General features: G+C 40.1%; 6 protein-coding genes, 1 long non-coding RNA gene and 2 other non-coding genes across 10 annotated transcripts; 4 read left to right on the top strand and 5 right to left on the bottom strand.

Annotated features, from left to right (window-relative positions):
- Positions 1-27,411: 27,411 nt before the first annotated feature.
- On the bottom strand, positions 27,412-29,086 carry LOC145156852 (uncharacterized). Its single transcript, XR_013736944.1, has 3 exons — positions 28,716-29,086; positions 27,840-27,891; positions 27,412-27,501 (listed from the first exon to the last, which is right to left on the bottom strand). It is a non-coding gene; the product is annotated as an uncharacterized LOC145156852 (long non-coding RNA).
- Positions 29,087-74,334: 45,248 nt separating this feature from the next.
- On the top strand, positions 74,335-74,407 carry TRNAA-UGC (transfer RNA alanine (anticodon UGC)). The gene has a single exon. It is a non-coding gene; the product is annotated as a tRNA-Ala (tRNA).
- A 438-nt stretch (positions 74,408-74,845) lies between these two features.
- Positions 74,846-79,050, bottom strand: LOC145160430 (putative alpha-amylase 2). Of its 2 annotated transcripts, none has more exons than XM_079079606.1 (14): positions 78,816-79,050; positions 78,108-78,256; positions 77,979-78,039; positions 77,500-77,893; positions 77,386-77,417; positions 77,183-77,315; positions 76,993-77,090; positions 76,758-76,908; positions 76,525-76,651; positions 76,306-76,421; positions 76,055-76,131; positions 75,493-75,627; positions 75,312-75,380; positions 74,846-75,230 (listed from the first exon to the last, which is right to left on the bottom strand). In XM_079079606.1, the coding sequence occupies exons 2-14, from the start codon at positions 78,248-78,250 to the stop codon at positions 74,958-74,960; spliced, it is 1,809 nt and encodes a 602-aa protein (XP_078935732.1). In that variant the 5' UTR covers positions 78,251-78,256; positions 78,816-79,050; the 3' UTR covers positions 74,846-74,957. The 2 variants fall into 2 exon arrangements, with proteins under 2 accessions (XP_078935732.1, XP_078935733.1); XM_079079607.1 differs by having other exon boundaries at positions 77,979-78,021.
- A 5,146-nt stretch (positions 79,051-84,196) lies between these two features.
- On the top strand, positions 84,197-84,928 carry LOC145160429 (uncharacterized). The gene is made up of 3 exons (XM_079079605.1): positions 84,197-84,495; positions 84,560-84,680; positions 84,775-84,928. The coding sequence occupies exons 1-3, from the start codon at positions 84,359-84,361 to the stop codon at positions 84,817-84,819; spliced, it is 303 nt and encodes a 100-aa protein (XP_078935731.1). The 5' UTR covers positions 84,197-84,358; the 3' UTR covers positions 84,820-84,928.
- A 22-nt stretch (positions 84,929-84,950) lies between these two features.
- CRR7 (chlororespiratory reduction 7) lies at positions 84,951-85,665 on the bottom strand. Its single transcript, XM_079079604.1, has 2 exons — positions 85,360-85,665; positions 84,951-85,281 (listed from the first exon to the last, which is right to left on the bottom strand). Exons 1-2 carry the CDS (start codon positions 85,528-85,530, stop codon positions 85,012-85,014), a joined length of 441 nt encoding a protein of 146 aa, XP_078935730.1. The 5' UTR covers positions 85,531-85,665; the 3' UTR covers positions 84,951-85,011.
- Positions 85,666-85,793: 128 nt separating this feature from the next.
- Positions 85,794-87,697, top strand: LOC145160426 (uncharacterized). Its single transcript, XM_079079603.1, has 3 exons — positions 85,794-85,926; positions 86,341-87,187; positions 87,267-87,697. Exons 2-3 carry the CDS (start codon positions 86,376-86,378, stop codon positions 87,451-87,453), a joined length of 999 nt encoding a protein of 332 aa, XP_078935729.1. The 5' UTR covers positions 85,794-85,926; positions 86,341-86,375; the 3' UTR covers positions 87,454-87,697.
- Positions 87,698-104,544: 16,847 nt separating this feature from the next.
- TRNAT-CGU (transfer RNA threonine (anticodon CGU)) lies at positions 104,545-104,616 on the bottom strand. The gene has a single exon. It is a non-coding gene; the product is annotated as a tRNA-Thr (tRNA).
- Positions 104,617-104,705: 89 nt separating this feature from the next.
- On the top strand, positions 104,706-107,548 carry LOC145160425 (transcription initiation factor TFIID subunit 8-like). The gene is made up of 2 exons (XM_079079602.1): positions 104,706-106,238; positions 106,485-107,548. The coding sequence occupies exon 1, from the start codon at positions 105,184-105,186 to the stop codon at positions 106,186-106,188; it is 1,005 nt and encodes a 334-aa protein (XP_078935728.1). The 5' UTR covers positions 104,706-105,183; the 3' UTR covers positions 106,189-106,238; positions 106,485-107,548.
- Positions 107,549-108,047: 499 nt separating this feature from the next.
- On the bottom strand, positions 108,048-111,424 carry LOC145160424 (AUGMIN subunit 5-like). The gene is made up of 7 exons (XM_079079601.1): positions 110,486-111,424; positions 109,819-110,416; positions 109,582-109,734; positions 108,965-109,520; positions 108,661-108,856; positions 108,448-108,580; positions 108,048-108,363 (listed from the first exon to the last, which is right to left on the bottom strand). The coding sequence occupies exons 1-7, from the start codon at positions 111,025-111,027 to the stop codon at positions 108,235-108,237; spliced, it is 2,307 nt and encodes a 768-aa protein (XP_078935727.1). The 5' UTR covers positions 111,028-111,424; the 3' UTR covers positions 108,048-108,234.
- Positions 111,425-144,179: the final 32,755 nt, after the last annotated feature.

Genomic DNA, 144,179 nt, shown 5'->3' with positions numbered 1-144,179 from the left:
GTGGCTTGTACCTTCTACAAAACCTTTTACAAAAAAAAGAGAGAGAGAGAGAAGTAGTTCTGATGGGTTTCTATCCCACTCTCAGTACACATTTTATGGAAAACTCTTAAGAGTTTTTCTCATTTTCGAGTTCATATATTATGGAGAACTCATTTCATTTCCACACATGTGCAATTTGTGTAAGTTGTACATATCATTCTGATACATTTCAAAACCCACCAGAAACAAAATTTACTTCAAAACTTACCCTACCACATCAGTTACAATTTACCATGTCCGTAAAAAATCTGTATGGTAAAAAAGAAAAAGTACATGGGACGTAATAAAAAAAGAAGGAAGAAAAACCATCGTGCAGTTCACATATACAACAAGTTGTACAAAAGATATTTTACAAAATGGTCTTCGTACCCTGTGTCTCTCCCAAGACGACAAAAAAAGGGGGGGAGGAGAGGGTGGTCACCAGCTATACCACCTACACTTATTGCATTCACTTTTAGTGGTCCCACAAATGCAAAAGATTATTACAAATAAACAGAAAAGACAAAACCTAAGGTCAGGGCCCACCAGGTCTACCGAGCACCTTCAGCGGGACTACCTTGGTCAATTCTTAACGCAAAGACAAAAAACTACAACTGGCCTCCATGTGATGCTATTCTTCAGAGGCGTATGGGCCCCACGCAGTCAAAGGAGCTGGCAGAAAAGTCAAAGGGTGGGTCCACATGGTCACCAAACACCATTGCCGTCGACCATCTGTCGACCGTCGGAAACAACAGCAACACTCCAAAAGCAATTCACCGGTCAATTTCAGTACCATCAAACGTCGTCATCGTCAAGGGGGAGAAGAATCGACCGGTTACCTCCATATCCAACCCAAATAAGGCGTTGCCAGAAGCACCACTGGTCTCTTTTGTTGCTCCGACCGCCGAACCACGTGTTGAATCCAAACGACGGCAACCCAAACGATGGTCGCTAACAAGACCTGCATGCACCAGACCTTTTGTCGATCTCCACCAGCATTTTCTGCTCAACGAGTCGCAATCCCACCAGGCGACCCCCGATCAACAATCTTCGGCGAATCAGCGGTGGCCGACTCTTTGTCCTCACGATTAGTTGCCGCCTGATATCCCTCCGACAACAATCGCCATCTTCACCAGCCAACCTGCTTAAGCAGTTACCACAAGCAACTGAAACCAAATCCAAATCGCCACCAGCCATTTTCGTTAACCCCGATGGAGTAGTATCCACCGCCGCCCTCTGTTGTATCGAATCATCATCGGAAACTGAAACCAGGTCCATAGCGCCACCAGTCAAGAACGCTGACACCAGTAGCGGTCACCGGTCATCTTCAATGTCTCCCACAACAGCGACCGACAAGCACAACACTTCAGGCGAGCTCGCTGCTCCGATTTCCTCCTGCTTCCATCGGGCTTCGACAAGGAAGAATAAATAAATCATCCAGAGTTCTGACCACCAGTTGATGGTCCATGTTTTTCTTCTTGGCATCCTTACGCAAAATCGTGAGAAAGATAGGGAGAAGCGACTGAACACCTGGAAGACATTCGCCCAAACAGAGAAAAGCAAGTGGGCCCTATGAACTCTTGAAACCCTTGCTGGCTAGGGTACACACGCACAACACAAAAGAGAATTGGGCTCACGGTGTAGGTGGGCTCCTTATGTTGGGCTTCTACATTACAGTGGGCTACATCAACATTAACAAAAACGGGCTATAAGACTCAGCCACTCAACGTTTAAAAAAAAAAGATAGGATTATGGCTAGCGTTTCAGCATTGGGCTCATTCAAATGGGTTGTTGCCATTTTATTTTCTCTTGGGCTCCTCCCACGCTGGACTATTTGCACTATCTAATCAATCAAATGGATCATCGTTACAAGACGAAAATCAGCAATTAAATACTCGCGCACCACAAGCTCCGTTAAACGGAATGTGTTGCGACTCGAGCCCTCGCGACATATAAAAAAAAGGGAGGGAGAAGAGTAGTACGCTACTACTACTAGTGAAGCATTTCGAAATAGACATCAGTAACTGCGTTGCGCGGCTATCAGCAGCCGTGTTGACCAATCCTGGGAAGTCTCGCTAATCAGCTCTCACATTCATGTTGACCGGCCCCCGCTAGTCTTACTGCCTAACTCTTAGTAGTCGCGCAGCTCGACTGTAACGTCCCAATAATACCAGCTAAAAATTTCATTTTTAAATTAGGTTAATACATAAAAACATCGTTACAAAACATTCATAATATTAATTCATGTCTGAAAACCGGTAACATCATAGTAAAATATTCAGAGTACATCCCAGAAAATCCATAGTGCGGAAACAAGAGTGTGTGTGATATGCCGCTACCGCGCCGACTCCTTTCCCCTAGCTGAAGAGGTACCTGAAAACAAAACTATAAAACGTAAGCACGAAGCTTAGTGAGTTCCCCCAACGAACCTCATACCATACAATCACATAGCATACATGTCTGCCGGGCATTTCTGGGTGCCCGACCTTCCCCTTCGGTCCTGTCAACCGGATACTGCCTGACATATATGGGTGCTGGCCTACCCCTTCGGTCCTGTCGACCGGATACTGCCTGGCATATCTGGGTGCTGGCCTACCCCTTCGGTCCTGTCGACCGGATCGGGGACTGTTTCACCCCTACTGCTACTACCACATAATAACATATCACATAACCCATACATCATAATCTGCTAGCACATAAAGCATATCAGGTAGTAACAAACCTAGATGATTATCACACAAACAATCATCTATCATACGACTCCTACTAGTGGGCCGGCATTGTGGCCTTAGACCCACTTTTACTGGAAGGTAACTCACCTCGAGGGTAGCTGCTGAAAACCCGCTCAACCTACGCCTGGCTGCCGCACCGGTAACCCTCCGGCTATAAATCTGTAATCATGGATTAGGTACTCATAAATACCCCTTAGTTCAAAAGACTGGTCAAAGTCAACTTCTTGGTCAAAGTCAACTCTCTGATTGACTGGACTCGCCGAGTCCATATAGCGACTCGCCGAGTCCTTCTACGTCTAGCCCGACTCTGACTCATCGGGTCCCTGTTCCCACTCACTGAGTCAGCCTGACTCGCTAAACGGGGACAACTAATAAACCCGCGACTGGACTTGCCGAGTCCAAGGGGGGACTCGCCGAGTCCGACGAACAGATCTCACAATTCGCTCCAATCTTCCATCAGAACATCAACCTTGGAGATTTGGAGATTCTGGGACTATAACTACACGTTAAATTGCTAATTCCACGTGCGACTACGAAGGGTTGGACCTCCTACACTTAAAACCCTTCTTATCCTAGTGACAGTTCATATGACTCGCCAAGTTTGAAGAACACTCGCCGAGTTCAAGGCTATATTCAAGGGACTCGCCGAGTTTGAAGAACGACTCGCCGAGTACCAGGCAATCTTCATAGGACTCGCCGAGTTGTTCATCCAACTCATCGAGTCTAAGGCCATCTTCATGGAACTCGTCGAGTGCACTCTGGCACTCGCCGAGTTCCCTTCGATTCTTCACCCAATCTGGCCAAATCTGAGACATGCAACTGATCCAACTCATGGGTCTCAGTTCCTAGGGTCTGGTTATCACATATACACACGAAATCTGGGGGTTTTAAGGCTTGAAGATCAACCATTGGGGACAAAAAGGAACCTAAGAGCTAATGAGCAAAGTGAGGGTTTTATTACCTGATTTGATGCCTTCCCCAGAGTAGATTTCGGATCTACCTTCACTTCTGGAACACTCCAACTTCCTCCTTCTTCTTCTAAGCTCCAAAACCTTCTTTGGAAGATCAAAATCACTCAAGAACACTAAAGGAGCTAGGGTTGTTCTCTACTGCTCTCTGGGAGGAAAATGGGACTAAATGGGTGTTTTAGAATGGGTAAAATAGGGTGCAATGTCTGAAAATAGAGTTTCATCCAGACAGGTGGACTCGCCGAGTCCATATGTCGACTCGCCGAGTTCCCAGCTTAAAACCCGTGTCCACCTCGCTGCTACTCGGCGAGTCGGGACGCAGACTCGCCGAGTTCATGGCAAAAATTTAAGAAAATACTTAAATAAAATCGTACCAGGAATCCGGTGTTACAAATCTCCCCCACTTATTTTAGACTTCGTCCTCGAAGTCTGCCGCTCCCTCCCGGAACAGCTCCGGATAATGCTCCACCATCTCATCCGCGGGCTCCCAAGTCCATTCCGAGCCCTTCCGGTGCTGCCATTGCACCTTCACCAGCTCCACCGTCTTGTTCCTCAGTTCCTTCGACTTCCGGTCTAGGATAGCCACAGGCCGCTCGATATAATTCAGGCTGTCATCAACCTGGATGTCCTCCAAAGGTACCACCGCTGAGTCGTCCACCAGGCACTTCCGCAGCTGGGAGACGTGGAAAGTGCTGTGGATCTGACTGAGTTCGGCTGGCAGATCCAGCCGGTATGCCACCTTGCCCACTCGGGCTGCAACCCTAAACGGTCCAATATACCTGGGACCCAACTTGCCCCGCTTCCTGAATCGGATGACGCCCTTCCAAGGCGACACTTTCAGGAGAACCATATCCCCAACCTGGAACTCCAAGTCTGATCGGCGCCTATCAGCATAACTCTTCTGCCGACTCTGAGCAGTCTGAAGCCTGCTCCGGACCTGCTGAATCTTCTCTGTCGTCTTGAGCACTACTTCGATGCTCCCCATGACTCTCTGTCCAACCTCGCCCCAACATATCGGGGTCCTGCACTTCCTCCCGTACAACATCTCGAAGGGAGGACAGTCAATACTCGCGTGATAGCTGTTATTGTATGAAAACTCGGCTAAAGGAAGATAGGTATCCCAGCTACCACCGAAGTCTAAAACACACGCCCGCAACATGTCCTCCAGAGTCTGGATGGTCCGCTCGCTCTGGCCATCCGTCTGCGGGTGGAAGGCTGTACTAAAATGCAGACGAGTACCCAGCTCGTCCTGAAACTTCTTCCAGAACCTGGAAGTGAACCGCACATCCCTATCCGAAATCACTGAAACTGGCACCCCATGCCGTGCCACTACCTCTCTGATGTAGATATCGGCCAATTTCTCGGCCGAGATGCTCTCCTGAATCGGGATAAAGTGGGTTCTCTTGGTCAACCGATCGACGATGACCCATATCGAATCCACTCCCCGCGCGGTCCTGGGAAGCTTGGTGATGAAATCCATCGTGATGTCTTCCCATTTCCACAGCGGGATATCCAACGGCTGCATCTTGCCGTGCGGTCTCTGGTGTTCGGCCTTGACCTTCCTGCAAGTCAGGCACCGCTCAACGTACCATGCTATATCCCGCTTCATGCCGGGCCACCAATAGTCCAGACGAAGATCCCTATACATCTTCGTTGCCCCTGGATGAATGGAGAATCGGGATTTGTGCGCCTCCTCCATCAGAACCTGGCGCACGCCTCCGAGGTATGGAACTCACACCCTGCGGTGTAATGTCAATAATCCCCTGCTGTCATGGTCGAAGGAGGAAACCTGTCCCACAATCCGCTCACTCTTCCGATGTTCCTCCTTCATAGCCTCCTGCTGAGCATCCCGGATCCGCTCCAGAAGCGGAGTCACCACCGTCATCCTCAAACAGATATCCCTGATCGGTGCTGCCTTGCGGCTAAGCGCATCGGCCACGACATTGGCCTTCCCTGGGTGGTAGAGGATCTCACAATCGTAATCCTTTGCCACATCAAGCCACCGACGCTGCCTCATATTCAGATTTGGCTGGTCCATGAGGTACCTCAAACTCTTGTGGTCCGTGTAAATCGTACAGCGAACCCCATAGAGGTAATGGCGCCAAATCTTGAGGGCGAACACAACGGCCCCCAACTCCAAATCATGCGTCGGGTAGTTCGCCTCGTGAGGCTTCAGCTGCCTCGACGCGTAGGCGATGACATGCCCTCTCTGCATCAATACTGCACCCAAACCTGAGGTGGACGCATCACAGTATACAACAAAATCCTCCATGCCCTCTGGCAAGGCTAAGATTGGCGCATCGCACAATCTCTGTCTCAGTGTCTCGAATGCTGCCTGCTGTTCAGGCCCCCAACGAAAGACCACGGCCTTCCTCGTTAACCTGGTCAGGGATGATGCTATCTTGGAGAAATCCTGGATGAATCTCCGATAGTAGCCAGCCAATCCCAGGAAGCTCTGAATCTCATATGGAGATTTCGGAACCTCCCATCTCATCACGGCCTCCACCTTGGCCGAATCCACCAAAATCCCGTTCTGGTTGACAAGGTGCCCAAGAAACTGCACCTCGCGCAACCAGAACTCACACTTGGAGAACTTGGCATACAGGTTCTCCCTCCTCAAGGTCTCTAGAACCTCTCGCAAATGCTCCTCATGCTGCTCTCGCGTCTTGGAGTAAACGAAGATATCATCAATAAATACTATCACCGACCGGTCTAACATCGGTCTACACACGCGGTTCATGAGGTCCATGAACGCGGCAGGAGCATTGGTGAGCCCGAAAGGCATCACCACGAACTCATAGTGGCCATAACGTGTCCGAAATGCCGTCTTCTGCACATCCTCCTCTCTGACCCTCACCTGGTGATACCCTGAACGCAAATCTATCTTGGAGAACCAAGATGCTCCCTGAAGCTGGTCAAAGAGGTCGTCAATCCTCGGGAGTGGGTAGCGGTTCTTCACCGTTACCTTATTCAGCTCCCTATAATCGATACACATCCGATGCGACCCGTCCTTCTTCTTCACAAACAGAATCGGGGCTCCCCAAGGTGAACTGCTCGGTCGAATGAAACCTCTGTCTAACAGCTCCTGAAGCTGTGTAGACAACTCCCGCATCTCAGGAGAAGCCAACCGATACGGTGCCTTGGCTATCGGAGCCGCACCAGGGACTAGGTCGATCCTAAACTCCACCTGTCGCTCCGGAGGTATCCCAGGCAGCTCCTCGGGGAATACATCCGCGAACTCTCGTACTACGGGCACATCGCCCACCGTCGCCTTACCCGCCTCCCGGGTGTCCATGACATATGCGACATATCCTGTGCAACCCTGCTGAAGGTAACGCCTTGCCCTCGCTGCCGAACAGAAGGCTGGCCCTCGCTGTGATCTCTCACCCTGAATTACTAACTCTCCCCCACTTGGGGCTCTGACTCGTACTAACTGCTGCGCGCAATCTATCACTGCCCCATTGGGACTCAGCCAATCCATACCAATAATGACCTTGTTTCCCCGCAATGGAATGGGAACTAGGTCAACCAAATACCGCTCTTCGAACAACCTCAATACACAATCTCGGAAGACCTCTGATGCTCGCACCGACCGGTCATCCGCAATCTCGACCTCTAAAGGGCAATCCAACATGCCCGAGGACTCAGGAAACTTCTTGCTAAGTGCAAGAGAAACAAAGGATCGGGTAGCCCCCGAATCAAACAACACCTGAACTGGAATACCGTTCACATGGAACGATCCTAAACGTATATACACAGAGCACATATCAATATCATAAATCTCATATAAATAGGTCAGAGGGAAAGAATCATACCCGTCACCACATCGGGTGCAGCGCGTGCCTCCTCGGCTGTCAGCTGAAATGCCCGGCTCCTCACCACCGGAGCCTCTGCCTTGCCCTGCCGGCCATCCGTAATCCGCAGGGTCGCTAGAGCTGGCGCCTGTACTGGCGCTGCTGCTGTCAACTGAGGGCAGTTGGCCCTCTTGTGGCCCCTCTGGTTGCAGTGGAAACACAGCAACTCGGACGTCTGAAATACCGGAGTAGGAGCAGTACAATCCCTACAGCGGCTACGACTCGGTGGGCCTCTTGGGCCCGGATCTGATCCCTTGGGCTTCTTCCCCGAAGCCCCAGTCATCTGTCCCTCCTCAGCCTTTCTCTTCAGAATGTGACCCAGATCAATCTCCCTCTCCCTTGCCCTGGCAATCATGGACTCCAGGGTAGGGCAAGCTGAAAAACTGACATGCTCCCGGATGTCGGCTCGGAGCATGTCGTGGTAGCGGGTCCTCCTCATGTCCTCATCACCCGCGTACTGAGGTACCAGTAACGCCCTCTCCCGGAACTTGGCGGTGATCTCCGCCATTGTCTCTGTCGTCTGCCTCATATCCAAGAACTCCCGTGCCAACTGCTGGAGCTCCACCGCAGGCGCAAACTCCGTCCTGAATCGTGTCACAAAGTCCGACCATGTCATAGCCTCAATGGCCGCGGCTCCCAAAGAGTCACAAACCGACTCCCACCAATCTCTAGCTCTGTCACGTAGACACCCTGCTGCAAATCGTACCTTCGACCCCTCGGGGCAGAAGCTGATCAGCTGTGCAGACTTAAGGTCTGCAATCCATCGTCTGGCAGCAATGGGGTCCTTCGCCCCATGGAAATCTGGTGTACCACTGCCCCTGAAGTCCTTAAAGGACAGTGTGCGTGGTCCTGACTTGCTAGCCGCCATATCACTCCTGAACGCCCTGAGACGATCCTCCATCAACTCTACAATACCCTCCTCGATCGACCCGAAGATGATGGGAGTCGACTCAAGGATGCCCCTGGTAATCTCTGACGCGATGAACTCGCGTAGACCCTCATCAATTGGTTCGGACCCTGAACTCGAACCCGATCCTGATCCTGAGCCTCCCGCTCCCTGTCGTGTGGTCACCATACTGCAAAACATAGCTTAACCACCATCAAACTATATTCCACTAACGAGGCTCACATACATATCACAAGTCCCCGGTCTCGTCTCGGCCCTTTTTGAATCGAGTACGGATCCTCCGCTTTCAGTAGTACGGGCCCATACTACCTTCCACGTCTATCCGTACTTTCCTCAATAATTGCCTCAACTCAACCAAGTCCTTTCTACTAATACTGCGGTTCTCGTGCTACTCTCGCCCTAGGCTTTGCCCTAAGTAATCGCCATCCCACTCTCTGCCATCAGCTGCACAAGAAGTCCCTGCTTTCTTTCCCTAACTAGCTCGCGAATACTATTACATATTACTCAGACTAGATAATTCTTCGAATGAGAGGTCCTACCCTACAACGGTTGGACTCAGACAAGAGCTGCGAAGCAGGGCTAGACCCAACCTTCTGAAATTATTTAGTCCTTGCATTATGTAACGTAACATATTCGTTTACTAGTTAGTGAGAGACAACTAGAACTCCTAAAAGCACATAGCAAGCAACATTCGTGCATTGAGTACACATAATCAAGTATATACTATTCTGGCTATCATACTGACTGATCTGTACTAGCATGCAATTCTCATAAAGCTGGAACACATAAAGCAGGCACATAAGGCATCATTCCTAGATCCTTAGTCCTATTCTAGCATGCTGTTCTACTAAAACTGGAACTGATAATCATAACAATAACTTGTATGGGTACTTTGGGGAAAACTTACTTGAGCTCGGCCGGTCGCGCACATCACACACCTTGTTCTTTCTTTCTCAAAACTCTTTTACTTAGTCTTTAGAAAAATCATTTCTTTATAAAAATCTTTTAATCCCCTCGATTTGAGTCCAGACACCCCCGAAGGTGTGTCCGAATCCCTCAAACCAGGGCTCTGATACCAACTTGTAACGTCCCAATAATACCAGCTAAAAATTTCATTTTTAAATTAGGTTAATACATAAAAACATCGTTACAAAACATTCATAATATTAATTCATGTCTGAAAACCGGTAACATCATAGTAAAATATTCAGAGTACATCCCAGAAAATCCATAGTGCGGAAACAAGAGTGTATGTGATATGCCGCTACCGCGCCGGCTCCTTTCCCCTAGCTGAAGAGGTACCTGAAAACAAAACTATAAACCGTAAGCACGAAGATTAGTGAGTTCCCCCAACGAACCTCATACCATACAATTACATAGCATACATGTCTGCCGGGCATTTCTGGGTGCCCGACCTTCCCCTTCGGTCCTGTCGACCGGATACTGCCTGGCATATCTGGGTGCTGGCCTACCCCTTCGGTCCTGTCGACCGGATACTGCCTGGCATATCTGGGTGCTGGCCTACCCCTTCGGTCCTGTCGACCGGATCGGGGACTGTTTCACCCCCTACTACTACTACCACATAATAACATATCACATAACCCATACATCATAATCTGCTAGCACATAAAGCATATCAGGTAGTAACAAACCTAGATGATTATCACACAGACAGTCATCTATCATACGACTCCTACTAGTGGGCCGGCATTGTGGCCTTAGACCCACTTTTACTGGAAGGTAACTCACCTCGAGGGTAGCTGCTGAAAACCCGCTCAACCTACGCCTGGCTGCCGCACCGGTAACCCTCCGGCTATAAATCTGTAATCATGGATTAGGTACTCATAAATACCCCTTAGGTCAAAAGACTGGTCAAAGTCAACTCTCTGATTGACTGGACTCGCCGAGTCCATATAGCGACTCGCCGAGTCCTTCTACGTCTAGCCCGACTCTGACTCATCGGGTCCCTATTCCCACTCACCGAGTCAGCCTGACTCGCTAAACGGGGACAACTAACAAACCCGCGACTGGACTCGCCGAGTCCAAGGGGGGACTCGCCGAGTCCGACGAACAGATCTCACAATTCGCTCCAATCTTCCATCAGAACATCAACCTTGGAGATTTGGAGATTCTGGGACTATAGCTACACGTTAAATTGCTAATTCCACGTGCGACTACGAAGGGTTGGACCTCCTACACTTAAAACCCTTCTTATCCTAGTGACAGTTCATATGACTCGCCGAGTTTGAAGAACACTCGCCGAGTTCAAGGCTATATTCAAGGGACTCGCCGAGTTTGAAGAACGACTCGCCGAGTACCAGGCAATCTTCATAGGACTCGCCGAGTTGTTCATCCAACTCGTCGAGTCTAAGGCCATCTTCATGGAACTTGCCGAGTGCACTCTGGCACTCGCCGAGTTCCCTTCGATTCTTCACCCAATCTGGCCAAATCTGAGACATGCAACTGATCCAACTCATGGGTCTCAGTTCCTAGGGTCTGGTTATCACATATACACACGAAATCTGGGGGTTTTAAGGCTTGAAGATCAACCATTGGGGACAAAAAGGAACCTAAGAGCTAATGAGCAAAGTGAGGGTTTTATTACCTGATTTGATGCCTTCCCCAGAGTAGATTTCGGATCTACCTTCACTTCTGGAACACTCCAACTTCCTCCTTCTTCTTCTAAGCTCCAAAACCTTCTTTGGAAGATCAAAATCACTCAAGAACACTAAAGGAGCTAGGGTTGTTCTCTACTGCTCTCTGGGAGGAAAATGGGACGAAATGGGTGTTTTAGAATGGGTAAAATAGGGTGCAATGTCTGAAAATAGAGTTTCATCCAGACAGGTGGACTCGCCGAGTCCATATGTCGACTCACCGAGTTCCCAGCTTAAAACCCGTGTCCACCTCGCTGCTACTCGGCGAGTCGGGACGCAGACTCGCCGAGTTCATGGCAAAAATTTAAGAAAATACTTAAATAAAATCGTACCAGGAATCCGGTGTTACATCGACCTTCAACAGCGACAGGACCTAGCTCAGCAGCCGCAAAGCCCAATCATCAGCAGCTACTTTGTCTGACTCCCAGCAGTCGCGCTGTTCAGCTCTCGCCAACTGTGCTACCCAGTTTTTGTTAGTACTTGGATCGCCTAGCTCTTTCCAGCAGCTATGTATCTCTGCTTTCAGCGGCTATACATCCATCTTTCCCTTTCTTCGCATCTTCTAAGAAAAAAAAGGGGGGGGGGGAATGGTTGGTACGACAATATTCCGAAGGGGCAGAGTTAAAGTAGATAAAGAGCTGATGCTATACATAATAGTGCACTCCCACGGTGACATTAATATTCCGAGTCGAAAGATCAGCCCCGTCGTTCAACCTTCGGTAGTCTCGTTTCCCATCTCTCAGTGGTCGTGCTGCTCATCTATCGCTAGCAGCTCGATGCTCAGTTCTCAGCGGCCCTGATGACCAGCTCTCGACAACGGTCTCGCTACGCACCACTTGACGGTAGCTACACTATCCAGCTCTAAGTAGCATCCCCACATAGCCCTCGACAAACAGTCGAGACACCGAGGCATCAATTATTAGTGCGACTAGCGATGCAACAAAGCATCATGTACAATTCTGCTTTAACCCAAACTGATCACACGAGCTAGACACATATATTGTAGGGTGCCACACCCAATCATGCGAGGTTCAACACCCTCGCCTTGAGTCGTCTGGCTTCTCAGCTCGACTCCATCATAGCGGCAAGCTCCGCATGCGAGGTTCAGTACCCTCGCCTCGAGTCGCCTGGCTTCTCAGCCCGACTCCATTATAGCGGCAAGCTCCGCATGCGAGGTTCAGTACCCTCGCCTCGAGTCGCCTGGCTTCTTAGCCCGACTCCATTATAGCGGCAAGCTCCGCATGTGAGGTTTAGTACCCTCGCCTCGAGTCGCCTGGCTTCTTAGCCCGACTCCATTATAGCGGCAAGCTCCGCATGCGAGGTTTAGTACCCTCGCCTCAAGTCGCCTGGCTTCTCAGTCCGACTCCATTATAGCGTCAAGCTCCGCATGCGAGGTTCAGTACCCTCGCCTCGAGTCGCCTGGCTTCTCAGCCTGACTCCGTTATAGCGGCAAGCTCCGCATGCGAGGTTCAGTACCTTTGTTTCGAGTCGCCTGGCTTCTTAGCCCGACTCCATTATAGCAACATGCCCCGACCATTCCACGCGATGCTCTTCCGTGTGATTTATCTACGATCGCTGGCAGCCAAGCCCAATCCATTCCACGTGATGCTCCCTCGCGTAATCTATCTACGATCGTTAGCAGCCAAACCCGATCTGTTACACGCGATGCTTTTCCGCAAGACATCTCCATGTTCGCTGGCTGCTAAGCCCGAGCTATTCTCCTAGGTCGCGCGACATAAGTCGCGCATCGTCGCGCACCATAAGTCACACATCACAAGCTTATTCCACGTCTAACACCATGATCTCGGTGTTTCTTATCTCACAGTCATCATGGTTCTCTTGTGCTCGGACGATCGATGAAGTGTTATCTACATTACATCATGCTATAGTGAGGATACTCTCCAGCAAGAAGGTCATCCCGACAGTGGCCCCGCTACCTACGACCCCACAGCATCTCTGTTTCCTGGCTATCGGAAACGGTCTTGCTGCGTAACCCGACCTGTAGCCTCACCGCGTACCCCACAGCATCTCTGTTTCCTGGCTCTTGGAAATTGACTCGCTGTGCAACCCTACCTGTAGCCTCGCCGCGTACCCCACAACATCTCTGTTTCCTGGCTCTCGGAAATTGACTTGTTGTGCAACCCTACCTGTAGCCTCGCCGCGTACCCCACAGCATCTCTGTTTCCTGGCTCTCGGAAATGGTCTCGCTGTGCAACCCTACATGTAGCCTCGCCGCGTACCCCACAACACCTCTGTTTCCTGGCTCTCGGAAATGGTCTTGCTATGCAACCCCAACCTATAGCCTCACTGCCTATCCCTCAACAATTATGTTGTCTGGCTATCGACAATAGTCTCGCTATGTGACCCTCGCTAGCAACCTAATCATACAACTCTTGGAATCCCTTCCACTTATATTTTGGTCAACAACCTTACGGTTTATTGGTTTGACAACATAGTCTGACACGGCTACCTACGCTACCCACATCAGACTGGGGGGAATCCAGCTAGGTGTAGCCCTAGCAAGAAAGACCCTCAAGACGGTTATTAATGCAGACTATGTAGATGGTTACTGGTGACATCCCATCTCCCACGGCTACCACGACAATCACGTCGGATAACAGTCTCAGAGACTATATGACTAGGTTACGCTTCTTAGCTACCCCGATCCGACATTCCACCGACATCAGTGTTGCGTAACACTCTTTAGCAGCCCCGCTCTGCAATAAAATTATTTGCAGCTTTGCTCTACATGACCGCAGCAACAGTTACGTTGCGTTGCACCGATCAGCTCACACTCCTCTCAAGGAAGGAGGATCAAGTCAGCTCAAGCTGCATAAGAAGTGTTTGGCTCATCGCACAACCCCACGGCTCTCGTGGGCGAGGTTTGGTCATTATCTCTATTATTTAAATGCTTTGGTGCTTTATCTAGTTCGATCCGATTGTTATCAACCCAATCGCATCAGACTAGGGGGACTTGACGACGCACAGTTTATATGACTAGTTCCAGTTCGATGTCATTGGCCGCGTACCAATAACACCAGACTAGGGGGACTTGATGATATATGGTCCACTAGCATGGCCTAGACAGATCCGGCGCGCCAGCCTGACCTGGCGCTCCTTTTCCAGCCTTGTTGGGGAATCCCTTGCCAGCCTTGCTGAGGACTCTCCCGCCGGCCCGGCCTGACTCTCCATTGCCAGCCCTGCTGGGGACTCTCCTGCCGGCCCAGCCTGGCGCTCCCTGGCTTGGCGCTCCCTTGCCAGCCCTGCTGGGGACTCTCCTGTCGGCCCAGCCTGGCGCTCCCTGGCTTGGCGCTCCCTTGCCAGCCTTGCTGAGGACTCTCCCGCCGGCCCGGCCTGGCTCTCCCTTGCCAGCCCTGCTGGGGACTCTCCTGCCGGCCCAGCATGGCGCTCCCTGGCTTGGCGCTCCCTTGCCAACCTTTCCTGGTGCGCGCCCGCCAGCCTTGCCTGGTGCGCGCCCGCCAGCCTCGCCCGGCGCCTCCGGGCGGCCTCGCCCAGCTCCTTGCTAGTTAGGCCTGAATTGGGCTGGCCCAAGGCCTGACCTAATTGCCCCCTATATAATGAATAGTATCTCCTCCATGGAAGGGGATCTCCCCCATGGCTCAGCCACCACTATACTCCGGCCGGGTGGCTCAGCCGCCATCCGCCGCCGTCAGCCATCATACACCACCACTAGCACCAAGATGGTTCTCTCCAGCTATGGAGGACCATCTTAGATCTTTCAATTGATCTAACTTGACCGTCGGAGTCCGCTCCCGGGGCACAGTCCCTGGGACGGCTCTAACGACTTTGCACTGTGATGTCCAGATCTCCGCAGCAGCAGAAGACCAGAAGCCTCGCCGGAGGTCGACTTTGCACTGCCGATGTTGCATCAGAATGTATGACGTAAAAAGCTACGAAGAGAATGGTTGACTTTTAGCTAATGCGACCAAAATGAAAATCGTAGTACTCCTTAAAATAGGAATTTTGAGAAAAAGAATGCCAAAAACGGAGTCCGTACGAGAGAGTTATGATTTTAGCAAAATCATTTAATTTTATAAAAAAATGGACAAAAATATAAATTCAAAATTAGCCGACGGAGTCTAAACGAAAGTTGTAGATCTCGTCGATAGCTACGCGTGGATATAAAGAACGTCAAAAACGGAGTTTGTATGAACGAGTTATAATTTTTAATAACACATTTACGTATTAAAATAAAGTGTAAATCATATATACGTATACATACATATACATATGTATATATCGTTAGAAAGGTATCGGCGATGCGGTCGTTATAAGACTAGTGTTGAGTACTTTCGACATTAGTTTAGTACAAATATCATTAAATCTATTTAAAATAGTATTATAAATGGATGTTTAGTCATTTATATAACTATAAGGTCATTAAGTAACTATGGAGGGTAGTTTTTGAAAATTCAATTACTATAAATAAGAACCTTGGGCTCTCATATTTCTTGCATCATTCTCTTGATTCAAACGCCTTTATCTTCTTATCCCCCGAACATTTCGGTCCCTCGTGATTCGACTTCTCTTTCTGTAGTTTTAGTATAGTAAGGTGAGCGCTGAAGCGCTGCACGAATCTTTCCTAGAAAGATTCAGCGACGAAGTTCTGCCACTGCAGAGCCCGACTCCTAGCTAAAACCCCCTTGTAAGTAAGTTATGGTTACCCTATTTTAATATAGCTTATATTTAAAATTAGTATTGTTATTATGAACTTATAATAAATATTTGGGCAATTATTATGACTTATATAAGTGTCGTTATAATATCTTTTTAACTACTCGCGGTACGGAGAATCTGGTTTAAAGGGTCGCATAGGGTTGTTGGATTTCAGAAGTGCTATATGTCAAAATGGTCCTGCCCTCCGGTGTTTTATGTCTGACCCCTGTCTGTACATTGGAAAATATTGTTTAAACGCTTATATAATAATAATAATAATAATAATAATAATAATAATAATAATACTAATAATAATAATAATAAGACAAATAATTAGTCACGGTAAGTATTAGACTAAAATCTAGTGGTAATAATAGTAGGTTTCGTGGAAGGAAATTATTTTTAAGAAGCGAAGCGCTGTCTGAGTTCGGAATCACCACCTTAACAAGTGAGTGCATAGTTACTTTCATCTTACACATAGATATGAAGTATTTTAATATAAATTACGTGCTATGTGTGCATATCGTATGAATACTTGCTGTCTATGCTGGATGAACGATTTCATACATGCTTTAAATGATTTAAACTGTATATGTATTTTATATCTACAAAATATGTTGGGTAAAACATGGGTAGATGAAATATGAGTCGGATGATGAGGTGAGAGGTGAAATAGACCATGAGGTGAGGGTGATAGGTGGACGATGTGAGAAGCCTTTTACCCAAATGCTGGCCCTGTCATCTAGCAGAGTATGGATGACAACCACGGACTATTCTAGACAGTCCAGTGGAACACTAGCAGGCTCGCAACCTGTAGGTGTTGTGAACGATGTGTTCACCGGTGTACTCTAAAAACCCATTGACCTGTATTGCGAGTGGACTCTCGAAAACAATATTGTCAATAAACGAGATAACCCTGGCAGATGCGCCTAAAGGACTCTACCGGCAGAAGCACCTAATAGAGAACCTCATAACCCCGACAGATGCGCCTAAAGGACTATATCGGCAGATGCGCCCCATAAAGAATGTCACAATTCTGGCAGATGCGCCTAAGTGATAATATTAGCAGTTGTGCCTGACAGATGTGTCATTAGCAATGATGAAATTCGTACCTATTCCTTAGGATAATCCTTAGGAATGAATGAACAAGAAATAGCTGATTCTTAGGGTAGATCCTTAAGAATAAAGAAGATAATCCTTAAGAATAAAGAAGATAATGGGGATGAGTAATTGGGTTAGCTGTTTGATGATTAAACATAATAATTATATTATTGTGGGTTGAAAACCCTATGTACTCACCAGGTTTCCCAACCTGACCCACTCAGTTTATTTGTATTACAGGTGTTGATATGAAGTTACATTACACTGAGAGATTAAGGAGATATAAATCACTAGTGATAATGAATGTAAGTTCTGTTTATGCTTATGTTTCTGTATTGACGATGACATCCCAAATGTTTTAAAATGAATAAAAATACATTTCTTCAGAAATGCTTTGATAACGTATTTATCATGTTTTTCTGGGAACAAATTCCGCAAGATTTTTATTAAAAGAAGTACTCTGATTTTCATAAAAGCATAAAAAAAATCGGTCTTTTCTGGCCGTGAAAAATGGGGATGTCACAGTTGGTTTCAGAGCATTAGTTTAAGCGAACTAGGAATTTGTAGGAAATTTCTAGACTTAAACTTAGGATGCTAAGCGATGATTGTGAGGAGTGTGTCTAATAAAATTTAGGTAACACACCTGAATAGACACAAGCACTAGCTTATTTAGGGAAAATGCCTAACATGCTATTATGTGCTAAATGATTTGTGATGCTTTATACTATCGTTTGATCGGATCTATGGTCTGTTGCCGACCGGATCTGGAAACCTTATGTGTTTAGGATTCTAAACGTACGATTATGATATTAGAACTACCATGTAAACGTTTCGGAGAGATAAGGATGATTTAAACGTCTATCCTAAATAAGGATCTAAATTCACCGTATTCGGTGTATAGATCAAGATGGAAAGAACCCGAAGTGAAAACGCGAATAGAAATCAACAGCCCCCAATGACTGAGCAAATACCTGTTGTGGTAGCCACACCCGAGCCAATCACAATGGCTGGAGTACAAGCCATGATACGGGCTATGTTGGCTGAACAAAGGGAAGAGATGAGGCAGATGTTCCTCGAAAATAAGGATGAGCCTACCATTCCCGTTGAACAACCTGAGCTGATTCCCGAGCAATCGGAGGAAGGGAACAATAGCCGTCCTGTGAGTCAAGTTGGGACTCAAGGAGAACGAAGGAATGGCCCGAAGAGGGGAAACGACAAGGATGGACGAATGTATAAGAACTTCTTGGGTGCCAAGCCACCAAGTCTTTCCGGAAGCCCGAAGCCAGTTGAGATTATGGATTGGATCTCCGAGATGGAGATGGTGTTTGAGAGCTGCAACTGTAGCGAGAAACAGAAGACCGTCTTCGCAGTAAGACAGCTGAAAACTGGAGTCTTGAGCTGGTGGAAGCTATTGGCAGATACGATGCCACGAGGAGAAGCCCTAAGGATGTCATGGGAAGAGTTCGTGGAACAGTTGAAGATGCAGTACTGCTCAGAGATAGATCTGATAGACCTAAACAACGAGTTTCAGAACCTGAAGAAAGGGAAGATGAGTGTTGATCAGTATACCACCGCGTTCACCGAGAGGATGAGGCTATTCCCCTACTTGGTGCCTACTGAAATCTCCAAGATTGATAGGTTTGCTAACGGACTTCCCACAGACTTTGGCCCAATGGTCAAAATGGCAACTACCTTGAAAACAGCTGTTAGAGCAGCTAAGAATGTAGAGACCCAGATAAGAGAAAGGGGTCTAGAAAAAGACAAGGCAGGAGAAAAGAGGAAGTTTGAAGGATCTTCAAGGTCCAACAAGGAGACCAAATTCCTGAAGTCTGGAGGAGGAAGAGGAAGTGAAGCAAGATGGTGCGAGAAGTGCAAAAAGAAACACTCTGGAAAATGCGGTGAGGAGGTGACTTGTTTCAAGTGTGGAAAGCATGGGCATTACGCCAACGAGTGTACATTCAACAAAAGGGTATGTTACGAATGTAACGAGGAAGGTCACTTCAAGCAAGACTACCCAAAGAGAGGAGGGGCTATAAAGCCAAATGTGCCGCCAAGGCCGAAAGCAAGAACATTCCATATGATCCTTGATGAGGCAGCTGACAATGCAAGGAATCAGGAATGAGGACAGATATCCGAAGAGCAAGTCGTGAAGTAGTTGCGTAAGCCAAAAACCGCTCGAACTAAAATTCGAGTTTCGGGCCGTGCACTGCTATGCCAAATCTTAGAAAAATCATAACTTCCTCATACGAAGTCAGATTTGGGCGTTCTTTTTTTGTATGTTCTCGGTTTAACATATACTACAACTTTTGTTTAGATCACTAAGGCTAAAAAGTCGCTCTATCGTAAATTCACTATTTACGCTTCCCGGTGCCGTGCCGGTTTTGCCGTAAAACTTTGACGGGTCATAACTTCTTCGTTATAACTCGGATTTCGACGTTCTTTATATGTACGGAAACCTTGAGACATATTCTACGACTTGGTTAAGATTAATTATTCTAAATAATCTTTTGTCGAAAAGTCGTTTTCGACCCCTATTATCTCTAAATTGACTAGCCCGGATCTACGGGCGTTACAAACACTAGCAGGCTCGCAACATGTAGGTGTTGTGGACGATGTGTTCACCCGGTGTACTCTAAACCTTGGTGACTATACAGACTTAGTGCCTAAACCCCAACGATCATGCAGACTTGGTGCCTAACCTGGCGACTATGCAGACTTAGTGCCTAAACCCCGACGATCATGCAGACTTGGTGCCTAACCCTGGCGACTATGCAGACTTAGTGACTAAACCCCGATGATCATGCAGACTTGGTTCCTAACCCTGGCGACTATGCAAAGTTAGTGCCTAAACCCCGACGATCATGCAGACTTGGTGCCTAAACCCGGGCGACCATGCAGACTTGGTGCCTAAACCCTGGCGACTATGCGACTTAGTGCCTGTTGAGTAAACCCTGAAAACGATGGATTTCGTTCCGATTCCTTAGGATGATCCTTAGGAATGAATGAACGAGGAATAGCTAATTCTTAGGGTAGATCCTTAAGAGTAAAGAAGATAACGGGGATAGGTAATTGGGTTGATTGTTTGATGTTTAAACATAATAATTATATTATTGTGGGTTGAAAACCCTATGTACTCAACAAGTTTCCCAACCTGACCCACTCAAGCTTATTTGAATCACAGGTGCCGATACAAAGTTACATTACACTGAGAGATTAAAGAGGTGTAGATCACTAGTGATAATGAATGTAAGTTCTGTTTATGCTTATGTTTCTGTATTGACGATGACATCCCAATGTTTTAAAATGAATAAAAATATATTTCTTCGAAAATGTTTTGAAAACGTATTTATCATGTTTTTCTGGGAACAAATTCCGCAACATTTTTATTAAAAGAAGAACTCTGATTTTATAAAGCATAAACAAAATCGGTCTTTTCTGGCCGTGAAAATGGGGATGTCACATGTATGGTATGTGGTAGTTGGGGAGACTCACTAAGCTTCGTGCTTACAGTTTTCAGTTTTGGTTTCAGGTACTTCCACTAGCAAGGGGAAGGGCTCGGGATGATCGCATGACACACACTACAATTCTAGTCTGGGATGTTTAGAATTAAAATATATTTCTCATATAATTTTGATACAATATTTGACATGATGTTTGAGATACATGATTTGTGATTTTATTATGATATTGATGGATTATGGTTTTTCGTAAATGATTTTAAAAATAAATTTTTGGACTGTATTTTTGGGATGTTTCAAGTTGGTATCAGAGCCTTGGTTTGAGGGATTCGGGCACACTCTCGGGTGTGTCTGAACTCAAACTAAGGACATGGTATGAAAATTTTCAAAAGAAAATCATTTTTACAAAAGAATTTTTAAAAAAGAGAAAAGAACTTTGAAAAGAGAAAAAAATGTGTGCATGCAATCAGCCGAGCTGAAGTAAGTACTCCCAAATTACCCATACAAGTTATGTTATGATATGTTTATGAGAATTGCATGCTAGATTAGGACTAAGGATCTAGGAAGGATGTCATATGTGCCTGTTATGTGTATCTCAGCTTTATGATCTGCATGCTAGTACAGATTAGTCAGTGATGGCCTGAATGTGATATGCTTGATTATGTGTACTCGATGCTCGAATGTTGCTTGCTTTCTGCTTTTAAGAGTTATAGTTATCTCTTATTAACTAGTAAATGAATATGTTAAGTTACATAGTGCAAGGATTAAATAATTTCAGAAGGTTAGGTCTAGCTCTATTGCGCAACTCTTGTTTGAATCCAACCGTTGTAGGGTAGGATCTCTCATTAGAAGAATTATCTAGTATTAGTGATATGTAATAGTATCCACGAGCTAGTTAGGGGAGATAGCAGGGATTTCTTATGCAGCTGATAGTGGAGAGTGGGTTGGTGATTACCCTAGGGCAAGCCTAGGATGAGTTTAGCATGAGATCAGCAGTAGTAGTAGAAGGGACTTAGTGGAGTCGAGACGGTTCTTGAGGAAAGTACAGATAGATGTGGAAGGTAGTATGGGCCTGTACTACTGAAGCATAGGATCCGTACTCGAATCAAGGAAGGCTGAGATGAATCCAGGAAACTTGTAGTATGTTAGATCCCTCGAGATATGATGAGTATACTAATGTTTATTATGGTGTATTTTCAGTATGGTGATGCTACGCACTAGGCCGATTGGCACTTTAGGCACTGGTGATGGATCAGGCTCGGGCTCTGGAACCGAGCAGAAGGATGAGCAGACGAGGGAGTTTATTTCGTCTGAGATCACGCGCAGCATTTTAGAGCAGACTCATGTGATCTTTGGTTCGGTCAAGGAGGGTATTTTAGAGCTTCTGGATGAGAAGCAGAGCGCTTTCCGCACTGAGGTGGTGGCCATGATGGGGTCGCGCACACTGAATTTCAGGGAGTTCAGGGCTTGTGGAGCTCCCGATTACCATGGGGCTCGGGATCCCATTGCGAGTACCAGATGGTTGGCGGATGTCGCCAACGCATTCCGCACCAGCAGATGTCCCGCGGGGGACAAGGTTAGACTTGTGTCCTGTATTCTGAAGGACAGGGCACATGACTGGTGGGAGGAGGTTGGGAGAGCCATTGGGGATGATACAGTTCTAGATGATATGACCTGGAGTGATTTCTCGTCCAGGTTCAGGGCCGAGTTTGCACCTGTGATTGAGGTGCAACAGCTAGCGAGGGAGTCCAGGATCTTGAGCAGACGACAGAGACTGTAGCGGAGATCACCGCCAAGTTTAGGGAGAGGGCCCTTCTTGTTCTGCAGTACGTGGCGGACGAGGAGATGAAAAAGGCTCGATATCATGAGATGTTGAGGAGCGAATAACGACAGTTAGTGAGTCGTTCCAGCTGCAAGACGCTGGAAGATATGATTGTGAGAGCTCGGGAAAGGGAGCTAGACTTGGAGAAGGAGAGGAAGAGGAAACTCGAGGGGTGCAGACAGTGAGTGCGGGCAAGAAGCCCAAGGTATCAAATCACAGATCGAGGAGCCAGCAGGGCCGCAGCCGGTGTAGCAAGTGCGGCAAGATGCACGAGGGGGCGTGCAAGGCGGGGAGTTTGGACTGCTTCAAGTGCGGTCGAACTGGTCATATGAGTAGGGATTGTATAGCTACCACTACCACCACAACACTTTCAGATCTGATTTGCTTCCAGTGCAATCAGAGGCACCACAAGATGGCCCAGTGTCCGAGTCTGGCAGCAGCAGGACAGGTGGCGGCACCCGCTCATGCCACGTTGAGGATTACAGATGGCCATCAGGGCCGGGCAGAGGCGCCCACAGCGAGGAACAAGGCTTTTCAGCTAACTGCAGAGGAGGCATGTGCGGCTCCCGATGTTGTGACTGGTATGTATTCTCTCCTTATCTCTTTATTTATATTGATTGTCGCTCATGTTTATGTGTTTTATTATAGGATCGTTCTTAGTGAACGGTATATCTGCTCTGGTATTGTTTGATTCGGGGGCTACCCGATCTTTTGTGTCGCTCGCACTTAGCAAGCGATTCGTTGGAGCTCCGGGGGAGTGAGAGTGTCCATTGGACGTCGAGATAGCAGATGATAGGATGGTACGATCCGCGAGGGTTTACCGTGGATGTACGATGTCGTTGTTTGATGAGCAGTTTTTAGTGGATCTAGTCCCTATTCCCCTGAGAGGGAATAAGGTTATAGTTGGTATGGATTGGCTGAGCCCCAATGGGGCAGTGATCGACTGCGAGCAGCAGCTAGTGAAAGTTTGGACCCCTAGTGGGGGAGGGTTAGTGATTCAGGGCGAGAGGCCGCAACATGGGTTGACTCTATGTTTAGCAGCGTGAGCTAGGCGCTACCTTCAGCAGGGGTGCGCATGTTATATCGCCTATGTTATGGATACCCGGGATAAGGGTAAGGCGATAGTGCATGACGTACCGGTTGTACGAGAGTACCCATATATGTTCCCAAAGGATTTTCCTAGGGTACCTCTGGAAAGGCAGGTCGAGTTCAGGATTAACCTAGTCCCTGATGCGGCTCCGATAGCCAAGGCACCGTATCGGTTGGCTCCTCCCGAGATGCAGGAGTTGTCTACGCAGCTGCAAGAGCTGCTAGACAAGGGATTCATCAGACCGAGCAGTTCTCCATGGGGAGCCCCGATCCTGTTTGTGAAGAAGAAGGACGGGTCACATCGCATGTGTATAGACTACCGGGAGCTAAAAAAGGTGATGGTGAAGAACCGTTACCCACTCCCGAGGATAGATGATTTGTTTGACCAGCTTCAGGGAGCATCTTGGTTCTCCAAGATTGATCTACGGTCAAGTTATCACCAGATGCGAGTCAGGGACAAGGATGTCCAGAAGACAGCTTTTAGGACTCCCTATGGGCACTATGAGTTCGTGGTGATGTCGTTCGGGCTCACCAATGCTCCAGCCGCGTTCATGGACCTCATGAACAGCGTGTGCAGACCGATGTTGGATCGGTCAGTGATAGTCTTCATCGATGATATCTTGGTCTATTCCAAGTCTCAGGAGCAGCATGAGGAGCACATGAGGGATGTGCTGGAGACACTGAGGAGGGAGAGACTTTTCGCAAAGTTATCCAAGTTTGACTTCTGGTTGCGCGAGGTGTAGTTTCTAGGGCATCTTGTCAACCAGAAGGGTATTCTGGTCGATTCGACCAAGATAGAGGCTGTGATGCAGTGGGAGGTTCCGAGGTCTCCAACTGAGATTCAGAGTTTCCTTGGTCTAGCGGGTTATTACCGGAGATTCATCCAGGATTTCTCCAAGATCGTCGTTCCCTTGACCCGATTGACCAAGAATTCGGTGACATTCCGCTGGGGGCCTGAGCAGCAGGCAGCCTTCGAGACTCTCAGACAGCGGTTATGCGAGGCACCGATTTTGACTCTACCCGAGGGAGTTGATGACTTCATAGTTTATTGTGACGCGTCGATTACGGGCATGGGTGCAGTTCTGATGCAGATGGGTCATCTGACGGCCTACGCGTCGAGGCAGTTGAAGCCTCACGAGGCTAATTATCTGACGCATGATTTAAAGCTAGGGGCTGTAGTGTTCGCCCTCAATATTTGGCGACATTACCTTTATGGGTTCCGTTGTACCATTTACACGGACCACAAGAATTTGAGGTACCTCATGGATCAACCGAATTTGAACATGAGGCAGAGTCGGTGGTTAGATGTGGTGAAGGATTATGACTGTGAGATCCTTTACCACTCGGGCAAGGCCAATGTGGTGGACGACGCCCTGAGCCGCAAGGCGGTAGCGGCTCCGATTAGATAGTATGTTTAAGGATGACAGTGATCACTCCACTGTTGGAGCAGATTAGAGAGGCGCAGGTTGCGGGCCTGAAGGAAGAGCGCCAGAAGTGTGAGAGGATTGTAGGCCGAGTGGCCTCATTTGATTATGATAGCCGAGGGTTGTTGACCCTGAATGGGAGGGTCTAGGTTCCGTACTGGGGCGGAGTATGGCAGGTTCTGATGGATGAGGCCCATAAGTCGAGGTTCTCCATCCATCCTGGGGCGACGAAGATGTATTGGGATCTTCTCCCTGATTACTGGTGGTCGTGCATGAAGCGGGACGTAGCGTGGTATGTAGAGAGGTGCTTGAACTGCAGGAAGGTCAAGGCTGATCACCAGAGACCACACAACAAGATGTAGTCGCTAGACATTCCCGTGTGGAAATAGGAGGATATTACCATGGATTTCATTACCAAGCTTCCCATAACCGCACATGGAGTAGATTCGATATGGGTCATCGTGGATCGGTTGACCAAGAGTGCTCGTTTTATCATGATCCAGGAGAGCATATCAGCCGAGAAGCTGGCCGAGATATATGTGCGTGAGATAGTGGCATGACATGGAGTTCCTGTCTTGGTGGTGTCAGACCGAGATGTCCGTTTCACTTCCAGATTTTGGAAGCGGTTTCACGAGGAGATGGGTACTCGTCTCCACTTCAGTACCGCTTTCCACCCTCAGACGGACGGACACAACGAGAGGACGGTACAAACTCTCTAGGACATGCTGCGCGCATGTGTTTTGGATTTCGGTGGCAGTTGGGATACGTATCTTCCGTTAGCGGAATTTTTGTATAACAACAGTTACCACGCCAGCATAGACCGACCTCCCTTCGAGATGTTCTACGGGAGGAAGTGTAGGACCCCAATCTGTTGGGGTGAGGTCGGTCAGAGAGTCATGGGGAGTACTGAAGTAGTACTCAAGACTACAGAGCAGATCCAGCAGGTCCGGAGCAGGCTCCAGACTGCTCAGAGTTGGCAGAAGAGCTACGCCGACAAGAGACGTTCAGATTTAGAGTTCCAGGTGGGCGACATGGTCCTCCTGAAGGTGTCACCTTGGAAAGGTGTCATCCGGTTCTGGAAGAGGGGTAAGCTGGGCCCCAAATACATCGGTCTGTTTAGGGTTTTGGCCCGAGTGGGTCGGGTTGCTTACCGGTTAGATATTCTAGCAGAGCTCAGCCAAATCCACAACACTTTCCATGTTTCCCAGTTACAGAAGTGCTTAGTGGATGATTCAGCAATTGTACCCCTTGAGGATATTCAGGTTGATGACAGCCTGAACTACATTGAGCGACCAGTAGCTATCCTTGACAGGAAGTCGAAGGATTTGAGGAACATGAGGGTGGAGTTGGTAAAGGTGCAATGACAGCACCGCAAGGGCCCGGAGTGGACTTGGGAGCCCGAGGAGGAGATGATGGAGCACTAACCAGAGTTGTTTTCAGATGCAGCAGACTTCGAGGATGAAGTCTAAGATAAGTGGGGGAGAATTGTAACGCCTGGTTCCTGGTATGCATTTAACTTATTTATTTATTCATTTTGGAAGGGCTACTCGACGAGTTGGTGGCCCTAACTCATCGAGTAGAAGACAGAGTATGCGCGGGTTTTAAGTGAACTACTCGACGAGTCGGGAGACTCGACTCGACGAGTAGGACGGCTAGGATGAAACCCTAATATTTAGGGATTGCACCCTATTTAATCATCATATCTGGCCTCCACCCCAGCCTCTATCACCTCCAAACCCTAATCTCGAAACCCTAATCAACCCTGAGTGATCTTGAGCTATTTTCTTGCCATTTTTGTGATTTAAAGATAGAAGAAGGAAGCAAGGACTTGGAGTTACAGGAGGAAGGCTGAATATCCAGAGCTTAGGATTCATTTTTGTCTTGATAGAGGTATAAAGCTTATACTTTGGCTTCTATTCACTTAGATCTTCATTTGAGCTTCCATATTGTCACTTTTGGGCCATTTCCAAGGTCATTTTCGCGATTTGAATTCTTGGTGATGTAAGGACTTCAGATCTGGGTACTCTTGAGCTTTGGAAGCACAAATTTGACACCTTTATTCAGCCATGGCCCTATTCCATGACTTAGACGTCCATTTTTAGCTTGTGGTGGGTGTTTTAGCTTCATAACACCATGCATGCACGTAAAGTTAGCAACTTTACGTGTAATGCTAGTCTAAGGAGTCCAGATCTGTGAGTTGGAGGTGTTGGAATTGATTAGAATTGACTGTATGGATTTGACATTGGGGGAATCGACGAGTTGTTCATGCGACTCGGCGTGTCGGGTCGTGGTCCCCTAACATTTTCTTGTTTTCAGTGAACCGTTGAGTCTAGGAGATGACTCAGCGAGTTGGGCAAGATTAGGACTTGGAAACTGAAGAACTCGACGAGTCCAAGGAGGGACTCGACGAGTTAAGTCGTTTTGTCACGATTTTATGATAGGAAGAACTCGACGAGTCTGGGAAAGGACTCGACGAGTTGACTCGGTTGACCACGAGTCTGAGAAGTACATGAACTCGCCGAGTTGTGAGATAACTCGATGAGTTGGGTTGACTGGGAGTTGACCTTGACTTTGACTTTGACCCAAGCATTGATTTTGACCAGGGGTAAAATGGTCATTTTACCCTGTAACACCCAAATTTTCAAAACAATTTTTCACATTTTATAAAACACGTTTTCATTCATAATTGTTATAAAAACACCATTGTATCACATAACATCATCTCCCAAGATCATAATAAAATCTCCCCGCGTGTGTACTGATCAAGCCGGCGCCTTCCCGCGATCCTCGCTGGTACCTGAGACACATAACACAACACTGTAAGCATAAATGCCTAGTGAGTTCCCCAAAATACCACACATAACACATATTAGCCACTCGAGGCTATAACTCTGTTTGACACTCTGGTCAAAGTGTCTCTGTGGGACCCCCAGTCCCATAACTCTGTGGGCCCTCTGGCCCTAACTCTATGGGTCCTCTGACCCTAACTCTGTGGACCTTCCGGTCCTAACTCTGAAAACTCTGTAACATACATAGCATATAACACATAGAAATCACATCATGCAAAAGCATACACAATACTCTGTCTCATAGCTCTAATTACCACTCTAGGTAAAGTATAGTGAGAAGACTCACCTCGGTTAACTCGGTAAAGCTCGAACTCTGTAAAGTCGGGTCTAGCCTCCGCCTAATCATATGAAATAAACACTCTGAATCAATACATCTCTCAAGGCTAGACTATTCCTCCTCTTAGTACTCTCAGAAGGGTAAAAGACCATTTTACCCCTCTCATGGCTCAAAGACCCTAAAGTTGACCAAACCCTAAAAGTCAATAAAGGTCAACGGTCAAACTTTGACCCGACTCGCCGAGTGCACTTGGGCGACTCGGCGAGTCTACACGTGCCCACTATCTTTCTGATCTCGCATGACTCGTCGAGTCTTTCCCCTTACTCGACGGGTGACACCTGGCATGAATCGCGGGGTCACCCCGACTCAACTCGCCGAGTCTGTTCATGGACTCGGCGAGTTCCGCCTTGAACTCCATTCCTCTAATTCCCTCCGACTCACTGAGTCAACCCTATGCTCCACGAGTCATCACAGATTGCGAGTCGCGGGGCTACCCGACTCTACTCGTCGAGTCCGTTCATGGACTCAGCGAGTTCATTCCATGCACATCCTCAAACAACTTCCTGAGGTCAGATCCAGTCCTCTAACCAATAGATCTATCATTCCCAAACCCAATAACCACGTAAAGTTTCCATCTTGATGCACATACAACATCTATTTGATCATATATGATGATTTAGCCCCAAATACCATAACTCAAGGTCATAGCCTCCATTGTTATTCAAAAAGCTTAATGAATAAGGCTCTCTGGACCTCTACGGTTCCAGATCCAAGGCCTCCTCATCATAAGGGACAATTTGGGCTTCAAATCTAAGCAACAAAGGGTCTAAGAAACCCTAAATCCATATGATCATCATAAGAACAGAAGGGGAGTCGAATTACTACCTCAAATGTGAAGATCTTAGCTCCAAATCCACAGAATAGCAATCTCCTATGCTTCCTCTTGGCTAGTACCTCCTTCTTCTTGCTAAACAACACTCCCAAGGTCAAAAAAATGGCTTCCTTCCTCTCCCAAAACGCTCAAGCACTCTAGGGTTTCTCTCTATGACTGGTGACCTCAAATGGCGGCCATAAGGGCCTTTAAATAGTCCCCAAACCCGAGAAATTAGGGTTTCATTAAACAGCGTGGACTCGCCGAGTCCACGTATGGACTCGCCGAGTCCAGTCATTAACCCGGATGGAGATTCGCGACTCTACTCGGCGAGTCTGAGCGCCTACTCGCCGAGTCTCTCTCCAAAACTCAATAAAATACATAATTTAAGATACCTGGGAATCCGGATGTTACAATTCTCCCCCACTAGAGTCAGACTTCGCCCTCGAAGTCTCACTCCACAAATAACTCTGGATACTGCTCGCGCATCTCTAACTCCGGCTCCCAGGTCATTTCAGAACCCTTCCGATGTTGCCACTGGACTTGAACCAATGGCACCTCCTTGTTTCTCAAAGTCTTGATCCTTCGATCCACAATCGCAACCGGTCTCTCAACATGATTCAGGCTCGCATCCACCTGAATGTCCTCTAACGGAACCACTGCCAACTCATCAGCGATACACTTCCTCAACTGAGACACGTGGAAGGTATCGTGAATCTGGCTCAACTCCGTACGTAGCTCCAAACAATACGCTACCCTGCCCACCCTGGCAGTCACCCTGAAAGGACCAATATACCGAGGTCCCAACTTACCCCTCTTCCTGAATCGGATCACCCCTTTCCAAGGAGATACCTTCAGGAGTACCAAATCACCAACCTGGAACTCAAGCCCCAAGCGACGTCTGTCCGCATAACTCTTCTGGCGGCTCTGAGCGGTCAACAACCTCTGTCTGACCTGCTGAATCTGCTCAGTCGTCTGAAGTACTATCTCTGTACTACCCATCACACGCTGCCCGACCTCACCCCAACAAATAGGAGTCCGACACCTCCTCCCATACAACAGCTCAAAGGGTGGCATACCGATGCTCGAATGATGGCTGTTGTTATAGGAAAACTCAGCCAAGGGCAAGTATGTGTCCCAACTCCCTCCGAAATCCAACACACATGCCCGAAGCATGTCCTCGAGCGTCTGAATCGTCCGCTCACTCTGCCCATCTGTCTGGGGGTGGTATGCGGTACTAAAATGTAGCCTCGTACCCAACTCCTCATGAAACTTCTTCCAGAATCTGGAAGTGAAACGCACATCTCGATCTGAGACTATCGAGATCGGCACTCCATGCCTGATACCACCTCCCTCACGTACAACTCTGCCAACCTCTCAGCGGAGGAGGTCTCACTGATAGCAAGGAAGTGAGCGCTCTTCGTCAACCTGTCCACAATCACCCAAATTGCATCGACGCCCCTCGCAGTCCTTGGCAATTTGGTGATAAAATCCATGGTAATATGTTCCCACTTCCACTCGGGAACCTTCAACGGCTGTAACTTACCATGCGGCCTCTGGTGCTCGGCCTTAACCCTGCGACAGGTCAAGCACCTCTCAACAACCCATGCTACATCCCTCTTCATACAGGGCCACCAATAATCTCTTCTCAGGTCCAAATACATCTTAGTGGCCCCGGGATGGATCGAAAACCTCGTTCGCTGTGCCTCCTCCATCAATATGGTACGTGCCCCGCCCACAAATGGCACCTAGATCCGACCCTGGAAGGTTATAAGCCCTCTGCTATCGGTAACAAACTCCGATACATATCCGATAACCCGCTCTCTTTTGCGGTTCTCCGGTATCACGGCCTCAGCCTGGGCCCCTCGGATGGTGTCCAACACCGGAGTCATCACTGTCAATCTCATACAAACGTCCCGTATCGGGGCGCTCTCCGCCCTACGACTCAGGGCATCGGCTACAACGTTAGCCTTGCCCGGGTGGTACAGGATCTCACAATCGTAATCCTTTACCACGTCCAACCATCTCCTCTGGCGCATATTCAGGTTGGGTTGATCCATCAAGTACTTCAAGCTCTTGTGGTCCGTGTATATGGTACACCGAACCCCATACAGATAGTGACGCCAGATCTTGAGGGCGAACACTACAGCCCCCAACTCCAGATCGTGGGTGGGATACCTCGTCTCGTGAGGCTTCAGCTGCCTCGATGCGTATGCTATCACATGCCCTCTCTGCATCAGCACCGCTCCCAGCCCCGATATCGATGCGTCACAATACACCACAAAGTCCTCCATCCCCTCCGGAAGGGCTAACAGTGGGGCTTCGCACAGTCTCTGGCGAAGTGTCTCGAAGGAGGCCTGCTGCTCTGGTCCCCATGAAAAAGCAACACCCTTCCGGGTCAACCTGGTGAGTGGCACGACGATCTTGGAGAAATCCCTGATAAATCTCTGATAATAGCCAGCCTACCCTAAGAAACTCCTGATCTCGGTGGGGGATCTCGGCACCTCCCAACTCATAACCGCCTCAATCTTGGCCGGGTCGACCAATATCCCATTCTGGTTAACGAGGTGCCCTAGGAACTGGACCTCTCGTAACCAGAAATCACACTTGGAGAATTTGGTATAAAGCCTCTCCGATCTCAAAACTCCAAGTAACTCTCTCAAATGCTCCTCATGCTGCTCTCTGGATCTCGAATACACCAATATATCATCGATGAACACGATCACCGAACGGTCCAACATCGGTCTGCATACTCTGTTCATGAGATCCATGAATGCCGCCGGTACATTGGTGAGCCCAAAAGGCATCACCACGAACTCGTAATGCCCGTAACGAGTCCTGAACGCTGTCTTCTGGATATCCTCATCTCGTACTCTCATCTGATGATATCCAGACCTCAAGTCGATCTTGGAAAACCAAGACGCTCCATGCAACTGATCAAATAAATCGTCGATCCTCGGTAAGGGGTAACGGTTCTTGACCGTCAGTTTGTTCAGCTCCCGGTAATCAATGCACATCCGGTGTGAACCATCCTTTTTCTTGACAAAAAGGATCGGCGCTCCCCACGGTGAGCTACTCGGCCGTATAAACCCCTTCCCCAGCAGCTCCTGAAGCTGCGAGGATAACTCCTGCATCTCTGGTGGCGCAAGGCGATAGGGCGCCTTGGCGATAGGCGCTACCCCCGGAACCAAATCAATACGGAACTCTACCTGCCTCTCGGGAGGCACACCCGGCAACTCCTCGGGGAAAACATCTGGGAACTCGCGCACTATCGGGACCTCATCGATCGACCTCGGTCTCTCTGCATCTACTCTCGTATCCACCACATAAGCCACAAACCCACTACAGCCCTGCTGTAAACTCTGCCTCGCTCTAGCGGCCGAACAAAATGCTGACCCAGAACGGGAACCCTCGCCGTACACCGTAAGTACTCCCCCACTGGGGTCTCGTATCGTCATCAACTGTCGCTCACAGTCAATCACAGCTCCGAAACGGCTCAACCAATCCATGCCCACTATGACACATACGTCCCCCATAGCAATCGGGACCAGATCTATCGGAAACACGACACCGAAGATCTCGAGTACACATCCTCGAATCACATCAGTAGCATACACCGCTCGCTCGTCAGCTATGGAAACTCGTAGAGGTCGACTCAACGCCTCACGTTGGGTACTGATGTGCTGACTAAACGCTAGTGACACAAAAGACCGACTCGCACCCGAGTCAAATAACACCAAGGCAGGTACAGAACACATAAGAAATGTACCAGCTACCACATCGGGTGCTGCACGGACCTCCTCCGTTGTCAACTAGAAGGCTCTTCCGCGAGCCTTCGGCGCCTCAGCCTTCGCCGGCCGACTCTCTGTAGCTCGAACAGCAGCAGGAGCAGATCCCTGAGAAGCTCCCTGAGCTGACCCTCGTAACTGTGGACACTCGGCCTTCCGGTGTCCGGTCTGGTTGCAGTGAAAACAGACTGCAAACCCCTTGGGGCAATCCTTGGCCATATGCCCCTCCTTGCCACATTTGTAGCAAGACCCTGCTCTGCACACTCCATCATGACTCTTGCCGCACTTGCCACAAGTGCGGCCCCTCTGGCTCCCTGATCTCGAATCGGCAGGCTTGGCCCGCTTGGCTGTCGGCTGAGACTATGCCGGTCGCCGATCCCTCCCCTGAGACTCCGCCTCCTCCCTAGCCTGAGTCTCCAGCTCTATCTCCCTCTTCCGGGCATTTGCCTGAAGCTCGGCAAATATCCGGTACGTCGAGTTCGCCACGAACTCTCGTATATCCCTCCTCAAAATGCTCAGATATCGGCTCATACGTGCCTGCTCGGAGGGCACGTGCTCTGGGCAGAACATCGCCCGCTCATGGAACATCCTGGTGATCACTGTAACAGACTCTGTACCCTGCTTGAGGGTCAAAAACTCCTGGGCCAAACACTCCCTCTCCACCTGGGGAACGTACTCTTCTCGGAACATAGCAGTGAACCTCTCCCAGGTCACTGCAACAAGCTCAGTAGGCGAATAGTGCGCCGTCACAAACTTCCACCAGTCCTTCGCTCCCAAGCGAAGCTGGTTCAACGCGAACCGGACTCTCAAATGCTCTGGAGATGAGCAAGTAAAGAAACACCCCTCAATGTCTGATATCCACCTCATTGCTGCAATCGGGTCCTGGGTCCCATCAAACTCCGGTGGTTTTGTGTTGCTGAACTCACAAAACAGCAACGCATCACCACCCTGCGGCCTAGTCGCAGCTATAGCTGCAGTGGCCGCAGCAACCGCAGCCTCAGAAAGAGCGGCATATCTCTCGTCAAATGTCTCTATCAGTGTGGTCTTGATAGACCCGAACATCTCTGGTATCTCTGCCCTGATGGCCACAGCCACCTCCTCATGAATGATCCGAAGGATCTCCTCATCACTAGTACCGCTGCTCTCTGGTGTGTGGCGTGTCCCAACCATGATGTCTCTGAAATACAACATAATAAATATCAGGGACTCGCTCGAGTATACTCGCACTCGATAACTCCACCCTACTTGCTCCTTAGTACCCAATGGATTCTTACTTAGGGTGCGCACTGCTCCGGTGTCTTCAGTAGTACGGTCCCTAAACTACCGTCCATACCGCATCAGCATCCACTCTAAGTCCTCCTCCTTGGATCCCAAGTCCCAAGTACTCTACTCTCTTTAACCATATGCTACTCACTAGCAGCTCTCTCATAAACTCCTCGCTGCTATCTAAACACTCTCAAGTATCCCTAGCAGCAAAACTCCTAGACTAAGGCATCACATATCAGGCCACTCTAGTCCTAATAAGAATACCTAGTCTACTCTAGCATGCATAGCATAACTCATCATATATCATAACATAATATATCTCATAACACTAATTACAAGGATATTTTGGGAAATCACCGTTCGGGCGCTGGCTGATCGTACACACGGCTCTGCTCTGTTTGTCTCAAAACTCTTTTTACTCTTTTAAAAAGTTTTTAGTCATCAAAATTTCTCTCAAATCCTCAGTTTGAGTTCAGATACGCCCGAAGATGAATCCGAATCCCTCAAACCAAGGCTCTGATACCAACTTGTAACACCCAAATTTTCAAAACAATTTTTCACATTTTATAAAACACGTTTTCATTCATAATTGTTATAAAAACACCATTGTATCACATAACATCATCTCCCAAGATCATAATAAAATCTCCCCGCATGTGTACTGATCAAGCCGGCGCATTCCCGCGATCCTCGCTGGTACCTGAGACACATAACACAACACTGTAAGCATAAATGCCTAGTGAGTTCCCCAAAATACCACACATAACACATATTAGCCACTCGAGGCTATAACTCTGTTTGACACTCTGGTCAAAGTGTCTCTGTGGGACCCCCCAGTCCCATAACTCTGTGGGCCCTCTGGCCCTAACTCTATGGGTCCTCTGACCCTAACTCTGTGGACCTTCCGGTCCTAACTCTGAAAACTCTGTAACATACATAGCATATAACACATAGAAATCACATCATGCAAAAGCATACACAATACTCTGTCTCATAGCTCTAATTACCACTCTAGGTAAAGTATAGTGAGAAGACTCACCTCGGTTAACTCGGTAAAGCTCGAACTCTGTAAAGTCGGGTCTAGCCTCCGCCTAATCATATGAAATAAACACTCTGAATCAATACATCTCTCAAGGCTAGACTATTCCTCCTCTTAGTACTCTCAGAAGGGTAAAAGACCATTTTACCCCTCTCATGGCTCAAAGACCCTAAAGTTGACCAAACCCTAAAAGTCAATAAAGGTCAACGGTCAAACTTTGACCCGACTCGCCGAGTGCACTTGGGCGACTCGACGAGTCTACACGTGCCCACTATCTTTCTGATCTCGCATGACTCGTCGAGTCTTTCCCCTTACTCGACGGGTGACACCTGGCATGAATCGCGGGGCCACCCCGACTCAACTCGCCGAGTCTGTTCATGGACTCGGCGAGTTCCGCCTTGAACTCCAGTCCTCTAATTCCCTCCGACTCACTGAGTCAACCCTATGCTCCACGAGTAGTCACAGATTGCGAGTCGCGGGGCTACCCGACTCTACTCGTCGAGTCCGTTCATGGACTCGGCGAGTTCATTTCATGCACATCCTCAAACAACTTCCTGAGGTCAGATCCAGTCCTCTAACCAATAGATCTATCATTCCCAAACCCAATAACCACGTAAAGTTTCCATCTTGATGCACATACAACATCTATTTGATCATATATGATGATTTAGCCCCAAATACCATAACTCAAGGTCATAGCCTCCATTGTTATTCAAAAAGCTTAATGAATAAGGCTCTCTGGACCTCTATCATTCCAGATCCAAAGCCTCCTCATCATAAGGGACAATTTGGGCTTCAAATCTAAGCAACAAAGGGTCTAAGAAACCCTAAATCCATATGATCATCATAAGAACAGAAGGGGAGTCGAATTACTACCTCAAATGTGAAGATCTTAGCTCCAAATCCACAGAATAGCAATCTCCCATGCTTCCTCTTGGCTAGTACCTCCTTCTTCTTGCTAAACAACACTCCCAAGGTCAAAAAAATGGCTTCCTTCCTCTTCCAAAACGCTCAAGCACTCTAGGGTTTCTCTCTATGACTGGTGACCTCAAATGACGGCCATAAGGGCCTTTAAATAGTCCCCAAACCCGAGAAATTAGGGTTTCATTAAACAACGTGGACTCGCCGAGTCTACGTATGGACTCGCCGAGTCCAGTCATTAACCCAGATGGAGATTCGCGACTCTACTCGGCGAGTCTGAGCGCCTACTCGCCGAGTCTCTCTCCAAAACTCAATAAAATACATAATTTAAGATACCTGGGAATCCGGATGTTACATACCCTGGGAAGGATTATCAGATTTTTTACTAAGTATTGTTGTGATAAAGATAGTCGGGGAGTCATTGGAGCAGCTATCAGATATTCCTCACCCTGAGATTTTGCAGACAGATTTGCAAGTAAGTTTTCTCCTATAGGAACGGGTCTAAGGCACCAAGGCCGACCCGTTTAGATAGTAGTAGTTCCGGACCACGGTCCGATGTCGGGTGGGCCCCGAAGTAGGTTTATATGTTTTTCGGATTTCGATCTGATGCCGGGGCGGTCCCAAGGAATGCTTGTATGCTTGTATGCTTGATGTCTTTGTGATTTTTGCATGTGTTTGTTATGTGTTATGTGTTTCGGGCTTAGGTACGATGTCGGGGCAAGCCCGATGAATGTCTAGTTAATATGTTATGATAGTATGTTCCAGACTCCGGTCCGATGCCGAGGCGGTTCCCGAGGAATGTTAGTATGTCTCCGAATCACGATTCGATGTCGGGCGGGGCCCGAGAAATGTTTACATGTTAGTATTATGTGCTTATGTTATATGTTGGTTGATATGTTTATATGTATGTCGAGATCTGCTCGATGTCGGGCGGGGCTCGATGATGGGCGGGGCCCGATGCCGAATAGGGTTCGATGTCGGGCGGGGCCCGATGCCGGGAAAGCCGATGCCGAGCTTGACTCGATGTAGCAGGGGTGGGGCCTAAGATATGTTATGTGATATTTGTATGTTATGTGGTAGTTGGGGAGACTCACTAAGCTTCGTGCTTACAGTTTTCAGTTTTGGTTTAAGGTACTTTCAGTAGCAAGGGGAAGGGCTCGGGAAGATCGCATGGCACACACTATAGTTTTAGCCTGGGATGTTTAGACTCTGATATTTTTCTCATATGATTTTTATACAGTATTTGACATGATGTTTGAGATACATGATTTGTGATTTTATTATGATATTGATGGATTATGGTTTTTCGTAAATTATTTTAAAAAGAATTTTTTGGACTGTATTTTTGGGATGTTTCAATCAAAATGCTGGAGTGATGGTTGGTTTTGTATGAAAACTCAGCCAAGGGTAGATAGGAATCCTAACTCCCACCAAAGTCCATAACACAAGCACGTAGCATATCCTCGAGTGTCTGAATTGTTCTCTCACTCTGCATGTCTGTCTGTGGATGGTATGTTGTGCTAAAATGTAATCGGGTATCAAACTCCTCATGAAATTTCTTCCAGAACCTGGAAGTAAAACGTACATCACGGTCAAACACTATCGATGTCGGCACTCCGTGCCGAGCCACCACCTCTCGAACGTAGACCCCAGTCAGCTTCTCCACAAAAGAGTTCTCACTTATAGCCAGGAAGTGAGCACTATTTGTCAATCGGTCCACAATCACCCAGATCGTATCCACACCCCTCGCATTCATCGTCAATTTGGTAATAAAATCCATGGAGATCTGTTACCACTTCCATAGAGGAACCTCCAGCAGTCATGGTTGAAATCATTAAACACGACACCTTTGTCGCATCCCTCTCATGAGTAGTGTGTTCAGCGATTTGTTCAGGAGTAGCAGTGGTGACATCAATCTTCTTAAGCTCTTTATCAAGGACATATTCTTTGTCCTCATAGCGAATAGCCATCCTGATGTTTCGAATCCAGTCATTGAAATTCGAGCCATCAAAAATGACCCTCCCACACATATTCATTAGGGAGAAAGAGCCTGATGGGATTGGGTTGGAAGCATTGTTTGGGATAGACAGCTGTAAAAGAAGAAGAACAAAGTTTAGATTATATGATAATCCTTAATATTACACCCAATATGAAATACTAAGGTTAGGACCCAACACAATATTCTATAATTGCGAAGAGGTATGCCGTAATCTAATTGTAAAATATTTGAAGGTAGGTAAATGATGATTTACCAATTTCCACCATGAAAAACGAAATAGATTATTAAGTTTTAATTGGATTTGAAATTCCTAGATCTTTGAGATTCATTGAACCTTTTCAATGGCATGTTTAAATCTCGATTGTGCCCTTCAGTTTGTGACCGAGATGCCAAGGATCACAAACAAGGAATGAATAACCATGCAAATTAGCTTGGTACACCCAATGTTACAAATCACCTAATCATTGTGCCAGTTAACCACACACGCTCCATAGATCTATGATTAACACCAAGTTACCCTTTGCCACACATTGTCAGTCCCAGATTAGTGTGTCGGTTAACCACACACGCTCCACTAACGACTTAACAAGGTGCAAAGTGTAATTTCATGGATTAGCACCATTTCACATTTTCCTAAAGTAACTAAGATTGGGAATTTTAATAAAAGTTTAGTTACTTTATATTTTTATCAATATACTTTTAATGACGGAGAATTAATGTCCTATCCTACCCGTTCGGCTAATGACCCTCCACCAGTCAAGGAAGCGGTGGGTGAGAGTGGACACCCATTAAACTACCATTTTATAGGCAGTAACCTTATACCCCCCTTATAGACCGGCTTCGTGAATGAGGCCTACTAACGGTAAGACCGACTTTATCTTACACACACACACACACACACACACACACATATATATATATATATATTATACTTATAATATTATAAAGTATAAGGGTTGAATTTTAACTTTTAAAACTCTAGGGTTTGGAATTAAAGTTTCATTTAATGAGACTTTGCAAATTCCAAAACTTGAGGGGAAGTTTTGAAACCTGTCAAAACTCTTCACATTCATAACCTATGAGTTTAATTTGATTTTAATGAAGAGACCTTTCATTTTCCATAACTTGAGGACAAGTTATGGAGGTCATCAAACATCATTTAGATCATTTTTCTAACAACTAAATTATCACATAATTCTTGATCTAACTAAACTCATATGCAAGACAATTTTAAATCAACAATTTAAAAGCAATTTTGTTTATCATGTAAAAACAACAATTATTTTAAAACTTTGACAATTATCTTGTGGTTGGATGATTACAAGCACTACCATATCATAAAAACATTTCCAATGATCCAAAACAGTTTGTGGTAGTGTTCCAAATCCAAACCAGGCCAAGAAACTCGAATTTCTGCACACAGGGCCTTCAACTCGTCGAGTACATAAACTGGACTCGGTGAGTTGATCTGTTACTGAGTTGACTCGTCGAGTCTGTTCATTTACTCGACGAGTTCACCAGTCAGAGGCAAAAAATTCGACTTTTTCAGCTTTGAAAAACTAGTAAGCATCAAATATAATGGAAAACAATCCTAGGCTCTGATACCACTGTTGGGTTTTGAGCACTATAACACTCCTATGGTGCACATGCAACCCTAAATGCTTTGGATCTATGTTTTCTCTATTATACATGCATATTTTCAATTTTTCCAAAGCATTGTCCTAACTAGCATACAAATTGCTAATTGAATAAAACATCTAGATAGATGACATACCTTTTGAAGGACTTGTAGTTCTTGACCCTTGAAAGCTTGAGCACCTCAAGTGTGATGCCTCTAATGGTTCACAAACACCAATATGCAAGAGGATGATTTAAGAGAATAATCTATTTGTCTCAATGAGAAGGTGCAACCGATTTTGGTCTATGGAGGGTTCTATTTATAGTGTTGGACATGCTAGGGTTACACTTGGTAAACCCTAATAACCCATGACTTTCCACATTCTCATGCTCCATGGGTTTAACCTCCATGGATTAGTTTAGCCCATAATCATGGATCATTAGTCCACACTACAAGAATGATTGATTTACATAATCAATCCCCATATTTTTAATTAGTCTCTTTTGATCACAAAATTAATAAATTAATTCTTGATCAATACTAAATAAATAATTTCGTATTAATATATTATACTTGTAATATATTAATAAATCATAAATAACCTTATTCTCAAAATTCATCCTATCAAATTGCACTGGTGAAGGCAACCCAAAAGGACCATGCTACAATCGGGTCAAGTACATACCGGTTATAGTTATGGGCTTATACACCAAATCCAACAGATCTAACAGATCACCAAACATGTCATAATACGATAAACTAGGATACAATCCAATAAGGTTCGACCTTGGTGCCTTCGACCCTGTTAGCATAGTGAGGAAAACTCACCTCACGAGTAGTGTCTGTAACCACCATATGACTAATTCCATTAAAATCCCAAATTACCAAAATACCCTCAGAAGTCAAACTTGGTCAACCATGGTCAAATTCAAAGTCAACAGTCAAGGTCAACAGTCCATATTGACCCAACTCGTCGAGTGTATCTACTGACTCGTCGAGTTCCTTCATATCTCAGAAGATCGTGAAAAGCCCGCGACAACTCGCCGAGTTACCAGAGCAACTCGTCGAGCTCTTCAGTGTTCAGAAAACCGAGGAAAACCCTAACCCACTTGCCGAGTTACCTCATCAACTCGCCGAGTTCACTCGGTATCCAAAAAGTGGGAAAACCCAACCCAACTCGTCGAGTTGTCAGGGCAACTCGTCGAGTTTTCCTGCCTTAACGTATTCAGCCCCTTCCAGTCGAATCTAAAGCCCCAAACTATAGATCTGATCCCCTAGGGTTGAGATATCACGTAAAGCTGCTAACTTTACGTCCATGCATGGCATCAAAGGGCTAGAACACTCCATTAAAGCTTTATTAGGGGACTTAGTGCATGAAGGAGATCTGAATCTAGTTAAAACTTGGAAATTTAGGCCCAAGGAGGCCACAGAGCTCTAAGATCTGAAGCCATAACTTCATGCAATGACCAATCCAAGGAATGGTCCCAAAATGGGCCAAAAATGCCCCTAAACTTCCACAGGAGGAGATCTAATAAATAAAAGGTCGAGGTATAGACTTTATACCTCCAAATGGCTGCAAGAACACTGTGAATCCCGGATCTAATGCTTCTCCCTTCAACCTTGCACCACCAACTTCAAGCTCCTTCAAGAAAAGCACCAAAGAATCCTCTTTAAGCTCACACACACTCAAAATGGGGAAAGAGGCAGGATTAGGGTTTTCTCTGGACTGAGAGGATGATGAGGGAGGCTGCAAATGAGTCATAAGGTCTTCAAATAGGGTGCAAAATCCTGAAAATTAGGGTTTTCGTGTCCAGCCTTCCAACTCGGCGAGTAGACATTGAAATATACGCTGGCATTAAACATTCTACACGACGAGCTGGAGCCTTCCTGTAACACCCCGTTTCCAAGTCAAACCCTAAAAATTGAAGATGTGTTTTAAGTATTATTTTATTCCGATATATGAATATATTTAAATAAAGTGAAAAAGTGTGTAATTGGCATTATAATTTGTTTTGGAGGACTAAAGAGTGCTTTCGGGGTTCGTAGTGGAAAGAATACTTGAACATATGGCTAAAGGATAATCAATCGGGCTCGTTTTGTAGTTCGTGGACTTATATTGAAAATATTTTGTAGAGGAGGGGCTATTTGGGTAAATTTAAAGTTAATTTGAAAGAAAAAAAGAAGGAAGGGCTGAATATATCATAATTGAGATCTTGGGGGTTAAAATGGTAATTTCTGGATTAGCATTGCAAAGAATTTCGAAAACGGAGGGTTGTTTGGTAAGTATTGTACCTGAATTGAAATGGATTTTAATGATGGGGGTTAAAACGGTAAATTATGAACTGACTTTGAAAGAAAAGGTGAAGGGAGGGACCATTTGTGACATTATGGAAATAAGTTTATGGGAGACCGGGGTATATAACCCGTCACCCCCGTCCAAACCCTAACCCTAAGGAACATGTTGCCAGCCGCCACCTTCACCTCCCACCTCCTCCGGCGTCCCCACCTTATACCCCCATCCTTCCTCCGCCACCGCATAGCCACCATTGAGGCCGGAAACCGCCGGAGCCAATCCTTTCTACATCCGGAAGAGAGTGAGACAATCGGAGAAATGACCACCATCTTCTTCGTGGTGGCTAGCCGCAGTGTTTCCGTTGCTGTTGTGAACCACCGCAACCCAACCGCCAATATCCACCACTCTATCGCCATCATCAACCGCCATTCCAGTGGACGATGAAACTAGGAGACCCACTGGTGACGAAAGGCGGAGCGAGGAACACCGATACGTAGGCTGTGAACGACGGGGTTGCTGCCGCCGCTGCGCCGCAACCGGTGAAGACTAAGTCGACGTAAGCGTCGATGTAGCGCTGCCGTTCTCCGAGCTGTTACGTCGCCACTGCTGCCTCAGCGACTGATTCTTTTTCCGATGACACCGCTATTACCGCCTTTAGCCACCCTGATGCCGCTAGTGCTGCTGTTGCCGCCATGCTCCCCTTTTCTGCCGCCACCAGCCACCATGAGAGGTGGCTATGTGCGTGTTATTGTGTTTATGTGCGTGTGTTGCGATTGTTAATAGCTACATGAGCGTTTCTTGGCCGGAGATCCGAAGAAAGACCCCACCGCCACCATCGTGAGGTGCTGGCTGCCACTCTCTACTGCCGCCTGCCGCCACAAGGTGGTTGTGTGTTTGTATTTTATTTGGGTATGTTATTTTTGGGATATTGTGTTGTATTATTGTAGTTGGTGATGGAATAATCAAAGGAAAACTCATAACCACCACCGTGAGGTGGTGGCTGCCGCCACCATCCGCCGTGTTGGGTGGCGGTGTGCTTTTGCTTGTGTTTAGTTTGCTTTTGTAATGCTTGGACATAATTGGACCAGACCATACCCACCACCGTGAGGTGGTGGCCGCCGCCGTTGACCACCACTACCCGAGGTGGTAGTGGGTGATGACCGACTTGTTTAACCCTAGTTGACCTAATGAAACCCTAATTGATCTAAAGACTTAGCTTTTGGGCCTAATTGGGTTGTGATTGGGTTGGAAACCCTAATTAGGGTTTAGAAAACCCTAATTTTATATATATGGGTTTTGGAGTGTCGGGACCTGCATTTTGGATGACCGGATTGGGATTATATATTAAGCCCGACCATACTACATGATTAACCTAGTAGATTGAAGTCCTTAATGGGTTAAGTCCTTAATGGGTTAAGTAAGAAACACTTAACCCTAATCGTCATTTTATGTGAAAATCCTAATCTTGCTTGGGCCTTAAGTTGGGCCTTTCTATTGGGCTTCGGCGATTGGGCTATTGATGGGCCATCCAAGAACAATCATATGGGCTAAGAATTTATGGATGGGCTTTAGGGTAAGGCCCATGTGAGGGTTTTGGGCCCAATTTGGAAAATTGGGCCATAGATGGGCCATAACTGGGCCTTGAGGATTATGAGAGGGTGTACCATTGGATTGCCAAATGTTTGGACTGGACAAAATGGTTGGGCCTTAGGGTAAGACCATGTAGAGGTCCAAATTGGGCCATATGTTGGGCTTGGTTCATAGTTTGACTTTTGGGCCTTTGGATTGGGCCTTGAGCCTGATTCAAGCTAAGATGGGGGTAAAGTAGTCTTTTACCCCAATTATTAATTGGGTGTTATTTTGATGTTGCCAGTTCGGGAATCTGTCATCCATCAGCTAGAGTTTTGTTTGCAGGACTTCAGCAGTACGAGGTGAGTTACCTTCCAGTAAAAGTGGGTCTAAGGCCACCATGCCGGCCCACTAGTAGGAGATGTATGTTAGATGATTGTCTTTGTGATAATTAACTGGTATGTCACTATCTGTTATGTTTATGTGTTAGTATGATATGTTACTATGTGGTAGTGGTAGGGGTGAAATAGTCCCCGGTTACCGGTTGAAAGATACCGAAGGCAATTACCGGTTCAAAGATATCGAAGGGGAGGCCAGCTCCCAGATATACTAGGCAGTATATGATTTATGCTAGAATATTATGTTGTAGTGGTAGGGGTGAAATAGTCCCCAGATACCGGTTGAAAGATACCAAAGGGGAGGCCAGCTCCCGGTTACCGGTTGAAAGACACCGAAGGGGAGGCCATCTCCCGGTTACCGGTTGAAATATACCAAAGGGGTGGCCAGCTCCCGGTTACCAGTTGAAAGATACCGAAGGGGAGTCCAGCTCCCAGTTATACCAGTCAGATACTGGTTGAAAGATATCGAAGGATAGGGATTATGTGTATGTGGTATGATGGGGGAACTCACTAAGCTTTGTGCTTACGGTTTTCAGTTTTGGTTTCAGGTACTTCGTTTTCAAAGGAATGGAGTCGGCTCGATTGCATCGCATCACACTATGTTTTTCGCACATGAGATCTTTGGGTTTACACTCTAATATTGTTTTATGATAATATGTTTTGATTATCGACACTTGGTTTTGACATGGGATGTTTTTACGGGTGTTTTTGTAACGCTCGTAGATCCGGGCTAGTCAATTTAGAGACGATAAGCATCAAAAAATGACTTTTTGATGGAAGTTTGTTTAGAATGAATAATCTTAACAAAGTTGAAGTATATGTCACAAGGTTTCCGAAAATATAAAGAACGCCGAAATCCGAGTTATAACGGAGAAGTTATGACCTGTCGAAGTTTCGCGACAGAACCGGCACGTCACAGCGCGACGTGAATAGTGAATTTACGTTAGAGCAATATTTGGCCTTAGCGATCTAAACGAAAGTCGTAGAATACGTTAAACCGAGAGCGTGCATAAAAAGAACGTCTAAATCTGACTTCGTATGAGGAAGTTATGATTTTTCGAAATTTCGGCTTAGCAGTGTACAGCCTGAAGTTTGAATATGAGATCGAGCGATATTTAGCCGAAACAATCTAAACGAGAATTGAAGATCTCATCGTTAGTAGTCCAACGGTAAAAAGACAGACGAAAACGGACGTCAGATGAAGAAGTTATGAATTTATAACAGAGTTTTCCTGTCCCGGCCTACTAAAAATATTGCAATAAAAATAAAGTCAAAATTAGCCAACGGAGTCTAAACGAAAGTTGTAGAGCTTAGTCTCACCTACGCGTGGATATAAAGAACGTCGAAAACGGAGCTCGTATGCGAAAGTTATGAATTTTTGAAGATCGTGGCACGCATACCAAAGCTTATCCGAAGGAGTTGCTGATCCTATCCGAACTACGCCCAGCGTAGAGCTGTACGCCCAGCGTACACCGAAGCGTGACCCGCCTCGCACTCGAGTGCTCCGATGACGCATGCAGTGACGTTTCCGAAGCGCTACGCCCCGCGTAGCTGAGCATTACGCCCAGCGTAATGCGAGGCTTCTGCCCCTATATAAAGGATGCGAGGGCAGCCGGCCATTTTGCTTCTTTTCTCTTCTCTCTCTCTCCCGTTTTGCCTTGTTTTTCGTGCCAGAGTTATCCCGAAGCCCCGGTATCATTCCCGAGCCCCGAAGCAAGTTCCGAAGTCCCGAAGATCCCGAGAAGTAAAGTTTCTGAGCCGAAACTCTGCCCGCGAGAAGCTCGGTTTTCAAGAAAAACATCCCGGTTTTATCGGAAAAGTTTATTTTAAGAGACGAGGTGCTGTCCGATCATTGTCTTATCAAGTGAGTGTATAGTCACTTTCTTCTAACACATAAATATGAAGTATTTGTTATGAATTACGTACTATGTGTTAATAAATTATTTGTTTATCTGAGATGGTGTTGAATGCAATGTTTGGTGCAGGTTTTTAAATGAGTTAAACTGTATATGTATTTTATATCTACTAATATGTTGGGTAGAACATGGGTAGATGAGATAGTTGGTATATGATCAATGATGAGGTAAATGATGAGGTATGTAAGATGATTAAGAATAATATTGGCAGACGCACCAATTAGAGAATATCATAATACTAGCAAATGCGCTTATAGGATAATCCTGGCAGATGCACTTAAAGGATAATGTTGGCAGATGCGCCTAATAGTGAATGTCGTAATCCTGGCAGAGGGGCTTAAAGGATTAAGTTGGCAGATGCGCCTTATGTAGCAATGGATTTTGTGACAATTCCTTAGGTCAATCCTTAGGAATGAATGAATGAAGGATAGTTGATTCTTAGGGTAAAACCTTAAGAAATAAAGAAGATAATGGGGATGGGTAATTGGGTTGATTGTTTGATGATTGAATATAATAATTGTATTATTGTGAGTTGAAAACCCTATATGCTCACCAGGCTCCCAAGTCTGACCCACTCAGTTTTCTTTGCATTACAGGTAAAGGCACAAGAGCATAAGTTGGTTGACTTGACGAGAGATTCTGGATTATAGACCAGTAGTTGTAAATAACTGTTGTAAGGTCTATTTTAATCTGTTTATGCTTTTGGTCTGTATCGGAATATGACATCCCGAGATTTTATTATTTAATGAAAAGTACATTCTCTTTGAGAAATGTTTTGATAAAGTTTTATCATATCTTGTTTGGGAACAAATTCCGCAACCGTTTTCTTTAAAAGATTACTCTGATTTTATTTAAAAGCATAAATGAAACCGGTCTTTTCTGGCCGTGATTTTGGGGATGTCACAGTTGGTATCAGAGCATTAGTTTAAGCGAACTAGGAATTTGTAGGATTTCTAGACTTAAACTTAGAATGTTAAGTGATGATTGTGAGATGAGTGTCTACCATATTTTAGACACGAGCACTAGTATATTTTAGGAAAGATGCCTAAAATGCTTTTATGTGCTAAATGCTATATGTTTTCTATATATGATATTATTTGTTCGGATCTATGGTCTGTTGCCGACCGGATCTGGAAACCTTATGTGTTTAGGATTCTAAGCGTGTGACGACGGTATTAGAACTAGCATATAAACGTTTCGGAGTGATTTGGATAATTATGTATCGTGAAGGAGGATCTAAATTCAACTTGTTTGGTGTATAAATCAACGATGGCAAGAACAAGAAGTGGCGCTGGAAACACAAACGAAAACAGGAATCGACCACCTGTAATCGAGCAAATACCTGTTGTAGCTGCTGCACCTGAGCCGGTGACGATGGCTGGTGTACAATTGATGATTCAGACGATGTTGGATCGTCAGATGGAAGAAACTAGACGTCTGCTTCAACAAAATCGTGAAGAACTTTCAATTCAAGTTGAAGAGCCCAAAGTGAATGGAGGGCCGTCGAAAGGAGGAAACTTCAGTGGGACTGTTGGTCAAGCCAACCCACCGATTGTTAGGCAAAACAATCGTGATGGAGGAAATGATGGAAGAGGATGCAAGTACAAGGATTTCATGGCATCCAAACCGCCGTGTCTATCTGGAAGCCCGACACCAGTGCAAGTTATGGATTGGATCTCCGAAATGGAGACAATGTTTGAAAGTTGCGAGTGTAGCAACAGACAGAAAACCGCGGTCTGGAGTACTGAGCTGGTGGAAGCTACTAGCTGGTTCGATGCCCAAGGGAGAAGCTAGCAAGATGTCTTGGGAAGATTTTGTGGTGCAACTGAAAATGCAATACTGCTCTGAGCAGGATCTTCTGGAAATCAATAATGAGTTTCAGAATTTGAAGAAGGGAAAAATGAGCGTCACTGAATACGCTACTAGTTTTACGGAGAAAATGAAGCTTGTTCCCTACCTACTTCCAACGGAACTTTCCAAGGTCAACAAGTTTGCCAATGGATTACCAGCGGACTTTGGTCCAATGGTCAAGCAAGCAACCACTTTGAAAGCTGCCATCTGGGCTGCTAAGAACGTGGAGACCCAGATAAGGGAAAAGAATCTGGAGAAGGCCGATGTGGGCGAGAAAAGAAGGTTTGAAGGACCCTCAAGGTCCAATCAGAAAAGAAAATTCTTGAAGTCTGGAAGGGGAGGAGTGGATGAAGCAATATGGTGCGATAAGTGCAAGAAGAAGCACTCGGAAAAATGTGGCGCGGAGGTGACATGTTTCTAGTGTGGAAAGCATGGGCACTACGCCGATGACTGTATATTCAACAAAAAGGTATGTTACAAATGTAATGAAGAGGGGCACTTCAAGCAAGACTGCCCAAAAAGGGAAGGAGCTACGAAGCAAAATGCACCTCCAAAGCCAAGGGCATTCCACATGATCCTCGATGAAGCAGACAATAACGCGAGGAATCAGGAATAAGGATATTATATCCAAAGATCAAATTATCAAGTAACAATGTGAATAGTAACTTATGGTGTAGCCTATTAGAGGCATAGTATAGGGTGAACTTGAACTTTTGTGTAATAGTTTCAAGACTTAATATAAACCATGGTTTTGTTATCTGATGTGTTGAATGATTGTGTGATTTTTGTATGGGGACTTGGAGAACTGCGAGACAATACTTGGGACGAGTATGAGTAGGTGTGAATGGTAATAGAGGCCTATACTACCGGAAGCACATGACTCGCACTTGGATCGGGGAAAGTCACAAGGTTACCAAGAAACTAGTAATTGATTTCGTTTTATTCAAGTATGTCATTACCATTGTTTCGGTAATGACTAGTAAGATGGTTGTTATTCCGACCCTAGTGGTCACATCGAATTGAGTCCGACTACAATGAGTTTCTTACGTGGTTCGGAGAACCAAGTTCGAGGTAGCATCTGACTTAAGTCAGAAGATTGAAATCAATGCGATCGATAGCATCGCGCTCGTTGTTAAAGAAGCTTGCAGCTAGAAATACTACATGTTAAAATGTGGTTATATCACATTAGAATATGAAGGAAGGTATATTCCATTCTGGAATTTGACTCTAAGAGACTTGAGTCTAAGCATTGCATCATACGATGAGAGATCATTAGAGCATGACCCATCGGTCTGTTACAATAGATAAAGGAAAGTATTTATCCTAAGAAGAAGAAGGAGTCCACAATAAGGACTTATTGTGTAACTTGAAAGTTATGATTGAAAGTCTAGCATAGTACGAAAAGCAGATGCAAGATTGAGCATCGTCTGCAGTCAGGAAGCCCTAGAGTTAGATACTCTTTCAAGGAAATATAGAAGTTACGGTTATTACTTAGGATGGAAGGATAACATATGGAATCATTAAACCAGCCCTATTTCGTTGATGATTCTGGGACGTAATCATCCTAGGGGGAGATAATTGTAACGCCCGTAGATCCGGGCTAGTCAATTTAGAGACGATAAGCATCAAAAAATGACTTTTTGATGGAAGTTTGTTTAGAATGAATAATCTTAACCAAGTTGAAGTATATGTCACAAGGTTTCTGAAAATATAAAGAATGCCGAAATCCGAGTTATAACGGAGAAGTTATTGTTGGATTAATGTCTAAGTCCATAACTATATTTGGTATGTACTTGACCCGACCCGGCATGGTCCATTTGGGTTGCACTTCACCGACACAATTTATATGGATAGTCTTTTGAGAATAGTATATTTATGATTTATATTAATATATTATAAGTTCTAATATATTAATATGGAATCATATTATTTAATTAGTATTGATCAAGAATTAATTTAGAATTAATTAAGTGATCAAAAAGAACTAATTAAATATGGACTCTTATATATATGGAATGGGCCAAGTTCATTTAGGTTGGGCTAAGCTTTCATGGATGGTCCATGGAGCTTTTAACCCATGGATCCTATGTAAATGAAAGGTCATGGGTATTAGGGTTTACATGGATGTAACCCTAATCCTCCATAATATATAAAGGGGTCCTTGGCTCACAAAATTGGCACAAGTGTGTGAAAATAAGAGTGGGCCGATTTTAGTGTGCATACATATTCTCTCAAGTTCTTCCAAGGTGTTTTGATGATTTGTGATTCCATTTGAGGCTTTCATACTATTGGGGCTAAGCTCTTAAAGCTTGAAGACATCAAACTACATCAAAAGGTATGTCATCTAACTAGAACTTTGTAGTATAGGTGCTTCATAATATGCTAGTTATGATGAAACCTTGGAATAGTTAATATTTGCATGTATAATAGAGAAAACATAGATCCAAGGTTTATAGGGTTGCATGTACACCATAGGAGTGTTAGAATGCTCAAAACCCAACAGTGGTATCAGAGTCATGGGTTGTTTTCTCTTATATTGATGCAAATGTTTATTTTCAAAGTTGAAAAAAAAAGGAAAAAAAAACATGACGTTTGTCAAATTTTAAGATAATTACTTATTTTTGTGAAAAACTAATTATTTGTAAAATTTGAATCATTTGCTATATGAGTTGAATTAGGTCAAATTTAGTAAAAGATAAAATGATATGATTATTTTATTAGTTTTAAAAGTTTGATCTAAAGAGTTTTTTGAAACCTCCATAAGTTATGGATATGAAAAGATTTTTAAAAAAAAATTGATTCAAAGTTTTTTATGGAGTTACAAAACTTGGTCTTAATGTTTTAAAGAATTCCATAACTTGTTCTTAAGTTATGGAACATGAAAAGTTTCATCATAAAACAAGTATTTAACTCCATAAGTTATGGAATCCAAAAGTTTTCAAGAGTTACAAAACTTGCCCTCAAGTTTTGGAATTTGGAAAAAGTTTTTTTATGATAAAAAAAAATTGAATTCTAAAACTCTTGGGTTCATAACTTAAACAATTAATTAAATGGTTTTAATTTTGAATTTAATAATTGGAATTATGATGTTTTTATTGAATAATTCAATTAACTCTTATGGACTTTATTAATAGTTAATTAAAGCGTTTAATTAAAAGAGTACTATTAATCCATAAATATATGGTTTGAGTTTAATTAAATTAAAAGTCTAGTTTAATTAATAGATTAAACCACCATGTATTTTAAATGTCTAAAATACATCCTTATACTATTATAATATTAAAAGTTTAATATATTATATGTATAAGAGCAAGTCGTCTTACCATTAGTAGGCCTCATTCACGAAGCCGGTCTATAAGGGGGGTATAAGGTTACTGCCTATAAAATGGCAATTTAATGGGTGTCCACTCTCACTCACCGCTTCCTTGACCGGTGGAGGGTCGATAGCCGAACAGGTAGGACAAGGACTATAATTCTCCCTTCATTATAAGTATAATGATAAATACTAAGTAACTAAACACTTATAAATTACCAATCTTAGTTACTTAGGAAAATGTGAATAAGGTGCTAATCCATGAAATTACACTTTGCACTTTGTTTAAGCTGTTAGTGGAGCGTGTGTGGTTAACCGGCACACTAACCTGGACTTAACAAGGTAGGCAAAGGGTAACTTAATGTTTATCATAGTATCGTTGGAGCGTGTGTGGTTAACCGGCACATCGATTGAGGGGTAAATATTAAGGGTACCAAGTATATTTGCATGGTTATTTCACACCTTGTTTTGTGATCCTCGGCATCCCAGTCACAAAACCTGAAGGGCACACTCGAGATTGAAACATGCCATTGAAAAGTTCAATGAATCTCAAAATAATCTAGGAGTTTCAAAACCAATTAAAACCTAATAATACATTTCGTTTATCTTGGTGGAAATTGGTGAATCGTCATTCACCTACCTTCAAATATTTTATAGCTTGGATTACGGCATCCCTCTTCCAAGTTATAAAATAGTTTGTTGGGTCCTAGCCTTAATATATCATATTGGGTGTTATATTAAAGACTTAAATCAACTTTACGTGAATTTCTCCCATTGTTGATGTCTGGTTTAGACAACAATGATCTTCCCAAACCAAGCTTTCCTAATGAATATGACTTCCCGAGCTTGGCTCATGGAAGTCATACTTCTCTTCCTCCACCTCCTCCAATTATTCTCCCTAACCCACAAGTTCAAGGTCACTCAAGCCCTAATGGCAAGCAAGGTCTATGTGTGATCACATCTTAGAGATGAAGTCACATATTGACAAGACGGGAGAGTTGGGTGTCAAAGTCTTGAGAAAGTTGGATGTTCAATCACTTTCTAAGTCACATAGTGAGTTCCTTTGGGAATACTATGAAACAGACTATAACATGAACCTTAATGATCATATCTATTTGCCTGGTGCTGCTGAATCAGCAATGATTTGGAACGATAGTAAAGCAAATTTGATTAGAAGATCAACTTCCAAAAAACTGTATGGACAGTGACAATGGTGACACTGGAAATCCAGAAAAAGCATTCTCTTCCCAATGGAAAGGGATTGGCCATAGTCAACCTGGTTGACCAAATGGTAAAGAGAAAGGCTAAGTCTGAGATAGTCCCATTACCATAGGGTCCATATGTTTATTTTGCCAAAGGAAGGGGCGTTGATTGCAAAGCTGCCAAATTTACCTAAGGATGTTAAAGTCAATAAGTTTGACTCTACATCAGGTAGAGCCCATTATCTAACTCTGTTAAGTTCTATTCTGAGATCCTCATTACATGATGTGACTGGGTCACATGTTGATGTTTTAAGAATCAAAGAATAGAGAGAAATCTTAAAGGAAGTATATGCTGATTCTGATCGCGAAGGTGGATTTTGATCGCATCAGAATTTTGAGCAGTTGCTTAAGAAGTTATGATATATTGCTAAGGAATAGATAACAACAATTTTCCATGTGGATTGTAAGGATAAGTTTTTCCGCAAAGTTTTAAAATAAAAGAAAATTGTTTAATTTTATTTATTTGAAGTGTCCTTACAATGGCATTTGTGGAAAATTGTTGCTTATATGATTCCACTGACAGCAATGTTGGAAAATGGATTTGATTCTTTCATTTGTGGTAGTGTCTAAATTTACCAAATCAGGAAAGTTCCACATCGCCCAAGTTTCAATTGGACCGAAACTTGGAATCATGCAAGTTGAATAGTATGATGAATGAGAACTTTCAAGCATTGGAAAATCAAGACTAATTACTTGTTCACATGGATGTGTGAGTCAAGTGAAGGACTAAAGGGATCGAGTACACATTCTTATGCACTGGTCATGTCCACCACAAATCTCGTTAAGACTATTTGATTTACTAAAGTTTAGTAAATATGGTTATACTTACAAGTTTAAGTATAATTCTGAAACATTGGAAAAGTCTCAATGTATGGCAGAACGAATGGGAAGAATCAAATTAGGCAGAAAGATAAAAGTTTCTCAAATCTGAAAAGATGGGAGAGTACTTTAGTATCATGTTTGTGATCATCTTAATGATTTAGAAATCATATCACAATTAGTCCTCTAAAGGTCATCTTAGTGCATTCTTATGACTAAGAAGAGGAGTCATGAATTGTTGAAATGGTTAGATCAGGAAGATGAGTCATACTTCGTTCCAAAACAATTCTTAGAGTCATACTCCAAGATTGTAACTTGAGTGACATATCTTAAAGAAAGGTTTAAAACACTTGTCAAATGTAAGAGTAAAAGTGTCCTACTCTTGTACATTTGAAATTGGTAAGTTGTGATGTTTTGGATCAAACAAAGACCAACTAAGGCCAATTGTGTGAAGTGTTTGTCTTGATAAAGAATCCGCACTATCTCTTGAATATTTGGCAAGATAGTCTTATATGTCAAGAGGATAGTGGGAGTCTTAAAGATCCTAAAAAGAATTTCAAGAACTAATCAAGAATAAAACCTGAGGTTCTTCACTAGCACACGACTTGAGGTTTATAACCTATCATGTTGACATATTCTGTGCCCATTCCAGTTAAAGTTGGCTTTGCATAGGAGTTCTGAAAGTTCTCAATTGGTTGCATAACAACTTGGAAGCAATGGCAGGCCCTGTACTGCCAGGTGGCAAGAAGTTAAGATTGCATAAGTTCAGTCCATATGAGTTTGGATTTGTCATTATCCTTGTCTTGTGACTATGGTTTTGACGATTCACATGGATAAGAACACATACACCATAAAATCTAAGAGTCATAAGGTTTCTCTCCGATTCATGAAAATGATGGTGAGGAAACACTTCCACCAAGTAGATTTGAAGCAGATGGCAAAAGGTCTAAACAATTGAGACTATGATTACGACATCCCTTTTCATAGTTCTGAAATTGTTTAGACACACATGCATGCTATCTAAGGAAAGGTGTATGATTTTGATAAAGTTTTATCAAAGCATCTCGTATCAGAAATCTGAACTTTGGTAAGAAAGTCAATAAAGTATTAATTTCTAGAAGTCCAGCTGATTTCTGAGTACATGTCAAAGCTAGTGGGAGCATAAGTGTTATGCTAATAATCATCATGTTAGTGGGAGCATGATAATTATTGTTAGTGTTGCAAGTTAGCAATGTTAATTATAGAAAACAAAAGTTTCAATTCGTGAGGCTGCAGGGATTGAAAAAGTTGTTTTGCTATAATTAAGGGAGAGGGTATACTTCATTTCAGTTCTAAAGGATTAGATTGAGACCTTAATCATCTTTAGTCAAGAATATATATATGAATTTCATATTGGATTGGTTCAACTTAAGGAAATTCTATATATTGCGTTCTCAAAATTCGATTATGATTACGGCATCCCTCTTCATAGTCAAATTTTGAAAACATGGCAAATAAAAATATTGTAGCAAAAGACTAGTCTAGAATCATGTCTTTATGTGAGACATCATGAATCGTGTACCATTTGCTTTGGGTACATGATCGATTGCATGTGCTATAATATTTGTCATTTCTAAATTTTTCCAAATGCCCAGAGGCATTAAGAAGGGAAAAGGTCTAGAATTGGATATGACTAAAATGATTAAGCAATTGTCGAGGACAATCTGAGGTTTACCAAAGATTGGTTGCTCAGGGACAGTTGAAAGTATAGTGCTAATTTTGGAAGGACCATATTGACATATTCTGAAAAGAGGCATCTCTTATTCAGAAGTGATAGTCAAAATGAGAATATGGAGTTGTCTCCATAGGTGGAAGTTATCTGTGTAAGATTAGAAAACTTAATGCAAGAAGCATGTCCAAAGCAATGTACTTTGAATATGAGACTTAGTTTCCATGGAGTTGATCTCCATTGGAATACCTTATAATGACTGTTGACAAGTCTTTGTGACTTTGTACATATTCATTACAGGAGGGTCAGTGCATATAAGTTTAAAATCTAAACAGATTTCGATAAATGATAGGAATTTGAAATTCTCACATTTTTCGATAAGGATTTGGGAGTGTGAAATTAGAATCATTGAAATTATGTTCAATTGGTTTATTTCACAAAGTAAGGATCATAGACAAACATAGAGTGCATACTTGGTGTATGGCAAAGCTATTGTTTAAGAAAAACATAGTGTACATGCTTGGAGCATGGGACAACTAGTGTTTTTAATTCAAGTATAAACTTGATAAAACCGAAACAATGAATAATGAGTAATCAGTATGGTGATAAATAAAAGTGTTTATTTATATTCATAGGGTTTGATACCATATTTGATTCATTTATTCTTGTGTTTCACTTTGCATGTTTTGACTTCCAGAATAACCAAGTCGCTCTTCCTGAATGATTAAGTTATTCAAACCATCCACAGTCGGTCATATGTTGGAAGTAGATATGAATCAAGACTGTCATGGGTTGGTTTGTAGAGGTCCAAGTTGGTGGACAAAGTGGTGCTACAACACTCATGAGTGCTCATAAGTTCTGAGTATTGGATTCAACCCGCGCTCATTTGAATCACTTCATGGATTTTATCACGAGTGATCATGAGACGATAATATCTTATATTCTTAAAACCTAGAGATATGAGTTGTTACTATGAGTTGGTTAGACATTGATTGCACGAAAACGCATTGGTAACTCGATGTTATAAAACGTGCCTTTGTGTATGATTCAACAAGTAGTAGAACAAGCCATATTAGTCGAAGTTTATCCATTCCTTTTACCTTCGGGATAAAAGCGATATCTGTAGGCCCCTCGATGATTTAGCGATGACACATGTGAGTGCTTGGCCAAGCCAGGACTGATTTGATTTGTTCAATCAGTCAGTCATCATAAATCGAAAATCGAGAAACAACAAATGGACAGAGAGAATGATTATAATCCATGTCTCAGTCCATATGATATCTAGAATGGAGGAATATATGATCCCTTATCTAATGGACAAGTCATTGACAAGGTCAGAGTTCGACAGCGGCTTTAAGAGCTACGATTTCCAGTTAGGTTTTGAAGTCATACTCAATAATAGTTTTAGACTTATCCAAGTGGGAGACTGTTGGATTAATGTCTAAGTCCATAACTATATTTGGTATGTACTTGACCCGACCCGGCATGGTCCATTTGGGTTGCACTTCACCGGCACAATTTATATGGATAGTCTTTTGAGAATAGTATATTTATGATTTATATTAATATATTATAAGTTCTAATATATTAATATGGAATCATATTATTTAATTAGTATTGATCAAGAATTAATTTAGAATTAATTAAGTGATCAAAAAGAACTAATTAAATATGGACTCTTATATATATGGAATGGGCCAAGTTCATTTAGGTTGGGCTAAGCTTTCATGGATGGTCCATGGAGCTTTTAACCCATGGATCCTATGTAAATGAAAGGTCATGGGTATTAGGGTTTACATGGATGTAACCCTAATCCTCCATAATATATAAAGGGGTCCTTGGCTCACAAAATTGGCACAAGTGTGTGAAAATAAGAGTGGGCCGATTTTAGTGTGCATACATATTCTCTCAAGTTCTTCCAAGGTGTTTTGGTGATTTGTGATTCCATTTGAGGCTTTCACACTATTGGGGCTAAGCTCTTAAAGCTTGAAGACATCAAGCTACATCAAAAGGTATGTCATCTAACTAGAACTTTATAGTATAGGTGCTTCATAATATGCTAGTTATGATGAAACCTTGGAATAGTTAATATTTGCATGTATAATAGAGAAAACATAGATCCAAGGTTTATAGGGTTGCATGTACACCATAAGATTGTTAGAATGCTCAAAACCCAACAGTTATGACCTGTCGAAGTTTCGCGACAGAACCGGCACGACACAGCGCGACGTGAATAGTGAATTTACGTTAGAGCAATATTTGGCCTTAGCGATCTAAACGAAAGTCGTAGAATACGTTAAACCGAGAGCGTGCATAAAAAGAATGTCTAAATCTGACTTCGTATGAGGAAGTTATGATTTTTCAAAATTTCAGCTTAGCAGTGTACAGCCTAAAGTTTGAATATGAGATCGAGCGATATTTAGCCGAAACAATCTAAACGACAATTGAAGATCTCATCGTTAGTAGTCCAACGGTAAAAAGACAGACGAAAACGGACGTCAGATGAAGAAGTTATGAATTTATAACGGAGTTTTCCTGTCCCGGCCTACTAAAAATATTGCAATAAAAATAAAGTCAAAATTAGCCAACGGAGTCTAAACAAAAGTTGTAGAGCTTAGTCTCACCTACGCGTGGATATAAAGAACGTCGAAAACGGAGCTCGTATACGAAAGTTATGAATTTTTGAAGATCGTGGCACGCATACCAAAGCTTATCCAAAAGAGTCGCTGATCCTATCCGAACTACGCCCAGCGTAGAGCTGTACGCCCAGCGTACACCGAAGCGTGACCCGCCTCGCACTCGAGTGCTCCGATGACGCATGCAGTGACGTTTCCGAAGCGCTACGTCCCGCGTAGCTGAGCATTACGCCCAACGTAATGCGAGGCTTCTGCCCCTATATAAAGGATGCGAGGGCAGCCGTCCATTTTGCTCCTTTTCTCTTCTCTCTCTCTCTCCCGTTTTGCCTTGTTTTTCGTGCCAGAGTTATCCCGAAGCCCCGGTATCATTCCCGAGCCCCGAAGCAAGTTCCAAAGTCCCGAAGATCCCGAGAAGTAAAGTTTCTGAGCCGAAACTCTGCCCGCGAGAAGCTCGGTTTTCAAGAAAAACATCCCGGTTTTATCGGAAAAGTTTATTTTAAGAGACGAGGTGTTGTCCGATCATTGTCTTATCAAGTGAGTGTATAGTCACTTTCTTCTAACACATAAATATGAAGTATTTGTTATGAATTACGTACTATGTGTTAATAAATTATTTGTTTATCTGAGATGGTGTTGAATGCAATGTTTGGTGCAGGTTTTTAAATGAGTTAAACTGTATATGTATTTTATATCTACTAATATGTTGGGTAGAACATGGGTAGATGAGATAGTTGGTATGTGATCAATGATGAGGTAAATGATGAGGTATGTAAGATGATTAAGAATAATATTGGTAGACGCACCAATTAGAGAATATCATAATACTAGCAGATGCGCTTATAGGATAATCCTGGCAGATGCGCTTAAAGGATAATGTTGGCAGATGCGCCTAATAGTGAATGTCGTAATCCTGGCAGAGGGGCTTAAAGGATAAAGTTGGCAGATGCGCCTTATGTAGCAATGGATTTTGTGCCAATTCCTTAGGTCAATCCTTAGGAATGAATGAATGAAGGATAGTTGATTCTTAGGGTAAAACCTTAAGAAATAAAGAAGATAATGGGGATGGGTAATTGGGTTGATTGTTTGATGATTGAATATAATAATTGTATTATTGTGAGTTGAAAACCCTATATGCTCACCAGGCTCCCAAGCCTGACCCACTCAGTTTTCTTTGCATTACAGGTAAAGGCACAAGAGCATAAGTTGGTTGACTTGACGAGAGATTCTGGATTATAGACCAGTAGTTGTAAATAACTGTTGTAAGGTCTATTTTAATCTGTTTATGCTTTTGGTCTGTATCGGAATATGACATCCCGAGATTTTATTATTTAATGAAAAGTACATTCTCTTTGAGAAATGTTTTGATAAAGTTTTATCATATCTTGTTTGGGAACAAATTCCGCAACCGTTTTCTTTAAAAGATTACTCTGATTTTATTTAAAAGCATAAATGAAACCGGTCTTTTCTAGCCGTGATTTTGGGGATGTCACAGTTTTTATACTGTTGGTTTTCATAACAACTTATTTAAAAACGAAATTTTTGGTCTTAAATTTTGGGATGTTACAAGTTGGTATCAGAGCCTTGGTTTGAGGGATTCGGGCACACTCTCGGGTGTGTCTAGACTCAAACTAAGGACTTGGTATGAAAATTTTCAAAAGAAAAATCATTTTATAAAAAGAAATTTGAAAAGAATTTTAAAAGAAAAAAAGAACTTTGAAAAGAACAAGGTGTGTGATGCGTGCAATCAGCCGAGCTCAAGTAAGTTTTCCCCAAGATACCCATACATGTTATGATATGTTATGTTATGATATGAATTGAGGATATGTGAAATGCATGCTTGATTAGGGCTAAGGATCTAGGAAGGATGCCTTATATGCCTATTGTATGTGTTTGTAGACCTGCATGCTAGTACTGATCAGTCAGTGATAGGATGGCCTGGTTAGGTTATGCCTGATTGTATGAGCCTTTGAATTACATGCTAATATAGATTCCTGATTAGAGGATAGAAAGGTTTGATTGAAGTATGTTGGTTAGATTTTCCATTGTCTGAATGTTGCTTGCTTTGTGCTTTGTGGGACTCTTAATGATGTGAGTTAGCTACTAAGTGAATATGCTAAGTCACATGGGACACAGGCCGGATAATCTCAGAGTGATGGACTTGACCCTATTGCACAGCTCTTGTCTGAGTCCAACCGTTCTAGGTATGGGTCTTTTACTCGAAGGATTATCTGATCTCTGTTGCATGTGACTATATTCATGAGGTAGCTAGTTGACATTACTGGGAATCTTTCAGCAGCTGAGGACTGGGTGGGTTCGGGAACCTAGGAAAGCTTAGGAAATGCTTTAGTGGATTTGGTTGCGTTGTTAGCGAATATTCAGGGTATCAGTTTGAGAGGGTGACTTGGAGGATTCAGGATGATTCTTGAGGAACGTATGGATATGTGTGGAAGGTAGTATTGGGCCCGTACTACTGAAAGTACAGGATCCATACTCGAATCAGGGAGAGTCTTGGAGAATCCAGGAAGCCTGTGGGATAAGGATTCTGGGGTATATTCAGATCTTTGGAATGTCAGTTCAGCATGGTGTAGAGCACTTAGAAATGGGATTCGGATTCTGGTTTCGGCTCAGGAGCAGGACCTGGGCCGATCGATGCGTGACCATGGGAGTTCATCTCATCAGAGATTACTCGCAGAGTTTTGGAATGGACCCCGGTGGTCTTTCGTTCAGCCAAGGAAGGGATTTTGGGAGCTCTCGATAGTCGTCTCGGGGACTTTCGGGCCAGATTTGTCGTGGGGCAGTTAGGGGCTCATCTAAAGCCCAAAGCCTGTGGATCCTTAGAATCCTTCAAGAAGGAGGATCCTATTATTAGTTCCTATCATCGGGACCGGAAGGGAGTTTTTCACCATGTCCTCGGAATGGTCGAGGTATCTCAGGAGGAGGTGATTAGGAATCCTTCAGATGACCGCGGGTGTGTACTTTTTGCTACTAGGTGGATGTCGGGAATCTGTATCGCTTTGGAATTATGAGTGAATTTCGATAAGCCAGATCTCGGTTCGGTTCTCTGCTATTGTCTGGGTTATCAAGGATTGTATATGCCATTCTGCATGTCGAAAAGTCCTTGATGAACCTACATAGGGACGTATCTTGCGGAGTGGGTTCCGCGTGTACCGTTATCATTTCGGGTCTTTGTCGGGATTTATGCAGGAGTAGTATTTAGAGGATATTAGGTCTAGGTTAGAGCGATAGTTCTCCAGTGAAGTCAGAGTTCAATGATTCTATCATTTGTTCGGGTATGGTCGACAATTGCATATGGAAGAACTTTGGAGTTCAAGGCACTACCGTTGCTAGGAAAGGACTGGTAGCATGAAGATGGTGGTGTCAGTTGCGGGTGTTCGATGCATGGGTGTTCGGTCATTGGATGTTCAAGAGAATTGCATTTCTCGTATGGGTTGTGTTCGGTTAGAGTTCAGTGGTGTTGCGAGATTGGAAGTGGGAACGAGGATTCGTCATCCAGAGTGAAGATTAAGGCCTCCAGTTGTCAGCATGGGAGGTGGATTAAGGTGTCAGACTGGACTAGTACTCTTCAAGATTTCAGAGGATGGGTGATCTTAGGGTTTAACTGGTAAGTGATCGCTAGCATTTGTAAGCACAGGTTGTCATCCGTGGATTATTAGAAATCAAGAAGGATTGGGAATCCTTTAATTCTCACGTGACGTGAAGACTTAGTTGAACCTAAGTGGGGGAGAATCGATCAAGTATTCAGGAGCAGAAATTGGTGTGAAACTAGGATGAGTTTCGCATCCCCGTTAGGGAGAAAGGCGATCGAGTGGCCGTCCAGATTGAGGATTGTGAGTTGGGAGTTCGGAACACGTTCCAACATTTGGTTCAATCTTTTCCTTGTCATTGGATAGCAGGTTTCGGGGACCAGGTTAGAGCTCCAGTTATCACTCGAGTTCAGTTGAGTGTTAGTTCGCGCGTGTGTTCGACCCAGTATGGAAAGTGTTGTAAGACTGCGGGAGTAGCCGTAGCATTCACTAGCGGTCAGGTAGTGTGGGAAGTGTTGTAAGTCTGTGAGTGTAGCCGTAGCATTCACGAGGTTGGCAGATATTGCTAGAGTGTTGTAAGTATGCGGGTGTAGCCGCAACATTCACTAGGTTAGTAGATAGCATGAGCGTGTTGTTAGAACGCGGAAGGAACAATAGTACCCACCAGTTCGGGTGCAGCAGTGAGGATATGGAAATCCACAGATTGGGTTACGGAATTACCTAGATGGGTAGACCTGGTTGAGCCAGTGATAAGACTGTAGGAACGCTACTACAGTTATGAGATCAAGGAAGCAATGGGCTGCTTAAGGTTGTTTGTGATATAAGGCTACCATTGGTCATGTAGCAATCACTTTTAGCCTTGGATATGGTGACGTCAGGACTTGACGTATGAACCCGTGCGGTTGAATCAGAAGGTCGTTAGAGCCACAGTGGCATGATAACTAGTGGCAACTAGTTACAGAGAAGGATTTCGTTCGGAAGTCGTGTGAGGCGACTATGTGGGAGTCCTTTGGCTCTGCAGCCGGGCCGGAACCCGGTATTTCAGATGACTGGTGAACGAACTGAGGCTAGGAAGGTCTTAGTAGATTTTGGAAAGCAACCATGTGGATGGGTAACAGATTGATTGGGTTATGCTAAGTCACTCACAATGGGATTATCTGAGCCTTGGCCAAGTATAAGTGATCTGCAAGGATAATTAGGTCTGTGACTCTGTTTTTTCAGTGGGAACCTCGAGTTATCAGAAGTTGAGTAGTCAGTTGGGAGACAAGTGGACTGGGTTCAACGATAATGATTCAGTATGGATGGTCTGTCAGGTAGTCAGACCATCTCGAGACTACAGTTCTCAGATGGAGTAAACGTGATCATAATACAAGGAATTTATTTATCTTCGGGTTTTAGAACCCTGGGAGGGTTGGTTATGGTTACCCTGGGAAGGCTAGGGCGTGCCCGGGGTTGTGGCCATGTTACTTGAGTGGTTTGGCGTGTAAGGGAGGGTAAGGAATGATTTCAAGGACGCAATCTAATTTAAGTGGGGGAGAGTTGTAACACCCCGTTTCCAAGTCAAACCCTAAAATCTGAAGATGTGTTTTAAGTATTATTTTATTCCGATATATGAATATATTTAAATAAAGAGGTTAGTGAAAAGCGTGAAATTGGCATTATAATTTGTTTTGGAGGACTAAAGAGTGCTTTCGGGGTTCGTAGTGGAAAGAATACTTGAACATATGGCTAAAGATAATCAATTGGGCTCGTTTTGTAGTTCGTGGACTTATATTGAAAATATTTTGTAGAGGAGGGGCTATTTGGGTAAATTTGAAGTTAATTTGAAAGAAAATGAGAAGAAAGGGCTGAATATGTCATAATTGAGATCTTGGGGGTTAAAAGGGTAATTTCTGGACTAGCCTTGCAAAGAATTTCGAAAACAGAGGGATGTTTGGTAAGTATTGTACCTGAATTGAAATTGATTTTAATGATTGGGGTTAAAAGGATAAATTATGGACTGACTTTGAAAGAAAAGGTGAAGGGAGGGACCATTTGTGACATTATGGAAATAAGTTTATGGAGGACCGGGGTATATAACCCGTTACCCCCGTCCAAACCCCAACCCTAAGGAACATGTTTCCAGCCGTCACCTTCACCTCCCTCCCCCTCCGGTGCCGCCACCTTATACCCCCATCCTTCATCTGCCACCGCATAGCCACCATTGAGGCCGGAAACCGTCGGATCCAATTCTTTCTACGTCCGGAAGAAAGTGAGACAATCGAAGAAATGGCCACCACCATCTTCTTCCGTTGCTGCTGTGAACCGCCGCAACCCAACTGCCGATATCCACCGCTCTATCGCCATAATCAACCGCTATTCCAGTCCACGATGAAGTCGGGAGACCCACTGGTGACCAAAGGCGGAGCGAGGAACGCCGATACGTGGGTTGTGAACGACGGGGCTGATGCCGCCGTTGCGCCGCAACCGGTGAAGACTAAGTCGCCGTAAGCGTCGTTGTAGCGCTGCTGTTCTCCGAGCTATTACGTCGCCACTGCTGCCTCAACGGCTGATTCTTTTTCCGATGACACCGCTATTACCGCCTTTAGCCACCCTGATGTTGCTAGTGCTGCTGCTGTCGCCATGCTCCCCTTTTCTTCCGCCACCAGCCACCATGAGAGGTGGCTGTATGCGTGTTATTATGTTTTTTGTGCGTGTTTTGCGATGGTTTAGGGCTACAAGAGCGTTTCTTGGCCGGAGATCCGAAGAAAGACCCCACCGCCACCACCGTAAGGTGGTGGCTGCCACTCTCTACTGCCGCCTGCCGCCACAAGGTGGTTGTGTGTGTGTATTTTATTTGGGTGTGTTATTTTTGGGATACTGTATTATTGTAATTGGTGATAGAATAATCAAAGGAAAACTCATAACCACCACCGTGAGGTGGTGGCTGCCGCCACCAGCCGCCGTGTTGGGTGGCGGTGTGCTTTTGCTTGTGTTTAGTTTGCTTTTGTAATGCTTGGACATAATTGGACTAGAACCATAACCACCACCGTGAGGTGGTGGCCGCCGCCGTTGACCACCACTACCCGAGGTGGTAGTGGGTGGTGCCCGACTTGTTTAACCCTAGTTGACCTAATGAAACCCTAATTGATCTAAAGACTTGCCTTTTGGGCCTAATTGGGTTGTGATTCGGTTGGAAACCCTAATTAGGGTTTAGGAAAGCCTAATTTTGGATATATGGGTTTTGGAGTGTCGGGACCCACATTTTGGATGACCGGATTGGGATTATATATTAAGCCCAACCACACTACATGATTAACCTGGTTGATTGATGGACTTAAGGTTATGTATTGGAACCCAATTATTAATTGGGTGTTATTTTGATGTTGATAGTTCGGGAATCTGTCATCCAACAGCTAGAGTTTTGTCTGCGGGACTTCAGCAGTACGAGGTGAGTTACCTTCCAGTAAAAGTGGGTCTAAGGCCACAATACCGGCCCACTAGTAGGAGATGTATGTTAGATGATTGTCTTTGTGATAATTGTCAGGTATGCCACTATCTGTTATTTTTATGTGTTAGTATGATATGTTACTATGTGGTAGTGGTAGGGGTGAAATAGTCCCAGTTACCGGTTGAAAGATACCGAAGGGGAGGCCAGCTCCCATATATACCAGGCAGTATGTGATTTATGCTACAATATTATGTGGTAGTGGTAGGGGTGAAATAGTCCCCGGATACCGGTTGAAAGATACCGAAGGGGAGGCCGGCTCCCGGTTACCGGTTGAAAGAAACCGAAGGGGAGTCCAGCTCCCAGTTATGCCAGTCGGATACCGGTTGAAAGATACTGAAGGATAGACATTATGTGTATGTGGTATGACGGGGGAACTCACTAAGCTTCGTGCTTACGGTTTTCAGTTTTGGTTTCAGGTACTTCATTTTCAAAGGAATGGAGCCGGCTCGATCGCAACGCATCACACTATGTTTTCCGCACATGAGATCTTTGGGATTACAATATGATATTGTTTTATGATAACATGTTTTGTTTATCGACACTTTGGTTTTGACATGGGATGTTTTTACGGATGTTTTTATATTGTTGGTTTTCATAACAACTTATTTAAAAACAAAATTTTTGGTCTTAAATTTTGGGATGTTACACTTCCAACTCATCGAGTTGCACTGAAAAATACATATATAAGCTTTTAAATTCATACCTGAATTGGGATGTTACACATACCTTATTTCGGGATGTTACATTTTGTCAATTGATTATTATTTATTTCAATAAATAAGTCATTCGTCCGTCTTTGTTTTATAAATTATTTTGCGTGTGTGTATATATATATATATATATATATATATATATATATATATTATAGTTGAATCCCTAACTTCAATCCCTAACTTGATCTACTTTCAAGATTTTCAAATTTTCACTATTATCTTCCTCTTACATCACATCTTTTTGCCGAACACCTACTAGCTATATAATATTATAGTTGAAAATGAAAATTATATATATATATATATATATATATATATATATATATATATATATATATATATATAGTGGTTCAAATGAGAACAAAAAAATGTTAAGAACCCTAATAACAATTTTTAAATGTTTTCATTAAAGACATTTTGGATAAATCTAACATTAATATTATATTAAACAAACTTTTTCACTCCGTAGTTTACAACAAGTTGCCACTTGTCATAGGACCACCACCGGACTGCCACAGACCACCGTCGGACCGCCACAAGAGTAACAAATTCAGTGGAATTTTTTTAGTCGTATTCACAAATTAATAGAACAAACATTATAGCTTATATTTCTCGAGTAATAACTTTTAACACATATATTTTTATTTTGCAGCCAAATATATAAAATTTAATCAAAAAATGGAATTATACCTTGATAAATTCGTTTTTTCCACTTCTGAATTTTAAATCTCTTTCAAAAAATATATCATTTATAAAACATATTCATAGTTTAATAAAATATTAATTCACATTCTATTGTTTTCATTCATGCACGTAAGGGTTCAGAGTGGACATGGGAACCCGAGGAGGAGATGAGGGAGCACTACCCGGAATTGTTTCCAAATTCAGCAGACTTCGAGGACGAAGTCTAAGACAAGTGGGGGAGAATTGTAACGCCCCATTCCTGGTACGAAAGTAATTCTCTAAATGTTCATTTTATAAGAGCTACTCGACGAGTTGGTAGCCCTAACTCGTCGAGTAGATGCGAGCTGGACCGCGGGGTTTAAGTGGACTACTCGACGAGTCAGAAATGGACTCGGTGAGTAGGTCCATCAGGAGGAAACCCTAATCCTTAGGGTTTGCACCCTATTTAAGCAACATTATGAGTCTTCACCCCAGCCTCCATCACCTCCACAGTCCATTCTCGAAACCCTAGCAACCATTGAGTGTCTTAAAGCCTTTCTTGCCATTTTTGTGTGATTTGAAGTTAGGAGAAGGAAGAGATCTATTGGTGATTCAAGAAGAGGCAGGAGATCCAGAGTTTTGTTGCATTTCAGAGCTCTTGAAGGTATAAAGTTTATACCTTGGCTTATTTTCACTTAGATCTTCATGAAAGCTTGTTTGTTGCCACTTTTGGGTCCTTTCCAAGCTAATTTCAGGTAGAGGGCTTTTGGGACTGTAAGGACTTTAGATCTAGGCACTCTTGATCTCCAGAAGCTCAAAGTTACCACCTTTATTAAGCCAAGATCCCATTCTATGCCCTAGACTCTCACGTCTAGCTTGTTTTGGGTGATTTAGCTTCATAGCATCATGCATGCACGTAAAGTTAGCAATTTTACGTGTTATTCTAGCCTAAGGAGTCCAGATCTATGAATTAGAGGCGGTGGAATCACCTAGGATCAACTGTATAATATGAGCATGCAATGGACTCGCCGAGTTGTTCTTGGAACTCGACGAGTTGGATCGATGTCCCCAAACCCTTCTTTGATTATGAGTGAAACCACTGAGTTAAGGAGATGACTCAGCGAGTTGGACATGAGTGAGACTCGGAAACAAAAGAACTCGACGAGTCCAAGGAGAGACTCGACGAGTAGAATCGAGATGTCCCGATGTTATGATCGTTTGAACTCGACGAGTCGGTAGAGGGACTCGGCGAGTTGGGTTGACTGAGAGTTGACTTTGACCTTGGCGTTGACTTTGACCAGGATGGTAAAATGGTCATTTTACCCTAAGGTGGATATTCAGTTTTTGATTAAGTGTTGTTATGGAGTTATAGCCGGAGAGTCGCCGGAGCAGCAGATAGGGATCCCTCACCAGGTTTTTTAGCAGTCAGCCATACGAGGTGAGTTTCCTTCCAGTAGGAACGAGTCTACGGCCACAATGCCGGCCCGTTTAGATGATAGTAGTTTCGGACTTCGGTCCGATGCCGGGGTGGTCCCGAGAAGTAGTTATGTATGCTTGATGTCTTCGTGATTCATGCATGTTTATGTTATGTGTATATGTTCCGGACTCCGGTCCAATGTCGGGCAAGCCCGATGCAGTATATGTGATTATGTTATATGTTCATGCTTATGTTATGTTCAGTTTATTCCGGACTTTGGTCCGATGCCGGGCAGGGCCTAAGTTATTTCGGACTTCGGTCTGATGCTGGGCGGGGCCCAATTTATGCCGGACCCCGGTCCGATGTCAGGCGGGGCCCGATGCAGTAGGCAAGTCCCAGTATTTGTTATATGTGTTATTGTATGGTATGTGGTAGTTTGGGGGAGCTCACTAAGCTTCGTGCTTACAGTTTCAGTTTTGGTTTCAGGTACTTCAGCTAGCAAGGGAAAGGGCTCGGGATGATGGCATGGCACACACCACAGTTTTCTTAGCCTAGGAGTTTACTCTGATGTTTTATATGAGATTGTGTTATGATGACAGATTTTATGAGATTTTGGAGAAACATGTTTTATGATCTTATACTATGGCGATGATATTCATGTTTGTTTAATGATTTTGAAAACGAAATTTTTGGATTGTATTTTTGGGATTGTTTCACAACACCAACTACCATATGCCGTTACCAACCACTTATGCCAACCTCGCAACCATCCTTCTTTCCAAATCGGATGTATAAGTAAAATCATGGACTCATAACTTAAATATTATATTCACAGTTTAATTAACCGAAACAGAGGAAAAGACATTGCATCAGTGGTTCCAAATCTAAAATTCGGGCGACAAAAGAAGGTTTAATCGCCGGTGGTCGAAGGTCGTCGTTGACGGTGGTGGATGTGGCGGTGTTCATCAGAGATGGTTGAAGGAGATGAGATGATACTTGTTTTGTTCTTGGAGAATAATGAGGAAATTATATCAGATCTGACATATGAAATATGTTTCCTCAAAAAAGACCATTTTATCCTTATTGGTTTTTATCATTTACAAAAACTTAAAAAAAAGAATCAGATACTACAATATATATATATATATATATATATATATATATATATATATATATATATATATATATATATATATATATATATATATATCGGTCCCTAATCGGTGGACTAGCGATTAGGGATTAATCGGCTAGGCGGTGATTAATCGGGGACCATTAATTATTAAGAAAATTATTCAAAAATTTATAAATCTAATTTTAATCCTACAAAAAAGCGATTAATCGACGATTAGGTCCGATTAGGTTCGAATTTGACATGCGTTGACCAAACCCGATTAGGTCCGATTAAGTCCGATTAATTCTGACATTGACCTGTATTGACCAAACCCGATTATAGTGACCGATTAGCAATAAATCTCATCGGTGGATGTCCGATTAGCGATTAATCGGCCGATTAGGCCGATTTCTGTAACACTGATATATATATATATATATATATATATATATATATATATATATATATATATATATATATATATATATATATATATATATATATATATATACCATCTTATAAAGCATACATAATCAATGTCTTAAGTACAAATTTTAAAGCCCAAGGTACAAAAAATTAAGCATGTTATCTTAAAAAACAAGGAGAGCTGATCTGGACCGTTGAATATTATTTGAATGGTGGAGATTAAAAACAAGGGACTCAGACGGATTGCCAACGTGTTATAATTCAAGGCGGGCAATTCAAATCTTTTTGAAATCGAATTTTCACACATCTAGAACCAAAAAGCGTTTCTCTCTCTTTCTTGCTCGCTCCATTCAACATCAGGACAAGGATTCAGGTAAGAATCCTCTTCTTGATTTCCTTTATTTCTCTCTCTCTCTCTCTCTCTCTCTCTCTCTCTAAACACCGATTATCACGAATTGTTCAGGTTATCATCTAAATCCCACGCCCACCTACGCAACGATTATAGTGGATTTATAGATATCGTGCATCCCAACAACGATTAAACACCACTGCATCAGTCGACTCCTTCTTCTTACTTCTTATTTGTTCGTATCCTCAGTTGGAATCGCAAATCAACGCTTCCAGATCTAAGATGGAGTTTTTGAGGTATAGATCGACTTTTTGAGTGTATATTTTGTTTTTTAATAGTTTATTTTAACCTTATTCAAGAACAGGTCTTGAAGATATGCTTTTTTGAATAAAAGCTTTCCCAGCAGGTCTTGAAGATATGCTTTTTTTGAATAAAATCTTTCCCAGGTGTGAAGATTTATCTCGATATTTTTATCGATGTGGGCCTCAGATTTGTCATTACACCTTCGTCTTTCTCGCTTTCTCCCTCTATGTCTTTCGCAGAAAACCACCACCGTCTCTCTACAGGTATGGGTTTAATTTTGTGTTTGAGTGGAGTTAGTGCATTTGGGTCTAGATCTCTATATATGTATGATTAACTGTGCATGTATGTTTAAATATATGTGTATGTTGATTTCGTAAGTCTGCACACCAGCCTCTTTTTGGGCAAGAGACGCCTCAATCAGAGAGAAATCAAGGTAAGCTTGCTTTTGACATATATTGTTTTGACAATAATGGCGTGTTTGTTTACCGATTTTTCTTTGGTTTTCAGTTTCACGTGCTAGGGCTCAAAAGAAACTTCAATTTTTCCAAGACTTTGCTGGAAAGGTTTGGTTTTTTACTTGGTTTCATTTTGTTGTTCTGTATGTTAACCGATATTTGACCCAAATCCAAATAACTGGAACTTCAGTCAATATCAAATAACTAGAACTTCAGTCAATATCAAATAACTAGAACTTTAGTCAAAATGATCTGAATGGTCTGAATTTAGGGCTCTTACAAAGAAAATGAGGACGCAAGGTTCAGCCCTAAAACAACTTATTGTGCCTTCGCTGCTTTTACCATCGGAATCCACATACCAAGATGACACCATCAATTTATTTCATTTTGTAAGTTTTTGTTGTAATTTATTTTAAATACTTGAAATATGCAACCATTGCCGCCCTCTTCATTCACAAACTTACGCAACCTTCAACCATCAAAGTTACGTCTCCTCCATGATTCAAAATCTAGCACTAATCATATCTTTTATTCTGAAAGACTCTTATGTTCGACCATTCAACCCTCTTTGGTTCAAAATCTATCAGACCACCAGAAAACCTAACCTAACATCTGCCTCTCTCTGCCGTCTATGACAAAGATCCTCTCTTCTCTTACTCCCATACCCTAATCTCCAATATTAAGAGATCGTTATGCGTTTTGTTGATATGGAGAAGAAAACAGTGCCATCATCCACCACCAGAAGGAGATTGTTATGCAGCCTTACTTCAGATCAAAGTTATGCTATGCCTCTATTCCCTAATCTCCAATATTAAGAGATCTTATTTTTCTCTTTTGTGTTTGGTACTACTGGTTAGATTTGTGCCGGTGAGGTTTGATGCGGGTTTGATTTTGAGCTTATGCTATTGTTTTTTCTGCTTTAATTCTCTCTTTCTTTTTGTTCCTTTAGGTTGGAATTGTATATTTTAGATAATGGAATTGTGCCTTTGGATTGGAATTGAGTTTTTTAGATATTGATGATTTTCCTCTTGATTAACCAGGGTATGGTTCTAATGTTGGTGAGGTTTCACACATGTTTGATTTTGACCTTAATATATGTTATTTTTCGATTTATAAGGTATGTTTCTGTCGATTTTGTTCTTCTTTAGATATTTGTTCTGTTTTGTTCATGTTAACATCTTTATTGTTCTTTATTTGTTCATCTTTACAGATCTATCCTTTTTTTGTTTGATTTTGTTTATCTATACATCTGGAAATGAAGACCCATGTTGTTGTTCATGTTTCTTAATTTATTTTTTATTTATATATAATTAAATTACTAATGAATAACTTTCTTTAAAATTGTCACAAACAGGGAAATGGGGTTAATGGATACTTAAGGAACTATTGTTGTACTTAGAAGATCGGAAGTGGGGTTTATGGATATATGGGGTTTATGCAGCTAATGGCTCAATCCAAACGAAGGAAGTTTTTATGTACTCTTGAGCATATTTCCATATGTAGTCTAATACCAATTTATTATTTTCTTAAATTTATTTTTCTTTTCCTTCTGCAGCCATAAATGTTCAGAAGAATGTTGGGTTCCTAAAGTGGAAGTAGCTTGTTATTATGAGTAAAGGTTAACTTATTCTGGTAAAGTTTGGTGCACAATCCCGACAAACCTTTCTCAATGATTTTGAAGTCTTATTTGTCATATTACAAAACATAAGTTATTGAAAAAATCTATATATACACTTTTTTATATTCTACAGGTTTTTATGATATTGGTTATGTACTTTTATAGTTGTGCAGAGGATTACAATTGGTGCAAAGATATCGGAAAGTACTAGAGATCATCGGTTTAGATATGAAATTGGCACAATCATAGAATAAAAGTTGCGTTTAGTTTGGTTGTAATATATGATATTATTTTAGTTTTAAAGAATGTAGAAAACGAGTTTTAATATAAGGATAAAGCTGTCATATGCATTCTTCTTTTAGTTCTTACAACAAAGACAAATGGGTATTTGCGTATGTGAAAGGCTTCTCAAGATAGTTTGAAAAAATTAACAATTTATAATTGGTTTTTTCAACAATATAACTAACTATCCATGTATGTTTTAATGCAAAACGTTAAATGAACCGAAATCGTATTTCATAAATATATATTTGTTGTATCAAGTGGAACTCGGAATTAGAGGTTATTATAGATGGTTAAATGAAATAGTGATAAAGATTTCCTTTTTCATGTGAGAGGTTACGGGTTGAAGTTTTTTTAGGAGACATGTGGTATTTAGATGGTTAAATGAAATAATGGTAAAGAGCCGTTTAAAAAAATATCATAGGTTTTAATCTTAGATATTTTATAAATCTTGGATGTTTAGTAACTGCAATCACGCAAAATAATTAAGTGTATGCACTTCTTTTGAAGTGTTATTTTATTTTAAAGCATGAAATAAAAAACGATTTATCTTTTCATATTCACCTTAGTGATTTTATTTAAACCTATAAACCTTTTTTTTATTTGCTTTAAATGTTATAATTCTTTTAGTCATTTATTTAAATATGATTTCTCCTATAGATCATATTATCTGAGTTTTCTAATTTAATTTTATTATTATAAAAACCTTATATGATTGATGAGTGTGTTATAATATATACAATCTTACATTTTTATTTTGAACCGACAAATACATATATCTATATCTACTCCTAAACTAACACCTACTTCCACATATGTCCACGACGTCACTTGAACCCTCGACCTCAAAGAGGGAGGACACCACCTGATACCGCTGGGCTAGACGCCCTTTGGTATATACAATCTTACATATATTTTTATAATCTAATCGTAAACTAAAACCAGGACAATAAATGACAGCAGATAAAAGAAAAAAAATGCATAATAAGCGACGCTCCATTATTCATCCCTTTTTCATACACATTGATAAAAGAAAAAAAAATGTTGTTATAAAGTGACATGCACTATTTAGTAATTTATGAGTTAAAAATGTGATCTCAAACAATTAGTAATTTATACTCATGTCTATTTAGTGTATTATATTAATTTTCTTTATCATAATTGTTAATATATAAATAAGTTTTTATACAACTTTAATTAGGATGTTAGAGTATTTTGAATGGTCAGTCTTTCAATTTATTTATTTTTACCATCATATTTCTATTAACCGTTATATCGTAAGATAATATTAATATTTATATATTGAATCGCCGGAATGAAAAAAAATCGAAAGGAAACAATTTAATGACCGCCGAAATGACACCAACTTTCGTTTGGAAACTAATCGCCAGAATGAAACAAATCGCCGCCGCCGCATCGCGCGGGTACATTACTAGTATATATATATATATATATATATATATATATATATATATATATATATATATATTACGCAAATAATTTTACATACCAACATTTTGTATTAGCTTATTCAATCGAAAATATAGGATCGAACCTACATACCAACCTCACTTGTTATATATAAGAAAGGATAATAGTGTTTTTCTACATATTATAATGATACGTGTGGTTTTGAAGCACCATGCGGTACAGAAGACATGGTCGTGTGGTATGAGGGGAACACCACACCTCTGGTTGAGGTGTAGTGCAGTAAAACCCCCCACCGTAAGACTACCATATATTTTTTCTTTTTTCATTTCTTTTTTAATTATTATTATATCTTATATCAAAATTAATGATTTTTAATTTCCAACAAGTAGAATATAATATTGATATATTATTTTTATATATTTAAAATTAAAAAATAAAATAAAAGGATTACAGAGGTGATAAGGCTGGACGGAATGGGAGCGAGAAGGGGGTGAGGGAAGCTTCCCTCACTCGTGAACACCACTCCTTGGGTGAGGGAAACATCCCGCGGGAAAGAGGTGGGGGGAGGGAGTGCCGCACTCTCTCTCTTCATACTATTGGACAGTTTTTTTTTTTTCTTTTTATCCTTTTTAATATTTATAAAATTATAAATCTATCAAAAAAATATAAAAAATATATTAAAATTCATGGTTTTTAATTCCCTACAAAATGAGTATAATATATGTATGAAATATATTTTTAAAAAAATATAAAAAAATAGTGAGGGAAGCTTCCCATCCATTCCTTGGGTTTTAGGTGAGGGAAAGAATGGTGGAGCCCACAAAAAGTGAGGGAAACATCCCTCCCACACCCTCCGGTCTAACTGATAAGGCTATTTCCTATCAGTTTTGTGGGGTAAGAGAGGACGAGAGAAAATTGATGTGATTGAGCAAAAATGTGATAATGATGTACAACTCCCCCACCGACCTTATAATAATATTAAGGGTAAAATATATAAAAAGGTTAATCAACCATTGCAACTGTCGCTGCAAACTCTTAGATCCTAGAAAAATGGCCAACTTTTTGAAATTTTCTATTTAAGGTTACGACATCTGACTTTTATTTCTATTTAAGCTAGCGAACTTTTAATTTTGTTCTTAGTCAAGGTAATCAGCTTTCATATTCTTTTTCTATCGTTCATGGTTTTTATTGGATAAGGTTGTTTTTAAGTTATCGTCAAGTTTAGCTTTTGCATGTTAATTGTTAAGATTTAAGAATATCGATAGTTACTCAAAATAGTAAACTTGAAAAGGTAAAATTATTAGTTTTTTAATTGGTCTCTTTTTTTATGGGATTAGGTCATAATCAAATAACAGCATTACGATTCATTTAATGCTTGCAAAATAATTCTGAGTATAATAATAATAAACCGATTCCCATGTACAATAAATCGGGGATGTAGCTCAAATGGTAGAGCGCTCGCTTTGCATGCGAGAGGCACGGGGTTCGATCCCCCGCATCTCCACTTATCTTGTTATATTGTTTTAATTTTAATTTGGATTTTTTACCCTCTGCATCTCCATTATTTTCTTTTTCCAAAAATAATTTCTGCTCTTTGCAAGGTAAATATAGTGTGTACAATCTTTTTTATAAATAATTATTGGCTTAAAACATGTATTCTACGAAACGGTATGTTAAATTAGTATATATTTTAACTAAAAGGTTTATTATTATTATTATTATTATTATTATTATTTGTTTACATTGAGTTTCCTTATTGTAATAAAACAAGTAGAATATGTTATATGTACCTCAAGGACAAACTGTTATTTATCTAAACACTAATAATATATTTAAAAAAAATCCTCAACTATTGATCAGATTTCTAAATTGTTCCACATAAAACGCTTATTCTAAAGCAAAACCAAAGTTAGAAAATCAAATGAAAATATTAGTGTTGCACTTGTTTAGACGAATGAATATTAATTAAGATAAGAAGTAAATATTAGTGAATGTTCGATTTAGTTATTAGTTGTAATTTCCTGGAATATCGAAATTATAAAAGAAGTAGTGTACTAGATTCTGAACCAAATCTGGTAATCTGAGGGTTTATCCAGGAACTTTTGCCAAGTCCCATGAAGATCAATTTGTTTTGAAGGATTCCAATCAAAGTGACCAAGTTTGATGACCAAGGTGTCCCCTATCTGGGCCACATACCCATCGCTATTTGCATGATAAATCTTGACAACACTCCTGCAGTGGACCCCTGCTCGTTTCCTAGCCTCAATTAGCTCCGTTATCACATCATGGATCCCAAAATCATAAAAATGGTCATAAAACACCACAGGCTGCAATACAAAATATAAATAGAAAAGATTTTTTTATTTTTTTTGTCACAAAATAATAAATAACATTCAGATGGAACTTACAGTCCCCGGATGGGTTAAGATGTAAGCATATCCTTGCATAAGTTTATCTCGTGGAAATGGCCAATGTCCCTGTATATATATGTATGTAACAAATTATTAAATACCCTTGAGACCAAAAATTTCATATAATGTGATATATGTGACTGAGAGAGAGAGAGAGAGAGGAGGAGGAGGAGTTGACCTGTGTTGAGCCGGTATCATGATTTTCCAAGAAAGTGACAGCACGTGAGGGCCACCATCCCATGACTCCTGGTGGCTTTCCAGCAGGATCTATTAATCTCCAATATTCATTATGCAATGCCGAATGAAGTATTCCCTGTGCATGGACCCCACTACAATTACTAATCTACTGCTTCCTTCATAAATCATAATCATATGTACCATACAGTGTATGTACTAATCATTATCAAACACAGAATGGAATGTGATTCCTTCTTATAGTCTGGTTTTTTTATTTCATTCCTTGATGGAATATGTCTATATGCACTTTTTAGCGATATATTTTTATGTGATTAAAGTTTATTTAAAAAAAAAAAACACAACATTTTCTTTGTTATTTGTCAACTTAATTTTCTAATTGTACATAACAAACATGTTTGAAAGACTCATTTCATTCCCTTAAGCCAACCAAAAATGATAATGGAATGTAATGATCCATTCCATTATACGTTGCTCATTCCATTCCATCAAGTAGTTTCTAGTTCCTCTTGTTGTGACATCAAACAATATGATAATTCTCATACCTTTGTTGTGACATCAAATGCAGATGAGGTACCTCCAGTGGCATTGATCCAGTTAATTACACGTTGACGATGTGCATCTGAGAGCATATTAATAATCCAAATCAGCTATTAATGAGTAATTTAAATGAAAGACCAAAACAAACACAGATTAGCACAAGAACTAGAAAAAGTTTCACTTTTTAAGTTTTTAGTTTCATGTTTCAGTGTGACATTCTAAGTAGTATCTAAGAAAAGGTTTATATGAAAGTTACCTTGGTTGTAGCACAGATTACCACCTTCATAAGCCATACTATCCCAATACTCCCCAATGGCAAATGCAGGATTTGAAGCTTCAATGTATTCTTTAACATATCCACCTGAGAAACCCCTATAAAGATGAATAAATTAAGAGATAACATAAATAACATAACAATCGGTTTGTAAGGAAAAAAAAAAAAAAAAATCTAGTATTGACCAAAATAGCCTTTGACCTCACAAAGTCAAGGCGCCACCCATCATAACCAATATTGTTCCGAAGCCAGTTCAGCCACTGTTTTACATCATTTCGTACAAAATCCTGGGAATGATCAATATTTGGTGCTGCATGAAATATGTCACCTGCAATTCATAACATGAAAAACACATATCCTTACATAAACATAGAATCTATAAACCATATTTATATTTGTTTTAGAGAGGTATATTCAATTATTCATAATCATACCACTTGAAGGATTTCCACGACCCTGAAAATTTGGATCATCACAAACAATTGCTTCAGGTCCCCAGGGAAGTTTCCCGCCAAAAATATTCCATACTCCATTTTCACTCTGTTTATGAGCACATCTATGATTTAGTACAACATCTCCCAACGCCTGTAAAAGATTAAAAAAAAAATACATATTTATGTATCATCAGATTTTCGTCCAAACTATTTTTTAAAGATGACTAAATAATACCAGAAGATGGTGATTGTGCATCTCCTCTATGCAATGCTTCAGCTCCTCCTGTGTCCCGTATGCTGAGTTCAAGTTGTATAGATCAGAAGGCATGTACCCTGAAGTCATTCCATGAAATGTATCAACACTTTTTATATCATGCCATGTATTTTTTTTTAACTCAAAGTAAATGCTTTTAAGTCATAAAGACCTTGTGGAGCAACAGATTCGGTTGGAGGAGGTAACCACACTGCTGTTATACCACAGCGAGATAAATCTGCAGCCTTTGGAGCCAGATCCATGTACCACTTTTTTCTACAACTTTCCCAATTAAAACCTTGAAACTATGGAAACAGTTTATCAGAGATCAATGAAAGAACAAAAATTGTAGCTAATTTATATAAAATTACTAACCACTATCTCACGTCCTGTGCCAGTTCCTGGCTCTGTGATATGTGAAGCAAAGAACAAGTCAAATTACACATAATGGGCAAAATAGATAGAAAAGAAAAGATTAATAAAAAAAACCTAGTTTTATTTCTTCTGGGGTCTTCTGCCATTGAATGGTTTTTCGTTGCAGAGCACGTTCTAGAGCCTTCCGTTTCTTTTCAATTAACTCTTTCTCAATTACATGTTCAATTAATGTGTCCCCATCTTTTGGCTTTGCTTTTGCAATTGACCATACTTCAGAAGGATTAGGCAATTCCAAAGACTTGAATTTTGATGTGTTGGCTTCAGAAATGTCGATCTTTTTAGGAGGAAACTTAGGACGAACAGAACCTATCCTTCGTGCCATCCAGTCTGGTATTTCTCTACGTGGTCCATCACTGAGTAATTTTGATTTCTGAGAATCATCATCAACCACAAGGGCTAATCTTCCACCATTATCAACAGTTATTGAATCTTCTGATATTGCTATTTCCTTTTAATGCATTATGCCACGGGTGTCAAAATAGTGTCAATAACAATGATGTTCAACAACTTACAACTAAAGGAGTATAACATACCACAGTGCAGCACATAAAGTTACTTGATTTAAACAGGCGGTGACTTTTGTGTAAGCATTTTCTGCAAAGACTACATGTTGGATTCTAACAAATTTATGAACATTTGAAAGTAAGGTAATATAAATAAACCTTTTACTATTGAAGTGCTTTCTACAGTTTAGTGTGTATTTCTTGGGACTGACATACGATTTAGATCCACCAATGCCTGAGGAAACAAAAAGGTGGTGTGGATGGGTCTGGAAGGCAATATCTGCTAGTGAGATTGTAGCCATTTATTCCTGTCAAGAGAATGAATAATCATAAAAATCTTAGAGTTAAAACTACAAATATTATTGAGTATTAAAATTACTACAGGGAAGTAATACTGACAAAGTTTTCACATAATCAAACTGATAAACGTGATTAATTTCTCCTTAATCAGGAAACCGTATGATCATGTCACACTAGCACTTCTATTAATGTATCTATAGGTTATTTTATTAAGCTAGGTTAAATGGTGCCAAATCACCCTTTCCAAGAGAAAAAAGAACAAGCAGTTTCAACCACGAAATTGAATTGGACGAAATGGAGTATAGAAACTAGTTAGTCTAATCAACATCAGATGTAAAATCTCACAATTATACAAGCTGAACGAAGTCAAATCAAACAGACATACAAATATAAAAACAAAAAAACAGTTCAAAGCACACTCACATTAAAGCATATAGATTATACATATGCATAAACATTTGCATTGAGCATGTAAAAATCCTAATTTCAGATAGAAATTCAATCCATACAAATTAACATACATTAGTGATTACAGAAGTAGGTAGAGGAATACGAGATATCTCTAACCTGAAATCGGGAATTCAACACCAGGCTGCTATCAAGTATCCGGGTGGTTAATTGAGCATTATTTGCATTTGGCAGCTGCAACAGTGTTTCGATACAATTATCAATGGATACATATCGTCATTTATGTAAGTATTGGCGACGAAAACGGGAGTTCTTAATTCCTGATGGCGCGGAGAAAAAGGAGAGAGACTTTTCGGTGCTGGTGCCGCACACGGGATCTCGCCATAAAGCACTCTTTGCGTAAATGACCTTATTACCCCCGCAAGGAACGCGAGTCACCTGGAGTTTTATACTTTTTAAAAAATATATATTTACATATTACTATATTAGACTCGGAGAGGGGTTGCGAAGACCTTTGCTACTTGCTAGCACAAGCCAAACACCGCCCTCTTTGTCTCGTTAAGAGCATCCACAATGACAGTAGTATAATAGTTGAATATGGTGACGATTAGGATTGAATAAAAGTTGAATTAAGTGTGGGTGATGACATGGAATAGAGTTGAATGATCATTAAATGGTTTAATAGAAGTAATAAAGTGATGATTATGATTGAATAGGTGTTTAATGAGTTGTAAGTGGTGTTGTATAGTTGTTTAATGGATGATGTGTCAATCCATTGAACTCTATAGAGTTCAATAAATTGTTAATCCCCTAAGAGGCTATCGCTAAGTGTTTAACGAGAGGAGAGAGGAGAGAGAAAATGGTAAGGGTGAGTTTTGATTAGTTGTTTCTTTTTTATTTTTATTTTTTTAATTTTTTTCAAAACAAAACTTATTTAAAATCATACACTACCACTCCCTATCTTCTATATATATATATATATATATATATATATATATATATATATATATATATATATATATAATTATAAACGAAACATTGTTCCTTTCACCACATTCATTTCAAACCCCCATGATTTTTCAATTTTTTTCTAATAATAATTATAAGTTGGTTAATAAGGTTAAATAAATATAACACCTAAAGTGTAATCATATATAAACTAAATTTAAATATTAAAATAATATCTTTACTTTTACTTATAAAGTTATGTCTTTAACTTTTAACATATTATACTTAATTTATTAGTTTTAAAATGTTGTATGTAAACCATTATCATTTTACAAGTACAACTTTTGAACAGTTTTATAAAATACTTAAATTGTTAATTTAAATATAACTTAATTTAAAATACTTAAAATTTTCATTTTAACATATTAAAATAATATTTTTACTTTTACTGATAAAGTTGTATCTTTAACTTTTAACATATTATACTTAATTTATTTGTTTTAAAATGTTATTGTATGTAAACCATTATAATTTTAAAGCTATAATTTTTGAACAGTTTGGATAAAATACTTAAATTGTTAATTTAAATATAACATTACAGGGTTAACTTAAATATGAATTTTAGTTCAACTTAAACAACCTAAAGAATATTTTGTAAATAGTTAAAAGTGATAAATTATAGTGTCTTTCTAATAATGATTATAAGTTGGTTAATAAGGTTAAATAAATATCAAACATAAAGTGTAATCATAAATAAACTAAATTTCAATATTAAAATAATATATTTACTTCTACTTATAAAGTTATGTCTTTAACTTTTAACATATTATACTTAATTTATTAGATTTAATATGTTGTTGTATGTAAATCATTACCAATTTAAAGCTACAACTTTTGTACAGTTTTGATAAAATACTTAAGTTGTTTATTTAAATATAACATTACATGGTCAGCTTAAATATAAATTTTAGTCACACTTAAAAGAAACCCCAAAGAATATTTTGTGAATAATTAAAAGTGATAAATTATAGTACTAAATGCAAAAACTAAATTGTAATGTCAATTTAAGTAAAATATTTCCTAGAGATATTTTTATAATCATTAAAAGTTTTCAAATAAGTAGCTTAAAATAACTTACAATAACAATAATTATATATAAATGATTATATTGTTACCTTTAAAAACAAAAAACAATGTTTATGTTTTAAATAATTACAATGACAGAAATTAAAATGTTAAGCAAATAAATTTTAAAAAATTAATTAACAATAACAACAACTATAAATAACATTAAACCATATATTATTTTTTATTTTCATTCATGAGTATGTTGCGGGTAGATGTCATTCAAACGATTGAGATTATGCAGTTTTAATAGATATATATTATCATATAATTCAAAATAATCAATATATTATATCAACTTATTATAAGAATTATTATATCAAATTTAACAACGTTATTGTTATATTTAAGAAAACATATATTTGTGAAAATTTCAACTATATAGGTGTTTCTGCTAAAAGAAGCATATTTCCAAGCACCACATCCATTTGAAACTCTCATTACTTTTCAATTTCTTTCTAACAATGATTATAAATTGGTTAATAATCTTAAATAAGTGCAAAACCTAAATTTTAATCTAAAATTGACTAAACTTGAATATTAAACTAACATCTTTTACTTATACTTATAAAATTTTGTCTTTAACTTTAACATATTATACTCAACTTATTAGTTTCGATATGCTATTGAATGTGAACCATTGTCACTTTAAAGTCACAGCTTTGAATAGTATAAAATACTTAAAATATTAATTTAAATATAATGGTAAGGGTTCACTTAAATCGAAATTTCAATTAAACTTAAAATAAAATCCAAATATTATTTTATAGATAGTTAAAATATATAAATTGTAGTGTTAAATGCAAAACCTAAATTTTAGCTCCAAAATAACTACAAAAATCTAAAACTATTTTATAATCATTAAGAGTTTCTAAATAAGTAATTTAAAAATAACTTACAACAACAACAGTCAAAAGTAACATTATGTAAAAAAATTATATTGTTACATTTAAAAAAGAAAAACAATGTTTGATGTTTTTAAATAATTACAATGATATAAATTAAAATGTTAAGCAAAAAAAAATTTTAAAAAATTAATTAACCATAGCAACAATTATAAATAACATTAAACCATATATTATTTTTAATTTTATTTATGAGTAACCCGCGGGTAGAACTCATTAAGAAGATGGATATTATATAGGTTTAATAAATGTCTACGTTGTAATATCATTCAAAATAATCAATGTTTATTAACAACTTAGTATAAGAATTATTATATTGATATTAACAATATCATTGGTATAATTAACAAAAACATATATATTTATAAATATAAATATTTCAACAATATACTTATATTATGCGCAACGCGCGGATATTCGCCTAGTTTTCAATGTAAACATGCACAATAAAAAAAATATGTGTCAATAAAAAAACCAATGTGACAATGTGCTAGGAGTGCTGTCACTCCCTCCCGCCTTAGGTTATGAGGAGTGGAGTCGCTAGGCTCGCTAGGAGAAGGAACATCGCCCCTAGCTCTCGCTAGGGGACTCACTAAGCCAAGATCGCTTCCGTAGCGAGAGAAGAGAGATGGAAAGGGCTTGTCGTGATTAGTTGTGGCTATTTGTTTTCTTTTTTTAATTTTTTTTTCAAAATAAAATCTATTAAACTCTTTACACTACCACTCCTTACCTTTTTCAACATATACATGCTAAGCTTGTGTGTCAATAAAAAAACTATGTGGCAAGGCGCTAAGAGTGTTACCACTCCCTCCATTCTTGGGCTCATGAATTGTCGTCGGCATTTGATGTGGGCAACATTGTCGGCGCAACACTGTCCTGCAATAGCCACAAACACCGGCAGCAATGTTGAGCTGCAAAGGTTATGCGGGTGAAAATGTTGGATGCAAATATGGATTTTGTCTTTTTCTATTTATTCTTTATCTTTTTTCTATACTATCAACATCATCTCCTACTAGCCACAAAGTTTATAGATATAATTTTGAAGTCTAGGTAAAGCACATTGTTCAACCTAAGTAGTTTGAAACATAATTGGTAAAAATATCAATCTATTAGTAGCATTTGAAACATAATTGTAGCAATTTCACATAAAACAATTATTTTAGCCTTAGTTATACAATAATTGCTAATTTTATTGTATATGATCAATTACACACCAAACAACATCCAATGATTTTTTGATTCTATAAAACCTAGAATAAAACAAGCAGTTATGTAAGAATAACTTTATAAAACAAAACAACAAAATAAAAGCACAAACACATCATTTTTGGTCTCCCTGCTACAAAAAGTTCATGGTTCTTATTGCGTTTTCATGCTACAACAAGTTCCTATTGAATCCCCAAAGATCTTTGGATACCCCTAAAAGGGAATTATATATTATATCAGAGTTCTGAAGGTATTGAATATATCAAAGTCGTTCATGAATACTATTAAGCACCTTATTGGGAAGAAAGGTCTTTCTACATAAGGCTTCAAAGATGGAGACGATAGGTTGCAGATCGTTGGGGGCGGATATGATGATCGACACATACATTGAGCGGGGAAAGGCGATGCGTGAAGAAAAAAATGTTGAAAAAAACGATGAAAGTGTTCACATATGACCATTATGACCTGCTGTAACACGTTACATCCGGCTAGATACCACCCGAGTTAAAAAAAATAAGTTAGAGACCAAACGCACAAATTCCCCCAACCTACAACGACCATCGTGTAATTTACTATTACTTTTCGTTTTGTTAATATTTGGGTAACTATTTTTTTTTTTTGTACACATCTAGGTAACGAACTTGTTGAAAGTGTTCACATATGACCATTATGACCGAATGTGACGTGCTACAACATGTCATAATGGTCATATGTGAACACTTCCAACAAGTTTGTTACCTAGATGTGTACAAAAAAAATAGTTACTCAGATGTGAACAAACCAAAAAGTTAATTGCCTTAATAAATCATATTCTCATTTTATATCAACTCAACTACTTTATGTTATATCTCGTGAGCCCAAAAAAGTGTGAAATAAATATAATTTCTAAAATGTCATATTCTAGACTATTTTACGTTAAATTTCACCAATTTTAAAACAAATATTATTACTCCGGAATATTTTGTTCCGAACAAACTGGTTGTTTTTTAAAAGAGAAAAATATGGTTAATATTGAGATAAATATGGTTAATATTGTTCGTTACCTAGTAAATTTCCATGCCTATTAATATATTAGAATGTATAATATATGTTTCAGTTTGACCAAACGATTCTAGACCTTTTTTTGGATAATCTTAACAAATAACAACAATAATTATTATAAAATAACTTAAAACTTCCACCCAATCAAATATATATAATGTTTTTGATGTTTTAACGAAGAATTTATATATGAGAATACTAAAAAGTAAAAATACAATATTAAATGCATAGTTTTGTAGTCAAACATAAAATAAGTCGCAGCCACCATTGGGTATTGGCCCACTAAATTGGACCGTTAAGCACTACCTTGTCCCTCCAACGGTCTACTTATCCTCCCACTTTACCGTCTTCCACACTGACAAAACCCTGAATAAAACCAAACCCTAGCATTTTGATTTCATTTCAACCCTTAAAAAGAGACCTTCCTCCTTCTTCTATCTAAACTCACACTCGATCATAATTCATAAGTCGCTAGCCATGGATCAAAAGTCTCCATCAACACCATCCCCAATTCAACCACTTCAGATGAATTCTCCATCTCCGGTCGGTGGTTCTGCTAAACTCGCCACCCCTGATCGTCTTACAGTTCCAAAAGCATTCAAATATCCAGAAATGTAAGCGATTCTTTCTTTCTCCTTTTTCAATTCAAAAATTAAATCCTTGGGTGGTTTTTTGTAGGTATAAAAGCCCAACTGATCAGATCATGTCCCCTGTTTCTAAAGGACTTCTTGCTAGAACAAAGTCTAACAAATCATCGGGTCTCTTACCACCATCGTTTACTAAAAATCAACAACACAAGGTACAACCTCATGATGCACACATGCTGCAATTGTCATACCTTTGATTATCTTTTGTGCTATGTTAATTGATGTAAGATCCCCTGACACCTGCAGATTCAAGCGTCCAAGTTCCAAGATCTCGGTGCTCTTAAAACTTGATGGATTTGCTCAAATATGGTTTTGATTAGAAATTATTTGAATCTCATTGTGTTTGATTGAACCTTGTGAAACTGTTTTTAAAATGATATAAAGCTTATATATTGATTTATACTCGATTGGACTGAACTGAATGGAGGCAAAACTATGGCATTTAATTGATTTGTAAATTGTAATTGCAAATTGCTTGAATGATTATTCCAAGCTAACTTCATACCACTGAATCGAGCCAACATCTCCATCAATTTCGAGTTCACAAACTGACTTTACAAGGAAGGAAACAGCATCATCAATGGATTCGAATCTTGCAAGATCAGGAGGAAGCGATGTGCCTGGCCAATTTTCTAGCCAATTCTTCAATCTGACTCTCAGTTCTTCCTCATCTACAAATTCTTCAGCCTTCCCTGGCTCCATTAATACATACGTATCCGTTTCCATGTTTGATCTCCTTCTCCTTGCATTAATCTATTTAAATACTACAAAAACCGCATATCAACAAATGGTAAAAGAAGAAATATTAGAGAGCAAAAACAAAAACCTTGCCTTCGTTGCGTTTGCGTTCCTATGACGACGTTCCACAATCGGAAATTTGGGGAAACCGGAGTAACTCAAAAATTGAGTTGAAAAACTCGATTTCTGGTGGACAAATGACGGTGTTCTTGCTGAAATTAGCAGATGGTTCGGAAAAAGCTGTTTCTGCAAAGCTGCTTCCATGGATGGCTATGGCGTGTAGAGTGTAGATAAGTGAAAGATATAATATGAACGCTTTTGAACGGTGAACGTGATGTATAGAAGAATTCTCTAACTTTCATTTTCACCCCTTTATCTTTTGTTTTATTCCTAAAATCATCCCTAAACCTTCTGACAAACAGAAATACCTGTCGAATAGGAAAAGAAAAGAGACACATACAGATGAGCGTTTCCTAAATGGGCGCTCAGCCTTCTGTTATTCGATCATCAAACCCTGTTCTTCCCTCTATACAAAACTTTTTCCCCTTTATCTTCTATCTCGTGCCCCGAGGTTTCATCGTTAAAATTTAGGGCAACATTGGTGCTGCCGGCGATCTTAACCCGTAGGGTTCCACCTATAAGGGGAATGTTCATGTTCAAGTAAGTTCAGTTACTCACAATTTTTGGATTTTCCATGTCGTTTCCTATGAATCATCATTCGTTTCATAGCGATGCATGAATCCATTGACGTTTCAAAATTTTCATCTCGTGATTTGATTGTTACGTCTTTATTCAAATTGCAATCACAAGAACGGTAAATCGTTGCCATGAAACCAGAGTTTTCCGTCTCATCGTCAATTTGAAGCCATGCATATATGATCATCATTATATCGTAAAATTCATTGAATCTGTTTCTCACAGATCCATAAATGTCTTGATTAACTAGTAGTAACTTAATTTGAGAAAAAAATTGCATGTTAACATATCATAGGAACGGTTATAATTGTTGGCTTCTTGTTTCTAATTCATGGACTGATTGATAGCTAAGGACACGAATTGTTTTTCGTTTTACAGCATTAGACATTAGTTTATCTGTTGAACAAAACAAAATGAAACACAAGAACGGGAGTGGTAGCAGTGAACATCTAGATTCGGAGTTTGATGTTACTTACAGTGTCAAAGATGATGACAAGATGGTTGGCCGTGCGTCTTCCTCTTCTTTCTCTTCTTTCTCTTCTTCCTCTTCCTCATCGTCTTCACATCCAATGGAAGTCAATGGCGGTGAAACTGATGTGAAATTCCCAGAATTTGAAAAAAACGAATCTATCTCGCTAAGATCAAATAATACGGAATCAGCAAAAACGAGTTCATCTGGGAGACTAACAGTGAATTTATCATCAATGGCTTCACCACGATTCTCTGATTTCGATACATCAAATGCATCTCCAATACAATCTCCTCCGATCCAAGTGATGGCGCAATCCGATGACTATGATCCAAACAGGATCCCCTCATCTATATTTTCTCCAAAACAGAGTGATGATTCGGAATGGAGTGCAGCTTCCAATGAATCGTTATTCAGTATCCACATGGGAAGCAATAGCTTCTCCATGGATAGTGATTTTTTTATAAGCCAGTCTGGAAAACTTCACTGGCTGGACGACGGATTCGAGTATTCATGTTTTACGCCACATGGCAGTTTGACAAGCCCGATGGTGGAAACAACAGTAGAAGACGAAGGGAAGAGTGCGGAAGAGAAGGAAGAACTCCTTGAAACCCTAAATGCATCACCAACCGATTTCGTAAGGGGAAAGGAAAGCTCACCGGATTGGGAGTCCAGTCCAAATTCTAGGGTTCCGACCGAGGGGACTCGTAATTCGGATTCAAGTTCCCAAAGCACTGGTTCATTTGCATTCCCTTTGTAAGTTTCTAGTAATCCATTGGTGATACTGACGATTCATGATTTGTAGAATCGAGCTTATGGTGTTTGCTACTCTCAGACTTGCAGGGGGGAGTCCGGTGAAGGAAGATGCTGGAAAACCTCAGTCACCATCATCAACGCCGCCAACGCCAAAAGGAGCAGCGGAGGCAGAAACTACACCACCGCCTGCAGCTCCCGCCACAACCCCTAAAGCTGGTGGCAACCAATGGTTCAATTGCTTCTCATGTTTCCCAATTTGTTGTTGACGACACACGATTGAATGAGAAAATTCAAGGACTTGCCCACCTGTTTTCGAGATCTCGATAGCCCTACTGCGCCAATTTAACAAATCAGATCCTCTTTGTAATGAATAAGAAGCTAAGGTATTTATTATATACATGCAAATTTTATCTTCTAAAAATGTTTTTGAGGATAAAATCTTATAAGTTCCTTGGCTCATTTTAGCACTTTTTGATGCTAATAAAATGAGGTCGACTTTTATTTTGGGTATACGATAATCCGATCACTGTTTGGGTTTGTACTAGTTATATCTTCAACTTATACGAATATCCCTCGTGTCCGTTTTAAATTACCATGTCAATCAATACACTAATAGGCATTTGGCCTATTAGCATGGTGAAATGTTCGTGTGAGGATTCAAATTTCATAAGCACATATGCAGAATTCAAGTGTAGTTTACGAGTATCTGCGTTGCCATTTTAAAAAATTGCGAATCAATACGGCATAACGGTATGACGGTAAATGGATACAAATAAATATCCTTTCAAAATTCTTTCTAAATAAATATATGTTTATATTTTATAAAAAGTTTTAAATAATACTTAAATAGTTAAATCAATTAAAAATATTGGTATGTCATAGCCATGTAGATGCAATATAATCTATTGATGTTACGGGAAATCATCATTGGGTTGATCGGGAGTGGATCTTTAATATTGTGCTTCAGCGTCGTTAGTTGATCCTGATTTGACACATTTAACACCCATCAATGAGACGGTTAGAACCGCCCCAAGACTCGCGTCCCAAAAGCAACCTCCAATGATCAAGTTAGTAACGATATAAAATGAGGTTGGTTCCTCCACGCAAAAGGAAAGCGGTCATGTGTATGTGTGATGTATATGAGAGAGTCTTAACACTTACTTAAGAGTCCTTCTTACATATGTGAATATATATATATATATATATATATATATATATATATATATATATATATATATATATATATATAGGTTTAGGTTGTTTTGTTTTTACTAATTATTGTGTGTCAGAATGCACAGATCTGGACCAATGGATTGAATTAATCAAGGGACATGATTTGAGAGTGTATGATATTACAATGGGATAACATGTATCATATAATCACACAAATTTTTGCAAAATGGTATTTTGGACAATTAACTACATTTATAAAAGGAAATTTTTGGATTTTTAGGGATAATTATTTCTCTTAATTTTAAAAATATGATTTTTTTTTAATTAATTCAATTTTAATTCTAACATAATTTGTAAACATAACCGATTTTATTCTATCAGAATATTTTTTTTGCTAGAATGATGTTCTTTCAGAATTTTATTCTATTAGGATATTATTGAAGAATAACAAAATTCTTGAATCTGAGGTTGAAAAATAACAACATTCTAATATATTCTTATACATCCGAACTTAAATACAAATTCATATATATTCTTACAGACAAAAATCCTTATACATTTTAATATAATTATACATATTCTAAAAGAATATCAACAAAAATGAATAAAATTCTTAAAAAATAACAACATTCTTTAACTTTGTGTGATCAATCTATTATGCATTCTTCAAGTTATTTCTATCAGATCTTCAACACATTCTTCCAGCCATCCTATCACAAATACAATAAAAACTAAGAATGGTTAAAAACATGTTATCACTTTATATATTCTGACAGAATACATAGAGTATGACAGAATACATAGAATACATTCTAGCAGAATACATAGAATACATTGTAACAGAATACATATAATACATTTTTGCTAGTTGTAACTTTAATTGCCACTATAAAGAATTAAAAACTTGTTACTTGCAACTTGCAATCGTATTTCTAGATGATAAAACTTAACAAACCAACAATTTGCAATTTAACAATCTTGAAATTTTTGTACAATAGAAAAAATAGTAAAATTTAGCAAACCATTCTTACAACAATGATATTCTATGAGAATGCTCTTGAAAGAATACTCATAGAATGTATTCATTGGCTCATGATGCTTTGTTGAAAGGTTTTCAATCAATTTTTACACTATCATTTACCATGTTTTCTTTCTTTTCTATATTAAAATGCAAAAACCTGTTTATTCTATGAGAATATAAATACTATATAAATATACTTGTTGTCAACAAAAATTCTTAAAGACATTTTAACAGAATGCACTTATACAAATAACATCTGACAAAATACCCTTCAATCATAGTCTTTTCTTCTATATGACAAAAACTAAAATCAAATGTAAATCATAGCAAAATGTTTTTTTACTTTTCCTATCTTGACAAATAAGGAGATTAAAATCGAATTCTGTCAGAATAATTGGCATCAAATAGATGAGTGTTGTCAACCTCATTCTAAAAGAATATTGTGTTTTCTCATTCTGAAAGAATTTGCAGGTTTGAAATAACATTCATCATGTAAAACAAATCAACATTTTCATCGTATATTAGTTTTTCCAAGAAATCTGTGAGTGGTGATTGAAAAACAATGGCTAGGCTAAAACACAAGAATCCAAAAAATAAAGATATTATTTTGATTTATGTATGATAAATCCGGTTGAAACATGAAATACTACGAAAAATTTTCCATTTCGGAATCCTTTTAGTAGTAAGTGAAAATTAACAACATAAATAAAAAATTAAACAAAACAGATTATTTACAATCCTTAACATATAAAATCAAATTAATGCTAAGATTACTAGTTGGAGAACGCAACTAACATCTCATACATTTATACATAGAATAACTGAATAAATGTAAAAGAAAAACTATTTCCATGGTAGTCATATTTTTTATTGCCAAATATTATTGCTTTTAATCCCATAATGTACAACGTACCACCAAAATTCCATAAAAATATTGGTTTCTTTTTTGGGATTAAATTTTGTGATCAGAACATATAACAAATGTTAAACAAAAAGGGAAAAGAAAGAACGTGAAAAAGAAGATTAGAACAAAACGACGACTAATAATTTATGATTTTATTACCAACCTTGTTTATGGATAATCAACATTCATGGGTTGCCACAGATCTTTTCAAATTTGATTGCTTCAAGCGTTGAATTCTAAGTTTTTTTTTTTGTTGGGAGACAGCAATGGTGACTTGTGATCTGGCGACTGCAATGGAGGTAAATCGGTTATCAAGTGTAATGGTTGTAGTCATCACAAAGATAGAGGCGTGGAGATATAGGGTTTGTGAAAAGTGGTATCCCTAATTTGAAGTGATATCGATTGAATTAATTGTTTACCATAATTAGTTATAGCAAATATTACTATTATACCCTTAAATAATTTATTTAATTATTTATTAATTCTTGAATTCTCCTTGGTCCTTAGAAGCATACAATAGTTGCTAGAAACATTTGAACCTAACTCTCTCTCTCTCCCTCTCTCTCTCTCTCTCTCTCTCTATATATATATATATATATATATATATATATATATATATATATATATATATTGGAACGTAGGCCATATTGACCAAACAATTTTAAATTATATATATATATATATATATTTACTCGACAATATCAATTTCAATGCAGTGGGATGTTATTTCCCTTAGAAGATAGAGAAGAATGTAGTATGAGATGGGACTGTTGGGTCTAGATGTGAATAGAATGGCAAGGTATTAGAGTTAAGAATATAGATATGAAGGGTAAGAAGTGTAACGCCCGTGTTTCGGGGCTAGGCATTAGTAGATGATGCAATAGTCTAGGTCAACTATTGTAACTCTTTTTGAAGCGATAAAGATGAATTATTTGAGTATTACGTGAATTATGTGAATTTATGTGTTTTATACTTAATTATAAAGATATAATTAATAAAGGATAAAAATAAGCGTCAAAATTAAAGTGTGATATAAGCCCGGTATCTTTACATAAAGTTGTAATGGTCGAATCAAGGATTCCGGGGATATAAAGAACGCCGAAATCCGAGTTATAACGAAGAAGTTATGACTCGTCGAAGTTTTACGGCAAAACCGGCACGGCGCCGGGAAGCGTAAATAGTGAATTTACGATAGAAGACTTTTTGTCCTTAGTAATCTAAACGAAAGTCGTAGAATATGTTAAACCGAGAACATCCATAAACAGAACGCCAAAATCTGACTTCGTATGAGGAAGTTATGAATTTTCTAAGATTCGCCATAGCAGTGCACGGCCCAAAACTCGAATTTTAGTTCGAGCGGTTTTTGGCCTACGCGACCTAAATGAGAGTTGAAGATCTCATTAATGGGAACTCAACGATAAAAAGACAGACGAAAACAAAGTCCGTATGAAGAAGTTATGAATTTTACGCGGTCATTTAACAGTATAATCTCCTCCTACTGTTAAATTTAATATCGGTCGAGAATTAGTCGATGGAGTCAAAAGGAAAGTTGTAGATCTTGTTTTTACCTACGCGTGGATATAAAGAATGCCGAAAACGGAGCTCGTATGCGAAAGTTACGGGGTTTAGAAGTCGGCAGGGTGCTGCTGCAAAAGGGGTGACGTGGCACAATGTAGGCCACCCACGTTCTGCCACCAGAATGGTGACACCTAGCCTGGACTCGACGAGTAGAAGTACCAACTCGTCGAGTAGAGCTGTTTCACAACCTATAAATAGAGGTGTCAGGTTCAACATGTAACATCCGGAATTTCAGGTATCAAATGTTAATTATTTATTTTTGTGTCAAGAAGAGGGACTCGACGAGTTGACGCCTAGACTCGTCGAGTAGGATCGCGATTGCTGACTGGATTTAATGAATGGACTCGACGAGTCGGTGAGTCGACTCGACGATTTCGCGCTGTGGACAGAAACCCTAAATCTTCGGGTCTAAGCCCTATTTAAAGGCACTTATGGCCTTCATTTGCGGCTACCATTCCAGAGAGAGAACCCCCATCGAGCTTGAGTGTGTAGAGCGAGAGAGAGAAGGCCATTTGAGCTTTTGGTGTGATTTTGCAAGAAAGGAGAGGAGCTCCAGCAAGAAGGGTCAAAGGAGGTTGCTATTCTGAGTTAGCCAAGCAAGAAGTTCATCTTGAGGTACCAAATCGGACTCCTCTTTCTCTCTATTGTATGGATTTCATTATTTGGGGTTAGGGCTTGAATCATTCCTTTTGGGGTCTTGGATGCCTCAAACCCCCCTCTTTCGAGTTGTGTTAGAGATCTGGACCCTTTTGGGTCCAGGGAGTCCCAAGCATCCAGCTTTATGCATTTCCAATGGAGTTTTGAACATAGGTTGCCATTTTAGGAGCTATTTCACCAAAAAGAGCCTTATGAGTGTTGCATGAGTATAAAGGCCAGACCTTTACGTGACTTTCGAGTGTTTAAAGGTCAGATCTATTAGTTAGAGAAGCAGATCTGACCTCAGAAGGTCATTTGAGTGTTGCCATGGAAGGAACTCGCCGAGTCCATAAGGGGACTCGACGAGTCGAGTCGGGTTGCCCCGCGATTCATGACCGGTGGTAACCCGTCGAGTGAAAGGTTAACTCGACGAGTTGAGTGAGGATCTATGAGGATTCGGAAGACGCCTGGACTCGTCGAGTCACACGAGTGCACTCGACGAGTCTGGTCAAAGTTTGACCATTGACTTGAGTTGACTTCAGTTGACCTTAGGGTTTTGGTCAAGCTGGTTCTAGAGAGAGATCTGGGAGGGGTAGAATGGTCTTCTACCCACTCTTTAGAAATTAGGACAAGAGAAAGTATTGATTAGAAATGTTATTGTGTTGATAGGAGGAAGCTAGGTCGGGTTATCGAACACGAGAGGTTATCCGACATCGTACGAGGTGAGTCTTCTCACTATACTTTACCTAGAGTGGTAATATGTGTGACCGGAAGGTCTTATGTGCTATGAGGAGTATGTGATGTATGTTGTTATTTAATATGTATGTGCTATGTTATGTTATGAGTAGTATGTTATGGACCGGAAGGTCATTATGATATGGACCGGAAGGTCATTATGATATGGACCGGAAGGTCATTATGGGTAGGACCGGAAGGTCTACCGGGATTGTGGGACGGAAGTCCCCTGAGACACATGGACCGGAAGGTTTTGTAGAGCTATAGCCTTGAGTGGCGTATGTGCGTATGTGGTATTTTGGGGAACTCATTAAGCATTTATGCTTACAGTGTTTGTGTGATGTGTTTCAGGTACCAGTGAGGATCGCGGGAAGGCGCCGACATGATCTGTACACACTGATTGGATTATGTATTAGAGATCTTGGGATTTGTTTTATTATGATGACATGTGATACAATGGATTCTTATGAAATCTTATGAATGAAATTATGTTTTAAAAATGAAAAATTGTTTTGAAAATTTACGTTGTTACACAACACGTCTCTCACACCTTCAACCTTCACTTTCTCTCTCTAACTCCCCAAACCCCCCCAAGAGCCTAGGAAACTTCCTTAGCACTTGAAGAAAGCCTCGGAGAGCCCGGAGACTCCGAGAAAAAAGAGTTTTTCGGTTTGAAACTCTGCCCGCGTGGAGCCCGGTTTTCAAGCAAACTTCCCGGTTTCGTCAAAGAAGATTATTTTTAGAAGCGAGGTGCTGTCCAAATCACTCTGTATCAGGTGAGTGTATAGTCACTTTCATCTTACACATAGATATGAAGTATTTTATGTGCTATGTGTATAGGTATATGTTAGCTATTTACTTGAGATGTTGCTGAATGAAAGATCTATGCTTCTTTCTTTCAGATCTGAAGCTTTTACCTTCAGATCTACACTTTATCTTTCAGATCTAAGACTTTTCTTTCAGATATGAGACTTTTTCTTTCAGATCTACACTTTCTCACCTCATATCTAAGCTTTTTCTTCAGATCTAAACTGTGTACTTTGAGATCTACGTTAGATGGAAGATCTGAACTTCTTTCCTTCGGATCTGAACTTTTTCTTCAGATCTAGACCGTATATATATTTTATGATTTGAAAGTCATGTTGGATGAAAGATGTAAACATTATTTTTCAGATCTAGACTGTATAAATATTTTATGCTTTGAAAGTATGTTGGATGAAAGATGTAAGCTTTGTTTTACAGATCTGGACCATGTATGTATTTTGTATCTACAAATATGTTGGGTAGAACAATGGGTAGATGAAATAGATGATGTGTGTTAAAATGATGAGAGGCCTCGATGTTTACGATGTTTAAGATGATCCAGTCGTCTAGCGGAGTATAGATGACGACCACAGACTTTTGTAGGCAGTCCAGTGGAACGCTAGCAGGCTCGCAACATGTAGGTGTTTTTGAAGATGTACTCCATCCCCCCCCCCCCATGGTTGCCTTACGGACACATATGGCAGAGGAATCCCCTTAGCAGTAGTGTCCATCCCGATGAAATTCCTTAGGATAGGTCCCTTATAATAGATGCTTTAGGGACGTAAAGTGAGGATAACGGGAACGGGTAATCGGGTTAGCAATTTGATGAAAATAAATAATGAACTTATTATTGTGGGTTGAAAACCCTATATGCTCACCAGGCTCCCCAGCCTGACCCACTCAGTTTCTTGTATTACAGGTAGTTGCAAAAGCATAGTTGGATGATTTGACGAGAGATTACGGATTTGAGGCCAAATAGTGTTTTGTGGCCTTAGGTGTTTATTTCTTTTTAGTTTATGCTTATGGTCTGTATCGATGATTGACATCCCGAGTTTTTGCAATGTAATGGAAATACATTTCTTTAAGAAATGCTTTGATAAAATTTATATCATATTTTGTTTTGGGAACAAATTCCGCAACACTTTTCTTAAGATGTTACTCTGATTTTTATTTAAAAAGCATAAACGAAATCGGTCTTTTCTGGCCGTAAAAATGGGGATGTCACAGTTGGTATCAGAGCATTAGTTTAAGCGAACTAGTAATTTGTAGGATTTCTAGACTTAAACTTAGAATTCTAAGCGATGATCGTGAGATGAGTGTCTTCCATATTTTAGACACGAGCACTAGTTTATTTTAGGAAAGGTGCCTCAAATGCTTTTATGTGCTAAATGCTTTATGCTTTCCTTATGTGCTATTATTTGTTCGGATCTATGGTCTGATGCCAACCGGATCCGGAGACCTTATGTGTTTAGGATTCTAAGCGTTCGATTACGATATTAGAACTAGCATGTAACGTTTCGGAGTGATAAGGGGAATTTACACGTCTATCGTGAATAAAGATCTAAGTTCACCTAATTTGGTGTATAGATCGAGATGGCAAGAACCCGAAGTGGAGCTGGAAACGCAAATGGAAACAGGAATCAGCAGCCTCGTCCCGAAGTGATTGAGCAGGTACCGATAGTCGAAGTTGCACCTGAGCCAGTCACAATGGCTGGATTCAAGCCATGATTCGGGCTATGATGGCCGAACAGAGGGAAGAAATGAGACAACTGTTGTTGAATAACAGAAGCGAACCTTCAATGCCTGTTGAACAACCAGAACGAAATGACGGAGAGTCTGAAGAAGGGAATAACAGCCGCACTGTCAGTCAGGTGGAACCCCCGGTGATTAGGAGGAACAACCATGATGAAGGAGACGAGAGGAACGAATGCAAGTATAAGGACTTCACAACCTGTAAGCCATCAACTTTCACGGGGAAAGAGGATCCAATTAGAGTCATGGACTGGATATCGAAGATGGAATTGGCTTTCATAACATGTGGTTGCAAAGGCAAGCTACAGACCACATTTGCAGTACGACAGTTTAGAGGAGGCGCTGTTCGCTGGTGGAACACTCTGGGAAAGACTCTAAGCCCCAATGAGCCACTGCAGTTGACTTGGGCAGAATTTTTGGTACACTTCAAGCGCAAGTACTGCTCAGCCCAAAATCTGCTCGAGCTAGAGAACCAATTCCTGACATTGAAGAAGGGAAACATGTCCATTGATGAATACACCAATGCCTTCACTGACAAAATGGAGTTTGCTTTGCGCATCGTTCCAGACGAGCTGACGAAAGTTGATAAGTATGCAAAGGGACTTCCATGGGAGTACGTTGTGCCAGTCCGCCAGGCACTTACTCTGGAGGTAGCTATCTGGGCTGCCAAGTCTGTTGAGGAAATGATCAATGGAAGAGCCGCCAACAATGTTGAGGTTGGCGAAAAGAGGAAGTTTGATGGGTCATCAAAATCTAACAAGAAGAACAAGTCTGGTTCAAAGAAATCTGGAGGAGGAGGAAACGAAGCAAAGTGGTGCGAGAAGTGTAAAAAGAAACACTTGGGGAAATGTAGCTAGGAGGTGACTTGCTACAAATGTGGAAGGACAGGGCATTACGCCAACGAGTGCACATCCAACAAGAGGGTGTGCTATGGATGCAATGAAGAAGGGCACATCGCTAAGGATTGCCCGAAGAAGAAGGAGGCGGCAAAGCCCAATGTCCCACCGAAGCCAAAAGCCATAGCTTTCCAGATGACCCTGGAAACCGCGAAGGAAGCAGCGGACGTCGCTTCAGGTACCTTTCTTGTAAATGGATTGCCTGCCAATATATTGTTTGATTCTGGAGGAAATTACTCCTTTATATCACATAAATTTGGTGGAAGACAATAATTGCCTATAGAAAATCTTGATGATTCCCTAGTTGTAGAAGTTGCCAGTGGCAAATTCATACCTGTTAGCAATTGCATTAGGAATATCGTCATCGATTTAAACGGAAACGAATTCCACGAGGAGTTGTTACCTATTGAGCTGAATGGTTTAGATATTGTACTGGGAATGGATTGGCTTAGCGCCAATGATGCCGAGATACTGTGCAAGAAGAAGATAGTAAGAGTGAACCCGCCTGGGAAGGAGTCGTTTGTGGTTTACGGGGACAAATGTAGAGTGAATTCTGGAATCATTTCCCTAATGAAATCCAGAAAATGTTTGTCCAAAGGATGCACATCATACTTGGCATTTGTGATCGATGCTAAGAAAGAGAAGAAGGAGATGCAAAATATACCAGTGGTGTGTGACTATCCGAAAGTCTTTCCCGAAGATCTTCCTGGATTACCGCCTGATAGACAAGTGGAATTTCGAATAGACTTGTTACCAGGAACGACACCAATAGCAAAAACATCATACCGATTAGCACCGACGGAGATGAAGGAGCTTATGACGCAACTTCAGGAGTTGTTGGACAACGGTTTCATTAGACCTAGTTCATCACCGTGGGGAGCTCCAGTGTTATTCGTAAAGAAGAAAGATGGAAGCATGAAGATGTGCATAGATTACAGAGAGATGAACAAGGCAACGGTGAAGAACAAGTACCCATTGCCGAGGATTGATGACCTTTTCAATCAACTGCAAGGTTCGAGTTATTTCTCCAAGATCGATCTTAGGTCAGGATATCATCAGCTGAAGGTGCGAGAACAAGATATTGAGAAAACCACGTTCAGAACAAGGTACAGACACTATGAGTTCTTGGTTATGTCGTTTGGACTAACCAATGCTCCAGCAGCATTCATGGATTTGATGAACAGGGTTTGTAAACCATTCCTCGATAAATCAGTGATAATGTTCATAGATGACATTATGGTTTACTCAAAAAGCGAACAGGAGCATGGCAAACACCTGTGAGAAGTGTTAGAAGTTCTGAAGAAGGAGAAGTTGTACGCAAAGTTCTCCAAGTGTGATTTTTGGATTCGAGAAGTCCAATTCTTGGGCCACGTGGTTAACCAAGAAGGGATCATGGTTGACCCAGCAAAGATTGAAGCTGTGATGAAGTGGGAACGACCGAAAAGTCCTACAGAGATCCGAAGCTTTCTGGGATTAGCCAGATATTACCGAAGGTTTATCCAAGGATTTTCTTCGATAGCTGCTCCATTGACAGCTTTGACCCATAAAGGAGCTACTTATATTTGGAGTGAGAAGCACGAAGAAGCATTCGAGAAGTTAAAGAAGAAGTTGTGTGAAGCACCAATTCTTTCTCTGCCCGATGGAGTTGAAGACTTCGCTGTTTATAGCGATGAATCTGGAATTGGGTTAGGTTGCGTTTTGAACCAAAGGGATAAGGTGATAGCATATGCATCAAGGCAATTGAAAGAACACGAAAATAACTACCCCACTCATGATCTGGAGTTGGCGGCGGTAGTATTTGCACTAAAGATATGGAGGCATTATTTTTACGGCACGAAGTGCAAGCTTTTCACTGATCATAAGAGTCTTCAGTATCTCTTTGATCAAAAAGAGTTGAATATGAGGCAACGACGCTGGCTAGAGTTGCTTAAGGATTACGATTGCAAGATACTTTACCACCCTGGTAAAGCAAATGTCGTAGCCGATGCTTTAAGCCGAAAAGTGAGCCTTGAAAGGAGAAGGCCAAGAGCGTTAGGAATTGAAGTTGTCTCAACGATCGTGGAAAGTATGAAGAGAGCTTAAGAAGAAGCTTCAGAGAAGGACGACCGAAAGGAAGAACGTTTGGGCAAAATGTTAATGTTCAGTACAAACAGCCAAGGACTAAAGGTATTCCAAGATCGGATTTGGGTACCCAAGACAGGAGGAATAAGAGATCTTCTGATGGAAGAAGCACACAAGACCATGTACTCAATTCATCCCGGCAACACAAAAATGTATAGGGACCTAAAACCCTACTACTGGTGGTCGACGATGAAGCTCGATGTTGCAAAGTATGTGGCCGAGTGTGTAACTTGTGCAAGAGTCAAGGCACAACATCAGAAACCATACGGGAGTTTAGAACCTTTACCTGTACCCATGGGTAAATGGGAAGACATCACCATGGATTTTGTGACTAAACTGCCCAGAACGAAGAGCGGTCACGACATGATTTGGGTGGTCGTGGATCGTTTCACTAAGAGTGCACACTTCATAGCAGCCAATGAAAGATGGTTTATGGATAAGCTTGCCAATGCTTATGTGAAGGAGGTGGTAAGACTTCACGGTGTTCCTTTAACGATTGTATCGGATCGTGATAGTCGTTTCACGTCGAGGTTTTGGAGAAGTCTACAAGAGGAATTGGGTACGAAGTTGTGTTTGAGTACAGCTTACCACCCGCAAACCGATGGTCAGAGCGAAAGAACGATTCAAACGTTGGAGGATATGCTAAGAGCGTGTACCCTAGAGTTCCAAGGTAACTGGGATGAACACTTACCTCTGGTAGAATTTTCCTACAACAATAGTTACCATTCGAGCATCAAGATGGCACCTTATCAAGCCTTATATGGACAAAAGTGTCGTATGCCGTCTTGTTGGCTTGAAGCCGGAGAAAAGCAGTTTATGGGCCCCGAGATAGTCCATCAGACTGCTGAAAAGCTAAAAGTGATTAGGGAAAGGATGTTAGCAGCTCAGGATCGTCAAAAGAGCTATGCTGACAAGAAGAGGCGACCGGTGATATTCAAAGTCGGGGATTTAGTTTTGCTTAAAGTCTCACCGTGGAAGGGACTTATAAGATTTGGGAAACGAGGAAAGCTGAGTCCAAGGTATATTGGACCATTCAAAGTTCTTCAAAAGATTGGGAACCAAGCTTACAAGCTCGAATTGCCCGAAGAACTAGACGATATTCATAACACCTTCCATGTGTGTTATTTGAGTAAATTCACGGGAGAAGTTCCCGACATAATTCCAATCTCAGAGTTAAGGATGGATGAGAATAAGAGGCTAATCGAAGAGCCCGAGGCTATCGTTGACCGTAAGACTAAGAAGTTACGACGCAAGATGGTCGACTTAGTGCTAGTCCGTTGGAAACATACGAATGGGCCGAATCTCACTTGGGAAACAGAAAGTGACATGATGAGTCGCTATCCGCATCTGTTTGCTGACGCATGATTCCGGGACGGAATCATCCTAAGGGGGAGAGAATTGTAACGCCCGTGTTTCGGGGCTAGGCATTAGTAGATGATGCAATAGTCTAGGTCAACTATTGTAACTCTTTTTGAAGCGATAAAGATGAATTATTTGAGTATTACGTGAATTATGTGAATTTATGTGCTTTATACTTAATTATAAAGATATAATTAATAAAGGATAAAAATAAGCGTCAAAATTAAAGTGTGATATAAGCCCGGTATCTTTACATAAAGTTGTAATGGTCGAATCAAGGATTCCGGGGATATAAAGAACGCCGAAATCCGAGTTATAACGAAGAAGTTATGACCCGTCGAAGTTTTACGGCAAAACTGGCACGGCGCCGGGAAGCGTAAATAGTGAATTTACGATAGAAGACTTTTTGGCCTTAGTAATCTAAACGAAAGTCGTAGAATATGTTAAACCGAGAACATCCATAAAGAGAACGCCAAAATCTGACTTCGTATGAGGAAGTTATGAATTTTCTAAGATTCGACATAGCAGTGCACGACCCGAAACTCGAATTTTAGTTCGAGCGGTTTTTGGCCTACGCGACCTAAATGAGAGTTGAAGATCTCATTAATGGGAACTCATTGATAAAAAGACAGACGAAAACAGAGTTTGTATGAAGAAGTTACGAATTTTACGCGGTCATTTAACAGTATAATCTCCTCCTACTGTTAAATTTAATATCGGTCGAGAATTAGCCGATGGAGTCAAAAGGAAAGTTGTAGATCTTGTTTTTACCTACGCGTGGATATAAAGAACGTCGAAAACGGAGCTCGTATGCGAAAGTTATGGGGTTTAGAAGTCGGCAGGGTGCTGCTGCAAAAGGGGTGACGTGGCACAATGTAGGCCACCCACGTTCTGCCACCAGAATGGTGACACCTAGCCTAGACTCGACGAGTAGAAGTACCAACTCGTCGAGTAGAGCATTTCACAGCCTATAAATAGAGGTGTCGGGTTCAACACTTCTCTCACACCTTTAACCTTCACTTTCTCTCTCTAAACTCTCTCTCTAACTCCCCAACCCCCCCCCCCCCAAAAAAAAAAGCCTAGGAAACTTCCCTAGCACTTGAATAAAGCCTCGGAGAGCCCGGAGTCTCCGAGAAAAAAGAGTTTTTCGGTTTGAAACTCTGCCCGCGTGGAGCCCGGTTTTCAAGCAAACTTCCCGGTTTCGTCAAAGAATATTATTTTTAGAAGCGAGGTGCTGTCCAAATCACTCTGTATCAGGTGAGTGTATAGTCACTTTCATCTTACACATAGATATGAAGTATTTTATGTGCTATGTGTATAGGTATATGTTAGCTATTTACTTGAGATGTTGCTGAATGAAAGATCTATGCTTCTTTCTTTCAGATCTGAAGCTTTTACCTTCAGATCTACACTTTATCTTTCAGATCTAAGACTTTTCTTTCAGATATGAGACTTTTTCTTTCAGATCTACACTTTCTCACCTCAGATCTAAGCTTTTTCTTCAGATCTAAACTGTGTACTTTGAGATCTACGTTAGATGGAAGATCTGAACTTCTTTCCTTCGGATCTGAACTTTTTCTTCAGATCTAGACCGTATATATATTTTATGCTTTGAAAGTCATGTTGGATGAAAGATGTAAACATTATTTTTCAGATCTAGACTGTATAAATATTTTATGCTTTGAAAGTATGTTGGATGAAAGATGTAAGCTTTGTTTTACAGATCTGGACCATGTATGTATTTTGTATCTACAAATATGTTGGGTAGAACAATGGGTAGATGAAATAGATGATGTGTGTTAAAATGATGAGAGGCCTCGATGTTTACGATGTTTAAGATGATCCAGTCGTCTAGCGGAGTATAGATGACGACCACTGACTTTTGTAGGCAGTCCAGTGGGACGCTAGCAGGCTCGCAACCTGTAGGTGTTTTTGAAGATGTACTCCATCCCCCCCCCCCCTATGGTTGCCTTACGGACACATATGGCAGAGGAATCCCCTGAGCAGTAGTGTCCATCCCGATGAAATTCCTTAGGATAGGTCCCTTATAATAGATGCTTTAGGGACGTAAAGTGAGGATAACGGGAACGGGTAATCGGGTTAGCAATTTGATGAAAATAAATAATGAACTTATTATTGTGGGTTGAAAACCCTATATGCTCACCAGGCTCCCCAGCCTGACCCACTCAGTTTCTTGTATTACAGGTAGTTGCAAAAGCATAATTGGATGATTTGACGAGAGATTACGGATTTGAGGCCAGATAGTGTTTTGTGGCCTTAGGTGTTTATTTCTTTTTAGTTTATGCTTATGGTCTGTATCGATGATTGACATCCCGAGTTTTTGCAATGTAATGGAAATACATTTCTTTAAGAAATGCTTTGATAAAATTTATATCATATTTTGTTTTGGGAACAAATGCCGCAACACTTTTCTTAAGATGTTACTCTGATTTTTATTTAAAAAGCATAAACGAAATCGGTATTTTCTGACCGTAAAAATGGGGATGTCACAAGAAGAGTATGGGACTGACATGCTAAGAGTCAGAGATATGAGAAAAACATAATAAGAGATAAAGAAGAGCATGCATAAAGTATAGAGAAGAGCAAAGAAATACTAGATTAGATAAAGTATGTGAAAGAAAGAAAGAGAAGTTAGAACATGTGTAGAGTATGAGATGAGCCTGTGAAAGGGATAAGAGAAGGTAATATATGAGCCTGAGAATAGACTAAGAAAGAGAAGAGATGAAAAGAAAATATTATAGAAGATAAAGTATGAGAATGAAAGAATAGATTGGTAAGGCATGAGAAGAGATAAAAGATAAAGAGATAGATAAGATGAGATAGAGCAAGAGTAGATTGTAAAGATGAGAAAGAGATAGAAGAGATAGATGAACGAGAAGAATAACAATTTATGATATTAAGAGGAAGAGATTAGATTGTAGAGTATTAGAAAGAAGTAAAAAAGAAAGAATACAATATGGAAAGATAGAGAAAGATAAAGAAGAAGAGTTAGATGAAATATGAAATCATATAAGAATATAACTTACCAGACACGTGGTAGTAGATATTTTCATGTTGTGTGGGTTTAAATAGCAGTCGTGGTACGTGAGAAGACATGAACATAAAGACACATAATATATTTTATTTCCTTGTTGTCTAATTAATAAATATATTTTATCGTAAAAACGTGATTAAACGTGAGATGTAAAGTGTTTTAATTTTAGTAAAATTCTGCATTTGTAGAGAAAATCTTGTAGATGCATGTGTAGAAAATTTGGGTCGTTACACGTTGTATCATAGTCAAAACCCAAAAATCCAAATCAAAAGTTGGGCGACAATGATAAAAATTTGGGGACTTGGGAAAATAGGTCGTCCAAGACTCAACGTTTAATCCCAAAGTCACATTAGTTAGAAATCAAATATCTTAATTATAAAAGATTGAAACGTTGAAGGATAAAACACACAAAAAGTTCCATATCATTAACGATAAAACACACAAAAAGATCCATGTCAACTCCAAAATTTTCAGCCTCTAGTGTTTAAGATTTTTTTTCTTACTAGATTTATGTTATCATATTTCTTTTAAAATGTTTCGGTGTTTCCTGAAAACAATTTATTGAAGAGAAAAAAAGGGAAAAACAACAACAAAAAAATGGTTGGAAATATAATAAAATCTCAAAAAGGATTTATAGATAAGTTATTAAATCATTGAGTTATTATAATGTGTCAAATGTGCATATGATGATACCAATTTAATGGATAAAATATTAATTTGAACGAACGTAATAATAATTTAAATAATTTAAATAATTTAAATAATTTAAATGACGAGATATTAGTTTAAATTAACATCTGATGGTTTAAAGTATAATGATGATAACATTTTTTTTGGAAGATCATTTGTCTCTTCCTTTAGATATTTATGATCATATGAATTTGGACGTTCTTTGATAAACAATAGATTCCAACTAAAAAAGAGTCGATGGAGAAATATATATCAAGCAAGGTTGATCTTTATATTACTATCAATAATTTTGTATCTAAAAAAAAGCTAGAAAACATATTTTTCTTTAATGATTAAATTTTGATGGATGTCTTTGTGTTTTTTTTTTTAAGTTTTCTTTTTTCTTTTGTTCCGGACCAAATATGTTTAACCCGGCTACATCAATATATTTTCTTCTAATATTAAAAAAAAAAAAAAAAAAGGCTTTTTACAAAAGAAACTATTCACTTAATACTATTTAAGTAAATTTGCACTTTAATAAGGTATAATTTCTAGTATTTGGTACACAAGTTTCCATATATAATAATGATACTAAAAAGAACACATGAAGCTTTAATTTGGCTTATGCAAAAGACGTGATCATGTGATAAAAAAAGCTCCCGGCGAGGATCGAACTCGCGACCTTTCGCTTACGAAGCGAACGCACTACCACTATGCTACGGAAGCAGTTGATTGGAAAATATATTTTTACATATAGATTGTAGTTGTTAAACGATGGCTTGAGCAATCATTCACTTCACTCTCCCAAATCCCATTATTCTTACAATAAAATCCAGAGACCAGAAGTCCACTGCCTTCCAGTGTAAAACTCGGATCGTCATTTTCCCGATCCGGTGTTTTACTCGAGTGTTTATTCGACCCATATGATCCGATTTCGTTTTAATCAATTGCCTCTCTTATCCATTTCAATTGTCATGTGATTGGAATCTCATTTTGCTGTTTATTACTCACTGAATCGCGGAAACCCTAACGTACACGTACAACTAGTAAGTCCAAAAATTGGTTACATCGCATGCTCGTTAATTGTTATGTTCATTTGTACGTGATAATGTACGGTGTACCGGATTTGTCATGACAATAAGTTCAAGGTTTTTGTGTGGAATGGATGTAGTGATTATATGAGCGATTTAGGGATTAGGATTTATCATTTTTGTTAGTTGGTTCAAGCAATTGGGTTTCATTTTTCTTTTCTTCTTGAATTGGTTGGAAACGAAGTGATATGAAGTTGATACCATGAGCGATGGAGGAGGTGGAGAGAGTTCAAGAATTAATAATTCTACATTGAAGAAGAGGACGAAGAAAGACGAATTTACAGAGTCACTCGCACGAATTGCAGTGGCCCAAATATGTGAGAGTGTAGGGTTTCGCGGGTTTCAACAGTCCGCACTTGATACATTATCTGACATAACCTGCAAATATATTCAGGACATTGGCAAGACGTCCAATTTCTATGCCAATTTGGCAGGTAGAACGGAAAGTAACATGTTTGATATAGTTCATGGGCTAGAAGATTTGGGGCTTTCACAGGGATTTACAGGTGCTTCCGACATTGATCATTGTTTTTCAGAATCCGGGATTATAAAAGAGATTTCTCAGTATATTGGTGTCTCTGAAGAAGTAGGATTCGCCTATTCTATTCCCCCTTTTCCTGTAGTTAAAGAACGGCATCCAATACCAAGTTTCTTTCATGCTGGAAAGACACCCCCAGTGGATCATATCCCCCCTTGGTTACCCTGTTTCCCTGATCCCAGTACGTATACTACCTTGGCTTCAGATAGTACTGAACAAACTGAAACAAGACATGATAGAGTTGACCAAGATCAGAAGGTCATGGGGCCGCCATTGCTGAATAATCCTTTTCTTGCATTTCCACTAGAGTATGGAGAGAAGGAGGTTTCTTTGGTTTCTCTTCCTGCTAGACTTGTGGAAGAAGAAGTGGCCAGAAATCATAGTTTATGGGCAAAACATTTGTCTGAATTGGGGACATTTGCTCCTGTGATTCATGGGTTTAACAGCAGAGATGCTGATAATGAGGAAAGTAGGAAAGATATTGTTGTAGAAAGAAGTCGTTCGGTGCAATTAAAGTTTCAAATCAGCAAGACATGCTCAGGAAATTTGGAAGCCATGTCTTGGTTTACTACAGATGATGAGTTGAGGGATGGCAAGAAAAGAAGAAAAGAGAAAATTCTGATGGAGTTGTTAGAAAATGGAAAGCATACTGAAATGATGCAGATGTAAATTAGGAAGATTAACATAGCAGGATCGTTCCCACTAACATGATTTTAGAGGTATGTTTGTTGTTCCAGTAATGATGATTCTTTTAAATTAAGATTCTTTACTTTTTGTGTATTGTTTTATTTCCTTACCCATGTTGTCTATACATTTGGGCTCTCGCCAAATGTTAAGTTTTATGCTTCTCTTTGTTATAAACAGAACATGTTACTTCACTCAGTTTCGCCATACATTAGACATTGTCTTAAATTGTACAATGATACTCATAAATATCTTACTCAAGGAGATGATGTTTTCTCTAGATGAACAGAAGACATTCCTGGTGGCGTTCCAGGCAACCCTTGACTTGGCTGAAATGGGAATGGAGGGAATGGTGGAAGCAATGCTGGTGGCGGCAATGATGGTGGGGGCGGAGATTGAATGAGATTTGGTTGCTGTTGGATTGGTGGAAACGGCAGTGAAAGGAAGAATGATGGTGGTGGAGGTGGTGGCGGTGTGAAGAACTGAGTGAATGTAGATGGTGACGGCTGGAATTGGTCATACATGGAATCCGGTGGTGGCTGTAATGGCACTGGATCGAACATGGAATCAGGCGGTGGCTGAAAATCCGGCGTGAACATTGTATCTGGTGGTGGTTGGGGATCAGGAACGAACATGGAATCCGGTGGTGGCTGGAATGGGAACATCGGAATCGCTGAAGGTGGCTGGAATGAAAACAGTGGAACCGGTGAAGGTTGTTGAAACTGGTAAGGCAATGGTAGCCCGAAAGCATTTGTGTCTGCTAAATCAGTATAGTCCATTGTTGTTTCCGCTGCAATAGGTGATGGGAATGGTGTTGCAGCTCTAATTCCATCGTCGGAATTCTTGTTTCTGGTTCCCGTTTGACATTCCCTTGGTTGTTTCCTTGGCCGGAATGTAAAAATCCCAGCTGAAAAAATACGATTTCCCGGGGTTTTTGCCTTGAGTGTAATTGACGATTCAGTTGATGTGGCAACCACCGGACAATCCGGTTGATTACTTCTAATCAACTTAACTGAACAATCCCTGATTTTATCCGTAACCGCATAAGGCAGTTTAACTGTAAACTCGCCTTTCCAATTCGTTTTCACTTCCTCTCGGAATTGCGATTCCATTCCGCTTGCCCCAACCCCGTTCCCACCACATTCCACCACCACTGATGCACCTAAACACATAATCCACATCACCATTAACCATTGCCGTCTACATAATAAAAAAGTAATGGGCTGTTTCTTTTTTCTTTTTTTCATCAAGTTACGAGTCTTGTGTGTATAAAGTGGCTAAACAAGTAATAATGTCTGTATGTATGGATAAAATGATTTATAAATAGTTCTGTTTCTTTTCTAAACTAATCTATCTATTAGGCCCATTTACCAACTTACCCTTACATTCCAAAAAAACAAATTTCACAATCTTCTGTCAATTTGTGAAAAGTTAAGGACAAAGATGACAAATAGGTAAAGAGTTATTGTCTTAATATATTAAGCCATGTTTTTTTTGGCACAACTCGGTAAGCTCAATAAGTTAAAAAAAAAAACTCATAAAACAATTACACAAGACTTACCCGAAATGAAGTGACTCGAATGGGAAAAATCTCGATTGAAGCAAGTGTCGCAATAAACAATACCAACAAGTGTAGTGGGGTTAGCCTCGGATACAACTTTTAAAGTCAAACATAGGGTCAACACTATGTTCAGACAAACCCATGACAACATTCTCGAAACAATCATTACTCTTTGCATAGAATAGAATTACCACAAATTTTTTATAGAGGAAACTCGTATCATTTTGTCAATCGAATATGGTTTGGTCAAAATATAGTTCTTACTGATTTAACTCTTAGAAAATAATACAAATGTTTGTATTTGTATGCATGTATATTTCTTGGTTGTCTATTGGTTGCAAACGTGTATTGAGCCATGAGGCTAGTTGTTGGTTCACATGAATGTTATGGTACATTTCAAAACCCAAAACTTACAAATATAATTTTATTATTATATATTAAAAAAAAAAAAAAAAGATGAAGCAAAAAGGCTACAGAAGTTCGCTGTCATAAAATGTAAGAAGTTGCTTCACGTGATTATGCCAAGCTGCAACGTTTTGTCCATCTACAGTTACCCAATCAACAACTGTTGATGCTGGTTGTTCCCACCATTCATCAAGCTGCATCAAAATTACATCTCATTCAGCTTTATAAAAAAAGATTAAAGATTTTATTAAAAAAAAAAAGGAAAAATCGATGCTTACCAAACCGCTAACATATTTGCAATCCTCCAGTGATTTCTGAGCATTTGAAACTCCATTTTTTAACTCAGGCATCCACTTTTCTGAAACTATCTCCATTTGTTCAGAAGCCAAATCTAAACAGTAATTTGTTGTCCTGAAAGATATAAATAATGTAAAGGGTGTACAAAAAAAGAACTATAAATATATATAGACACAAAATAATTAATATATTACCCTTTATATTCTTTTTGAGTATGATAAGCATGATTTAATAACGTGTGACCACTTTCAACAAGTTCCTTTTTTGTATGGACCATATTTATAGCATTTGATAAGTCCTCCAATAAACAAGCCTCAGACCCACACAACTTTAAACAAAATTCCATTGATTCCAATACGGATGCTAGGCTAGCTTCTGAACCTTCCACACCTAAATTACAGGAAATAGCAACGTACTTAATTTTTTTTTTTACAAAATCTAAAAAAAAAAAAAACTAAAGTACATTGCCTATATAGGCAAAAAGAGTATTGAACATACCTGCAGGATACTGAAGGGCTGCAGAAACACGGGAAATGGAAGGAATTGCAGAAGGATCTCCTGCACCAGCTCTTGCTGTCAGTAGAGTGGCATTCTTTTCTGCAATAGCAACTGCTTCAGGTCCAGTGGGCCCGTTTGGAATCATGGATTCCCACAGTGCTTGTGGAGTTGATGGAAGCATGTAAAGAGTATTATCAGGTATGCGAAAAAAGGCTGAAGCTTCTTTATCAATAAGATCTTTTGTGTTGTTTGTTATGTTGATAACAACTCCACATTCTGGAATGATGGTATTTGATGCATGCTCTCTTGCAATCAAAGGTTGTTGACTCCAGAATGCAGCAGCATCCATGTTTGCTTTCATAAGAGTGTTACAGATGAACTTAAGCTCTGATCTTCTACTATCAAATTCTTCAATTTTCTTCCACTTTTTCTTTAAAGAATCTTCAGCTTCCTTTCTATCTTCACACAACATGTTCAAACGCTGAACTTCAGACATCAAAGTGGTCAAGCTCGCCTTTAATCCAGCAGCTTCTCTTTCCATGGCCCACACCTCCAGCTGTACAAACAGAAAACAGTTAATTAAGAGGCATTTGAAAGGCTTGTTTAACTTGTATTACCTCCAACTGTCTGAGACTACTCATGTTCTGTGAAAAAGAGTCTTCATCATCACTTCCATACAGACGCTGTTGAAGTTTCTGGAATGCACTTTTAGCCTCTGCAGCTTTATTGAGTTGATCTTCAGTAGCCACAAATTGTTGAACATGTGCTTTCTGTAAACATGAAGATGCATTCGCTTCCATAAATAAAGCTAAATGGCATATGTTGTGAAGGGTATAAAGTAGAGAGAAAGATACCTGTCTTTCAAGAAGTTGATTTTGAGTTCCTTTTGAAGCAATATTACCATTACCATAAAGTTGCAACTGTAATGGTGAGCTGGCATCAGGGGAAGCATCCATTACTCTGTTGTTCTCGTACCTGTACCTTAATGTTTCTGCATCGGCTTTAATGTCAATCTTCTCTGTTTCTTTAGCAATTAAAGATTTCAGCTTTTGAGTGTAGGTGATTAAAGATAGAAGCAACTGAGGAGGACTTTTGAGACAGTTATGAATCACATCTTGGATTTCATCAGGTATGTCTCCATCAACATCAATCCCTAACTTGGCAGTTTCTTGTTGTGGGTTTGAATGAATACCAATTCCTTCGTATGCAGGAAAGGAATTATGGATCTTTTCTGTCATATGTACTGCAAGCCATTCACATGCCTTGCGTATATTCCTTTCCTTGTTCGTTTCATTTAGAAATGTGTCTTCTTGTTTGGAAGAATCAGCCTCCAGTCTCTGAGAATCCTTTGCTTGATTAACATAGGAAGAAAGACGCTTATGATACTGGGAGAATATTCTAATTGCTTCATCACACTGTTGATTATAAGCTTCCAATGTCACCTGTTTATGCCTACACTATGAACGAGAATATGTATTATACTCCGCATTAAGAATGAGATTAGTTTTCAGTACAACAAACCTGTAATTTGATCGTTCATCAAGCATTCTTTTGCGGTCTGCCTCTTCACGTGAAACCTCTAACATTCGTGCCTTTAACTCCTTCCTTTGGCGTCTCACAATACGCCTCAACCTCTCCACTTCCTTTTCAGCTGAATCTCTTTCCTGTAGAGCTGTCTCTCTGTTATTGATGTCCCCTGCATTCGTGCTTTCAATCCTTCCCTTTGGTTTCTCTTTCCTCTTTGCTCCTCTAGTCCCTTTCCCAACCTCGCCATTTTTGCTAGATTCTGTAATGTCATGGCCACTAGCGTTGTCTTCTCTACCATGGACGAGGATGTTACGCCGTATATCATTAACCGTCTTCACCGATTTAACCCTTTTTAATAGAAAATTAAAAACAGGGATCATATTCCCACGACAAACCCTACGAATTGCGTCAGATGATGGCATTGATGCCTTACTCGAAGCCATGTAAGGGCCTAGAGGTCTATATCCCATTTCCTTCTGAAGCCAATCTAATATGGCTTTTGGCTGGGCGACAGAGCTCGTCGACGAGCTCTGCATTTTTGCGAGAAACCCAAAAAACTAGGGTTTTAAAATACCAATTTGACTAATTTGACACTGAATTGGACACCTCGATATAGAATTTCAATTATCAAGTCGGGTAGTGGAACAAAAAAGCTATGATCGATTGATAAATTAAGAAAGTTATGGAAAGCAAGTAGATCTGAAGATGTTAATGGGTTTCGCCGGCAATTCACAAGGTTTTAGATCGAATGGAAAAAATTATCGAAAGATGTTACAGCGTGTAGTTGCTCCACTGGTCGGGAAATTGATCGGAGCTGTTGACAATGAGCGATCTGAGTATGACTCTGAATGTTCAAATGGAATGTCCCGCCCGTAATCGTGAAATGATTTTGGATTCCACCACATTCTTCCTATTGTTACCGGACATCGCCATGGCATGCATTTTAGATTTTAGCTATAGATAATTAGATATTACTTTTTAGTAAATTGCAAAAATGGCATGGTGTTTTGTACTTTTTTTTCCTAGTTAAAAGCCTAAAAGAGAATCTTACGAGTTATCCATTGCAAAATCATTAGGTAAAACTTTATAATATAAACAAAAAAATTATGTTTCGGAAGTATATTACTATAGGAGGATATAATAAGGCTTTATAAAAGTTGCATGAAATAAGAAGTGGCCCTTAAAGTTCCATGATGGGTTGAGATAGTATTATACTTAAATATTCACTTGAGATTTAAACATTCCACAGTGAAGTGGATGTGAAGTTTGAATCTCACAATGGTCAACTTTATGGTGGTCTATTGTTAAAAAAAAAAAAGCTTAATTGTTGTATATTGAAATAATTATATTGTTATGAAATGATATATATAGAGATCAAGTAATTTGCTTTACCTTATAGAATGAAATGTGTGCAATTAAAATAAGAGTATAAAGGTGTATATTATGACTATGAAAAAATCATAATGATTATTTTACACATTCAAAATAACAACGTAAGCATGAATTCGAATCATCTATCATTTTCGAAATACCAAATATAATGAACATATTAAATAAGGCTTTTACACATCCTTAGTTAACTCTTTCCCTTCCCCATATCCCTACATCTCACACCCTAAATACATCTTAATGATAAAGATTACATATTTACATGTATAAAAACAATGAAATTCATGCATGAATGTTTAATGTAAATGCTCGACTTAACATTCTAATGTAACTTTTATGAGACTCCTCTTAACTATGAATGGCCCTACTCAAGCATCAATATGATATTATCACTACTCAAGTGACTAAGTGTATAAGTCCATACTAAAAGAAACTATGAACATTGGCCCCTACTTAAGAAACCAAACATAAATGACTACTTAATCAACCACATGTCGTTGTCCCTACTTAAGAGACCAAGTGAACTCCACTCTCTTCATGTGCATCGCATGACTATGACAAAATCTACATATTACTTTAGAAAGAGGCTTGAAATTCCAAGGTCTTCTTCTTGATATACTCAATTATTTAAGTCACTATCAGTGAGTTATTTAACTCCATTCTAATAGTACATTAGAATTTGAGTAAATTACAGTTTTGATCCCCGTGGTTTAGGTAGATTCACACTTTTGGTCCAACATTTGGAAAATGGACAAGACGCATCCATGTGGTTTCTGAATATTGCAGTTTTGGTCCTTGATCCATATAAGTAGACTATATTGCCCTTTCTAATTTCTTTTACTCTTTTTAAAAGTATAAAATATATTTTAGGCCCACCTCCCTAACCCTCCATCCCAACCTCACTGTGTCTCTCCTTTCTTCTTCCTTTTTTGTTCTTCTTTCACCCCTTTCAAAAGTGTCTCTCTATCCCACATTTCTTCTTCCCATTTCTTCCTTCCTTCTTCCCAATCAACATAAAATCATAGTATTGGTAGATGTTTGATATTGGCGGTGGTGGAGCAGATGAAGGTTTGGATACTATAGAAAGCAACGGAATCACCAAGGGAGGGACGACGATGAAAAATAGGATGTAGAAGATGGAGAAGATTGTTGATACAGTGTTGAGGATATGATAGTTTCAGAGTTTGGACAATGTGAGTCTAATTCGATGAGCCATTCATAATTGGTATGTTATCAGGGTTAGAAATAGAAATTTGCGATGGAAATGAGATATCCACATCTCACTGGAGGGAGAGAGGTTGAGACACTGAAAGGGAAACGGAGGATCAATGAGATATGAAGGTGATGAATCAAAGGGAACAAGAGGATATGTGAGATATGTAGGTGATAAATCAACGACAAAGGGATGATGATGGGTGGTTTCAAAAGGAGATTGGGAAAAGAGTCGATGGGAGGGGAAGTACTTACTGGAAATAAATCGTGTGTGCCTCGTCTTCTTGTGTTCTTGGAGAAAATTACCAATCATGATCATCGCTATTGAATCTCCTTGTGACTAGATGGAGGAGACGAACTGAAATAGATGTGTTCCGATTTTCTTGTGGTGGTGTTGATTGATGGTGGTGGGAGATGAAGTAGTGATGACTAATGCTTTGGGAATGTTTTCGATGGTGAATATAAAGACGAACATGATGGGTTATGGCGGGGTGGGGAGGGGGTGGGTGGGTGTGGTGGACATTTTTTATTTTTTATATTATCAAAATTTATAAGTGAGGAAAAGAAATTAGAAAAAGAAATTAGAAAGGGCAATATAGTCTATTTATATGGATCAAGGACCAAAACTGCAAGACTGTGAAACCACAAGGATGCGTCTTGTCCATTTTCCAAAGGTTTGACCAAAAGTGCGAATCTACATAAACCATAGGGACTAAATCTGTAATTTACTCTTAGAATTTGAATCATGTGTAGAAAACTCATATTTAATGATTAAAGACTAAACTGTAAATTTGGTCCCTATGGTTAACAAAAAAATATGGAGGGAGTCCAAAAAGTTTTCAACTTGCACCATTGGTCCAAAATCACAAACTTTCCGTAGATTTGGTCCCTGAACAATTTAAATGACTCTTTTACCCTTTTCATTTGTTTTTTCATTTTTAAAATTTGTTTTATTATTATTATTTAAATATGTACTAAACAAAACCCACCCATCCAACCCTCCTACCCTCACTCCTTAACTCCTCACAATCTCTTGTTCTTCATACTCTCTTTTGCCGACAACATAACGCCAGAGCCCCTGTGTAACGCCCCAAAAATCATGACATAAACAATTTTGTTTTTAGTTTAATAAATCGTTAGTACATGTCTTTCCCATGAAACCAAAGTAATTATGTTTTAGCAAAACATCGACAAAACAGACTAATTCACAAAAAGCGGAAACATGTGGTGTGTGCTCTGCAATCATCCCGAGCCCTTCCAATTGAAAACTAGAGTACCTGAAATATAAACTAAAAACCGTAAGCGCAAGCTTAGTGAGTTCCTCAAAATACCATACAACATACAACCACGGGTTATCATGCAACTAGACCTGGCAATTCGTGTATTCGTGTCATGAAAACGTGTCAGCCACGAATTTGACATGATACGATTACACGATGAGAAATAAGCTTTATCTTAATTTTCAATATGTATTCGTGTCGTGTATTCGTGTCGTGTCGTGTCTCTCACGGATTCGTATATTCGTGTCTAGAATTGTCAGGTCTACATGCAACATACAAATAATTGCCATGGGCTCCCTCCATGGTCTTTATCGGAAATTCCATGTGCTCCCCCCATGGTGTTTATCGGAAATGCCATGTGCTCCCCCCATGGTCTTTGTCTGGAATGCCATGGGCTTCCCCGCATGTTCTTATATTCAAATGTTACGGGCTCCCCCCGGGGTCTTCCATGCAAGCATCACAGAGACCAGGGGCGGAGCTTCAACATTTGATTTGGGGGGGGGGGGGAATATAATATGTATAAAAATCGGTGAACAGGGGGGCCACAGCCAAAATTTTATATTTTTGGGCCTAATATGTATAAAATTAAAGTAGAGGGGCTATTTCTAACCAAAAAATCAGCAGGGGCCACAGCCCCCCCCCCCTAATAAATCTCCGCCCTTGACAGAGACAACTAGCATATCACATAACAAGTAACAGGCCAACATTGGTGCCTTCAACCCATGGATATAGTGAGAAGACTCACCTCGCACTGCTGAATCATTCAAAAACACTCTTGGCTGCTGGCTGGTAGATCCACGAACTATCAATAGCAAAACAACACCCAATTAACAATTGGGTTCCAATCCATAACCACTACTTCATACCTAGGGTAAAAAGACCATTTTACCCCTAACCTAGCCTTGTCCAAACTAAGAACCAAGCTTACAATCTGAAAGGCCCAAAGGCCAATTAATCAACTAATGACCCAATTTTCCAAATCGGGCCCAAACCCCTTACATGGGCCTTAACTTAAGGCCCAACCATTCATTCTAGTCCAAAACACTTTGTATTCCGATGGCCCATTAATAACTTAAACACTCAAGCTCAAAATACCAAAAACCACTCGTTGCCCAAATCATGGCCCAATTTTCCAAATTGGGCCCAATGCCCTTCGTGGGCCTTCTCAAACTCACAATCGGACCAAAACCTGATTTACCAACAGGGCCCCAGACACATAATCTCAACAGATGGCCCACATCGAAGCCCAACAACGAAACTTCCCCTGACTGAGTACGCAGGGCGTACTCAGCTGTACACTAAGCGTATAGGCTGTTTGGCTTGTACGCTGCGCATACAGACTTGTACGCCCAACGTACTCCTCCATTAAGCCAAAACCTTGATTAAGCTCTTAATTCTTGATCCCTTAAGTCCAAACCACAGATACACTTCTAAATGAACGTCTAGAACCATAAAGTCACTGACTTGGTGACTTTGCATGCCACAAGAAGACCCAATCTTAAAGTGTAGCATTCTACTTTCATGAAAAGGACCCAAAATCAAACATGGATGGTTTTAAACTCTAAAGGTTCCAACTTTGTGGACCTTAAACCTCAGAAACACTAAGAGGGGCAACTCAAAGTTCCTGGAGTGGAATCAAGACCACTAGATCTCATTCTTGGGACCAAAATGAACCAAAACTCATAAATGATAGATCTAAGACATCAATGATCAAGTTCAAAGCTTTATACCTCCAACAAGCTGGAAATGAGACACATAAGCAAGATCCATAAGCTCTTCCTTGATTCCAATCCTTGCACCAAACTCTATCTTCTTGGAAATGGACCAAACACACAAAAAATGGACACCATGAGCTCAAAATGCCACCATGAAGGCCAAAGGACGATTTCTATGGTTTTGGGGACTTGGGGGCTCGTATAGAGGCCAGCCAAGATGTCATACCCCCAAACTGAAATGGCGAAAATGTTCGGGGGTGGAGGACGTCATATGTAGTATCACAACAATTGCATCATAGTAATCAAAGTAAACACAACCATTACATCGAATATATATAAAAGGTATTTACATCTGTTTGATTCATATTTATATACATCAAAAGTAGCAAAAATAAAGACGTGACTCTATATGCTCCGACTTCTCAAAAGTCTGTCGAGGTACCTGTCTACTGATTTTCTGAGAATACAAGCGGTTTTGAAAAGAGCATATCAGCATAAAAGTTGGTGAGTTCATAAGCATGTTTTTGTAATGAAATCCTGTTAATGAATCAATAAAAAAAGTTTGTATGTTTTTCCAAGAAAATCCCATATTTTCTAACATATGTGTTTGTTACAGTGTTCCATGAGGTATTAGTTTGAATGCCTGATTACCACCAGATGAATTGTATATGAATGTAAAATCCCTTTTTGTATGAAAAACCCTGGATATCACCAGTATATATTAAGTAAAATAAAGTCGTGAACTGAAATCCCTAGAATCCTCCAGTTGTATTATGAAATAGTTCTATTAATGAAAATAAAACTAAAGAAGAATGAAATCATGTAAGCAAAAAGGTTAGTTTATACTATTGTGAGTCGTATAACCATGCTTTATATGACCTAGAGACCTTTACGACGTTCTTCAAGTGTCGGATATATGACATTTGTCACCTCATGCATGCCTGCCTAACTGTAGCTAGCAGTTCAGGTGTAGGATTGTCAGTCCCGAATAGATCTATTCACAAATCTCACGCTCTCCCTCCAGGAGACTCTGGTTATACTATGATAGTATTTAGTCCAGTACACCAGAGGGTACAATTTTTGAAGTAGAGTCTCACAATTCTGTATAATGTAGTTTACGTGCAGTTCTGTATTGATCTATTGTATTTGAATCCGTGTGTATACTTTATAGAGTAATAATTATACTTAAATAATTATGTAATAAAGTATACTTGTTACCCGAGAATATCATAAACTAAGTCTGTCATAGTTTATATGTTTAGCAATGTATAAGCTCTGAATTTGTAATACTGTATATTGAAACCCCAAACTATACCTATTATAGTTTGCATGAATATTATGTATTTGGTTCATGAGTTGATCTGAAAACTATGCAATTTGGTAGTAAGTCGAAAACGTCCCTTATGCTCAACATAATACAAAAGGGATAAAATATCTAAATATTTTTATTAAACGTGGAAACCGTGTGACTATATCCATTGCATCAGTTTTAAGTGTTTTGAAATCCTTTTTGTATAAATTCACAAATTATTTGTGTTTGGCTTTTATTCTCCCCCTGAAAACATTAAAATTCATAAAAGTATAGGGGTATGAACTCACAGTTGGTTGCGTGAAATGTCAGACAACGAAACTGGAAATGAGGACCCTCGGGTTGATGTACGCGACACTTAACGGGATCCTAATAATAATTAAATACATATTTGTATTCTTATTAGCGAAACCATTATTTATAATGTTGGAAAAACACTTGCTTTTGGTTTAGGAATTTTACCGGGACTCGATTGAATCAGAGAAAACGGGTTTTCAGCCAAGTTCACCACTTAGGAAGGGTTTGCGGTCATGAAGAAGATTACGGCCGTGAACTGTTCTCGGCCGTGAACAGCCCCTTGAAGGGTTTACGGCCGTGAACGGTGTTCTTGAAGGAAATATGAACTTTTGAAGGGTGTACGACCATAAACGGTTTGCGGCCCTTGAAGGTTTGAAGATTTGAAGGGTGTACGGTCGTAAACTCAAGAACATAAACACTTGATTTGACGAAAAATTGATGTTTTGATGCTCCCCAATGAGCTCTAAGGCTGGTAGAGTGATAGATGAAGAGAAATCTTGAGTTTTCTTGTGTTTTCGGGCGGGGGTTTTTAGAGAGAGGGAGTGTGTTTGCGGTCAGAAAAGTTCAAATGAGGGTGGGAGTCTCGTATATATAGGCTGGGGGTATGGTCAGTGGTGGGGTCCAGCCGTGAATGGGTTTACGGCCGTGATCGGGTTCACGGCCGTGAACACCAGTCAGGCCGGATGTTCACTGCTTTTCAAAGGAAACTCGAGTTTTCGCACGATTTTGGTTCTGATTCTTATATAAAATTAAATTATATAACTCTAACGATTGTTCCCAACCCATAAGAATTTGACGGAACTAAATAAAAGACATAATTTATTTAACGGGCTTAGCTAACGTTAACAGAAAAAGGTTCGGGTTGTCACATCATCCCCCCAATAGAGGGAATTTTGTCCCGAAATTCAAACATAGAATACAAATCATGGACACGGAAAAAGATGAGGATACTTCTGTTTCATTTGATCTTCGCGCTCCCAAGTGAATTCAGGTCCCCGCTTGGCATTCCAGCGGACCTTCACTATCGGTATGCGAATTTGCTTTGTTCTTTTGACTTCCCGATACATGATTTCGACTGGTTCTTCTATGAAATTAAGGTTCTCATTGACCTCGATATCATTACTAGGGATCACAAGGGTTTCGTCGGATAAACACTTTTTAAGATTCGAGACGTGGAAGACGGGATGAATATTACCAAGCTCTTGGGGTAAACGAAGTTTGTATGCTACAGGACCGATCCTAGCGAGGATCTCGAATGGTCCAATGTATCTCGGATTCAGCTTTCCACGCTTTCCGAAGCGTATCATGCCTTTCCAGGGTGAGACCTTAAATAGAACATGGTCACCAACCTGGAACTCCAAGGGGTTTCGTCTCTTATCGGCGTAGCTCTTTTGTCTATCCCTGGAGGCTTTCAGTCGTTCCCTGATTTGCACGATCTTTTCGGTGGTTTCGCGAATGATTTTCGAGCCTGTGAGAGTGTTGTCGGCGACTTGACCTTTGTCTAGCTGCGTGTCACCGACCTCAGCCCAGCACAGAGGGGATCTGCACTTACGGCCATAGAGGGCTTCAAACGGCGCAACCTTGATGCTAGTATGATAGTTGTTGTTGTAGGAGAACTCAACAAAGGGCAAATGAGTGTCCCACAACTTGCCAAAGTCGATGAAACATGCTCTCAACATGTCTTCCAGTGTTTGAATGGTCCTCTCACTTTGCCCATCGGTCTGTGGATGGTAAGCTGTGCTCATATCCAGCTTAGTTTCAAGAGCCCTCTGCAATGACTGCCAAAATCTCGAGGTGAATCTGCTATCCCGATCGGAGATAATGGACATAGGCACACCATGCAGGCGGACTATCTCTCGAATGTAGATTCGTGTCAGTCTCTCCATCTTGAAGTTTTCTTTGATTGGCAGGAAGTTGGCGGATTTAGTCAGTCGATCGACAACTACCCAGATGGTATCGTGCCCACTCGGAGATTTGGGCAACTTAGTGATAAAATACATCGTAATCCTTTCCCACTTCCACTCAGGTATTGCTGGCTGCTGAAGTAGACTTGAGGGCTTTTGATATTCTACCTTTACCTTGGCGCAAGTCAGGCACTTGCCCATGAAGGTAGCAATCTCTGCTTTCATGTTTGGCCACCAATAGAGATTTTTAAGATCCAGGTACATCTTATCCGAACCTGGGTGAATGGAGTATCTAGTCTTGTGAGCTTTGTTCATGACAACCTCTCTGTACCCGCCGAACTTTGGGGTCCAGATCTGGTTCATGAAATAGTAGACTCCATCTCCTTTGATTTCCAAGTTCTTTTCCATTCCCCTCAAGGCTGCATCCGACATGTTCTCTGGTTTTAAGGCTTCCAGTTGAGCCTCTCCGATTTGAGCGCCTTCACTCTACGACCTGAATACTATTTCTGGCTGAGGGCATCCGCTACCACATTGGCCTTGCCGGGATGATAGCGTATTTCACACTCATAATCACTGAGTAGTTCTACCCATCGTTGTTGCCTCATGTTCAACTCTTTCTGATCGAAGATATGCTGTAAGCTCTTATGGTCGGTGAAGACAGTACACTTGGTTCCGTAAAGATAATGTCTCCAAATTTTTAATGCGAAGACCACTGCTCCCAACTCCAGGTCGTGAGTTGTGTAATTGACTTCGTGTGCTTTCAGCTGTCTCGAGGCATAGGCAATAACCTTTCCTCGTTGCATGAGCACACATCCTAGACCCTGATTGGATGCATCGCAATAGACAACGAAGTCCTCCGTCCCTTCAGGCAGAGACAGGATAGGTGCGCTACATAGGGACTGCTTCAATGTTTGAAACGCAGTGTCTTTCTTTTCTCCCCAACTAAAGGTTACACCTTTCTGAGTCAGGGTGGTTAAGGGCTTAGCAATCCTGGAAAAGTTCTGGATAAACCTGCGACAATAGCCAGCGAGATCCAAGAATTGACGAATTTCTGTGGGTGTCTTCGGTGCTGACCAATTCTCAATCGCTTTGATTTTGGAAGGGTCCACGTGTATGCCTTCCTCGCTAACCACGTGACCGAGGAATGTTACCTTTCTGATCTAAAATTCGCACTTAGAGAATTTTGTGTATAGTTTCTCCGCCCTTAATGTTTCCAACACTAGCTTCAAGTGCTGTTTGTGATCTTCCTCACTCCGAGAGTAAACAAGTATATCATCAATGAATACTATCACGAACTTGTCTAGGAAAGGGCGGCACACCCGATTCATCAGATCCATGAATACCGCGGGTGCGTTGGTTAGACCAAAGGGCATTAGCACAAACTCATAGTGACCATAGCGAGTTCGGAATGCTGTCTTGGGAACATCACTCTCATGGACTCGCAACTAATGGTACCCTGATCTCAGGTCTATTTTCGAGAAATAGCCGGCTCCTTGGAGTTGATCGAAGAGGTCGTCGATTCTGGGTAGGGGATAACGGTTTTTTACGGTAAGCTTGTTCAATTCACGATAATCTATGCACATCCGAAAGGATCCATCCTTCTTTTTCACGAATAGAATCGGGGCTCCCCAAGGTGAGGAACTTGGTCTGATGAATCCTTTGTTGAGCAGTTTATTGAGCTGACTGGATAACTCTTGCATTTCTGCCGGCACTAGACGGTATGGGGATTTAGCTACAGGAGTAGCTCCGGGAATTAAGTCGATACGGAACTCGACTTGGCGCCCAGGAGGGATTCCGAGAAGATCTTCGGGGAAGACATCAGGAAAGTTTCAGACTTCGGGGATGCTCTCGAGGTCTTTAACTTCCTGCTTCTCATTAACGACATGGGCTAAGAATGCATGACACTCCTTTCACAAATATCTCTGGGCTTTGATGCATGAAATGATACGAAGGTTTGAGCTGAGTTTATCACCATATATAATAAGGGCTTCGCCAGATGGCAGATTGAGACGTATGGCTTTTTCATAGCAAAGGATATCAGCACGATTGGGGCTCAACCAATCCATGCCGATGATGACATCGAAGCTTTTTATGGAAACTGGCATAAGGTCGATTGGGAAAGAATGGTCGTTTAGGGTAAGGCTACAGCCTATGAATATGTCGTTAGTGCTCTCTTTCTTTCCGTTAGTCATCTCGACGGTAAAGGTTTCGGTTAGAGGTTGGGATTTATGATGGAGTATATTCTTAAATTCATGACTAACAAAACTTCTCTCCGCACCAGAATCGAAAAGAATGCATGCATAAGAGTTGCCAAGGAGGAACGTACCCGTAACAACGGTGGGATCAACAACTGCCTCCTCCTGGCCCATCGCTAGCACTCTCCCTGTGCTGCCAGCTGTTGTTGCCTTGGGGCAATTCCTCTTGAAGTGGCCGATCTCCCCACAACCATAAAAGGCTTGATCAACGCCCGCTCCAGGAGCCTGATTGGTTGGTTGGGCTGGTGTCTTGCAAAATCAAGTTGTGTTCCCCTTCTTGCCACAGCTATTGCGTTGCAACTCACGGCAGGGTCCGTGATGATAAAAGTTGCACTTGTCGCACCTTGGAAGAGTACCAGCATATCTACTGGCAGGTGCTTGAGCTGCAGGAACAGCGGCAGGAGTGGTAGCAGCATGAACTGTCACTACTTGTTGTTTCTTGGAGGGCTCCTGCGAATACTGGCCCTTACGCTTATTCCAAAACTTTTTCTTCCCACCACTCACATTTGGTTGTTCGGGAGCGGCTACCACATCATCAAGATCAACCCGTGATCTATCAGGGTCTGCGCCAGGCACTTGGCGCTGTTGAATGTGAGAGGTTTAGCAGCCAAAACATTTCCTTAAGTTAGGGGCGTCAATCCCCAAATGTACCTCTCTATCTTCTTGCTTTCCGGGGTGACCATCACCGGACAGAGAAGAGCCAGATCGCAGAATCTAGCTGTATAGGTAGCAATGTCGGAACCCTTCATCTTCAGGTTCCAAAGCTCGTGTTCCAACTTTTGCATCTCGCCCCTTGGGCAGTACTCAGCAAGCATGAGTTTGTAACACCCCATTTATTAAATAAATAAATTAATTAACGAATGAATGATTAGTAGCCCTAAAATCCATAATTTTAGTGGAGAGTTGGTTTTCGGAAACCAAATGTTACAAATTTAGAAGTCACGGGTTAAAAGTGTAAGTTTCGGATTGGTTTCGTAAATATTATTGAAGGCAGAGATTAAATGGTAATTTCTGGGACTTCATTTGAAGAGATTTTGGAGGCTAAGGGGCTTTTTGGTAATGAGGTATCGAATTTGAAAGGAAATTCCGAAGCTGGGGTAGAAAAGGTAAATTAGGGGCCTTGGTTTGAAAAGATTCTATAGGGAGGGACTAGTCCTGCCAATATGGGATGAAGATAGTTGGCAACACGTATATAACTGTTGCATTGCCCAAAACCCTAACCCTAGGGAATGTTATTCTCAGCCGTCGACTTCACTACCCTCGTGTTCTCCTCCAGCCGCCACCCGACTCCTTCACGTTTTCCGGCCAGACGAAGATCCGGTGGCCACCAACGTCCATGCCGTCGGCCAGAGCCACCCTCCAGCACGTCGCCGTCCACCTGCCGACGAAAACCAAGAACGAGCGTCATCTCCTTCTTCCTCCTGTTGTCGCCGCTCTCAACGACCGGTGGAGTCGCATCGCGTCTCTCCGCCTTCTTCTGCCGCTGCTCGGTCACCGTTGATCATCCCGGGCGGCTGTTGCGGCTGGTGTTCCTTCCCGGCTGCCTTGCGCCACCACGAGAAGTGGCTGAGGTCGGAGTACACCTCTATATCGTACTCGTGACGACTAGGGTTCTGTGGACGTTGATGCTAGGCTGGGACTCAAGGAAAATCGCCACCACCGTAAGGTGGTGGTTGTCATCGAAAATCCTCTGGTGATTGCCGTTGCTGCCGTCTCCTCGTGTCACCACCGCCACCGTACGTCACCAGGTGGGTGGTTGGCTTCCCTTTCCGAGTAAAAAAGTAAAGATGTGCGTGTTTCAGCTGGTGTGTGTGTATAGCTGAGGTTCTCGGAAATGGCATCACCACCACCATAGGGTGGTCGCTGCCGCAATGCGCCACCGCCGGCCACCACAGTGTGGCTGTGTGTGTGTGTGTTATTTTATGAGTGTGTGTGTTATTTGGAAATTATTGTAAATTGTGTTGTAATCGGAATAATAATAGAAAATCCACAACCACCACCGTGAGGTGGTGGCTGCCGCCTCCTGCCGTCACCAGCCGTCATGTTGGGTGGCGGTATGCCACGTTTGTATTGTGACTCGTTTGGGATGTTTGGACAACGGGACTAAAACCCTAATGGGCCTAATGAACCCTAATTGATCAAAAGATCTAGCTATTGGGCCTATTGGGCTAAGATGGGTTGGAAACCCTAATTAGGGTTTGGAAACCCTAATGCCATGAAACCCTAATTTGGGACTTATCGGGACCGCATCGGGATTATTTAATGAACTTTAAATACTAATTAATAATCATTGCAAATTAACCTAAGGCCATGTGGGACTTAATGGATCAAGTCCTTAATGGGTTAAGTAGGAAAACTTAACCCTAATCATCATTTTATGTGAAAACCCTAATTTCACTTGGACCTTGAGTTGGGCCTTTCTATTGGGTTTTGGTGATTGGGCCAATAATGGGCCATCCAAGAACAATAAATGGACTAGAATAATTAGTTGGGCTTTAGGGTAAGGCCCATATGAAGGATTTGGGCCAATATGGAAAATTGGGCCATAGATGGGCCATAGTTTGGGCCTTGATGATTATAAGATATAGGGCCACTTGTATGTCAAATGTTTGGACTGGAATAAAGGTTTGGGCCCAGTTTGGAAAACTGGGCCATATGTTGGGCTTGGACTTATAATTGACTTTTGGGCCTTTGGATTGGGCCTTGGGCTTGAATCAAGCTAAGTTAGGGGTAAAGTAGTCTTTTACCCCAAGCATGGATTTATGGATATGTGTTGGGACCTAATTATTAATTGGGTGTTGTTTTGATGTTGACAGTTCGGGAACCTGTCATCGAGCAGCTGGGGTTGGGTCTGCGGGACTTCAACAGTGTGAGGTGAGTTACCTTCCAGTAGCGGTGGGTCTACGGCCACAATTCCAACCCACTAGTAGGAGTCGTATGTTAGATGTTTGTCTTTGTGATATTCATCTAGGTTTGCTACTACCTGATATGTTTATGTGCTAGCATGATATGTTATATGTGATAGTGGTAGTAGGAGGGGAATAGTCCCCGAGTTCGGTTGTTAGGACCGAAGGGTAGGTCGGGCACCCCAGATATGTCTGACAATATGTTTATGCTATGATATTATATGGTAGTAGTAGAAGGTGAAATAGTCCTCGTATCTCGGTCGTAAGGACCGAAGGGTAGGTCGGGCACCCCAGATATGCCTGACAATATGATTATGTTATGATATGTGTGGTAGTAGTAGTAAGGGTGAAATAGTCCCTGGAGTTCGGTTGTTAGGACCGACGGGTAGGTCAGCACCCCATAATGGCTTGACACGGGTAGGTCAGCACCCAGAATGGCTTGACACGGGTAGGTCGGCACCCCAGATTGACCGGACCGGGTAGGTCGGGCACCCCAGAATTGCCTGGCAGTATGTATGCTATGTGATTGTATGGTATGTGGTATGATGGGGGAAATCACTAAGCTTCGTGCTTACAGTTTTCAGTTTTGGTTTCAGGTACTTCAATTTCAAAGGAAAGGAGCCGGCTCGATCGCAACGCATCACACTATGTTTTTCCGAACATGAGATCTTTGGGATTATACTATGATATTATTTCATGATGACATGCTTGATTATTGACACACTGGTTTTGACATGAGTTAATATTATGGATGCTTTTATACTATTGGTTTATAAATAACTTAATTAAAAATGAAATTTTTGGTCTTGAATTTTGGGATGTTACAAAGTTCCTTTATACTCTCCCAACCCATGGCATTTGCTACTGGCAGAGTTAGGGATTTTACCCGGCTATTCCACCAAGTCAATGCTCTATCGGTGAAGGTGCAGGCGGCAAACTTCACCTTGCTGGCCTCAGAACAAGCACAAATCTCGAAAATTGATTCGATCTTCTCGAACCACTGGGTTAGGGCAATGACTCCTCCATTGCCGTAGAAAGATTTGGGTTTCGCATTCATGAAATCTTTATAGGAACACTCCTTTTGGTGTCCCTGACCGCCGTCAAGGTTACGAGGATCGGGTCCACTTCCTGATCCGCCAGCGCCGCCCAGATTTATTTGTGACATTGCAGCAGCCACAACGGCTGTAACTGCTGCCTGGAACATGACAGGATCGAACTGAGGAGGTGGTGGTGGCGGAGGATTGTTGTTCTGCTTGTTGGGTCTCTTCCTGGGAGGCATCTTTCTCTAAAAGATACAAGGGAAAAATGACGATAAGCCTTCTATGCTGATCATGAATTGGGTATTTTCGAGCAAGATATATTTAAACCTTACTGCGATAACAAAGATCTACAATAAAGGTTTACTAACAACAACAAGGAATTGCAGGTCTTTCATTTATGAGGATTTGTACTATAATGATGACTCTGTGCAGTGTTATAGAACCATAAAATACTCCTATAGTATTTTAACTATGTGCTTCATTTGTATATGATTTGGTGCGTTTTAGACTTGTTGCAACACCACAGTCACTCCCAAACACATGTTGGTCATATCTTAGACAAATATAGTTGATTATGTTATATTGGCCACACATATGACTACATAACTATTCAGGTTTAACCGCGGTGTCCAACTCGCCCTAAATACTTTTATGTAGTTCTTACTATGTTATAGCATCTTGTACGTATGTATACTTGTATACTTCTTGTAAAAAATACTTGTATTTTAAAGTATACTTTTAGTTTCATAGCACTTCGGCCCCCTTTAGTGTTTATAGTTGTATACCATGTAAGGTTCGGTATACATAGTTCACTATAAACAATGGCTCTGATACTAATCTGTCACACCCCCAAACTGAAACGACGGAAACGTTCGGGGGTGGAGGACGTCATATGTAGTATCACAACAATTGCATCATAGTAATCAAAGTAAACACAACCATTACATCGAATATATATATATATATATATATATATATATATATATATAAGGTAGTTACATCTGTTTGATTCATATTTATATACATCAAAAGTAGCAAAAATAAAGACGTGACTCTATATGCTCCGTCTTCTCAAAAGTCTGCCGAGGTACCTCTCTACCGATTTCCTGAAAATACAAGCGGTTTTGAAAAGAGCGTATCAGCATAAAAGCTGGTGAGTTCATAAGCATGTTTTTGTAATGAAATCCTGTTAATGAATCAATAAAAAAAGTTTGTATGTTTTTCCAAGAAAATCTCATATTTTCTAACATATGTGTTTGTTACAGTGTTCCATGAGGTATTAGTTTGAATGTCTGATTACCACCATATGAATTGTATATGAATATAAAATCCCTTTTTGAATGAAAAACCCTGGATATCACCAGTATATATTAAGTAAAATAAATTCGTGAACTGAAATCCCTGGAATCCTCCAGTTGTATTATGAAATAGTTCTATTAATGAAAATAAAACTAAAGAAGAATGAAATCATGTAAGCAAAAAGGTTAGTTTATACTATTGTGAGTCGCATAACCATGCTTGATATGACCTAGAGACCTTTACGTCGTTCTTCAAGTGTCGGCTATATATGACATTTGTCACCTCAGGCATGCCTGCCTAACTGTAGCTAGCAGTTCAGGTGTGGGATTGTCAGTCCCGAATAGATCTATTCACAAATCTCACGCTCTCCCTCCAGGAGACTCTGGTTATACTATGATAGGATTTAGTTCAGTACACCAAAGGGTACAATTTTTGAAGTAGAGTCTCACAATTCTGTATAATGTAGTTTACGTGCAGTTCTGTATTGATCTATTGTATTTGAACCCGTGTGTATACTTTATAGAGTAATAATTATACTTAAATAATTATGTAATAAAGTATCCTTGTTACCCGAGAATATCATAAACTAAGTATGTCATTGTTTATATGTTTAGCAATGTATAAACTATGAATTTGTAATACTGTATATTGAAACCCCAAACTATACCTATTATAGTTTGCATGAATATTATGTATTTGGTTCATGAGTTTATTAGAAAACTATGCAATTTGGAAGTAAGTAGAAAACGTCCCTTATGCTCAACATAATACAAAAGGGATAAAATATCTAAATATTTTTATGAAACGTGGAAACCGTGTGACTATATCCATTGCATCAGTTTTAAGTGTTTTGAAATCCTTTTTGTATAAATTCACAAATTATTTGTGTTTGGCTTGTATTCTCCCCCTGAAAACATTAAAAATCAAAAAAGTATAGGGGTATGAACTCACAGTTGGTTGCGTGAAATGTCGGACAACGAAACTGGAAATGAGGACCCTCAGGTTGATGTACGCGACACTTAACGGGATCCTAATAACAATTAAATACATATTTGTATTCTTATTAGCGAAACCATTATTTATAGTGTTGGAAAAACACTTGCTTTTGGTTTAGGAATTTTACCGGGACTCGATTGAATCAGAGAAAACGGGTTTTCAGCCAAGTTCACCACTTAGGAAGGGTTTGCGGCCGTGAAGAAGATGACGGCCGTGAACTATTCTCGGCCGTGAACGGTGTTCTTGAAGGAAATATGAACTTTTGAAGGGTGTATGGCCGTAAACGGTTTGCGGCCCTTGAAGGTTTGAAGATTTGAAGGGTGTACGACCGTAAACTCAAGAACAGCAACACTTGATTTGACGAAAAACTGATGTTTTGATGCTCCCCAACGAGCTATAAGGCTGGTAGAGTGATAAATGAAGAGAAATCTTGAGTTTTCTTGTGTTTTCGGGTGGGGGTTTTTAGAGAGAGGGAGTGTGTTTGCGGTCAGAAAAGTTCAAATGAGGGTGGGAGTCTCGTATATATAGGCTAGGGGGGTATGGTCGGTGGTGGGGTCCAGCCGTGAACGAGTTTACGGCCGTGAACACCAGTCAGGCCGGATTTTCGCTGCTTTTCGAAGGAAACTCGGGTTTTCACGCGATTTTGGTTCCGATTCTTATATAAAATTAAATTATATAACTCTAACGATTGTTCCCAACCCATAAGAATTTGACAGAACTAAATAAAAGACATAATTTATTTAACGGGCTTGGCTAACGTTAACAGAAAAAGGTTCGGGTTGTCACACAAGAAGACTTAATTTGTTTATATAGGGGACATCCCTAAATATTAGGGTTTCCATTTGCCCCTCGTACGCTCAGCGTACCTCCTCGTACGCCCCGCGTATGAGGTCTCACACCCCGACCCATCATTGCACTACGCTACGTGTACTCTACACTACGCCTTGCGTAACCGGCTTCACATCAGTATGCCCTGTGTACCTCCCTGGTACGCCCCGCATACTAGGGTTTTTCCCAAACTCTAATTCTTCCGAAGGCCATAACTCTCTCGATACAACTCCGATTTCAACCATCTATATATCCATAAAAAGGTATCGAGACGCTCTACATTATTATAAACTCATACCAGACATAAGATATTTCGGACGGACATCCACTTTCCACAAAAGCCCTAACTGACAAATTAGCAAAATGCCCTTTGATTCCAAACACAAACCGAATGAAAGGTCCAATATGCTCAAGAGTCATATTAAAGTGATATTGCTAAATAACATATGATACTAATGGGTCACACTAACAACAACTTGATACAATTGATTATTGATTAGAAATTGATTTTAATAAATATTCAATAAAACTCTTATAATTAAATTGGAAATTATTTATTTCATGGAAATAATAAATTCCATTAGCAAGTAACTTAATATATATCATATGGTATGATTTATAAGTCATGTACAAAATTTTGGACTAGTTAAATCCTTTTGTCTTTTTCCTAAAAGACAAGGTTTATATTTTATAAAAGAGTTTATAAAAGTTTGACTTTCTCTCTTCTTCTTTACGCAATTTTCGAGATATGCATAAAAAGAAGAAGTGTATGACTTGTCTAAATCATGCTTTAAAGGCATGGGAGACATGCTTATGACAATGGGGACAAACTTGCTTAAAGTGCTAAGGACTAATGGTTATTAACCTCACTTTATGCATATAAATAAGAGGCTTGCATTAGAGAATGGTTTGCTCATTTCCTTCCTCTTAAAACCGTAACCTCCTTAGAGGAGGTTACTCTCTCCCTTTTGTTCTTCATTTCTTCAAGAACAATTGCCTCTTCAAGCCTTCTTTAAGTTCATATTAGTTATGAACTTGAATCTTAAGAGTTTAAGAGTTTTGGACTAACATCTACATCAAGTTGAGTCATTGTTGGTGTCTCAAAGGTTCCACATTCTTCATCAACTTCCAAGCCTCCCAAGAGGACCCAAAGAACTACAAAGGTTGTTATTTCTTCACCTCTTCTTTGGTTGGTGTTTAAATCTTTCTACAACTTGCAAGAAGATCCTTGGTGGGTATAAAATGTTTATGTTATTTCAAAAATTAAAGGCTTCCGTTGCCATATCTATCAAGTTTATGAAACTATTTTTGAACTAAAACCCAACAATTGGTATCAGAGTCACCTTGCAAGTTTGGTTAGATTTTTTTGATTTTTGGAAATCTTAGTTTTTGGAAAATATGGATAACTTGTTTTTGTATGAAAAATAAGTTCATACATATTTTCTATGACAACTTTTTTTATTTTATGTGACAAAAGTTTCATGCATCTTTTGTCATTTAAAGTTGTCTTAGAAAAACAAAGGTTGTTTGATGTGTATATTGATGTATATGATGTGCATAAGCTGGCCAAGAACCAATGTGTTGTTATGTTGGTTATTTTTGTTATAAAATGGTTGTAATAATTTATTTATTCATATGATATGTAATAATTATATAGATTAGCTTTTCTTTTTATTTTTTGTAAAGTAATAGATTAGTTTTTAGAAATAATTTATTTGTACAAAGATGTAACAAGAAATGAAGTTTGAACTATTTTTTTGAAGACAAAAGGAAAATTTTCAAGTTCAACATGTGCTGGGAAGAACATGACACTTTCTGAAAAGTGTCATGAATGCTACACATGTGCTGAACAGAAAGATGACACTTTATGAAAAGCGTAATGAATGCAGCAGAATTTTTCCTTAAAGAAGGTTTTCCAATCTTTTGCAAGCAATGAGTGTTTGCTTAAGTGTGAGCTTTTACAACAACATTACAAAAAGTTTTTTTGGTCCCTTTAAATGTCCCTTTAGGAATGGACTTGACATTTTTGTGTTGGCTCACAAAAATGTCATTAGTTGGTTATGTTTATACACATATCTTTTTATGCATGTTTGTGGTTTTTATTTTATGCATTATTTTGTGTGGTTGATAAAATTAGTTTTTTCACATGCTAAAATAATTTTGGACAAAATAAACATCACATGGAGTTTGAGTTTTCAAAATTGGGCATAAGATGTAACAAGTTATTATTATTATTATTTCAAATAAAACCCGGTTTTACAAAATCGTTAGTAACGATAAATTTTGAAATACTTCACTATAAGTTTAAAATGGTGATTTTTATAACTTATACAAACTCCAAATATATAAGTAATAAAAGGAAGTTTTATTAAATATATAAAAGGTTCAAATGCATTCAAACTTAATACCGGTTATTAAAATTGAATTACGTCTAATTATATAAAACTAGCTTTTTATATAGAACCTTTAAAAGATAATTTTTTTTTGAAAATTGATACCATGGTTTATTATATGCATGTAATAACCATGATATCATATGTTTTTAAACTAGATTTATAAAACATATAAAGACCCTTTTTACAAACCTCAAATCTATGTAATCATTTTGAAAAACACTCGCACGTCTCTTGTATGCACTAGTGGGATAAAGGATACCTAACCGCTTAGTGTTATCTTTTGATGGCCGGGGTGTATTCGCGATTTCTATAACCAAGTTATAGGTCGATTACGCAAGTTTTTCAAAATGGACGATTTGATCGGAAATCTTTTGTGATAAAGGATACCTAAGCAAGAGAGTTCCGAGGCATAGATGGGATCAAACATGTCTAATTAAATTTGTTATTAGTGATCCCATAAATCTAAGAATTATATAACAAGATATAATTGATAATCGATATAAAAATATAAACGAGAAAAATGTAAAAAGCATTTTTTTGGTGTGGTGTTTGAATATAGTGTTTAATGTTTATTATATTTTTTTCGTTTATATTTTTATGATGTTTTTTTGAATAATTTTTTTTTTTAGTTTTTTGGCGTGTTGTTTGAATACATTTTAAATTTTTTGACGTTTTGTTTATTTATACGTTTTGTAAAAAATGTAAAAAAAAGTTCGTTAAATGTGAATATTATTAACTTAGATTAGGTATAAAATTATATTTTTAATAAGATTAATAGATAGGCTCACTGAATTACGAAAAAGTGTTCCAGTTTATGTAAAGGCTAATTGGAAAAACTATATAACTCGAAAACGAACAAAATTTCTAAAAATTAAAAAAATGAACTCGAAAACATTGACATATGTATTTGAGTTATATGAATTATGATTAGCATTTTCCATTGGGAATGAAATGTAAAAAAATTTATAAAACTAAAAAAACTGAATTCGAAGCCACTGACACTCATTTTGAATTTCGGTTAGCCTATACAATAATCCTATTAAAATAAACAATTATATACCAAATATGTGTTAATCGAATTCTCATTTAACTAACATTTTTATATTTTTTATACAAAATATATCTATAAAATGCTTTACAAATACATAAAAAAACAAAAGATAAAAAAACATTAAAAGATATATTCGAGTAAAATATCAAAAAAAAAAAAAACTAGAAAAATTATTCAAATAAAACGTCAAAAAATATAAACGAACAAAATATAAAAAACATTAAAAATATATTCAAATAAAATTTTAAAAAAATATAAATAAAAAAAATAAAATGTAAGCGGCAAAATATCAAAAAAAAAATCTAACAATTATATATATATATATATATATATATATATATATATATATCTTGTGACCATGGCTAGTGGCGATTCTGTGAAGGATATGACAAACAAGTTTGATAAACTGAACAAGTTTGAAGGGCATGATTTTCGTAGATGGAAAAAGAAGATGCATTTTCTCTTTACTACTTTGAAAGTGGCGTATGTTCTGAGTACACCCATGCCTGAATTTGTTGAAGATGAAACTTTGGAGACAACAAGAAAAAGATCAAATTGGGACAATGATGACTACATTTGTCGTGGTCATATTCTCAATGATATGTCTGATTCTCTGTTTCATATCTATCAAAATGTTGAAACTGCAAAAGAGTTGTGGGATTCTCTTGAATCCAAGTACATGACTGAAGATGCTTCAAGTAAGAAGTTTATTGTCAGTAACTTGATGGGTTACAAGATGTCTAACTCCAGGCCTGTTATGGAACAATTCCATGAAATGTTAAGGATCTTGGGACAACTTACTCAACACAATCTGAATATGGATGAAGCCATTCCAGTGGTTGTGATTATTGACAAACTGACCCCTTCATGGAAAGATTTTAAACACAATCTGAATCATAACAAAGAGGAATTGACTTTGTCTCAAGTTGGAAGTCATTTACGTATTGAAGAGTCATTAAGGGCTCAATAGCTTGATAACAATCTGAAAGGCAAGAATCAAGTTGGTTCCTCTTCTGCGAACATGGTTGAAGGAGAAAGTTCAAAGAATTCCAAGAAGTCTAAGGGAAAAAAGAAGTTCAAAGGAAAGGATGATAAGTCTTCCAACAAGAAAGTAAAATTGGTTTGTTGGAATTGTAACAAACCGTGTCACTTCAAGAAAGATTGTCGTCTTCGTAAAGTGAATAAGGATGGTGCTGGACCAAGTGGATCCAAGGATCCAGAAAAGCAACAAGGTCAGTCTTTTGTTTTCATGCAAAATTCTAAATATGTTCAGAATTATATTTTTGTAATTTCTAAAGCATTTTATATTCAGGATGATGATGTTGTGTGGTGGTTTGATTCGAGAGCAACAAGTCATATATGTAAAGATCTTTATTGGTTCAAGGAATGTCAACCAATAGAAGATGGATCTGTGGTGAAAATAGGAAATGTTGCTACTGAACTAATCAATGCTTTAGGATCTGTTTTGCTTTATTTTACTTCTGGAAAGTGTTTATGTTTGAACAATGTTTTATATGTTCTGGGATTCAAAAGAATCTTGTGTCTGAAATTGTGTTGAATAATTGTGGTTGCAAACAAGTACTTGAAAGTGACAAGTATATCTTATCAAGACTGGTTCTTTTATGGGTTTCAGTTACATATGTAATGGAATGATTAGGCTTAATATAAATTATCCTAGTTATGATAATTCTATTTGCATGGCTTCTTCTAGTTCTAGCAATACTTTTGATAAATCTGATTTATGGCATGCTAGACTAGGTCGCATTCATTACAAGAGATTAAACGACATGTCAAAAATGAGTTTAATTCCTGCTTTTGACATAAATAAAGAAAAGTGTAAAACATGTATGTTAACTAAAATCACAAGACAACCTTTCAAGGATGTTGTTAGGGAAATCAAGGTGTTGGAACTTATACATAGTGTGTAACACCCGGAATCTTGATGAGCAATTGTAAGGAATGAATCCCCTTTTGGTATTGGAACACGGCGTGTTGGAGGAACCAACATAACGTGTCTAAGTTATATACAAATGCAGTTTTCATTAAGACCAACACGGTGTCTTGGTGTCTAAACACGGCGTGTTTGAAGCTTGGAAGGAAACCCTAATTTGCACCCTATATAATCTCCTTAAACCCCAAGGGCTAGTCTCCTTACTAGCCTCCATTGCCACTTAAACCCTAATTCGTCCCTCAAGCTTTCTTGGTGGTGTTCTTGAGCCTTGAGTGGATTATTGTGGTTATTTTCCTCATTTCCAAAGGAAGCTTTGAAGATTGAAGGTGCTTAGCTTGGAAGGAAGATCATAGATCCAAAATCTCTCCACTTCTTGCAGTCTCTTTGAGGTATCAAGTCTTCATCTTGGCTTGTGTATGATTAGATCTCTTCATGGCTAGTTTATTATGATTTTGGTCCCCTTTTTGGGTCTTTGAATGAGTTGGGCTTTTTAAGGTCTTGTTCTTTCAAATCTGGGTTGTTTTGGTGTCCTTGAGCATAAAGGTGCAAGCTTTATGTGAATAATGGTGTCATGCATGCTTCAAGTCCCTTTTTAGCTTAAGAGCATCATTTAGTCATATATGGACGCAAAGTTGGCAACTTTACATGATAATCTAGCTCAAGGAGGTCAGATCTATGTTTTGGGGATATGTCTTTAAGGATTAAGTGATTATTGGTTAAGCTGTTGAATCTCGAGCAATAACGGCGTGTTTACAAGCCAACACAACGTGTTGGCTTGGGATTTCCCGATTATCTGGATGATGGAAGAACACGACGTGTCCAAGCGGCAACACGGCGTGGTGGGTCAACATGGACTGTTGGCCTTGACTTTTACTTTTTCAGTTGACCAGGGTTGACCATTGGATATTTTGGGTTTGGGCTATCTTTTGGGCTTGGTTGTTTGGGGCATTGTTGGGCCATCTGAGAACAAGTGTTTTGGATTAGGGAAATTATTGGGCTTTAAGATAAGGCCCATATGGGGGTTGGGCCCAATTTGGAAGTTGGGCCATTACTGGGCCTTTGTGGATCTTTTTGGTTTTGGGCCTCAGTTTTGGTTCAAGTTGGGCCAGGGGTAAAATGGTCATTTTACCCCAAGTATGGATTATAGACCATAGATTGGAACCCAATTGCTAAGTGGGTGTGATTTTGTTCTGATAGCTCGGGGAGTCGTCAGGGCAACAACTAGGGATTTTTTTTCAGTAAGCTTCAGCATTCGAGGTGAGTCTCCTTACTGTTCTATGGGTCAAAGGCACCAATATCAGCCCATTTGGTTTGTGTATTAAAGGAAGACCCGGGGGCGACCCTTGACATTTTGTATGAAAGACCATGAGGCGGCTCCTGGCAATCTGTATGCAAGACCAAAGTCTGAACTCTGGCAGTTATTAGTTAAGTAGTTGTAGATTGTATGCTAGTTGTCTTTGTGATGCTTGTATGGAAGACCAGGAGGTGGCTCCTGGAACTTGTCTGTAAGACCCAGGGTTTTGGTCCGCAGCTTGGCAAGGAAGACCACGAGTCGGCTCGTGGCATAATGGCAAGACTATGGTTGGCACATAGCACTTTTATTGATTGATTGGATATGTATGATATGTATGGCTCGTTTGATGTGTATGGTACGTGGTATTTGGGGAACTCACTAAGATTTGTGCTTACAGTTTGTGGTTTATAGTTTCAGGTGGTTCAAGTTCGAAAGGGAAGGGTCCGACTTGATCACAACGCATACACCCGTGTTTTCCGCAATTAATAATTGTTGTACTTTGGAATACATTTAATTGTTTGGATAAAGATAAAGGAATGTTTGAATATATATATATATATATATATATATATATATATATATATATATATAAATGAAATTTTTACCCATGATTTTCGGGATGTTACATAATGATTTATGTGATTTTCATGCCACACCTTATATTGGAAACAAAAAGTATGTTGTTACTTTTATTGATGATGCATCTAAATATTGTTATGTCTATTTGCTACATTCAAAATATGAAGCTCTGGATAAATTTAAGATGTATAAACAAGAGGTTAAACTTCATAAAAATGAATTAATAAAGGTTTTATGTACTGATAAAAGGGTGAGTATTATGATCCAATTTATTTTGAATCAACTGGAATAATACATCAAACCACAACTCCTTATAAACCACAACAAAATGGTGTTGTTGAAAGGAATAGGACTTTGATAGATATGTTTACCCTATGTTGTCCTATTCAGTTTTAAGTGAAGGGTTTTGGGATGAGGCAATGTTAACTGCATGTTACATTTTGCACAGAACTCCAAATAAAAGGGGTAAGAATACTCCTTATGAATTTTGGCGTAAAAAGGTACCAAATTTAAGTTACCTCAAAGTTTGAGTTGTAGAGCAGTTGTAAGGCTCACTGAACCCAAACGGAAAACATTGGGTGAAAGAGGTATAGATTGTATCTTCATTGGATATGTTGAACATTCCAAAGCTTACAGATTCTATGTTTTAGAATCTAATGACTCTGTGTTTGTGAAAACTGTTATAGAGTCTAGAGATGCTATCTTTGATGAAGAAAGATTTACTTCTATTTCGAGACCAAGGGACATGATTCACCAATCTTTCAACAAGAGTACAACTCAAGCTGAAGTTGTTTATGGTGGTACAAGTTCTATTCCAGAACTCAGAAGGAGTATTAGAGCTAGAAAAGCTAAATCTTTTGGATCTAATTTTCAACTATATTTAGTTGAAGGAACAAGGGACGAGATTGTGTCTCAACATCAATATTGTTTTAATATTGAGGAGGATCCAAAGACTTTCAGTGAAGCTATGGCTTCTAGAGATGTTCATTTATGGAAAGAGGCAATTCAACATGAGATTGATTCTATCATGCATAACAATACTTGGGTATTGTTTGATTTACCTCCTGGTTGCAAGGCATTAGGATGTAAATGGGTCCTAAAAAGGAAGATGAAAGTGGATGGCTCAATTAATAAGTATAAAGCCATATTGGTTATCCAAGGTTTTAGGAAAAAGGAAGGGATTGATTTCTTTGATACTTATGCTCCTGTTGCCAAAATTTCCAATATCATATTAATGTTAGCTATTGCAACTATACATAATCTTGTGATTCATCAAATGGATGTGAAAACTATAGTAACATCCCAAAAATTTTGAGGTAAAAATTTCATTTTTAACTTAATGAAAACTCTAATTATCTTTAAATTTAAACATCCGAAAGTATTTCATAATAAAACAGTCATCAGGGTACAATCCCAAAATCATCACAATGCGGAAACATGGGTGGATGCGCTGCAATCATGCCGGGCCCTTCCTTTTCGAACCGAAAGTACCTGAAACTATAACTATAAAAATCGTAAGCACAAAGCTTAGTGAGTTCCCCAAGATACCACATACCATACATACCATTGTGTGACATCCCCAATTTCACGGCCAGAAAAGACTGATTTCGTTTATGCTTTTTAAAATAAAATCAGAGTAATCATTTGATTAAAAGTGTTGCAGAATATGTTCCCAGAAAAACATGATAAATATGTTATCAAATCATTTCTGAAGAAATGTATTTTATTCATTTAAACCATTGGGATGTCATTGTCAATACAAAAATATAAGCATAAACAAAACTTACATTCATTTACACTAGTGATCTACTTCTCTTTTAATCTCTCAGTGTAAAGCAACTTCGTATCGATACCTGTGATACAAATAAACTGAGTGGGTCAGGCTTGGGAGCCTGGTGAGCATATAGGGTTTTCAACCCACAATAAATAACTTTATTATGTTTAAACATCAAACAATCAACCCAATTACCCAACCTCATTATCTTCTTTATTTCTTAAGGAGTTACCCTAAGAATCATCTATCACTCATTCCTAAGCTTTCCTCCTAAGGAATAGGCATGAAGTCACATCGTCGCCATGGTTTATACAACATGCACTAAGTCCATCGCTCTCAGGATTTTTAGAGTACATCTGATGAACATATAGTTCACACACCTATAGGTTGCGAGCCTGCTAGTGTTCCATGGACCGTCTAGAATAGTCCATGGTTGTCATCCATACTCTGCTGAATGACGGGGCCATCGCTTGGGTCATCGCTTCTCACCATATTTTACCACTCATATATCATCGCTCAGCTTTCATCGCTCATCATTTATCTCATCATTTTATCACACATCAACTTATTTCACCTACCCATGTTATACCCAACATATTTGTAGATAAAATATAAATACAATTTAAATCATTTTAAACATGTATAAAACATTCTTTCATCTACCCATGTTTTACCCAACATATTTGTAGATAAAATATACATATACAATTTAAAACCTGTATAAAACAATCATTCAACATCTATCTCAAATAAACAAACAACATATATACACATAGCACGTATTTTATATAAAATACTTCATATCTATGTGTAAGGTGAAAGTGACTATACACTCACTTGATAAGACGATAATCGGGCAGCACTTCGTTTCTTAAAACGATCGTTTCCAATAAAACCGGGGGCTTTAATGAAAAATCGGGCCCTGCGAGGGTGGAGCTTCAAAACCGAAAAGATAAATTTTTCCGGGTCTTCGGGCACTTCGGAACGTATTTCAGGTGTTGGAAATAATCTCTGGGCTTTGGGGAAAGTCGAAATAGTGGAAATATGAAATTTGGGGTGAAGAATGGCAATTTCTCAAAATTACTTGGCAAGGCTCGCCGCTCTTCTATTTATATGGGAGGCTTCGGCCGAAGGTGGACACGCGGCAGCAGCGAGGGGCTCCAGATGGCTCACATGCGAGGCTCCAGGTGGCTCGGCTCGCAGGCAAGCACGCGTCGGACAGCAAGGCTTCGGACGTTACACGCGTCGGACGGAGGTTGGACCGCGCTTCGGATGCGAGGGGTGGCGACACGCGTTTGTTGACTCACCGAGATCGGACACGGGGCGGTTCGCGAGAGCGGGTGACGTGGCCGGTACTGTTCATGCGAAAATTCCCGGTATTATCCACTATTTCTCGGTTTTTGAGCCAAAATCTTCCAAAATTCATAACTTTCACACACGAGCTCGGTTTTTGACGTTCTTTATATGCATGCGTAGGTGAGAATATAATCTACAACTCTCGTTTAGACTTCGTCGGCTAATTTGGAATTTATTTTTAATATTATTATTTTTAACAGACCGGGACAGGTAAATCCATTAAAAATTCATAACTTCTTCATCTGACGTCCGTTTTGGTCTGTCTTTTTACCGTTGTACTACTATTTACGAGACCTTCGATTCTCGTTTAGGTTGTGTCGGCTAAAAATCACTCGATCTAAAATTCGAGTTTTTAGCTGTCTACTGCTAAGCTGAAACTTAGAAAAATCATAACTTCCTCATACGAAGTCAGATTTGGGCGTTCTTTTTATGCACGCTCTCGGTTTAACGTATTATACGACTTTCGTTTAGATCGCTAAGGCCAAATATCGCTCTATCGTAAATTTAATATTTACGTCGCGCTGTGTCGTGCCGGTTATGTCGCAAAACTTCGACGGGTCATAACTTCTTCGTTATAACTCGGATTTCAGCATTCTTTATATGTACGGAATCCTTGTAACATATACTACAACTTATTTAAGATTAATCCTTCTAAATAATCTTCCATCAAAAAGTCATTTTTGACGCTCATTGTCCTTAGATTGACTAGCCCGAATCTGCGGGCGTTACACATTGGGCCTAGCCCTCACATTAGGCCCAACCCGTATGTTGGGTCCAACCCACCATAATGGCCCTAGCCCTTCCAAACCAATGGGCCCAGCCCGATCATACAAATGCAAAAGTCACAAAGATAGTTAGCACCTACATAACATATAGTGGGCCTAGCCCTTATAGATCCATGAGCCTAGCCCAACATACAAATGGGCCTAGACCAACATACAATGGGCCTAGACCAACGTACAAATGGTCCTAGCCTAACATACCAGGCAAGAGTCACAAAGACAACTAGCATAACATATCCTAGTGGGCTGACATTGGTGCCTTCGACCTACGAGTACAGTGAGGAGACTCACCTCAATCCGCTGATAGTCAAATAATTGCTCGGGTCGCTGAACCAGATAACGTCGCACCAACTAACAATAAATACAACCTTAATTACTAATTTACCCGATAGGCCAAAATCCAAGGCCCACTCCATAATCCAACTTCCTAAAGGGTAAAATACCATTTTACCCTTTCCTTACTTAGCCCAAAACCAAGGCCCAACCCATTTGCTCAAAAAGCCTGATTTCCTAAAAGGCATCCCAAGGCCCAATATGGGTCATCTTCCTAATTGGGCCCAAAAACCATCATGAACCTAATTCCAAGAAAACCCTTAGTGTATCCATGGCCCAAAGTCAGAAGTCCAAAGGCCCAACAAGGCCCAAAATGACATACTGGGGAGTACGCCCCGTGTACTCACCCTCGAAGCACAAGGTACCATCTGCTAAAGCATGATACCCTCATCACGCTGAGCGTACTCCTGTACGCCCAACGTACTCTTTAGAAGGCCAAAAATTCCACAAAAGCTCTTAATGGTTAAGACAAGGACTTCCAAACTCAGATATGACCCTAAGGAGATGTCTTATCACGTAAAGTTGGCAACTTTACTCCTTTTCATGGCTTAATGGGACCAAAACCTCAATAAAATCCATAATAAACACCCACTCATGCATGAACTCATCAATATGGCATTTTTATGAACAATGGACCTCACAAATTCCAAGATCCAACATTCTAAGCTCTTGGAGTAAATCCTACTCACAATGATGACTCCAAGGACCAAAAATGAACCCAAAAATTCCTTAAACTAGATCTAACACCTAGAGTCATCAAGTTAGAAACTTTATACCTCCATAAGATAGATCAAGGTGCACAAAGCTTGGATCCAAAAGCTTCAAGCAATCCCACACTTCTCCAAGAAGCTCCTTCTTCTTTAACGATCACCAAAAAGCATGAAAACACTCCAAAAGCTCAAGAACCACACCAATGGAGGCTAGGGTTTTGTTTCTAGGGTTTAAAGGGATGGATGTTGAAGATAATAGGGTTTGGTGTTGAGTTAAGGAGCTTAAATAGGGTCCAAGACCCAAAATTAGGGTTTGGGTCTGACTGGAGTACGCCATGCGTACTAGTGAGGATCGCGGGAAGGCGTCGGCATGATTTGTACACACTGGCAGAGGATTATGTCACACCCCGATCCTTGTCGGAATCGATCAAGGCGTGATATATTGTTCAAAGTCTCATGACAACTATGTTATAATATGATTAGATTCAATTAAGTACTAAGTATGCAAACAAGATCCACAACATACAAATACAAATCCAAATACGAACAACCTTTATTACATCAAATTTAAATAGTCTTGTGGATTTCTAAGGCACAACCTATTTTTCATCAACTTCATTCTTCAAATCTGCATCATGGGTAAAAACAGGTCAACTACGAGAGTTGGTGAGTAATCTAATTTTAGTAGAGAAAATTGTGAAGTTGAAACATTTATAATTTGAAATTTGTTTTCTTTTGAAGTCGGCAAACAATTGTATTTGAGATAACGATTTATAAATCAAAAATTGATTAACAAATGATAACAACAACAATAAGTCCTCACCCTATATATACATATGTATATATATATATATATATATATATATATATATATATATATATATATATATATAAATATATATAGGATGGAGCATCTAATCATCAAACACACTCAACCACGTGCGATCAATCACCTTAGCGTCCCAAGGCGGGGTGGTCAACCCAATAGCGCTATTATTGTCCATAACGTACCTCAAGAATATGGGCATAGTCATGGAGATTAGACTAAAAATGGTAATGCACTACAAGTACATGTAGCGTAAACAAACAATAGTTATACAATTAATGATTCACGTATAAATGTCCCAACAATGTCTTAATTGTGATAAAAACAATAAAATGAAGTTGGAACATATTAGAACCACATGATACACCCCAAAAGTATTGAAAATTATAAAATATGGGGTAGATTACTCACATTAGTCCCAAAACGAAATGCGTGTGTCGTACGATAGACGGTTCGGGTCAAAATGGCGTAGAACCTAATATAATTAATAGTTTTGGTTTAGGAACTGCTAAACGAGAATGGAGTATTAATACAAATAATTAGACACATATTCTTATATTAGATGAATTAACAATAACTCATTTTGATTAGAATATTAAGGTATTCATTTGTTAAATGAATTTTAAATTGAATTAATTACTTTCAATAATTAATTTATATTTTCAATTTAGGCCAGATTTTAATAATTTCTTATTAAAATAATAACTTGCCCAATTATAATTATTTACAGATTTTAACAATTATTTATATGAATCAATCATTAAAATGCATTTTTTACATGCTTAAATACTTAGGAAAATGGTTTTAAATAGTAAACAGTATTGAAAAATTATGAAATTATTAGGAAATCATTATTTCATATAATATTAATTACTGTAAAAAATTTATATTTTTCTGAACTGTTTTACTATTTATTTAATACTTTAATGATTAAACAGCAACAAAATCCGGGAAAAATAATAAATGATTCCCAAAAATTCTGTAAAATTAACCATAGTTTTATAACATGATATAGAGCCCATTGTATAAGTTTCGGATATTTGTGACTATGGGAAGTATTTTTTATATATTTCATTATTAATTAATCAATAAAATCATAAATAATAGTAAACAGTAATATAAATGCATGAAACTTCATAAATTATGTTTAATCAATATATAGGTCATCCCAGAATTTTCTCAGAATTTATTGTATGTAAAAAGTATTTTATGTGAATTATTGCCCTACTTTATTGCAATAATTATAGTAATTCAATAAAAATAAGTTATTTTCTGAAAATTTCCAGAACATCTTATTTTATTGATGGGACTCTGAGAAAAATCAGTTTTATGCATAAAATGAGTTTTAGATAGTTTGGTGGATTTAATTTGTTTCTTGTATGAATTTGAAACTTTTAACAACATACCTTGATGAATGCTTCAAAAGGGATGAAGATTTGAGTATAATAGATTGTTCTTGGCTGGAATATGAGTATTTCTTGTATGAATTTCGAGATTGAGAGTGAGAGAAAGAATAGAGAAGGTTTAAGTGGTGAAGAGAATAATGTGTTGGGAGAAAAAGGAAAGGAAAGTGGATGGGAGGTGTGAGTGGGAGACCATGGGAATAATCTTTTTGCTTTTGGTGGTCTTCATAATTTCCCACTAACACAAGCATCTTTACATAATTAATATAAGAGTTTTATAAAATTTAATGTAAAGTTTATAAAAATAGAGTTTTATAAAATTTAATGTAAAGTTTATAAAAAGGGAGTTTTATAAAAGATAGGTTATTATTTGATTATAACAATCTACTTTGATTTGAAGTTTAATTATAGCATTCAAGTTTGATTCTTTTAATTTAATTAGAGCATTATACTTTGATTTGATTTTAATATGGTATCATAATTTAATTTGATTATAGTTATGACGTTGTACTATACTATGTTGCTATTAACGTCAATTTATATCGTAGTGTATGGGTTTTGATCCTATTAGCGTCAAGTAATCTTGAGTAGGGTATATTAAATTTCCAATTGGGTTGGGTTGACCCGAATCCATTTTAGGCGGATGTCACAGTCTCCCCTACTTTAGGAAATTTCGTCCCGAAATTTAAGAAGAGAGTACCTTAAGAGAAAAGTTGTGGGTATTTGGTACGCATATGATCCTCACGCTCCCATGTATACTCAGGTCCACGTGCCAACTGCCACCTGACCTTAACCAAGGGAAT

The sequence above is a fragment of the Lactuca virosa genome, chromosome 2 (genome assembly GCF_052849685.1).
Source record: "Lactuca virosa cultivar CGN04683 chromosome 2, Lactuca_virosa_CGN04683_v6, whole genome shotgun sequence".
NCBI classification, from domain to species: domain Eukaryota; kingdom Viridiplantae; phylum Streptophyta; class Magnoliopsida; order Asterales; family Asteraceae; genus Lactuca; species Lactuca virosa.
Note: the sequence above shows the minus strand (reverse complement) of the source record. Positions and strands in the feature narration are given on the sequence as shown.

Excerpts from the sequence above, each read along its gene's own strand:
- LOC145160430 (XM_079079606.1), bottom strand. The coding sequence starts at position 78,250 with ATGGCTACAATCTCACTAGCAGATATTGCCTTCCAGACCCATCCACAC. Across the intron at positions 77,894-77,978 it reads ACTTTATGTGCTGCACTGTG|GAAATAGCAATATCAGAAGA; the intron begins GTATGTTATACT and ends ATGCATTAAAAG. Across the intron at positions 77,091-77,182 it reads CGAATCTGTTGCTCCACAAG|GGTACATGCCTTCTGATCTA; the intron begins GTCTTTATGACT and ends GAATGACTTCAG.
- LOC145160429 (XM_079079605.1), top strand. The coding sequence starts at position 84,359 with ATGGATCAAAAGTCTCCATCAACACCATCCCCAATTCAACCACTTCAG. Across the intron at positions 84,496-84,559 it reads GCATTCAAATATCCAGAAAT|GTATAAAAGCCCAACTGATC; the intron begins GTAAGCGATTCT and ends GGTTTTTTGTAG. Across the intron at positions 84,681-84,774 it reads CTAAAAATCAACAACACAAG|ATTCAAGCGTCCAAGTTCCA; the intron begins GTACAACCTCAT and ends TGACACCTGCAG.
- CRR7 (XM_079079604.1), bottom strand. The coding sequence starts at position 85,530 with ATGGAAGCAGCTTTGCAGAAACAGCTTTTTCCGAACCATCTGCTAATT. Across the intron at positions 85,282-85,359 it reads GGAACGCAAACGCAACGAAG|ATTAATGCAAGGAGAAGGAG; the intron begins GCAAGGTTTTTG and ends GTATTTAAATAG.
- LOC145160426 (XM_079079603.1), top strand. The coding sequence starts at position 86,376 with ATGAAACACAAGAACGGGAGTGGTAGCAGTGAACATCTAGATTCGGAG. Across the intron at positions 87,188-87,266 it reads GGTTCATTTGCATTCCCTTT|ACTTGCAGGGGGGAGTCCGG; the intron begins GTAAGTTTCTAG and ends TGCTACTCTCAG.
- LOC145160425 (XM_079079602.1), top strand. The coding sequence starts at position 105,184 with ATGAGCGATGGAGGAGGTGGAGAGAGTTCAAGAATTAATAATTCTACA.
- LOC145160424 (XM_079079601.1), bottom strand. The coding sequence starts at position 111,027 with ATGCAGAGCTCGTCGACGAGCTCTGTCGCCCAGCCAAAAGCCATATTA. Across the intron at positions 109,735-109,818 it reads ATCAACTTCTTGAAAGACAG|AAAGCACATGTTCAACAATT; the intron begins GTATCTTTCTCT and ends TCATGTTTACAG. Across the intron at positions 109,521-109,581 it reads GTAGTCTCAGACAGTTGGAG|CTGGAGGTGTGGGCCATGGA; the intron begins GTAATACAAGTT and ends CTGTTTGTACAG.